The sequence below is a fragment of the Anopheles coustani genome, chromosome 3, assembly GCF_943734705.1.
Source record: "Anopheles coustani chromosome 3, idAnoCousDA_361_x.2, whole genome shotgun sequence".
Classification (NCBI taxonomy): domain Eukaryota; kingdom Metazoa; phylum Arthropoda; class Insecta; order Diptera; family Culicidae; genus Anopheles; species Anopheles coustani.
In genome coordinates, this window is record NC_071288.1 from 67,939,395 (window position 1) to 68,083,573 (window position 144,179).

The 144,179-nt window shown below is 43.0% G+C and overlaps 6 protein-coding genes, 1 long non-coding RNA gene and 1 other non-coding gene across 12 annotated transcripts; 3 read left to right on the top strand and 5 right to left on the bottom strand.

Annotated features, from left to right (window-relative positions):
* The first annotated feature begins 2,510 nt into the window (after window positions 1-2,510).
* LOC131259035 (uncharacterized) lies at window positions 2,511-3,657 on the top strand. Its single transcript, XR_009178114.1, has 3 exons — window positions 2,511-3,054; window positions 3,135-3,486; window positions 3,578-3,657. It is a non-coding gene; the product is annotated as an uncharacterized LOC131259035 (long non-coding RNA).
* Window positions 3,658-5,065: 1,408 nt separating this feature from the next.
* LOC131265778 (tyrosine-protein kinase-like otk) lies at window positions 5,066-62,300 on the top strand. Its single transcript, XM_058268092.1, has 12 exons — window positions 5,066-5,162; window positions 9,195-9,323; window positions 9,424-9,615; window positions 54,169-54,295; window positions 56,446-56,645; window positions 56,716-57,180; window positions 58,325-58,468; window positions 59,039-59,611; window positions 60,274-61,127; window positions 61,197-61,369; window positions 61,452-61,788; window positions 61,860-62,300. The coding sequence occupies exons 1-12, from the start codon at window positions 5,066-5,068 to the stop codon at window positions 61,968-61,970; spliced, it is 3,402 nt and encodes a 1,133-aa protein (XP_058124075.1). The 3' UTR covers window positions 61,971-62,300.
* On the bottom strand, window positions 19,017-19,138 carry LOC131261572 (U5 spliceosomal RNA). The gene has a single exon (XR_009178189.1). It is a non-coding gene; the product is annotated as a U5 spliceosomal RNA (small nuclear RNA).
* Window positions 62,301-65,336: 3,036 nt separating the features above from the next.
* On the bottom strand, window positions 65,337-67,310 carry LOC131259030 (conserved oligomeric Golgi complex subunit 8). Its single transcript, XM_058260444.1, has 3 exons — window positions 67,212-67,310; window positions 66,645-67,120; window positions 65,337-66,581 (listed from the first exon to the last, which is right to left on the bottom strand). Exons 1-3 carry the CDS (start codon window positions 67,264-67,266, stop codon window positions 65,337-65,339), a joined length of 1,776 nt encoding a protein of 591 aa, XP_058116427.1. The 5' UTR covers window positions 67,267-67,310.
* Window positions 67,311-69,321: 2,011 nt separating this feature from the next.
* LOC131259029 (E3 ubiquitin-protein ligase SH3RF3) lies at window positions 69,322-84,385 on the bottom strand. 2 transcript variants are annotated; one of them, XM_058260443.1, is made up of 11 exons: window positions 84,279-84,385; window positions 82,966-83,314; window positions 74,692-74,800; window positions 74,193-74,613; window positions 73,693-74,040; window positions 72,899-73,530; window positions 72,650-72,771; window positions 71,951-72,573; window positions 71,064-71,291; window positions 70,725-70,988; window positions 69,322-70,652 (listed from the first exon to the last, which is right to left on the bottom strand). In XM_058260443.1, the coding sequence occupies exons 2-11, from the start codon at window positions 83,077-83,079 to the stop codon at window positions 70,478-70,480; spliced, it is 3,036 nt and encodes a 1,011-aa protein (XP_058116426.1). In that variant the 5' UTR covers window positions 83,080-83,314; window positions 84,279-84,385; the 3' UTR covers window positions 69,322-70,477. The 2 variants fall into 2 exon arrangements, with proteins under 2 accessions (XP_058116426.1, XP_058116425.1); XM_058260442.1 differs by lacking the exon at window positions 84,279-84,385 and having other exon boundaries at window positions 82,966-83,682.
* A 404-nt stretch (window positions 84,386-84,789) lies between these two features.
* On the top strand, window positions 84,790-86,876 carry LOC131259031 (transcription factor grauzone-like). Its single transcript, XM_058260445.1, has 4 exons — window positions 84,790-84,979; window positions 85,039-85,871; window positions 85,935-86,672; window positions 86,742-86,876. The coding sequence occupies exons 1-4, from the start codon at window positions 84,842-84,844 to the stop codon at window positions 86,770-86,772; spliced, it is 1,740 nt and encodes a 579-aa protein (XP_058116428.1). The 5' UTR covers window positions 84,790-84,841; the 3' UTR covers window positions 86,773-86,876.
* Window positions 86,877-87,588, bottom strand: LOC131259034 (cytochrome b-c1 complex subunit 10). The gene is made up of 2 exons (XM_058260447.1): window positions 87,430-87,588; window positions 86,877-87,254 (listed from the first exon to the last, which is right to left on the bottom strand). Exons 1-2 carry the CDS (start codon window positions 87,474-87,476, stop codon window positions 87,134-87,136), a joined length of 168 nt encoding a protein of 55 aa, XP_058116430.1. The 5' UTR covers window positions 87,477-87,588; the 3' UTR covers window positions 86,877-87,133.
* A 428-nt stretch (window positions 87,589-88,016) lies between these two features.
* On the bottom strand, window positions 88,017-118,740 carry LOC131259028 (probable phospholipid-transporting ATPase IA). Of its 4 annotated transcripts, none has more exons than XM_058260439.1 (17): window positions 118,480-118,740; window positions 113,921-114,819; window positions 105,910-106,030; window positions 105,006-105,548; window positions 104,735-104,870; window positions 104,487-104,628; window positions 104,045-104,154; window positions 103,735-103,956; window positions 101,644-102,417; window positions 101,205-101,564; window positions 100,987-101,123; window positions 100,789-100,908; window positions 100,515-100,707; window positions 100,303-100,421; window positions 100,077-100,211; window positions 99,907-99,966; window positions 88,017-90,451 (listed from the first exon to the last, which is right to left on the bottom strand). In XM_058260439.1, exons 2-17 carry the CDS (start codon window positions 114,018-114,020, stop codon window positions 90,196-90,198), a joined length of 3,528 nt encoding a protein of 1,175 aa, XP_058116422.1. In that variant the 5' UTR covers window positions 114,021-114,819; window positions 118,480-118,740; the 3' UTR covers window positions 88,017-90,195. The 4 variants fall into 4 exon arrangements, with proteins under 4 accessions (XP_058116422.1, XP_058116421.1, XP_058116423.1 ...); XM_058260438.1 differs by having other exon boundaries at window positions 113,921-114,867; window positions 118,446-118,740; XM_058260440.1 differs by lacking the exons at window positions 88,017-90,451; window positions 99,907-99,966 and adding an exon at window positions 97,283-97,429 and having other exon boundaries at window positions 100,079-100,211; window positions 113,921-114,867; window positions 118,459-118,740.
* Between the last annotated feature and the right edge of the window lie 25,439 nt (window positions 118,741-144,179).

Consider the following 144,179-nt stretch of genomic DNA (forward strand, 5'->3'; position numbering starts at 1 on the left):
ATCAGGTCCCTTAAGTGGGTGGGTTTCACCACACTATCAATCATAGATAGCTGGCGGTGTTAACCAAAACTGTGCGAAAATATCTGCCCTACTCCGGAAAGTGGTCTCCTTTTGCTAGTTGGGAAATCTAAGATGTACCTCCTTGTGCAATTGATGGCGACCGTTGTATGAATGGAGCAGAGTTGGATTCGATTGTTCTGGATAGTAATGCCCCAATGCCCCCTCTCGTTTGGTGATTTATATTTAATATCGTAAGATACTTTCGTCCCTCTCAAACCTATGTAGGGGTAAGCGGTGGGACTTATCATCATCATCATCATCATCATTATCATCATCATCATGTAAACAAATCAATGTCGGTCTGGAAATTGTTTATCCTAATCTGAATCCGATTCAGAATTCGGTAAAAATGGTCTGGTCCTGATGAAATGGGTTTGGTTGGGTAGAACAACTCGGATAATGGACATTCTACTGTATTTCTAGGTAAAAAATAGGTTCCAGGAATTTTTCTCTCTTTAGATCGACTAGTCAGGAAATCTCTAGATCGACTATTTATGTGACTAATTCGACTCACATCACCCAGGTGACAAAATTGACGGTTATTTTTGAAAAATGCAGTGAAATTGCCCTAAATCCCACCGATGTTTGAATGTATGGGTGCGGAATTTCGTATCGCCGTGTACATACACGGACTGATGAATTTTTTCTTCTTGAACATTTTTCTAAGCTGGCTGTGCATCAGTTTTGAGCTGTCATTGGTGTTTTCATTTGGTAATGCAACTGTGCATCGTGCGGACTTGTTCAGCGTAAATAAAAGATGATAATCTTTATTAATCACACATGTTTTCACGGAATAACAAGAAAAGAGGTAAGAGAAGCCTTTTTCCGGAAACATATGTTAATATATATTAAGCATCATCATCAACGTCGGTCGAATGTAGGTGTTGAATGAAAAAACGTCAACAAACCAGAGGTTTGTATCAAAACCTGTTGACACGGCGGGAGTGAATAAATCACAACCGTTGAAGGAAGTTTTGTTTAAAATGTTCCATCTCTTGAACTTCATATTCGATATAGGATTTTTTGAGAAGTAGAACTTCGCACAACGAACTTGGTGGCTTCGGGAATTCTCTACAAACTCGCAACAAACAAGGAGAATGTGCTGATGAACGATGTGATCGCCACCGTCAGTTCGCTGCTGCAATAGTGCAACCAGCGGATATTCGACGAAAAGGTGCCAATAGCTTTCGAATTGCTGATCGAAGCGATTCAAAACGAGATCTCCCTGGGTAACATAAAGCTACTGCATAAGCTGCTGCGGAATCGGGTGTTTAACTTCAATATCTGGGTGAAATTCTGGGCACATACAATACATCAGTACGATTATCAAGGACGGTCGGAAGTACTGTCGGCGTTACGTCAGTAGATGTTGGACGTGGTACAGGAGAATTTCGCGATAGGTACGACACTTCCGCCGCAGGATACCAAAATGGTACTGGAGTCACTGTTGACAAACGTGAAGTGTTACATCCGAAAAGAGTTTAACATTGAAAAGGTTCGTAAGATTCAGGGGACATCCTTATTCATTTTCCTATTTTTCTCGTTTTGGATTTCATTCGGGCTCACCCTTACCACCACAACGAAGCACGAGGCTACGGTTGATGACACTTTGGCGCCGAGGAAGCTGATCAAGTTCATTACCGCTAAACACGAAGCGAAATTCGAGCAAAAAAATGCTGTCCTGCGATTCTACGATCCATCACTTGAGTGCCACAACCTTTAATCGGGGTTGTTTTCCTTCACGCTGCCGTTCGAGCTGGAGCCGCACGTTATTTTGGGTTTGCGGGATCTCGACCTTGGGTCCGACACCGAGATGGGATACGCCGGGGCACTCTGTTTGATTTATCACACCAATCTGGCCAAACTGTCAATGAAGCTTGAAAATGCGCGACGGTTGATGACCAACACTTTTACCAAACCGAAAGCTCCGCAGATGATCACGAAACAGATTGGCTGGCAGGAGTCGATTGCTCGATTGTTGAACAAAAAGCGGATGGAAAACCGCGTCCACGGAGGCGCGAGGGAGCAAAAGCAGGGTAATATTTTGATCGACATGGATGAGTTGGTCAAACGTGAAAGTGAATCGTCGGCGATCAATGGTGCTGGAGACGATCTGATGCGTACACGTACACGACGGTGGCGGTAAGCATGGACCGAAATCGTTCATGTCTGAGGAGGCAATGGTGATCAAGGAGCAGGAGGATACGGTGTAAGATGCGGTGGTGAAGAATATCACCTCTTCGATCACTTCCGTCTACTTGGTGACATACAAGACGCGATCGGTTCGCTAACGTTCGCTAAACGGTAAGAAAAATTCGTAGCTCAGCAGCAGCAGCGAGGAGAATGTTTCCTCTCAATAATCGGGTAGGTCGGTTACTTCGGATCGGATGAAAGATGTTACTTTCACAAAGCGTAGTGAAAAGTTGGATAGCAGTGCTGGAAACAGTGTCGAGTCGCCGGGTGTGAAGTACGCTGAAGAAAATGACGCAGATAACCTCTTGTGCCTTGTAACGAGCAGTCTGTGGCTAGGTCAGACTGCATTAGCTTAACCATGCTCGCATCGTAGTTTGCGCTTGCATTCTCGAGATGGGTATTCAGGCTGGACTGATCGATCTTACTTGTCCTGCGGCACCGATAGAACGTAGCCCAATTGCCCTCTGGCATACGATCCAGTGGAAAAAGTGTTCTATGAAGCTACACGACGGAGTAATTTCGCTGCACTGTCATGGTACTCCTGCAGAGCATCAGCAATGACTGGACTGAAATGTCCCACCTGCGTCTCGGTCTGCGAATAACATATTTCCACATCTCTCTCGATTCAGCCGTTTGCACTGTACCAAAAACAACATTGTGGTTCGAAGATAAACAGAGATGCGACTCTAATTTTCTCGGTCAGAAGGCGGATTAAACAGCAAGTGGATCAGCAGTATGAAAGCCAACAACACGTTTACCCAGGGCCATGCAAGATTGTGATGAGGCAGTTTATCGATTATGGTAAGTTTACTGATTTATTTGCGTTATCGCTTCAGCACTCGATAATTTTTATTTGGAAAGTGTTATTTGCAACCGTCTAGCAGGTTTCAACAACAAAGGCCGGAAGGTTTCTGCATTGCTCGTATTGACCGTGGTGGAGCGTTTGCTGCTTGTAGAGGCTATGATTTCGGAAACGAGACAGGACATACAAGCCAAAATAATGCTGGAAAGCCAGGGTAGGCCAATATTTCCAGTGACTGTATCGACGAGGGATGAACTTTATGCAATGATGATGCAGACGCTCTGTTCGCCGCAAGATGCAGCTAACCCTGTGATACAGGACGAGCAGCAAGCTAGGAAGCAGGTTTACTCCATGGTAGCTCGATAAATGCAGTGTTTGCGATTTTGTTGCATTCGAGTTCATCGGGGAAGATTATCCTGTTTGCAAGCAAGGTAAATGTAAACAGGTAATTTTTTGTATATTTATACTTTTCTATATTTACCTTTTCGTCTTTTTCGTTTCATGACTACGAATTGCAACTAGACGGTTTTTGGAACACGCGAAGAAACTATTCCAGAAAAACTGCTGAGATTGTTAAAATAAATCCTCTGTTTGAATTCGAATTTATATTTTGTTTTGATTTGATGGCTTTGAGCTGTCAGTTCCGGAGTTGGGATGGAAGGGTTCAATTTATAATAGTAAGGATCGGATCAGTGCACCCACGGTGGGTTCATTTTTCACGCACACACTTGCAATTTTGGCTTAATAAGTCTGCTATTAATCTTCTATGCAGCCCCTTTCTAAGCCTGGCGAAAATTATCTAAATCGTGTTTTCTGTCACTTGGGCATTGTGAGTCGATTCAAACAGTTTAGGAACAAGTCAGAATCGAATCAAATCGAGTCCCAAACCAATCAAATCTGATTCGAATCCTAATCGAATCAAATCGTTAGAATCCGTCAAATGGGATTCAAATCTTTAGAATCTGTCAGATGGGATTCGAATCTTTGGAATCCGTCAAATGGGATTCGAATCTTTGGAATCCCTCGAATCTTCGAATCTTCAAATCTTCCGAATCCGATTCTGCCAACACTAAACGACAGTCTGTGTTTGTCTGCCGGTTTGGTAGGTCATTATTTGTGAGTAGCGTTGAGACGCGACCGATAAACATATTCTCCGGGTTTTTACGTTTAATCAACCGTTAGTTGCGTCTATTTTGCTTACTAAATCCAAGTATTGATGCAGGAACTAGTTGTTAGCAGAAACAAATCAGTTTCTCAAATCAGAAATCTCATTATTCATCGGAGACCGGTTCGGGGTGCGATTTCGGTGTGCCAAAAGCATCCCAGACAGCTTTCGTGTTGATTGAATAGTTTCAGCAGATAATTTAAACCCAGAATTCAAAGCCAACTGCTTGTGAAGAGCTGTGTGTCAATCAGTGACAAAGAAAAAGGGAAAAATAAAGGTTGTAGCCTCCCGGTGCGTCTTCCAGCTTTTCCAGCGTGCCAAAAAAGGAAAACGGTCCCACGAACAAGCGAAAAGCCACCCCAAAGTTGGGCGCAAGAGTTCGTTCAAACGGGCCGGTCTGGTGTTTGTGCGTATACTCGCGCGTGTGTATGCGATAGTGTGTCTGTGTGTGTGTGTTCGGGTTTTGTGCGCCGTCGTTGTGTTTTGGCGAAAAGTGCATCAAAATGCAGCTGAAGCATCGGCAGCACTTCGCCGACCGGCAACTGCAGAAGCAGCAGTTCACTCGTGTTTGATAAGGAACGCGAATCACAGATTTTGCTCTCACAGTTGGATGCTGTCTGGCATCTTAGGTCGGTGAAGTTGGCGTATACTGCACTAAAAGCGTGCATTGTGCATCGTATCCGGTGCAGCAAATATAGTGTAGCAGTAAGTGGTAAAAATCGAAATCGTGCGGAAAGGCCAAGCGTGTGTTGTGATTTCATTGCGTGTGTCCGTTTATTATCCCTTCTTTCGGAAAAGTTGTGTCTCGGGCGGTAAAAACAAACAAAAGCATTTAATTTAACAAAATGCAATCAAACGATCGAAGGGGTTTTCCAAAGCCTGCTGGATGGCGTTGGATTTCCATGCTGTTGCTCCTGCTGCTGCTATCGGAGTTTGCTTTTGGTAGGCATTGCTATTTTTTAAACTTCGCACAAAATCAAAAAATCATCTAATAACTGTTGTCAATTACAATTTATAAACATTAGGATATTAAAATTGATTGAAGGAATATTTTCATTCTAGCGGAAGAAGCCTGTTGCAAACAGATAATGAACCGAGCGAAACACTGCATTTTGATTAACATCTTCTCGTAGTAACATCGCGAGTCCAACGAGCCCAATCTGAGTGTGGGCCGACGCACGATAGCGACCAAAAACATTTGGAAACAAAAAGCAAAAGGCGAAAAGAAAACAAACGAAAAACCCACCCAATTCAACGCTCCAATGTTATGTTGCCCGCAAAGTGGACTTTTGCTTATCTCGTTCGCGTGATCTTTCTCCAGGGCGGCATCTTTTTGGTGGCGTTCCAAGCCTTTCCACGCCGCGGTCCACCGTCTCTTTGCTTCATTTCTGGTTTTCTTGCGGCGTGCACGTGTTATCGCGCAACAGAACGGAATAGCCCATGGGGGATGGTATTTGTTTTATTTTAGCCCTTTTGGAGGAATGTTTTCAAGTAGCTTTTTTCCTTCTCGGGTTGAACGTCAGACCTTTTGAAGCAGCTAGCATCCGTTTTTGATTGCATGTTTCACTCATTTTATGGTGATTCTCATTTACGATTTTAAAAATTCGCAAACAACAAGTTTTTGCAGGACTATCTGGAATTATATATCGCTCTCATAAAAGACTAGTTAACAATCTGTAACAAGATTTAAATTAAATGATCGAAATGATCGAATACCATCGAATTTTTCACAAACTTTTATCAGATTTTGTAACCCGTGAACCAATTCGTAACACTAATTCATAAGACAACTTTCTTTGGGGAACAGGTTTCTTTTAATATTTATTTATTTATGATCTTTAAACATTACACTCAGCTTTTCCTCAGAGTATAATTTCACTAGGATTACACACTTAAACAACAACATCAAACTATGATGCATTTAATTCAAATTTGTTGTTTTCGCCCCATTTTTTTACAGTATGAGTATAGCTTATGACAACAAAATTCTGGTTTGAAGATGAGTCCCATCCCCCAAAATCCGAAGGAATAACGTAACTCAGCTCGTGCACAAATAACGGTTAACGAAAATTGCCCCGTAAATAAACCCGTCCAAGTGTAGCGGGTTCGTTTATACGTGACACAATTTCCCGACCGTCCATCGGTGGCCAGATTTTCGTCGAACGTGTGCCAAAAAAGGATTTTGGTTTTTGCCGGCGAATGAAATTTCCTCGTAACTCATACAGGCTTTCTCTCCTTCCGTTACCATTGCCGTCGAAGCCGAGTGTCGTAGACGCTGTTAGCGTCGGATGGAGAAGTCCTTTTTCCTGAAAGGTGACCCAAAACGGGCTTTCTGCCGGACTCGTTCGAGTTGGAGACATGGAGCCTGAAAGCAAGCCCGGTTCGGTGTGTCGGCACGTGTGACAAATCGCGCACCTGCACGCATGTATTGGCCGCCGTCCCGAACGTAAACTCTTTACGACCCAAAATCCGACCCCGGAGCCGCCCTCGCGCCGAGGTCGCGACATAAAGCATAAGGACCTCTTTCCGGGCAATGGTGGGAAATAAAAAATGTAGAAATAATAAATGCCTCGATAAATGACAGGATTAAGCTTTCATCGACACGCAATGGGCAGCGGAGGGGAGAAGGCTAGCAGACCTATCGGCGAATCTGGGCGAAAAGCTGCAATCAGTAGGACGAAGCAACTTGGGTAAAGCGGCAAACAAAAACACCTTTCAACGGCTTGCGGAAAGAACAAATTGTCAAAAAAGGCTTTTGAACCGTTGCTTGGCGAATGGTACGGAATGAGACGCGGCTATAAGGCTGCCGGAAGTAACATTTTTCGCGTGATTTGTCTTCACGAATTGCACGTACGGCGAACAATTTTTGAAAACCGTCGGGCTTTGGGTTGTTTCCTAAATTTTACTGGATGTTTTCACTTCACTTTTCACCCCAAACCAACGGCCAGCATGCACTTTTTGGGAGCAATACACTTTTGCGATTTTCCATTACCCTTTTGATTATGAGATGGTTCATTAATTTTGAAGTGGATTGAGCTCTTGCGCATGCGAAAAACAAGAATAGGACTAAACAAAGTCTATGCATAAAGATTGTTGCGAATTATGTCCTTTTGGGAGTAAGAAAAAAATAATAACACTTAGAAGTATTTGCTATAATTTTGTATGACATTTTATGACTAGATGACATGACTAGTTGCCTATAGGGATATCTCTTATGTTAAATGCAAAGTGTGCGGATTGTACCCCACCGTACTTTATAACTTCCTGCCAATCATTTCTACTTTTAACGAGCTCATTCCCAAGCAGCTCCCCTTTTTCCTGGGTTGTGGAATGAATGCCGATTAGAATCCAAACCGCCACTGCGTACTGCATCTGCGTTGGCACCGCCTACGAATCGGTTCATAAAAGAGTCCTAATTAAAAGTTCGCCATTGCAAAACATCGCCTCTCGCTTCGAGAGTAGTAAATTGCAATTAGCCTCCGGCGGTGCGGACAATAATGTATGTATTGGTAAATGTTGCCTCTAATGGCGTTGAAAATCATACCCCGGATTATGCTGGGGCTTAGCTTTGATTATGAAGGTACCAAAGCTAGTATGATATGCTAACGAAGCGTGAATTTTGAGAAGGATTTGTAAGAGTTGCAAATAATGGTGAATAATGTATATTCTACCGACCGTTTGGTTTCATTGCTGTGAGAAATAAAATTATAAGCCGCATCTGATGTATAGTACATTCAAAGTGATTTCTTTTAAGTTCTACTCGGTCGAGAATATAATTTTCATATCCATAATATCGGACCATTTCGAGCAAGTTAGCTTCCTGATCGAATAACTGTGCCCTTGCTTTATATATACATAAATCATGGCCACACCGCGTTCCAACGTTGAGTATACCATATTCACCATTTTATGATATACCTTATTCCCGGCTTTACGACTCCACCAAAAGCCGCTCGACACGATAAGGGCATAATTTTCGCTTCTAAATCGAATCCAGTTGTCGGCACTGATCAGAATTTCTTATCAGCCTTCAATGGTTAGACTAGAGGACGCAGGTTTAGGGCTTTCCATACGTGCCGTGCGTTTTGGGGAGATGCATATTCCGCCTGTTCTACGGTTTGCTGCGGAAGTGGAAAATCGAATTCCATAAAATTCTATGACAAACGGAAGGCTCCGACCTCGCCCCTCGGTTCCCCGGTTGTGTTCGATACTTCGTTTATCGGGAATCTCCCCAAAAATCAGTTCACTATTCACACCTTGCTCGGGAAGCTTCTATAACCGATCCTATTTTTTCCCTATTCTACTCCAGGTCTAGTGAAGTTTTTAAGTCGTTATTTCTGCTCTGCTGAACCCAAGAACCGAGACCATTTTCGTCACATTGGCACTGTACGATAGGCAATCTCGTTCCGTGCCAGGAACACCTGAGCCACCGGAATGGGGGAGGAAGGAATTTCAAAGCGGCAATATCTTGAGCCACCGGCAGGAGAACCTGGAAAGGTTCCAGGTGGTGTATTTGGTGGCTTGCGTTGGAGTTGGGGAACTAGAGGTTTTTGGTGTGGAAAAGTTGATGACAGTAGTTTTCGTCGTCGGAAGCAAGATATCGACACCACCGTAGCGTGTTGATGGAAAATCGCTAAACAGTTTCGACCGATCTTTGGAGGGCTCGAACCTTCCTGCAGGTAGCACTAGGGATACCTTCAGTTTTTCGCAAACGCAGAAAAACAACAAACAGAGAGGAAAGTTCACAAAGGACTAGCACTAGCCTTCTTCTGATGATGCTTGTCGGTGTTAGATTTAATGGTACCCCTGCGCCACTTGCCAATCAAGGCATGCCTATAGTCTGCTCTAGCTTCCCGTCGTCACTCCAGCACCTGATGTCCCTCTAGGGTCGCCTTGCTAAATCACGCAAACTTTGCTGTGCTCGTCTGATTAAACTTTCTGCTTTTCCTTCCCGGCTCTCTTCCTCCCATCTAGACACGGTTCGGTGCGAGTTTCAGTTCACCGTGACACCGCAGAGTCGGCAGGTGTTCGAGGGTGAACCGGTCACCTTCGAGTGTCGTGCCCTTTTCGATGATGAGATCGATTTTTCGTGGACATTAAACGGTAAGTAGAGGTTTCCCCCTGGCAGGTGGAAGAACACTGAGGTGTAGAACATTGGATGCAAATTATTTACTCGAGCTTCCTCTACTGAACTCCCCGGTAGGTAATCCGGTGCCAGTGTACGACCGGCAGGAGGCCACCGAGCCGCAGCCACGCCGCATCTACCAGAGCGGATCGAACCTTCACATCCGGGCGGTTAATGGAACTCTGGACCGGGGCAGCTACGTTTGTCTGGCCAGGGCAAAGGCATCCGGTGCTCGTGTGGCGTCGCCCGCCGCTAGGCTGGACATTATAGGTGAGTGGTGTGCTGAATAACAATTATTTAAATAACAACCAACGTTACGGCTGGGAGGTCCTTTAAAGTCCTTTTCCTTTAATTTCGCCCGGTTTCGTGTGGCACTTTGTTATGGCACACATTCTGGAGGGTCGTGAGTTACTTAGCGTTGGAGTGGGTTTATCTAAAAACTTCGGGATGGTGTAAAAATAAGCAAAAAAGGTCCCCGTGGTGGCGCACGACGCCGTCGCCTAGTAATGGTCACGTGTTGGGCCCAAATTATTACTCTATTAGTGGAATCTCGTGTGGCGGTCTCTTGGAGAAGCCGAAGTCGCCGCAGGACAACAGGAAATGGCAGAGCACGGAATCGAAATTGGATAAAATCGCCGGCTGAAATTTAGCACCGGAACGTACATAACTTCCGCTTGGACCAGTTTTTTTTTTGTTGGTTGGTTGGGACAAAACCTCACCGGAAGAAGGAAGGAAGTAGGTCAGGCGGACGGTAGGGGATGTTTTTCGGATGTGTGGTGAAAAATATTAGATTTAATTAATCCCACCCCGGGGGGTTGCGCTCTGCCGTCAGCAGCCGCCAGGTTTTTGGAGTCTGCACGGCAGGCGTTAATTCAAACGGGAGTGCTTGGAAATGAGCTCCGGGACGTACCCACCTCACACCCATACCGGCGGCATACATACCCTTGTTCCGGCTGGTCGTTATTTTGACCCGGTAATGCGTAAACGTGGTACCATCCATCGCTTGGATGCATGCGTGGGAGGTTTTGTCCTGACATGTGCCCCAGTTTTCCACGACTCGGAAGGGTTGGAGGCTTATACTGTACGTCAGCGTGTGCCGACTGGAGCAGATATGCTTGAATTATCACTCAATTATCTGGGAGAAAAGGGCCATCGAGCGGATGAGGTTTTATTTCTGGGAATAACTTGCGCTGCCGAAAATTCCTCGAATAGAAAGATGCTTCTCAAAGGATGTTTGGGCATTGTATAATTATTTTCTGGTATTGGGATTATACATCTTTGTATAATTGACATTGTCCTAATTTCTATAAACAAGTCCTTCGGAGCTGTTTCTGTGAGAAGAGCAAATAACCTACAAAAGTCTTGGTATTACTGAATCTAAAATGGTTGTGGATATGATTGTTCAAACTCAATTTGATTTTCCAAAATGTTTATATTCGTATGACATTTGTTTAAACACGTCGTTTTACCTGCTGCACTTTTATTGTTGATGAGAAGAGTGTGTATTACAAACGTTTATTGTTCATTTTATTTACAATGGTTATAACAAAGGATCGATTGACGTTGTTGAGAATTTAATTAGAATATCTCCATTGTTGGGATATAGGTAACTAAATTCGTTCTAATTAAGAATTTAATTAAAACCAGCTTTATTGTCCAACTTTATACACAACAATGTTTGCTGCTATAGTTTCGTTTCGGTTCAAAATTGCTATCGTAAACGGTACATTTAAACGTCCGCGGAACTCCAAATTGTTGGCATGCGCAACGTCCTGTGGATGTAATCGGACGCGTCCTGTGGCAGATTGTCCGAATAATCGCCTCTAGCGAATCAAACTGTTTCCTTCCGTCGTTTTGGCGCGACCATAAACGAAGCCAGTCAACTGGTTTAAATGGCCGTAAAATTTCAAGCTCCACTATGCAACCGCGGTCTACGCTTTTTTTTTGTTTTTTGTCTGGAGGGCGGTTGGAAATATTTCGAGAAAAGTGGAAACTTCGCTGAAAATGCCGGAAAATACCGACAACGCTACCGCACCCCGATGGGATCGGTGGGGTGGAAAAAAAATTACATTTTCCTAACAGTGCATCGCGGCGGCCCCGAGTACACTTTCAGCGAAACGCAGCATTTTCTTCGGGAAACGCCGATCCGTGCCGGAGTGGAAAACGTAATCATAAGGGAATACGTAATATTGCTGGTGCGCTGCACGAGATTGCCCGCGAGATGATAACCGGTACGATGGAGGGCCAATTTTTCTGGACCATTTTTCGTGTTAAGATGTGCTGGTGAGGAGAGAAAAAATAAAACGTACCTGAGCGAAGAAAAAGCCAGTATCCAAAACAAAAACCTTCGCATCCCAAGCCTGGCTGGTAATCATTGTGCTCCTCCTTGGCTGAGGGAAGCTTGCTCAGGTTGTTTGGTGGTGGAAAAACTTCCGATTTTCCACTCTACGCACCCGTTTACGCTCCGTGCGGTTGTGTTTGTAACTTTTCCGCAGTATCAACAACGAGTCGTCGGCCGGCGTTGTTTAATCCTGGGAGGGATTGTTTGCCTCCATGTTGGTGGCGGGAAAAACCGGTGCCGAACCAGCTCAAGCCGTCGATGGAAAGCCTCTCCCCAAACGGCCAGGCCAGGGGTCTGCTCCGCTCTTTACCCCACTCTCCCTCAAACCACCACACCCCCTTCCTTCGCCAGCTCCTAAGCAGCGGCAGATGTAATTCCAGAACCGTGTTCCTCGGTGGGTTGCAATCCGTTTTTCCTTCCTGCCAGCTTCTGTTTGCTGGAAGAAGCAAATAACCATAAAATTTTATAGCTCACCAGGGGAAAGAGGAAAGGAGGGAGAGCTAATGAGAGGAAGCACCGACTGCATGAAACGAGGGAGGGAAAAGGCATTTTCCCCGGCCGGCCCGCACACGATGAAACTCCTGCGAAAACCCTTGTTCTTTGTTTAATGCAATCGCATGCGCTTGCAGTAGAGCTCTGCTCCTATGTGTGTGTGTGTGTGTGTGTGTATAAGTGATCCAGTAGTAGTCGTGTAGCAGAACAGCGAAGAGCAACAACCGTTTCAGGACATTCGAGCTCGAGCAGTTGGTCCTTCGGTGCATCGACAGGATTTCTTTCTTTTATTCGCTCGGAGTTTTCCTTCGAACGGGGGGGTTTTGTACTTCATTGGAAAGTTTCTCGGTGGACATGGATTTTCCGGAGGGAAAACCTTTGTCTTCCGCTGGGAAATTCACAAGCAGATCGGAGAGGAATGATAAGTCTAGGGAACCGATACGAATATCTGACGTAACATTTCATCAATTGTTACTAAAAATGATTGATTTAAGATTAAAGAGTGTAAGTTTATATAGTTTTTAAAAAATAAATACAAGAAGCAAAAAATAGCCAGACAAAGGTCCTTAAAACTGTTGGTAATGATCTCCCTTTTTTAACTGACTTAATAAATTATATTCAACGGGCTTTTTAAATTAACTTTAATCAGAAAATAAATCAAATTCATTTATTGAATTTACAATTCAAAATAGAATTAAATAAATGTGAAATTAAATTTTGCCAGTTAGTATAACCAGCAATAAGCAAAGCATACTATTTCCTTTTCAACCCATGCATTAGGGACGAACTGATCCGTTCCTTCGCGAGGATGCATCCTCTTTTTTACACCTTTAGGAATCGGTAGAGCGCATTCAACCTATACTCACCCAACAGGCAAACATATTTATTTCAACATTAGCATTAACGACCACAGTTTGTTAAAGGAGTAAGGCAGGAGTGTGGGGCGGTTTCAAAAACCGGGAAAAACGAAGGGAGGAGTTGCCCCGACGGCACCGTCATCAGCCTTCGTTGTCTGATACCTTTTGGGATGTGGAAAAACTGAACGTTGATGCACGGACGAGCAAAACTCAGTGCAGACACATCGAGGAAAAGAGGAAGCGGAGTTGTAGGGAAATCAAAGAAGTGGCAAACCTGTGCAGCGTGTTCGTATGAGCTGACGTAGCTGCTGTAGCTTATGTTGATGATGTTGTGGAGGAAAAGTCTCATCTCTCCGTACCCCGACGCATGGCGCAACCACAAGAGTGATAGGGGAGATCATAAAAAGCAATACGATCATCTGATTTTAGTGTTTGCGATGCTACTTGTTTTGCAACAGTGCAGTTTTCTTAGTTCCACACTCTGGATGGAATGATAAATATTTCCCATTCGCCGATGTGGGAGAAAATTTCTCGAATCTGACGAGCATGGGTTTTGAAATTTGTTTTTACAGAAAAAGAAGTGATGATAAGAAAACGCTCGTTTTAACGCTCGTTCGACACGTTCCTCACTTTAAACAGTCGTTTTCCACTGCACCACGAATGTTGGCCCCATTTTCCTCGACCCGATCCATTGGACGACGGTCGGTCAGTCGCTTTTTCAACATTCAAGTAAAACTCACCGATTATCCTTCACGTCGGCGCGATGCTTCTGCTTCAGCATCCCGGAAACGTTTAATCCATTTATCAAACAAAGTCATAACTCAAACCGAAACGGGAAAAAGAAGCGGTAAAACGGGAAGAAAACTGCCACAGAAACACCAGTAATTTTGCTGCAGTCCTTCTAAGCGCCATCACCACTCAATGAAAGGGAAAGAACAGCAAGCTTTCTTGGCGTCGCCTCGGTGTAGCTTGTTAAAAATCCATCGGAAAATATGGCACAAACGGGGAAAAGCGGAACTAAACGCTCGTTACGGTGCTGTTATTCGCAGCAGATCCTGGTTGTACCGGCTGTTGAGTCCGTGGGCGGTGGTCAACACCATCATGAATCAAACAAAATTACTGAAAGCCATTGGAAAAAGTTACCAACTTTTGGTGCATGAAGTGCTGATGAAGTGGTAATAAAACACGCGAAGGACGTGAGTGAGTTTTCATGTTTGTTTGGAATACTGATTTGAGGTGTTTTTTTTTATTTCGTTTAAGATAAGAGTTGTTTAGAATAACTGAAGTTAATGTTACTATGTTTTATTAAAGTAATATTCATGGTCAAAAGCCGTTGAATTTATTTAAATAACAATCAATTTTAGTATAGTTAATAACTTTCCCATAACACAAAATCTACACGTCATTCAGAGACGAGTAAAATATATTTGTACTCCAAATCATAATACAAATTGATGCAAAAAAGGTAAATTTTGTATCCACAAACTTTGATGAAAAAATAATGAAATAAGTTGGTTCCCAGCTGACCAAGGAACATGTATTTCAATAAAGACAAACTTTAGCATATTGCTTTGTATAGGTTGAATTGCAACAACCTAATGAAATTAAATTTGCCGTATGGAGCTATGTCTTTATTGCAAGATTTTAGATTACCCTTCTGCAACAACAGTGGTGAGGAATTTCATATTTGTACAGGAGAGTAATTTTCACGTATTACGACAAATTAGGAAGCACAGGCATCATATTCGCCAGTGTCACCCGACCCGAACCCGGCATCTGTTTGATGGCAAAGCAAATAAACATATATGATGAGGAAGAGCAGTACCCCTGCCTTGGATTACCGCAAAGCCCCGGCAGCGACAGATCCGATCTTGTCGACCACAAAAGTTGCTCATAATTTCATTACACTTGTCGGGCGTATCGGGGGAAACAAATCCACTTGCGTAAGCGAAACGGACGCGTTCCCCAAAAATACTCCCAAACCTCGGCTGCGCTCGGTTGTGTCGACAGGGTTCGGATGTGTGGGTACGGGGTTGAAGAAGTTGAAGTCCTGGACTCGGGGGAGGGGATTCTGACGAGGTCGTCCCGTACCGTACGACATCGTTGGTGACGACGATGATGAACAAGTGGGTATACATTTCAAGTGGTCTCTCGAAACCAGGAAAGCATGAGTGAGCTCCCTTGTGCGAACCCTTGTGTATATACTCCCCTGGCAACGGTGGTGGCTTTGCTTTCCATTCAGTACGTCCCGGGAGCTTCCGGGAGTTACGGTTAGTGCAGCACCCGGGCGGCTGAAGAGCTCGCCTTCCGGGTCCAGGATTCGGGGGAAAACAGACGACAAACAAAATGGCAACAAACCTACAACTTCCCTTGCGCCGTCGGTGTTGGAAGTTGAAGTTGCTCGAGGGTAAGAGGTTCGTACGTTCCAGGAGTATGAGTTGGTTTATGCTTCGGTGCATCTAGCTTGGGAGAGAAGGGTGGTTGTCGGATGGGGGATTCGCCGGGGCGGGCGTCAAGAGGAATCAATGAGTCGAGATCCGAATCCGAGGGCACATTCTCGGCGTGGAACAACGCTGTAAGCCCGGCAGAAAACAGCAGTACGCACACCTTCTTGGTTCAGGTCAGGTCTTTCTGGATAAGGGAACCAGCGCTTCGAGCTCACCCTACGCCGACGTTACGCGCCCCAGTATCGCAAAGGGGACGACGCATCCGCAGCAATAAAAACTGAAATCCCGTCGTAAAGTACGTAATTTACGATTACGCCAACTTACGCCGACTCGAGCGTGCGGAGAAATGGGAAGCTTCCCGCGCTTAGTCTGGCCTAAGGTCTGGTGACTATCGCGTCTATCGGTGTATGGCGCGTGAAGCAGGAGGCTTCGATGTCCGATATCCGACCTGGTGGTGTCGGTCCCGGTGGAAGGTGAAACTCGCACTCGTTGTCACCCCTAGTTCCCGAAATCGCTCCAGCTGGAGTTAGTGCCACGCTTTAATCAGCCTTACAGCCGGGGTCCTGTGGCGCCCTCCGGTGTTCGCAGTCGAACGTGTAAAGCGATAATAATGGACAAAATTTATGACACCGAGCGAAAGAATGACGAGCAGTGCGACCCAACAGGGGAACAAAAAACGAAATTAAACGCACCCCGAACCGAACGTTGGCCCAAAACTATTTCCCTTCGGCACTCCCCGGGCGAAAAAGGGCAACTGCCTCGAAAGCGACAACACGCGTCCTGCGACCGGCTGGACGTCCTTTAGCTTTTCCAGCGCCCATTTTTATCACCGGGATTTTGGCATCCCTCTTTCTAGCTGGCGCTTCCGGTTGCGCAAAGGGTGAACTGTTTGCTTTTTTGTCTCCGCCAGCGAAGGTAGGCGGACATGCCAAAGGGGGTGTGAGAGGGTTTTTATTAGTTTTGCGCTTGTGTTTGGTTTGTGTCACCTTCGGCTTCGTATGTGGGAGTTTTCCTGGTCCTGGTGTTTTCCTTTTCTGAAGCCTGAAGGGTTCCCTATTTGTGTTTTGTTCGGTATAACCTCCTTTTTAACCAAGTTTGTGGATTGTAAAATTGTTGAGTATGTTATACTTTTGTCCAACATTGTTTTTATTACATGGTTTAACTTTTTTATATTTGTGGTATTTAAAATTCATGAGCTTATTTTTCATGTTTTAGGTATGACTGTTTATGTAAATGCATGTTTCAATTCTGGGTAATCAACATCAAAAGTCCTTGCATCTAGGGATAACACCGCTTGCTCGCCAAAACAAAGTAAGATCCCCGAATGTGCGGTACAGCTAAGACAACAAACGCTGTTCATCAAAGTTCTCGGAACGCTCGGTGAAGAAAAAACAAAGTCGTAAGCTACCATTCAGCACCGATTAACTCCGATCAAACGATTCCCCAGATAGAGAGAGAGAGAGAGAGAGGGGTTCGACATTATGGTAGCCGATGAAAACCATCGCTGGTGTGAAGGGAAATTACAACTTCACTCCCGAAGGAAATTATAACTTCCCGAGACGCGGAACGCGGGAAGGAAGTGGGTAACCCAGGCCGGTGTATTTATTCACCCCAAAGCAGAGGGACCTTTAATCTTCCCGTATCGCTCCGATGCACACGGTGGAGACGGCGACGACGGTGCGGTCTCTGGTCCTCTGGGAAGAAATAATAAACAAACCAACTTCAAACCCGATTCCTTCGTCGACGATCGGTTGCTCGAACCGGTGAAGTGCATTTCCAGACGCTCGTCGCAACCGGAGGGAAGGAGGAGTGTCGTCGGGGCCTAGTTCATCTACGCAGATGCTCTTACGAGTGCGTGCTTTTCCGAACGCATCGTCTGGAGCGAGAATACTTCTCCTCAAAGGTACCGAACTGCTGACTTCAATCGCTCCAATCCGAAGGAGTGAACGCAACTCGCCCGACGATGCACACTGGAAGACATGGACTTTCGTTTATCGATTTAGTTTTTGTCCAAACCGAACCTTCGGGGTTTTTAATGCACTGTAAATAAACCAGTGATAAACGTGGCCCCGAATGGGGAAGCTAGAAGGTCCGGTTCGGGAAGGCTGTTCAAACATGGCAGCAAGTTCTCCGGCACACGGGACTAACGCATATGGCGCGATGTTTGATGCGTTTGTTTATCCGAGTTCTCGGTCTCGGGTGTAAATATATTCTAAAACAAACGCCTAAACCTAGCTTCAATCTTGCTGAAGTCAAGCGACTGCTGGAAGGTTTGTTACCGGTGAGGTGTTTCGGTTCGTGGAAGTACCAGGAACAGCCAGAGACTAGATGGACGCCGGTGTGGACGTGGTCAAATTTCGTTCCCAAAAGTAAACACGAAGGAAATGGGTGTAAAATAAGGGAATAAATCCTTCTAACCAACGCAGACACGCATACCGTTGGGGGTAAGCAAGGGCAAATAGCAAGATCGGTTTCCCTTGGCCACCCGTAAAAAACCGAACTCCGAGGCTGGAGCTTTTCCGGGAGTCTGGGAAGCACAGGAAGGCTGAAAGAAGGCACCAAAAGAAACCGAGCGAAAGGGCACGAAGTTGCAGCAAAAACATAAGAACAACAACAGCAGTTTCCAAAGATCGGATGACGCGACGTGCACGTCTCACTGTTCCATTCTGGAGCCCACCGTGAGGCCTGAACCCGGGAGCACCTCGATAGTACGATCCGTTGCGAGTCACTTCCATATTGGATTTTCCGTTTGAAGTTCGCCGGCAGCAGGGGGAAGGCACTGGCCCCGAACACTGGTAGGCTGGCAGTAAAAGGCAATAAAACGGTGAGATGAATGCGAAACACACCGACACAACGGTATAAATCGGACGGGCAAGCCGGAGGGTTCTGCCGGCCTACCATAACGGAAGAATTTATCGACACCCGGGCCCAAACTCCGTCCTGGCGCTGACCTTTTTTTCCCCGGGGAGTCGTATGTCGACTCTGCTTTTTATACTTTTTGTTTCGGGCGGGCAAACTGCAATCAACCTGCGGGACGAAAAGCGATATCCTGGTGGCAGCTTTTAATTAATCAACGCATTTATACGCAGTGCAATTGCTTTCTTCTTTTCGTGCCTTTTTCATGCGTTCAAATTGCTGTCAATTAATATTTTACCTTTTTTCATGACTGAAAGTTAATTAACAATTAATTTAATTTTAAACGCAAAGGTATCGAAAAGTTGGAAATTCTGAAGGATCGACTGTTTTACAACTTCAATTAATGACCAACATTGTGTTACCTATTAGAACGGTATCGTGGCTTTCATAAGCAAAACTTAACTTATAGCTCCATACAGCTGGTATTATTTTATAAGTTTAAACGCTACAGTGTTCATACGAGCTAATTTACCTTTAAACATTTTGTATTTGTAGATTAGTACGGCATCGTGAAGTAAAAAGGCTTTTTTAAGCCAAACTTATAGCTCCATGCCCTGATTTTTTACACGAGCTGACGTTTCTTTTAAAATGTTGTATGTGTAGATTAGGTGTTCTGTTTCCCCGAAAGGAATCAGAACTGAACAAAAATTCATTTTAGACTCATTAGAGTATCCCTCTCCACGGAAATCTTTAGTAAAAGGCGAAAGATTTATTCGACAACTGAAGAGAGATCAGAGTAACTTGAAAACGGTCCCGCCGGTAGGTTATATCCCTCCGTACCGAATGTTGCTCTAGCGATGTCTAACGAAACCGTTCGCTGCCTTCCATGCATTCCCTTGCGAACATACGGTTTTGTTATGCTCGAACACACACAAACACATAGATACGCGTGCGCGAAGCGTTCTTGGAATCGCGAAACGTGTTTGACAGCATAAGAGTGAAAGAGAGGGAGAGAAGTGTTTACCCGGTTGGCACCGCGGTAGGAAAGCGATGGAAAGGGTACAGATAACGCCGCACTTGAGCGGAGTTTCAGCTGCGAATCTTTGCGTTCACGCTAGACAGTTGCCCTCTCTGTTTTCCACTCTATTGTCCTCTCACCTTATCGCGATCTCATCAAGCATAGAATGGCGTAGTTTTTCAGTACCGGCGGCGAAGGAAAACGACCGACCGGCGTTTTGGGATTGCTTTCCAAGGGATGCATGCTTTTGACAGTCATCGCTGTGTCGTGATTTGTTTGGACGCTATTTTTCCACGCTACTTCCCGCTACATTCAAAGGCGCACGACATGATTGCCAATTTATGGTTTGGGTGCTGCCCTTCGGTTTTGATAAATTGAAGTATGAAGCTATCAACAGCTTCAGTAGATTAGGAGCTGTCACGGGCGACGGACGGTGAATGACGAGAACCTTTGAGGGATATGTTTACATGGGACCCTTTTCTTAGCTTACCCTCCAGGGCTTATGAAATCTATTATCATTTATTTCTGATAATTGGTTGACATTCGCTCAAGGATTACGGAACGACAGAGGACAAACAAATTCGATACATTTTGCTTGCTTGTTTCATTTTATCACAATGATCTGTACAAATGCTTAAATTTCGCAAGATTATTTTCTGAAAAAATGCATGTTTGCGTTCGGAACGATTAAAAAAGACATTGTGAAAACATGGAATTTAAATCGTTAGCAAAAGTATTATTGTAAATTTTTCTGGTAGTTAGAATGTATAACAGAAATCAGATATATTTCTATTTAAGTTTTTCATGAGTTTCTTTTGATTATGCTTAGTTTAAACTTCTAATTATTTTTATGAGCGATACTTTTGGAAAGTTAACCAAACCCTTGGTCTACAGAACATAGTATGGCGATATTGCCCCTTGGTCTCCCATATTATTTTGCTTCCCTCATAAAATATACTAAATATTGACTTAGTACGTGATTCACAAACACTAAAGTGTGGAACAGCCAGTGGACTAGGTCTTAACGATGCTCCGATAGGATAACAAATGATGCATCATAGCTCTCCGCTGCTGACGCTTCAAACAAGAATCCAGTGGAGAAAATGAGACCATTCGACAGACTTTACTTGTCCATTGCCTGGTTGTTACCTTTTTTTAGTCGAATCGTCCTCCCAAGCTTTTCCAACGCGAGACAAAACGAAGGAATATCGAAATCGCGAACTTTACGGTCATTCTCGTGGAGTTCTCGGGAGATAGCGACGCTAAGAGGAACCGGGTCGCTGCAAGACGTCGGTTGTGCGGATTTCAGATTTTTGTTTTTTTCCTTCCTGTGGACCAGCTGCAAATATTCTTGTGCTTTGCATAAAACGCTGCCTTTCTCCCGAGCGAGGTCAGTTGCGACCGGCTGGTTCAGGGGTTGAAAAATTGCCCGTTTTGGATGTTGCCTTCGGCAGAACGCCACCAGCGTTTCATCGCGGTCCTCTTTTCTGGTCCATGGAGCTGCCGGTCCAGCGCGGGATAAAACGAATAAAACGACCGCGAAATAGTGGTGCTGGCTCCCTGGGAACGCCAGCCACTCGCCAAGAATGTCCGGGCCCGGACGCTGGGAAATGCCGCGGGGAACGGTATTTTCATTTTCCTCGCCGCCCTTACTTTTCTCGGTGTGTGTGTACCCTTCGCCGATCCTGACACTTTTCCGACGACTTTCCGGACCGCTGCCGTCTTCAAAGCGATTTAATTTATATCCTTTCCATTCTGGCTCTTCGGGCGTTCGCTTCCTTCCCGTCGCTTCGTGCGGTGGCGAGTATTTTTGCGGACAGAAGAAGTCTTCCGAGTCGCCGAGCAATAACCGTTAAATGATAAACAATTCTGAAATAGTGTTTTACGTTGTTTCGAAGGCACATGCGACTGAAGCCCCTTTATTTTATTTGCTCCAGCTCTTTCACAATGCCACCGCACTGTTGTTGATAAGTTCTTTTTAGAGAACCTTAAATTCAATTATTTTGTTTTTCAGGGAGATGAAAACTAGTGCGCAAAATACAAAAGTTTGTATCAAATTTAGAAGTTAAGAACATTTATTAAATAAGTTAAAATAATGTCGGAAAAGCACGTATTGTTTAATATTTTTCCACCTTTTTAACTTTCCTAAGTTACTCTCGAAAGTCTTTCTCTACGTTCTCTAGTGCTTCCCAATGTCAGTTGCTAATCGGGCTCGGTTTTGTACATCCGCGTAATGTGATACGTACAAGCAAACACCACTCGCATCGAAGGGGTGTTTCCAACGCCGGCTTTTCTTGTGATAATCGAACCGAATCGACGCACTTTTTCCTCTGCGTTGAGTAGCATGAGAAGGGAACGTTAAAACTAAAATATAAATCCACCGAGCAAGGGCCAACCCCTTTAACATGCTCTTAAACAACCTCTGGCAAACTTGTTTTCCTTTCCGTTCGGAGTTTTCCTTTCACCGACGTCCGTCAACGAGGGGGTGGAAATTTAATGAAACACAAGCGGGGGGTACAGGGGCAAAACCGAATTGATTAACCTCCTTTGGCTCTGTTTTTTGTTTAGGGTGGTTCGTTGGTTGGTTGTGTGTTCCTCCCAATTGCATTTACCGGGCGGACGATCCTTTCCGTACGATTTTCCCCCACCTTCCGTGGATTAAACACGACCAGGATTTGCATTTTGCGTACGATATTCAATATCCTGTACTAAGGTGGGTGGAGAGAAAAACGAAATAGGTGTTTGCAGACAGGATACATCGACTTGCAGACAGGATACATTCGAGCGGACTTATCAGTCAGTTGGGATTTGCCATCTTTTTTCTCTCCTTTTATTTTTTTCAATAGCTCCATATCAGCCTACGGGAAAAGGCACCACCAAACTTCCGTCTCGTTTTTCCTTACGAGACCTGATCCGGTCCCCTCCGTGGATAGGATAACTAGTTTCTCTACTTGCAGGAGCGCGATTTCAACCAGGGTTGCATTATGGTTCCCCTTGGGTTACGCCGGCAAGATTGGACGTATTTATGGCTCGTTTCCTTTTTTTCCCTGTTCGGGAAAAACTTTATCGCTAGCAGGACGAAAATGAAGGGTAAAAAGTGCGCCTGTTTTGTTCCCTCCGTTGTTGTCCCTTCCCTAGAGGAGAAGGATTCGTTTTCGACGCCTTCCACGCGTACTCGCTGTGGTTATGTTGTGTTTTTCCCCCCTCCCGTGCGCAGCACGAGGGGAGAATTAAACGGAGGAAGTTGTGTTAAATGGTCAGTTGTTAGCTTCATGTCATATTATGGAACTAGGCTGTCAAAACTCATTTCAGGGGAAATCTGCATCGACGGTAACGAGACAAACACCGCCGGCCCCTTCCTTTTTGGGGGGATTTCGATTGAGTTTTCCGTCGCGGTGGCTTTTTGATGCTTGCTGCTTGCCGACATAATTACCAATGCTGATTTTTGTGTTTGTGGTTGCAAAATTATTAGCACGCGATGGGTTGTTGAATTATTTAAATCAACAATCGTTTACCGAAAGCAAACACTTTGTAGGGAATTGTTGTGTCCGTTGGCAGAATAATTCCATAATCATGTTTTCCAATGATTCGTTATGATTGTATTTCAACCAAAATGTAAACCCATTTACAATGTAGCAACGTTGTCCCAGTCATAACTGTCAAACGCTGTTTTCGGTAAACAAACAATTCTAGAATCTAAAAATCCAGAACCAGAGCATCTTAAGGGGACGGGAAATGAAGCGTAATCGCTAGCGTAATCGTGTTATTCTGTTGGTCAATCTGCCAAAAGAATTTTGATTTACCTACCCTATAATCGCATACGTAGTCTTGTCAGAACGTAAACAAACGAATCAATTATTTATCAAATTTCTATGATTATTTAGCATAATATTTGTATTTTTTAACAATAAGCAACAAAATGATATGCAACAAAATGAAGTAGCTTCAAGAAATGGTGCCATTTTTACCAAATTGCAAGACATAAACAAAGCAAAGATGACGATGAATATCGATGATACACGAGAAACTTGTTGTTTTCTAAAAGTGTTTTAATGGCGAATTGAAACTCGTGGGCATGTGAATACTTCAAAAGTAAATCGTATTTTTCCTACTTTAATTTTAATATGTCAATGTCAATGTTATTTCCAATGATAAATTTTCCAATAATTCTAGATCATCAACCAACTTACTTTAATCTTTTGATATTTGCTTTATTTTAGAATCACAATTTTTTTCTAACTCAATAACTTTTCAGGGAATGGACTCAGTTCCATGTGATTTATCTCCTTTTTCTTGATCCAACGACCAGAATAAATACGATCGAGATGAAACGAATGACACTCGTCCACGTCGTTCTGATTGACCGTCGTTGCAAATATATCCTCGCCTTCAAGGCAATACTTTCCGCCTCACCAGTTTATTCGAATGTAGAAAGAAAAAAAGTGTCTTTTCTTCTTTCACTACCACTTCGACCGGTTCACCTGTATCTTCCTGTCCTGGCGGCATCGCTTCTGGAGTTCCGAACGGCAGATCGGCAGCGTATCACGATTTGAACTTCATTCCCGGAGCGATATGAAGTTTTACGTATGGGAATCATGTTTAATGTGATGCAAAAGAAAATACGCCCGACAGAACGAAACAGCCGGAGTGTTTCGCACGGTCGCGCGGGGGCGGTTGGGAGGGGGAAGGGAGGTGGAAAACCCCTTTTGCCGGTGCTCTTCCCGAGCATTGGCAGGCTAATAAGTATGCACGGGTCGTTTTTCCATCCGTGCGACGCCGACAAATGAAATACGATCAACAGCTTCGCTTCCAAGCCGCCGAAGACAACCGAGGGTCACGTCTGGGGAAAAGAGGGAGGTAGGAGGAGAGACAGGGTGTGCTTTTTATTACGTGCTTCCAACGGTCAGCAGGACCACTTCTCTTGGTTTCTCGGGAGCCTCCAGTTCCGCGGCATTTGCAAGTCTCCTTCGTTCCATCCGGGATCGTAATGAAAAACCTGGTGGACTGCGAAGTATCCACTGCATGCCTGAACAGCTATCGTTGTGTGTGTGTGTGTGTGAACGCTATAAAAAGGATGCAATGATTTATGAGGAAGGTAAAATGAGGAAGTGGTCACCAGAGGAGAGAAAGGACATGGGCTAGGTGAAAAGGACACTCTACCAACCCCTCGAAGAGGCACAGCTGAAGGGCTTCATCCATCGGCTTGTTGCCTCGGGCTTGTAGGGCTCGATTGGCCTGTCTCGAGAACACTTTTGCGATATCGGACGTCGCAGAATTCGGTGTTCCGGAACAACCGCTTCCGCGTGTGCCTCAAGTGCAACGAGATGCAAATATTTGCCATTCCATTTGCAACGAAAATAGCACCATCGACGAAGCGCAATGACGGTTGTAGAAGGTCTACACCGTTCGAGAGGATCCAGAGTCAGTCGCCGGCGGATAATTATACAACCCATAGCTCCCGAAGCGACCACGGCGTGAGGACACGGTTTGGACATTTTTCCCGCCGCAAACTATCGCAAAACGCTGACAGCTCAATGGCGCTCCCCGCTCTTGGACGGAGGACAAAAGGACTGTGGAGTATAAAAGAACAAGGACCAGGTGGGGATAGCGGGGGGAACGTCTTTCACAAGGCCTGGAAGCAGTGGAAATGCATGCACACAAAGAAATCATATTATCCCGCTATTTATAAATCATGCTCATGTCCTTAGCGTCTCGGCGAAGGTCGAAGGTCCTGTAGCATAACGTGTTGGATTTGGCAGATAACTTATTTTTTTCACTGAACAACGAGTACCGTGCGATCCTGGAGGAGGCTTTGGGGAAATGAACCGATGGAAATGGCGGCTGGGGAAAAAAAGGAAATGTCTCATTTTAGGATACAAAAGCATTCTTGCCTCTCTACGATTGAGTTTGTGGTTTTTCCCGTTTTTCGTTAATTACTCCATTTATTATTTACGACTGGACCATTTTTAACCGTCTCATTTGATATTTATGTACCTCCACCCCCCCACCCCCTCTCAGTCCCTCCACCAAGTGCTCCCTGCAGCCACCACTCGGCATCGAACATCAACTTAAAATAAGTACCGAAAATAAGATTAAATAAATTCAATCAACCACCAGCAAATGAATGAATGGATGAAAAAATGCACATGCGAAGTGCATTCGATGCACATCGTCAATCAACTGCCTGCACTCCAGCTCGCTCAGCGGTTCGCGAATGAGAAAACAGTGATAAAATGGGAAAACGAAAACAGTAAAACATACCGATGGTAATGGAAACATCGCAATTAAACAATAAAGTAAAAAAAGAAACAAAAAGAAGACAAAGTGAGCGAATTAATAAGGACAAATTAAAATGGAACATCGGAACCAAATTTCCGGCAAAAACGAGATGGGCCTGGGGTTGAACAAAAACTGGTCGTAGAGCACATTTGAATTGCAAAAGTATGTCACATAACATAAACTTCTCTCCGCTTCGATAATGGATCTTCATAGTAATTTAATAGAATTTCCCACAACTATACGAATTTGCATGCTTGAAGTAATTACATATGTTATTTTCCAATATAACGATATATCTTAAGGTTGGGTGAAACGTTCTTATCTAAATTGGAAGACTCGTGTGATATTTCTTTATTATCTGGAAAAGGCTGAAATAATACAACTTTCTTTTTCTTTATTTATTGGTATTTTTTTCGGTTGTATTTTTTTGAAGATAGTGTAGTTTTTGATTAATGCAATTTGATCACTTACAATTTTGTGTTTGTTTACCTTTTTCCTCGAGTTTGCTTTACTTTTGCTACATATTTGTTATATCTTTCATTTGATTAGAAAATTGTTTCAATAGAACTTACTTTTTTAAAATTTGCAATCCTCAACCGGTTGCTTTAATTTGTTTAAAGTCAAATACAATTTTTCGGTCTACAAAAGAGTGCTTTTCGGCTTGCTAGAAAAAAAAAGCTTTCGTGCCCCTGAAACGATTCGGATACTTTGAAGCAAAAACGCTCAACTGGGGGAAATTAATTAAATTTTCGGAAATGAAATAATTTTCCCCCCAAAAGAAAGGCCAATTGTACCGCCTGCGAAACAAACCACGAGCGATCCGTACTTACACCAGCGAGAACAAAACACCGAGGCCTGCCAAGTGCTCACTTGGTTGAATCCTTTTCCATTCATTCGAGCGCACACTGAAACGCATCCAAATACGATGGGCCCACCGCAAGTGCAGTTGCATCCACCGCATGTGCAGTTGCACGTTGCTGCGCTTGGTCGCGTCGAAAGGTTATTTCTATGGGTTTTGTATGCACACTTTTATTCGCTGCTTTCTTTCGCCCGGCGGTTCGTGTTCCCGTCCGCCTGGGGGTTGGTGGAGTGCCCATCGCTTTATGCATCGCAGTGTTCTCATCAGCGCACCACGCGCGTTTGTGCCGCTCGTTAGTGGTGGTCGCGGCTTATTGAGGAGTGGGGAAAAAAAGGGCAACTACAATGACACACACACCGAATGTGGCGATTCCAGGCCGGCGAGTTTTTACATGGCGCGCTTCGCGATGGGTTCCACGCCGCAGATGCTGGTTGGTGCACATTCGGGCTCACCCGACCATGTGTGATGTTCTGCCGCGAAGACTGCTCGCCTCCGGGCGGACGAGCGTTAAATTAAATGAAGGTAAAAGCAACGCGAACGTATGCGGAAATTATGCGATCCTCACAATGCTCCGGAAAGGGAGGCGACGAAGGCAGGATATTGAAAGCGGGGAAAGCGGGAGAGGCCAGGGACACTGTAGCGGGAACTTTGTGCATAGTGTTGAAGCCCCCCCGGGGGAGGGCAGCTTTCCATTTGGCGAAGGAAAACTCTTCCGGTTAGAATACGAGCGAGCGAAGATTTGTTGCACCAGACAGTTCTTCGGGCCAAATAAAGCGTAAAGCCTTCCTTCCGCCCGGGAACGAATTGGCGCGACCTAATGAGCTTGCGCTCCTATTGCGCCGCCATGTTTCATTTGCAAATACCATTTTCAATTTCGAACTTAAAATATGCTGCAGTGCATTTGCATAAGCCGAGCCAGGGCAAACTTTTCCAACGGTGATGTTTTATGGTGCATACACTTTTCTTTTTTGCGAAGTGGTGCAGTCGGATTTTGAAGTACAATTGATTTTGCTAGCTTTTTGTAAACTTAAGTTTGATTAAAACGACATTCAGTATCTAAAGTAAAGCAAAAATAAAAAAATGTTTAAAAGCAAGACAGTTAAAAACAGTGAGAAACAAAATGGTTAAAAACGAAAAATGTAAAAGAACTCGGGAGCCGAAATGGTGCAGTTAGATTTTAAAGTACAATTAAGCTATAGCAATTATAATTAAGTTAAGCTTTTTGTAAACTTAAGTTGAAATAAAACTACATTCAGTAGCTTATTAAATCAAAAAATATTCAAAAGTAAGACAATGAAAAACAGTGAGAAACAAGATGGTTAAAAACGTAAAACTCAAAAGAAATCGGAAACCCAGGCAAAAGTGGGCACATTTACTGTCGATGAATCAAATAATTACACAATTTGAATGTAATGTTTGGTAGTGGCGTTCAACGATATCACTGCATTGTGTGTGCAAATTTGATTCGTTATGTGGAAATTTTTACATTCTTCATAGTTGATATGTTTTCTTTTTTTTTTAAATTTTAGATTATAGTAATTTCTTAAATGTTTGTGGTGTTTTCACAGTTCAATAAGATATTTCGAGCTACTAAATATCAAATTTGATTTGGAATCTTTTTTGATGCTGCATGCAGTTCCTAAAGATACATTTGTTAGGAGACGTATCAAGAATGGCCCAGGAAAACATTGACAAAAATAAATGCAAGTTTTCCTTTCTAAAACGCTAAGTCGCGTCGTCCAATGTTTCAAGATTTGTGTGCATCTTGCCACATTCTACAACTCAAAGAAGAAAAGCATTAGTAGCGCCTCGAAAGTAAGCATTTCTCCTTCCTACTTGAACTATCAAACCTGCATTCCCATTGTTCTGCCGCTTTCACCATAGCAAAAACCATACTCGCTCGTTGAAATTTGATCCGATGCAATCCCGCAAATCGGTGCCAATAGCAAAAATGAAATGCATTCACATCTGTGGGGCAGCCGGTTTTTCTTCTTGGCTTGCGGAACAAAAGAGGAACCATCGGCGCATTTTCTATCAGTCCACAGCCGCTCGCTTTTCACCGCATCTCTGCAGCGTTGCTTTGTTTCAGCAGAGGGTTTTGTTTTGCTAGTATTGACGATGCACAATATTGTGGAATTGTTTGCTTCCGTTATCTGCAGTTGCATCGCGCTTCATTGTGTTATCATCCCTGGTTTTATATTTTCTTTCCTTCGGTACGCTTCCGTTGGTGCGTTTGGTATTATTATGGCACGAGCATCCGGCATGCCAGATGCATTTTGTTTTCCATTTTTTTCCTTCGTAGTGCAGCCGCTGGCGGTGAGTGGCGAGCGTGCGGAAATGCTGCAAATTCCCGCGTTATATCGTGCAGTTATTAAGAATTGGCGACCCCAGGAGGAGCTGCCGAAGAAAGGGATGCTCCTAACAATGCGACGAGCAGGGCAAGCAATGCCAAATAAATGAAGAGAGAGATTACGAAGAGTTTGGATTATATTCATTTCCTGCGCCCCCGGGATTGATGCGCAGAGGCAACGCTGAGGCTAATATTTATGCTCCACCGTCTATTGTTCCGCCACAATGGCCACTCAGCTCGTATGAATGGACGAGCAAATAAAGAACTCGTGAAGCATCTTCTAGGGTCATGGATGTGAAACTGGTGGCTGTTGCGAAGGAATTAAAATTAACCGACATGTCTGCACGTACGTGTGCGGGAAGCTCTTTCTCGAATCTCGCTGCTATTTGTTTTGGTTTTTATTTTTATGTTGCACAAAGAACAGGGGGGCACAAAGAAAATTGCTCATCAATCTGAAAGGATTTGGTAGAGCAAAACTAAGGGAAATAGTAACGCGGTTGAATGCCTACACGACTTCGTCAAACACGACTTTGTTGGGAAACATATTTACATTGCATATATGCTCTGCGTAATTTTGCTCAGAGCTTTTCCCATTAAATTTGAGTAGTGTAATGTATCCTTTTCAATACCTTGTTTTCCTTCCTTTATCAATGTCTAGACAGTGGTTTTAAAACATTTCTTTCTCTTTTCTTTCACAGGTAAGCACAATACAAGCAACCATCATTAACAACAGAAGATGTGGAAACAAGAGTCTAAAAATGTAATAACTGCCTTCCCCTTTGCTCAAAAATTAAGTTTTTTCCAATGTAATCCGTGAATCAACTCTATTCTATCCTTTCGAAAGTATTCTTTCGGCCACTTTAGCTAAGCTGAAAAATGTAACGAGGTGATTTAAAATGCCCTCAAGTGGGTATGCCAATTTCACATTTGACTAATCCTATTTACAGCAACCGACATTTTTTGGAAATAGAATTTCATCGTCTGACTTTCTCATACGCCGAAGGCAGCACTGTGAAGATCTAATTTATTCCTCAATAACAGCTATCGATGGCGTTGGTGGAATTTTTATTCGCTAAATTCGACATTTGCGGCAATTTGAAAAGTCAAAGTGTTCCTAACGTTCGCTGCTGAGCGAAACACGAAATAGAGCTTATTGTGCCGTGTGGAGGCTACCATGCCAGCCAACCGGCATCCACTGGCACACGTTGGATGCTTACTGTGGACAAAAAAGAATTAGACACGCTCACAACCACTGCGTCGGAGGGAAGAATGTAAAACCCGACCGGGGCCCGACCAGGCTGGCAGGCGAGCAAGATAATAATTTAAGGTCATTAGTTTCTTTCAGCACCTACATTTAAAAGCATTCTACGATGGTCCGGGACAGGAGCAAAGGATACGGCGGATAAGATATCCGCATGGCGATGATGATGATGGTGCCTTTTATGCTCGGGCCCATTTTTGCAACCAATTCCCCCACTTCCCACGACGCCCACGGTCGGTGGATCGGGGCCGATTGTGGTGGCAGCTTGGCTCGACTCGAGGTTGCACGCGGCCCCGGGTTTGTGGCCAAGGGTAGGAAGCCGTTGGTTGCTGTGTTGTTCCGCTCAGCCTCTCAACTTGGGGGCACTGTTCACGATCCATAGGCTATCGAGGTGTTATCGCGCTATGCAAAATGGGTATACATCACTCTAGGCTTTGCCACTGTGGGTGGCAAGTGGCCGGGCTTTTGTCCAAAATTGATCGTGGCACAAAATTATTGAGTGATGAAATTTAATTTGTTCAGTTCGAAATATTTGTAAACACAAATATGAAAAATATTTATATCAAAGTAATATTAATATTCCTGGTTTAGACGAACAATTGTCGATCATTTGATCAATTGTAATTAGATGCAAGGTACTTACATTAACCTGTAAGCTCTATCTTCGCTAAATAGATCATTCATTTTCTTCTGCATCAGCATCAGGAATTTTCTTCCTGATCAAACTTAACTAGCCATAGGCGGGTTTAACTTATATAAGGGTCGCTCCACAGAAAAGAAGAAAATTTAAATACTTCAATGATATTGGCTTTGAAAAATGAAGCTTTTGTTTTTTTATTCTAAAAGTAGCTTGACGCCTCGTCAATTCTCGGTGAAGAAGGGATTGAGAGTTATGGTTTTAACTTTTTTATTGAGAGCTATGTTTTGATTTAATAGTTACAATAACGGAATGTTTGGAATGGTTGATATTTTATCGATTGCTCCGTGTTGTATAAATCCTGTTGTATAACTTTGGTGGATACACCTTGACATATGTGTACATGGTTGTTTTGTTTGTCAACCATCTCTTCAACGACATCTGCTCTGCTTAAACTTAATGTGTGGAAAGACGGTTCAGTATTGCCCGAGTTTTTAGTATGCGCAAAACTCCATACATAAAAAGAGATAAAAAATGTAATAGATCAGAATTCGGTAGAACTGCGTATCTTTTTTTATGCAAAAAATTATGACCAGTGAATGCTGTGCCAGTTCCCACCGTTCGCGTTGAGCCGCTTTTAGCGGAATCGACGGGAATGGGAGACGCGATAAAGAGCAAATACAGGTATTTTTATTATTATTTGGATCGCGATATCCCTCCTCCCTCAAGCTCCCACGGGACGATCGCGTCCCATCCCATCGTCATTCAGCTTAAGTTCTTCCCCCTTCGTCTCTCTCTCTTTCCCCGAATTCCGGAGCTATTAGCAATCTTCCCCCCGTTGCGTTCACGTTCCCTCGCCGCGAAAAGGGCGAACGATCTCTTAACGATTTGCGAATTATCCGCCCATTTCTTTTTCCCTCGGCGGCTGCTGCGACTGCCTCCATTCCCCCCTCCCCTCCATAGGCCGCGGAATCGCTGTCGATCGTTTCTCACGTTTGGGGCGATGATCAGCGTCTTCGTCGGCCGCAGAACCGGCGGTAGATTTTTGCATCACACCAACCATCAAACCGGACTTGATTATTTTGCCCAACCTTCTTTGCCTGTGTGTGTATGTGCCTTTCCAGAACAGAGGAAAACGCGCGGCGTTGCTTACATTTAGCTGTTGCGTGCCTCGAGCAAGTTCAGGGGTGTTCCGATGTAAGGAACCGAGGCTCGGTGATGGGCTTGTCTTGGAGCTCCGTTGATCTTTTGCCTTTTGCTTGCCATCTATTCATTTTGTGGACCATCAGTGCCTGCACCGGACGGCTCCTTCAACCGCCCGACTCGATTTAATGGAAGGGCATAAAGCCCGAAACGCATAAAACCGAGAATGAGATTCGCGCAACTCACCCTTTTCATGCTTCAACCCTAAGGAAAAGCGGATGCTGCTTCGTTCCTTCTCTTCGACTCTTGTGGTTTGGTGTCTCGATTAATGTGTGTGTGTGTGTGTGTCTCGATTGCATTCACGTTTTGCTGTTTATTGAACCGGCGTTTGACGGTGTCTCAAGCCAATCGCACCGAATGGCGACCGCACCAAAATAATCTTATTAATTTCCATTTCTCCATTTGCCGTTGATCGTTTCATCTGAAACGAAAACGTCTTCGACAAAACTGATATCCAAATTGTAATGTCCACCGAAAAGGCTGGCCCCGCGGTGGAATGTGTTCTTTATTTTTCGTTTCATTAGAACCTGTTTTTGGTTCTGGCGGCGAAGGAAACGAGGTGCGCGGTGCTTTTAAAACAAAATATGTAATACCGGCCGTCGGTATCGGTTTGCCGGGGTTTTTCGCTTCGGCTTTTTGTGTTTCACATTTTTCAAGATGAAACCGATGCATTTTGTTGATTGCTTTGTGATAGGATGGGAGGTTTTGCTCCATCTTCGTGGGGGAGATATAATTTCTGCCCGATGGACAGGTTTTCTTTATTTCTCTTTGCTGTGTCCCGCTTGTGAAACATGTTTCGCCGTTGGTTGCATCGATTTGATAAGCAGTAAACGGCTGTTAATTGATTGCACGAATTAAGCGTTTCGCATTAATTGATCTTTTCGGAAAAGATCTTGTTCATGCTTTGATGCTCGATGAGCGCCCAAGGGTTCTATCGATTACATTTGCCATTTTTCATCTTGATTTTTTTTATTATCATAAATACTGCACTTTGTTTCTAGTACTGATAAGGCTTTTTACTGAATAAATTGGTTTGCAATGTTTTTTAATCGGGGGGTCCGCGACAGCCGAGCGGTAGCGCCGGTTAGAAAATCGACCCATGAGCGCCGGGGCTCACCACCTCGACGGCGTGGGTTCGAATCCCAACCGAGACCGGACCCTCCCCTGTACGAGAGGACTGACTATCCACGTACAACAGGGAAACAAGTCTCGTAAGCCCTTAACGGGCAGGCATGACCAAGAGGTCGTTACGCCAAGAAGAAGAAGAAGAATGTTTTTTAATGTTCATTTCCATTTTTTTTCATTCTTATAAATTTTCATTAGGTTATAGTTTTATTTCAAATTTAGTATTTACTTTTTACGAATGTTAAAATGTTATGCAAAGCAATCATAATTTTTTATATACTCCTCGAGACTTAATTAAATTGGTTCAATTTAATACCTTCAAGTGGTGCCTTAAAACATAAAAAAAGGTAATAAATTCATAACTTTGGACGATGCATGTGTGGCTGAAAATAAAATACAATTATCGCACGACGGTTTATTACCTCTCACCATGTTGAATGTTTGCAAAATTTCATGCTTTTATTTTGTTTCATTTGTTGCATCTCCTTTCTGCTCATTAGAAAGTACGAACGTGTAATGCTCGTGCATAACAATTCGGAGTACTTTTTTCACTTCTACCTCAAAGATCGTTCCCAGCCTACTTTGATTATTCCCTGCTCCCCCTGGGTTTAAGCTCCACCGATTTGAAGAGCGGCATAAAATTTTACGTTCGCCTTTTAACTACCCCCGGTGCGCCTCGAAGGTGGTGCACTCTGGCGGCTTCGGTTTTAGCCAAGACGCGAGAAAACAGCTCGTTAATGCGTTAACGATTCCGCGCTCTTCGATCCGTTTCCTCGGCGTTTTAAGAATTGAGAAGTAAATACGAAAAACGAAAAAAAACGGGAACTAGCCTAGCCTATGCCTACCGGCTGGAGGAAAAAAAAACCAGTGGTCGCGCTAAACGTTCGATGGCACCCAATAAAAGTGTTCCGTGATTGGGTTTATTTTGTTCGCCTCGCCGTACCTCCATCATCCAGCTTGCCGGAAACTACTGGTCTGGATAGCGTCCCGTCGCGACCGGGCCAATGGTTGAGGCTCGTCGTAAAACACCAGGCGATAAACGGTTTAACAGCTATCCAACTCCAGGCCCACTCCACCGTTACTTTTGCCGCGAATTTATCACATCCGGTGCGGTTTTGAGCAGAACTTTAGAAGAAGTACTACGTCTATTCGGGACAGGTTTCTCCAGAGAAGGAACCACCGGTCATTAAAGTTGCACAAAAGGTGTGCATAAAAATCAGGCACAGAATGTAATGAACATTTTCCGTTTTGTTGCTGCGTACTCTGTCATCTTTGCGATCACCTCAATACGTTCGGTATTGAGTTGATTGGAATAGCCATTTGTGATAAACTCTTTACTTTTTATTTAATCTCTATATTAACCACAGGGTTTTGATATACAAATCAGATGGAATATAAGAATTAATAGGAAAATATTAATATCCTTGATTCCATCTTTTGTTTATGCACTTAAAGGGGATTTAAACGATTGCAACATTCACTTGACAGCAACTGTCAAACGCTCATCATTTCACTTATGTGAAACCTAACTTGGCATGTCTAAACGCGAAATAAACAAGCAATTTTAGTTGTGCAACTAAAATTTCACTTAACGTAGCCACTCTAGAAATTTACTTCACAGCAATGAAATTTGTTTGACAGTTGCTCGACTGACAGCTTCAGAAGGAGTCAACAGTATAAAATCATTTAAAATAATCGTTAAACGAAATAAACAAAGTCGTTTTATGCGATTTAAGTTCACTTGCATCATTTACAACGCTAAATAGGTATTATTATTCATTTTAGAGATGAAATTATATAGGTCATTTACAATTCGGAATAGTTTATTTACCGGTTCCTCATTGCCGGTTGACAGTTAGCGTTAATTTGTTGTTAGTCGTGTAAACGAATGATGAGTTCGGAAACATTCAGTTCACTGATATGAAGAGGAATGAAAGTTGCTGTCATCGATTTGCACCTTTACTGAACACTCGTGTGTGCAAGTTTTTAATATTAAAACATGCGTTTCACACAAGATTTGATTGATACTTTCAAAACAAACTATTGCATTAGAGACCCCCCTTCATTGTTGCCATTTGACCATCATTCTCTGAAGTTCTCCAAAGGTTGCCAAGCACTGAGCTAACCGTAAACCTTTGAGAACAGAGATCCAAATTGAGCCACACGGAGACAGAGACCCACCTCAACCGTATGCCTAACCACACAGCGTCATTTTTTGAGGGACGAAACCGAACACCGTCTCCAACTTCGAACGGTAATCATGCCAAAATAGCCCCCAGCCGGTATCGGTGGACGGGTTTCATCCACACCGCCGCCGCCTCCGCTGCACGCTGCTTCTTTGAAGTTAATCCGAACCGATGGGTGCACTCAGTGCACATCAAGTGTAAGCAGCTTGGGTGAGATCGAATTTCTCGGTGTATGGTTGGTTCCCAAAGGGCCATAAAATGGTACGCAAAAAAACGAACTACTGCTTCATTGCAGGATCTTTTGAGAGTTAAACTACCCTCATTTGGTCAAGCTGTACATGTGAAATGTGCTTTAGTTTATCGTTATCTTCTCTTAACCTTCATTAATCCCTTTCAAGACCCCCCGGGAGGGCAAGGTTTTCCGTTAATAATTTTAATGATAAGTGCAATAAACGAATTTCCCTGTTTCGGTGAGCTCGCCCTCGTACCGGCGGTCGAAAACATAAACAAAGAAAAAGTATATCGTCGTTGTTTATGTTTAATTTTCCAATCGTTCGTTCGTGGTCCGTTTTTGAAATGGGCGACACCGATGGAGTCATTCGAGTTGAGAACTACAAACAGAAAATGTTGAACAAAACAAAAAAAAGGGAAAACATGCCCTTCCAGAAACCCCTCCCCCCTCTGTCCTCCTTGCAGAATCATCTCGAGCAGAGCGTTCCTCCGATTACACTCCGAGACGAGAACAGAAGAGCAGGCAAGTTGCTGGTGTGTATAATTCGTGGTGTAAAATGGTGTAGCTCCTAAGGTAAACAATTTCTTCCCCCTTTTTCGGAGTTTGCAGCGACTTTTACAGCGACTCCATCAATATCCCGCCCCAGTTGTCGATGCCGGCTGCCCTCCGACGTCCGTGAAAGGGTCGATCGTCAAAAGTTTCGCTCCGTCCGAATTGCTCGTTTGAAGTCTGACCTTCTGTGTTCTACCCGTTCTCGATGTGACGATGCCACGGAAAGGATCCATGTTTGGCTTCGGCATCGCACAAAAATACACGACCAAATGCGTAATTCAATACGGCCAATGCTGCCAAGAGCGTCATCCGGTCGCAACGGAGCCGGTTTCGGCAAACGGGGTTGGACAATGGACGCTCTGTGGAGCAGTGAACACCGTGACATAAACCCTCGGCGACAGTTATGGTTTGGTTGGGTTCTCCAGCCACAGCTCTCGGGATATCCGGACGGTGCTAATTTGACTTTGCAGTCGGGATCGGGGATCTACTCCATTGTGCCGGGAGTTCAAACGGGAGTAACACAAACACATCGTAATTTTGTTCCTCGCCGAATGCCGATGGAGGCGGCGTCCACCATTGGTTGGTAATCCTGTAGTTCACGCGCTGGCGGACGAAAGATGACACGACAGCAATTTGCTATCAGGGCTTATGGAGACCGGTGCTCGCTTGACTTACTCATTCGGACCAATGTGGAACTCCTCCTCGTTTGGTGTTCGTGGTGTGAGAGAGTGGTAATTCGTTGCCATAGTACACCGTACTCCGCGAAGAGTTCTTCCAGCCTTTGTTGTTTACACTGGCGCGGCACTCCCAAACGAACGCTCCTTGTTGGATGGCGATCCTCCGATGTGCTCCGGCTAGGAACCTTTATTTTTATATACTTTCTTCCGACACCCAAGCAATAACACACCAAGCATGTGCAGCAGCACCGGTAGCAGTCTGGCGTGTTTTCCCTCGAATGTGTGGGTACCGAATCCATTAACGACACTGATGTGCATCCATTCCACTTCCCCGCCCTCGCCCCTGTATCGGGCATGGGAAGTTTTCGGAACGAAAGATAAATCATAAATAATTATGTTTATGAGTCGCCGCTCCGGGTTGTGTATGTGTGTGTGTTTGGTTGGTCGGAGATGATGCATCTAGAGCCGCTGCAGTTCGAAGGGACGGCTTCTACCGACTCTGGTTGTAGTTCGCGTTGCATCCTTTGAACTCCCGACCACGCTGATGGCTTCCTGGCTATTTCCGGGGACCGCTTCATGGGCATTGCCTTGTGCATGTTACGTTTTTTTATGCATAAAACATGTAAATAAAACGACGCTTTTTAACTAGACAATGCAGAAAACTAAATAATATTATTGTATAGAAAACTGTTACTTAAAATAAAAAAAAACAGTATTTTGGTTTACAATATTTTGGTTTACAATATTTTGGTTGAAATTTTCTTCGGTTTTACTTCCCTACGTTCTCCAATGTTTTGTTCTAATTGACTTCAAATACTCAGCATATTTTACATCAAATCAAAGATAGAATACCCCAGTTATGCTTTAATCTAATTTTTTTATATTCATTATTATCATTAAGTGTTTTTTTTTTCATTTTGAAGATTGAAAATTTATTTAATCATTGTAGTTGCCACTTCGTGAATTGCTTTGGTTATTGCTTATAAATATCTTACGATAACTCTGCCATTCTCAAACCGTTGGGGTAAGAGGTGGGACTCATCATCATCATCATTTACTCAACTTCGGAAAAGCATAAATTCCAGACTGAACTTCTGTTTGGTTTATCATGGTAGTACCAATTAACTGTGTGTTGTTAATGTTGTAAGCTTTACAAATTGTACAAAACAAGGAGGAACACCTAAACTTACAGTACAATATACTTCCAATAAATATCGCTTTCGTCTACAGCAGATCATCCTATCTTCTCTCTTACCAACCGAAAACACAGCAATCGCGATTTATTCCAAACTTTACAACCGCCCTTAAACGTCCGCAATGAAGTCGTGTACCGGACGGCGTGAGCATGGAGCATAATATTTATGATTGTTCCCCGCGAGCACAGCCACAAACTGCATTCCGTTCGGGCAGTGCAACTGTGTGACCCTCCCCCCCGTTTCTTGGTTCGTCGCAACAATTTCTTCGTGCATGGAAAATCTACATTTGCTTACCGTTTGTTTGTGCCACATCAGCCTCTGACCTGCGACCCCAAAAAGGACACGAACCGCTAGCTTCACTTAAGCAGTTCCTGGTCGCTTCTGTTACTTTCCATTAACCCGTTTGTGTTGTATTGTGCCGGGCGGAAAAGGGGTCAAATTTATGCATAAACCCCTTCTAAACGACGGCGATGGTGTGGTGGAGATGTTGAACACCAGACGGCAATTGTCGAGCTTTGAAATTGTTTTCCTACAAAAGCGAGCTTCGGGCAAGGAGATCAGCTCTGTGTGTGTGTATGTTTCTGTAGCGGTTCGGTTCGTGTGGACTCCGACATTCGCTGACTAGATGAGACTTTGGGGTTGTAAATTTTCATATGCGCAATGAAGCCAACGAAAAGCCACCGGCCACAAGCTGAAAAGGCCACAAGAACTTATTTTCTTAGCCAGGGGACAAGCTTGTTCCTTCCAGAAGGGAAACTGTTGAGGAGGATTGATTCAAAGTTTTAAATTTAAATATTCAAATACTGTTTGTTATGTTTACAGTGAGTAAAAGTTTTTTGGAATAGTATAGTTTTGTGTATAAACGACAATTCCTTAGATATTTTATCTTCAGGATATGGTGTTGTGGAACGAACTTCCAACTATTATTTTCAATTAACTACTTGTTTCATGTAGTGAATTATTGTTCTCGGAAATTATTTCACCACTTCATTTCCCTTGTGCGAGCTGCTGGGCAACACTATTGAAGTTTCAGGACCCTTGTGCAAGCAAACGAAACTTTTCTCGTTGGTTTATCCTTCCCCATCCTCTAAATTTTTGCGGTTTTGTACCAGGATTATATTTTCCTACCGTTTCATTGCGCTGCTCTCGACTGGTTAAGATTATTTTAAACTGAAAGCATTGAAGTGTGTATGTTCTTTTCATTTTCTTCTTTTTTTTCGATAAATTAAACAGCATTTCAGCGGGAAAGTTAACAAAGACAACATTCTCGACGTACAAACAAACAACATTCGCAACGTACAAATGCTACCCTTTTCAGAAGAAAGTTACTTGCTTCGTTCGTAGGAAAACTTTAGCAGCTCCTTAAAGAAAACGATTTGTACGAGGACCTTTGTACGAATGGAGCAACCGTACACTTTGGAAGGTTTCTGGGCGAGTTTGCTGTTTTTTGTCGTTTTTTTGCTACGCAAACGCAAAGTTTTATTTTCCTATCTCGCAACACTCGTACTCGAACGATTAACCGATCCGATACAGAACCGGCCGGCATCAAGTTTCGATTAGTTTTTCCCTCGGCGTTCCGTTTTCCGCGCCTGCAACTATTTATAGATTCATTTAAAAAGTTGTGTCCACGGTCGGTATTTTCTTTTGCACATCCTCGAACGCCAGTTTCCAAAGTCGTTCGGAAAAAGGATAGCACTGCGAGAAGCTCAACTTATTTCATCAGCTCCGTTTTCCAGCTCAACAAAAGCTACCTACTCCCCGCCGTAAAAGGCTTTTCCACACGCCCGGTCAAAGTGGGAAGTTGCAGAAAATAACGTTCCGAGCCGTGAAGAACAAGAAATAAATAGAAAGCCGAGAAAATCTTCAAACAGAGCGTCTTTGTTTTTGTTATTCTGTTGCTAGAAGTGCAATCGAGGGCAATGGGCAGCGTGATCCTATTTTTCAATTTTCCTTTCCATTAGCGTTTCCGGGTGGTGAAATTATGCAAGCAAGTGAAAAAAAGGAAAGACAACGCTCCAATTTCGGTGTGTTGCAGGATACACGGAGGTTGTTCAACTTAAAATGCCGCACAGTAGGTATATAACGGGCAATTTTAAAATAATCATATTTTAAACACATTGCCCTGTGTTTTATTTCTTATCCCTATAACTTATTACATTCAATTTCAATTTTAAATTCACCGTTTACTAGATGAATAAACTTGGAAGAGAGGGCTTAGAGTAGTAATTTTTAAAGTTACTTAAATTTTGCTGCTTGCGTTTTGTCGTAAATTAAATTCTGTTAATAATATTATTGCTCCATCTTTGTAGAGAATAATTTGACGAAAATAATGTATAAATGATGCCTCCATTACATTACAGGCGTTGCCAGCCAACTTTGTCACGAAAGCGGGTGATTTTGTCTCCAACGCATCTTGTTTTGAAAAAAACTCATGAACTGTTGTCTCTAAAGCATCTGGTATTGAAATATCTCATCGACTGTTGTCTCTATCTCATCTGACTTTGTCTCTAACCCATCTGGGATTGTCTCCTGTCGAAATCCAGGGAATAAATAAAGGGAGTGTGGTTATGCTACATTATAAAACTCTAAGAACAGTAAAACATTATTTTTGTATGTTTTAAAGTTCTTCTTTCGTATTTTTGAATGATTTTTCGTATAATTTTTTGATGTGCATGCACACGTATGTCAACTAAGAAGGCAGCATTGTGGTGTTTAACTCGGTGGCATACACGTACTAGCTTAGATCAACCAATGTTATTTGACATCTAATAAAGTGCGTTTATAGCATAACAATTCACTCGAGTTACGCAATTTAGTTAAAGAAAGTTACTTCTAACACATGATGAAAGTTTTCTTATCATATTGATAACTGTTTATCCCTGTCTTGGCATCCCTTTCGCAGATCATAAAGCGAATTCGCATTTTAAATTTAGCCTGTGTTTGGCGTATCGGCAAACCGGGACTGCCTCAAACGCGACCAATGTGCGACAAAGTGCAGCGCCGCCGATGATGTAAACACATTCGCGACAAACAATTCACCGCAGAAACGTTTCAATTTAATGGCATGCAAATGTGCGCTTCTGCCGCCGTTGCTGACACGTTTCTCCTCCCCTTGCCGCCTTTACCTTCTCCTCCCGCGCCGAAGCTCATTTGACTATTCATCGATATGTCACTTGCACTCTTCGGCGACGGCACATGTGAAGGAAAAGCCGCCCTCGGCCCGGCAAGATGTCGCCTGGGGCGAACGTTTACATTTTGGGTGGGCGGGGGAGGGTTTGCGGAAACACGTAGTCCTGGGGAGTTTCCATGAATCATTTCCAATTTTCTTGTAACGACACCCGCAGTCGAAGGCGGCACGGTTTTCCCAGGTTGGTGTGCATGTGGGTAAGTGCGATGGCTTTTCCTTGTAAGCGTCATCGTCGAAGCGGGTGAAGCGGCAAAAAGGGACCGACAAACGTCTTCTGGCGGCGATTGTTGCGCCCTGGCCATTGCCCTAAAAGCCGGGCCATGTTCCGACGCGCTCAAACGCGTCCTGGAGTTGGGTGTTGGCTGGCGATGACTTTGGCACCGACTCCTGTGCATCAATCTGCAACCGACACCGAGTGGGCGGGAATGGTGGGGGGTCAAGTGGGGGGAGAAAGCGACACGAAACATCCATCCGTTCGGATTTGCATCGTCTGAAGTGGCTTCTTGGCTTCTTGGGCCGGGGCGGATGTCGCGTTTGTCGGTGTTTTGATGACCGCTCGCGCTTGCCGTTGTTGCGACTGCATGTTGATGCACTCCGAACGGGTGGCGTCAAGTGCTCGCGACTGCTGGGAGTCGGTGGTAACCTGCCAGCGTTAGGAAGACGATTTTTCGCGGTGCCCGTAAAGCGATGTGTTTGTTCGTTAGTAAGATTTATTCAATTTTCCTATCGCTGTAAGGGTGAGGGGCTTGCATGAGAGTGTCATGGAAATGCATGTAAACAACGCTTGAAGGGCCATTGGCGACGCAGCTGACAGGTCGGTTTTAGTGGTATTTGCAAATAAATTACGCTTCCAATTTGTTTTAAGGCTTGATTGCAATGCTATTATGCACAAACATGCCTAGTGTGGGCCTAATGTCACTAACAGAAATCTACTTCACTCTTCTTCAGATCGCTCTGACAATACCAGAAATCTACTTCATTCTTTTTCAGTTAGAAGACACTATATTTTTTACTTGCAGTCTTTGTTTTAAAACGTATAATAATGAATTGATTTCTTAGACATTTGTAGTATTAAGCTTTTCCATTTGTCTTTGATGTTCCAAAAAATGTCTTTGTTTTTTATTTTTAGTCGTTGTCTTACAACGCATATGATAGAATTGATTTCTTAGAAATTTTGTAGCATTTTGCTTTTCCTTTTATTACACCTTTGGTGGTTTATTTTGTAATAACAAAAAAAAAACAGTAGATTTTGCTACAAAACATGACTATCAAGAAATTATTTTTGTTCATAGTTGGATAAAACAATACTGTTTTTAATTTTACTTTTTAACATTTTCTCCAGACTATGGCACTCTTGGTTTTTATTGTTCTATAGACATCAACCTAGTTTTGTCTCTAAATCAACCAATTAAACAATAGTACAAACATACAATGAATCCATTTCGTTAACGGTACAATAAGTATTTTAAGTAAGTTAGCACTGTTTTTCCAATATATAATTAGTTCACATATTCTTTTCCTTTTCTACATTTGCTCGTTGGCTCCGGAAAAGGAGGAAATTATTAAACCAATGTTTCGCATTTCGAAAAAATTTAAATGAAACGGAAATTGATTTCTTCTCTTGTTCTACGGTGTTCCGGTTGTTGATCCGCTTGATGCATGTGAAATGAAACCAACCGGGTACGTTGGTGGTCGCTTTTTCATTTTCATTTGGTCAAGTTATACATACGTTTATGTGTGAAGCTGTTGATATTTTTTTATATCTGAAAGTCCTCCACTGCTTCATTTTTGTACACAACGCCGATGGCTGATGGTCATTTGCATTCATGCGTTAGAATCGTTTTTCTTTTCACATTCAACATGTAATTAGTGATACAATTCAACTGCAATCTTTCATGGATGAAACCTGGTTCGATTTTGTTCCAACAGCGACGGGATGGTCCAATTGATAAACACTCCAACTTGGAACCTTTTCCACTCAATGAATTCAACATTCTACCAAAACACTGGCATCCATTTTCCTCCCCAACTAGCATTCGGGTTGGGCTGGAAAAGGTGATGGAAATCCGAGACCATATTGTTTGCCCTTCCGGCCACCTTCTTGCCGGGTCCTTTTTCATCCTCCCGCCATTTCCCTAAATCCCGAAAAGTACCAGTGATTAGCGAAAATGGGTTAATTACGTACCGACAGGCAAGAGCTCACCGACTCCACCATCGGGTTGTGCGATGTTGTTGGTTGTCGAAGGGCGGTTCGGGAATAAATATGAATTTCCTATTGTGTCCGTGTTTCCTCAGGGACGGAGAAAACGATAAAAGGGATGTGTACTCATTTGTGGGGCAAACAAGGGCATCTCATAATTATCGGGATCAACTTGAGATGGTTTTTCCGCTCGTAGGAAAAGGAAAAATTTACTCCCGACATGTTCCGAGTCCTCGCACTAATTGGAAATGGCTGGGGCCACGAAAATATACTATTTTAGGTTATCCTGTTTTATCTCATCAGTGAATCCCTCAGCAGTCGAATGATTTCGAGAACGATGAAGTTTCTTTATCGAAGTGTGATGATGGAATTCGTTGTTCAATGTGATTGTATGCTTCTTTTCTATATTTCTATTTTCACTGCAAAGTGTTTGATTTATGAACAGTTTTTTCGAAGGTGTTTTAACATGTTAGTTTTTATTTATTAAATTTAAATTATATCTACCACTTCAACGATCGGTTTTATATATTGTTTTTATTTCCGTCATGTCACCTTCCATGCCGAAAGGCTATTTATCGTGGCACTTACGCCTGATTTAATATAATCCCTTAAGCCTTCCAAAAGCCGTTCGAGATAAATCACACGCAATCCTTTCGGCATGCAAGCTCACATTTGAGCCGTGCAAGCATTAATTGGTCATTTAGCAGGCCAATTAGCCGGAGGTTTCCCAGCGCCGGAAGCCCAGCTGAGCCTGATGCTGACGAAACTCTCCACCACACACACATTACTGATAACCCAAATAAAAGAAGTACCATTCGGAAATAGTTCTCCACCGTCTTCTGCTGGATTTCCGTGTCGTTTTTTTTGCTTTCCCAAAAACTTTCCCGACGCTTTAAGAGAACGGCTTCCCTCCCCGGTTTCGGTTCCGACCGGGCAAAACGGAACCGACGACGGGTGAAAAGTTACTCTTAATTAACCCTCTCGTGGCTCCGGGCCTCGTCCCACCGGGAAAAAGTGAATGTAGCCCACGGAAGGGCAGGAAAATCCTTCGCTATAGCAAAGGAAGCCAGCCGAGCATTTTCAACATCCAGCATCATACGAAGCTCCTTTGCCGGCCATTACCCAGACGGTCATCAGACGGGATTTGGTTTCCTTGTTGACGGAAGATAATAATGACTTCCATCCCCGCAACGTTTTAGCCCCTTCGTGGTGGGCGTCTTGTCTCTTGAGGCGTGAGACTATTTGCAAGACTCTTCCTTGGACTGAATCCTGTTTTGCTTTTGCTCTCGAGGAGATTTCCCGGGCTCTGGACGGTTCCTGCCACTACAAGCTTATCGTAACGGTTTGGACAGGCTAAGCGGCAACGTAGCAATGCAATGGTGACCCAGTCCGTGTTTATTATCGCTCGTTTTGTCTCGTGTTGAAGACAAGCTGAAGCCGATGGTGTCCCAAAGTTTGACACTCGATGCTAGGAGCAAGGAAAAACAGCTGAGGAATCCCATGCTCTTCACTTTAATTAGTTGGGATTGCTTAATCGGAGACCCTTGACATACCATTAAAAGAACATTAAACTATTTCTAAATTCACCGGACAGCAGAATGTCATTTATAGACTGAAAAATGTTTGCAAACTTATTACAAATAAGAGTTAAATACAGGGATTTTCAGATGATATCATAACAGTAGCAGTATTTATTCCAACTGCAGCACATGATATTCCAATAGCGTCAGTTGATTTTATAAAGCGATCATGTTTATTATAACTTTATCAGATGAAATCAGAATCAAAGCAGTTGATATTATAATCCTCTTCGTACAGCAGCTTGAGCGAAGTACGCAATTAGCGAGTGTAAAAGTATATCGCACGAATGACAGCCCAAGATGAATCTACATAACAGGAGGGTTCATATCGAATGAAGCTCTTCGCTTTCATTGGAACGAAACAACTCTCAAAAAAAAAGTTAAAATAATGACATGCAGTTAACATGAAAATTAATCAGCTTGATTAAAAATTTCGTTTTCAAATGAAATCGAAGCGATTCATACGAGACGAACCCACCTGATCTGTTGAACTACCATGGTGTCTCATTCGTGCGATATATGTTTATACATGCTAGTTACGTACATCGCTCGACCTGCCATACCAACTTTATAGATAGCAGTTGATATTGCTACGATTCTGATTTCATCTGACAGAGTTCCCACACAACACGAAGTCGTATTAAGTTGAATAAATTGAATCTCATATTAGTATATTTCGAATCGGAATCGCAGTATGCATAGACAATTTACGAGCAATGTATATTCTTTGTTGCATATGATGCCGAATAAGAATGTAATACGATTTTCTTTATGCATACGTATAGATATACGAACAATGTACGGCTGATGTATATCGTAAGTCGTATATGATGCCGACTTAGAAAATATACGGCTAAACATATACATTTTGAACAATGTACGGTTAGCGCCTCCACTTTTGTACGTATAGGCATTATTTTAGCATAATTTACGATTCAATCATATTGCATAGATATACGATTATTGGAAGTTGTATTTCGATTTACGTACAAGTGTGTTGTGTGGGTTATAAGAAACATGATTGGGTTATAAAATCAACTGGTACTGTTGGAATCTCATGTGCTGCAGTTATAATAAATACTTCCACTGTTATGATATGATTTAAAAACCCCTGTAAGAAAGAAAAGGCACTTATTTTCATCGCTTTCTGAATTTTTCCTTTCAGCGTTCCTTTCTGCATTAAAATTGCAGTCCTGCGCTGTACAGGAAAACCGTTCTGAAAGCACAGTGCACGCTTTAAGTGAAAAGAATCACAATGAAAACCTTCATTTCAAAGGATTCGTTTGTGCTTGATTAAACATACCTTTCCACACCCGGTCGGTGGAATTTATCGAAACGAGAACATACGAGCTTGGGGAGGGCGTAAAAAAAGTAATAATTCCTCGTCTTCCGGATCCGCTTGAAACGTCTGACGTCTGCCTCCTCTGTCCAGGAAAATGAACAATGCATTCGCAAAATTGCATCCAACCGACGCCGATGCTTCCGATCCGATGCCTCCAGACTAACGACATTTTGCCATCTCCATCGATGTCGCGCGTCAAATTCGTGTCGATCCCGGCGCTTCCGGCCCCGGTGGGGGAAAAAAGGAGAAAGGGGGAGGGCTACTGGTAGAGAGCATAAAGGATCGATTTGCATATGCAAATTCTGCATTCTACCTTTTGTCGGAAACGGAACGGGGAAAAACACGGAACCGCCCGTTTATCCCGTGAACCCAATATTGGCGGTGTCGCTGTCGCGTTCGGATGTTACCGCTTTTCCGACACCTTCGTTTCGATAGCTGTTCATCCTAAGCTTCCAATTGGTTTTTATTTGACATGAAAAATCAACCAGCAGCAGTCGCGCTCTCTGTTACTTTCAATCTTAAGCCTTATGGATAAAATAAATTTCTACAATGGCAAATTTATTTTTACACATATGCAAACGGAGCGTCCAACACTGTAATCAACGTTGGAGCAACATGCCATCGCAAATAACCATGTTTGCGCCCATAAATATGGGCCATCAGCCATCGGGGAGCCGTCACCGGCATCACCTTGCTTGCCCAGCGGCACTGCATTTGCATTTTATGCATTTTATACCAATAATGACGAACCGCTGTGTGTTTTCACTCTTTCTTTTCGCACTTACTTACCGTTTACCCTCTCGCTCATCACGATCCTGTGAGTCCTTCAATAATTTGCACGAACCATTCGGGGTTTTTGCAGTTGTTTTGTTCTTCACGCTGTTTGATCGCTTCTCGTCGTCAAGTGTGCTGCTATGTGTGAACGCGTTACTTATGTTTCACACCTTGTGGAGGAACAAAACAATAACCTCATCCCCATTGTCGTCCTCGAGGATGATCGTGTTGTGTCCTCCAACCGACCGTTCTTGCAACAAACCGGATGATGAAAAGCGTCGTTGACTGGCGAAGTTTTATAAAGTGAGGCTACGCACATATCCTCCCTCATCAAAGACAACATCCTTCCGAAGGGAGGACATAAAAGAGACATATTGCAACAAACAAAGAATGTGAAATATGGGGAGGGATTAAAGTCAGTCCAAAATGGAAAAATGCACTCTCACGTCCACCTTAGGTTTGTGCATATTTATTTTGTGTGGCACGTTGTTGTTGCTTCACCTTCCCGGAAACATCTGTATCCCGGGTCTATATGGGACAGAATTGCGTGGTTCTAAAGCAGACGTGTCAAACATGCGGTGTGAACGTGGTTCCACGAACTGTGAATTTCATACGAGCAAGAGGACTGAACCACCGTCAATTTACACTATTGTGCATTTTGGTAGAGAGTTAAGATAAGTAAAAGGGCATAATTACTACAGCCAACTGGTTGCTGAGCGTATGTAATATCATTTATGATTTATAGCAAATTTATAAGAGGTAATATAATACACTACAAATGTAAAAGAGTAGACCATAATTTTTAAGTTAAAAACACACTGATAAGAGCCTATTTTCATAATTCTAACCAATGTACCGTTTTTGCCCGCAAACCTATTTTGGGCGGGGTCAACTGAGTTCTACATCACTGTTCTAGAGCGATAGTTTCACTTTTCATTATGACACCAACGGGAACTCCAGAACCATACGAAAGCTGACGAGGTGGGAAAAATATGCTAAATTATTTTTATGTCCGTTCTCCCATCACGTTCCTCAACTTTCGAGTGACATACGTGATATACCGAGAATGAGAGGAGACTGATGCGTTCCTTGCAATGTCGCAATTTTTGTTGGCGCATCCTACTTGGGGAGTTCTAAAGTAATTGGATTCTTCGGATGAGTTCATCCAAAGCAACCTACAAAACATCAGGGAATGTAGGCGTAGTAATTAAATGAAAGATCTCATTTTACCCGACTGCCTGAAGAAGTCAACTGTAGAAGATAATAAAGAGTCTCCTAGTAGCAACGCACATTCCGGAAGGACCTTATCGCGAACGTTCGGAAGTGTCAAGCAACGCCGACGTCAGTGTGAGGCACTGGAGTAGTAAACTATTGTTCCGACTCCGACGGGAGAACACCACCAACGTATAAACAGACACAGTGAGGTGTGACGAATTGCGTTGTCATCGCCACATTACTCATTTCTTCATGCTCATCAGCAACTCTTCACTCCATCCAGGCGACATCAAAAGCAATGACCCACCATGCCTTCGTCCTCTATCCCATCCAAGGTTCTACACCGGGGAAGAAGAAACACCATGCCTTTGTGTATCGGTGCGTAGTGGCGAAGTGTTTTATCTTTATGCAGACAAACACCGTACTGATTGCCGCTTTCCCTCCAGAACCGGCTAGATGACATCATCTCGTGCTCCAAAATAGAGAGACAAAGGGGTTGGAGATGATGTAAACGCTCTGGTAAAATTTCTCGCCTTGGGTACGCCCTTCCGTTTAGGGAAGCATAATCCTTGCATAATCCTTTAACTGGAAGTAATTCCTTTGAACGATTACGTGCAACAACACATGCGATAGCGGAAGCAGTGTGTACGGCGTTGGTTGACGCTAGATAAGAGATTGCACGATTGTTCTGTTTGTCGCTAGTAATTTGATGAGTGCATCCTTTGGCTAGGGCAGGAGTTGGATCCATCAAATACAATTTTATTTTGTCTATGCAACCGGTGAATTACTCTTCCTTATGAATTTGATGTTCGTTATTACGTAAAGTGTACTACAAAACTATCAAACATTGTGTGTACCAAAATACAACTTTAACTCCTGATATCTGACAGGAAGCTCGAGTACTCTCCACTTGTTTGCTTCTAATTATATTTTTTTTCTAAAAGGTTTGTTGAGTAGGTCCTTCAAACTGTATTCTGGAGCACTCCGGAGCTCGACAAAAACACTTCAATAGTGTGTTCGTTTGGGTAGCTACCTTCTTTTCGAAGCACCAACCAGGTACAGCAAAATTAACACTTGTAATAAACCCAACTTCATCGACGTGCAGCCAATTCGGTTGCCTACACTTCAACTCCTCCATGATCGGTGATGAATAAAAAGCCATCGAAACTTTCAATCCCAATCCATACGGTGCGGTCTTTCTGATACTATGTACACCGCTTTTAAAACTACTTCGACATGAAAAATTCATCATCGAAAAAAGGCGCAGCAGCTGCTTATCCCGATTCCTAACAAGAAGCAAAAGGACGTTGTTTGTCACCCCGTCGACGAGGGGCGCTCGTTGTCGTCGGAAGCCCTCGAACAAGCTTACACAAGTTGCACGACCATAGGTCGCCAGAGCGCACCAGAGTGTCTGCAAAGTTTGTCGCTCCTACTTCCCGGGTTCCTGCTTTCTTTTTTCTGCTCTCCATAGGTCACAATGTCTAGCAAGTTTTCTCCACTTTCAAGCTAAATGTCCACAACCGGGATGTGTCGAGTGGAAGACAAGTAGGTGGAAGGCCATCGTTCTGTAGGTGGAAGACAATCCCCTTTGCGAGGGGTAAACTTTTGTGCACCATAATTAGTACTGCATTATGTTGGGCGAGAGGGCGACGTTACGCACGTGAAAACCCGGTATTTGCATATCTGCGCTCTTGAAGAAGAATCTGGTGAAGTGGTTTACAGCAAACGCGGAACTTTACAGCGTTACGGAATATATCTGGAGCACAGGCGGAATGTAACTCTATATAGTAGACGTTCGCTAGATCTTTCAACATGGATAAGATGGCCAGATCTTCGCTAGCGAGTTACGAGAGAAACCCGTCAGTGCAATTAGTAATTTCCTAAAACACGCCCGAAAATTATGCGTCCCAAGATGGGAAACTTTCCTTAAGGCTTCCACAAGGCGAAAACTGTACCTTGACATCGTACACTTTTCAAGTTCTTCTTTCGACTTTGGCAGAAAAGATGGATGCGTTTCCAGCGATTCGGTTTTCTTTTCGTTGTTTCATACTCCAACACGGGTCAATTCCTTTGCGCTCCAGCACATGAGAGGCACAAAGATATGAATATCCGAAGGCAAATGTGGGTATGTGCTTCGTATGGCATAATGCGCCTCGCTGGATTTACTTTCCCAAAGTACGGCAGAACGGCAAAGGCAAAGCTAGACAATCTTGCGGTGGAGATCTGATAGGCGGAGAAAAGCAAGGTACCGACATATCAGCAAGTGCCGTGCGACCCTTCGTATGAGTCCACGGCGTACCAAGTTTGGATTGCGGCTTTCCCCAAGGGTGAGAAGCGGTCTGGTCCGAGAGGAGTCGACCGGAGATTTATGGGTTCTTTATTGTCTGCGGAGAACGTATGCAGAATCGGGGCGACAGTTCGCTCAGGGTCCTCGGCACTCCCGATACAGCCGGCCGGGCCCAGAGGCCAGGACGCTCCGGGGAGACGGCGTGTGTGTTTGTGTATCTGCTTGGCAAATCGCGACGACAGTGGCCCGCGCTGAAGATTGATATCGAAGGATTACCCGTAGCGGCGGTTGAATAACCTTTCGCTACCTCCCAGAATCAGCTCGGAACGGCAGAGGGCAGGGACGAAAAAACGCGGGGTGGCGCATAGCTGCAGAAGTGGTCCGTCCGATGGCATCTGGACTTTAATTTATGACACTCGACGTGATTCCATCCCGTGCTTTGGACCGACTCGGACAATGTGTGTCGTCGTCGTGTTTGATTGGTCCGCTCGAGCATCAAAGGATTGGGGTTGCATCAACCGAGTGCATATTAATAACATCGTTTTAGGAGGAATAACCCGGTGAGCTTCGGTTTGCTTCGGCTATCAAATAGTTCTCCAATTTTCCACCGCAAGAATCGTGGCCATAACGTTGATCGATGCCAGTTCTTGTACAATAAGCTCTTTGATTCATTACACGGGTTTAAGCAGTGATCCGCAAATTTTGTCCAACTTCAGAGGGCATGAATCAGGAAGAAACACACAGAAAGACATACCCTGGCCTAGTTTGAAGAAGGAGAAAGGATAAATCAGTGGACTACAGTTAAATAAATGCGGAAAAATTCATCAATTTAAAGTCTTTGACGTGTCTTCAAGTATTTTAGATTCGAGGCCAAGATATAGCTACAAGAAGCTTTTTTTAAATTTGGCAAAATGTGTCTTCATAGCATTCTATTTCAGATCCAAGAACAAAGCTTTATAGGCCACATCGCAGCTTATCAATTCGAATTCCTGTAAAGAATAATTTATTGAAGTGTATCAATCTTCTCTTATTGGTAATTCTTGAAGGAACTCCTCTAATACCATATCTCCAGTACTCAGTTCAAATTAGCTTCGCCCAACAACTGCTTGTGTAACCACCTAACCATTAGCAACTAATGTTGGTTCCGCATCATTAAACCCCTATCGTAGGGCCAATCCTTCTTCCAGAGCGTCCGTAATGTCCGGAAGTTCTGAAGTCACGTTCTACCAAGCGCTCTTCCTTTCCCACCCCGAACAACGGAGAGGGTAATTAAACGAATGCCATTCAATCACACAAATCTTTCGTTGTTCGTTTCGCTGAAATCAACTTTATTTATTCAATTACGGTGCCATGCCGATTGGACTACCTCCTACTCCCGAACCTTACTAAAGGCCGTTCGGATTTTTCTGGCAATCGACGGCGCTTGACTGAGAGGTTGGAGGGCGTGTTGTAATGAACCTGAAATAGTCTCGAAACTCTGAACTGACCTCGTTCGAACTTTCGCGCAACTTTGCAACCCGCCGGTTACGGACGCTCCCCGCGCGAGAAAGTGGCAAACTTTTCCTAACCACTCCAATAAAACCTCATAAATTGGGAATTGGGTTGGGCGCGGTTTCTTACAGAAGTGGTTCCCACGGGGGGCGCGTGCCCAGAAGTGGCCAGGGTTTTCTTTGTGCGATTTTTCTCCATGGGCATTCTGGGGAATTTAATTTCATTTCATTCTGTTACAACTTTGCGCCATATTTCTTCCGGTAGGAATCCCAATCGATGGAGTTTAGGGCCGGGGTGATTATTGGTAGGATGCATTCGTCGTCATGTGAAATTGTACTCTCGATGCGGGAGCACATGGGACAACCTGATAAAGAACTTGTAGGCAATTATCGATTATGGTATCTAAGGAATTTAATTGAAAGATTGTGGATAAATTTATGTCACAGAAGAATTCGTTTGGACATTTAATGTAGGATCTATGTGACTATGCCTTTTTTCTTGGACTTTAGAAGATAATTCTAACCTCAATGACCCTCTTAAGCTTCACCAGCCAAGGTTCAGTAATTGTATCTTACACCTTCCTATCCTTCAACAAAAATAATCGTTTAAAGTCCCAACTCCAATACATGTCTATCCCCAAGTAATCCACTGTGAGACGTTCGTATTAGCTGTTTCAGCTTCTATTACTCAACATGTCTTGACTTTCGGAACAAAGACCAAAAACGCCTGGATGATTTAACACAACTGCAGTCCTAAAACGAGCCATCGGTGTAAAGAAGCACCAGTCTGGACGAAATATACCTCGATATATACACTCGTAAACCGGCGATCGGTCTTCACGACCCAATTACTTCCACGTTCTTTCGCACTGCTTTCCTTGCTTGCACTCCAGAGTGCTCCCAAAGCGGCAGGATGATACCGGAGCTGCCCAACGCCATCCGACGTCTGGCGGCATCTCCTCATCCCTTCGCTATTTCCGGCGGCGGAAAAGCGAGCGAAACTCTCGTAACATTTTATGACCTGGAAAAAGTTTTGCCGGATTGAAAGTCGGGATTGGAGTTCTGTCCTGTCCGGTGGTTGTCTTTGTCGGTTCCCTCCCCCCTAAAGCCCGGGGTCTCGGCAAAGTTCGGGATTTTCCAAAGTCCCGGCACACAAAGCGCATAAACTTGCGGATGCTGGCGGATACTCCCCACTCCTTCCCGTTTCGTTTTTTGTGGATTATGGATCGGATATTGCCGGAGATAAACACCATCCCGATGGCGGCAGGGAGCGGAGGACCGGGGGTTTAGAGGTCCATTAGGGAGGGATTGTTTCCCCACCTCCCTGCCCATCTTCCGGGTGATTATCGCCTCCCTCCCGGAAAGAGTAGAGCTCGGAAGGCCGCGGAAGATCGGCCGGGTCACCATTTGGCGCATTATCGATGAAGGTTGAAGACAAAAGGAATCTAAACAAATACACACACATAAACGACCGAACCTAAACCGTATCATTTCAATTCCGATCACTCCTCGCCCAGGAAGCTCAAGTCCAATTATCCTCAAACTGTGTCGAGAGTCCTGGAGCGCGCAGTTAAGTTTTTCTTTTTCCTTATTTATTGATTTAGTTCGGTTTCGTTTGTGGTTTTGTTTCTTCTTTTTTTCATCCCACGAAATTCCACATCACCGTAAGGATGTATCTTTTGCGGAGGACACATTCTTTTGGACCATTTTTCAAGCTTTTCCGGCCGTGCGGGGAATGTCTTGTTGCTAGATTCGATTAACTTATGCTTAATCGAGCACGTTCGGTGCTTAACTTTGGTACGTTCGTTAGCCGCAGCAGTGTTTCAGCTTTGTTTGAGGGAAACTCATATTTTAGACGCAAGAAAAACTATGGTAAAGTATAAAAAATACTATGGTTGTTATTTATAAATGTGAAAATGTATAACTCTACACTAGACTCTGGAAATGAAACATAACACACACGGAAAAGGTCGAAAGTATTAAACTTCGAAAGTACAGAAACAAATAAATAATTTCCGTCATTAAAATTTCGCGAATTCCGTATCACACTAATAACTACCAATTATTTTTCCCTTGCGAGGCGGTATATTTTCTCCCACCAACCATCGCTTCTCCTGCCAACGATTCCCACCTTCTTTAACAATTTCTTTACCATTCCTTTCTCCTTTCTTTTGCCACAGCAATCTCGCCGCCGGTAGTTCAGCTGCTCAAGCACGACTCGGAGCGCGGAAGCATTTCACTCAAATGTCACTCGGCGCTGGAAAATGTCGCCGGCGATGGTGAGGAGATGCACGTGGAGTGGTACAGGTAAGGTTTTCGGTGAAGAATCCTGCCCGGAACGACGAACTCTCTTGAATGTTGTGGCCCGTCGTGAGGTTATGTGGAAGGAATCGCGGTTTTTTTCTTTCTTGTTTTTCTCTACCCATTTTTCTTTTCCTTTGGAAGTCTCTGCCCGGAACAGGAATGGCTTAGGGATGTTTTTGCATGTTTTCTTTTTGCTATTTTTATTTTTGTTCGTTTCTACCGATGCCGCGGAATGGAATTGCATTATTTTGTGTGTTAAATTTGCACTCGAACTCTCAAAGCTTCCAGGTCTGGTTCATTTATTTTTCCCACCCTCGCCCTGAAGAACCGGTATTATTTCGAAATGGAGGATAAAAAATGTGGCTGAAAAGGGATGCCGAAATGCGAAAGAGAAAAAAAAGTCAATGCCAGACGGAAACTCCCTGCTTTCCCATTTTCCGTGGACCGTGGCCACAAGCGGACGCTCGACAACATTGTCGGCAATCGATCGAAACGAGTGCATTGATTACATGTGTTCGGTGTGTAATCGGTAGGAAAAATAATAATCTGTCGAATCGCGCCGGGCAGATGCTTTAAAAAATGGTAATATACGTTGATCACGTGAAGGGTTTCCATAGCAGTTCCTACTTACTTGTGCTTCAGTTTGAAGTGATGAAACACGAAATGTTCGATGGGGTATTATTGTTCCTCCGATATGATAATGATGATGATCCAAACCGCACGGGAATGTCGAAAGGTTGGTCCGCAAATTGAGTAATTAATTATACAAATTACCACCCCCGTGTGGGGTTGCATAACGCCACCGGTGGTTATTAATAGTATTGCATTTTTAATCCCTTTTTGTTATGAACTGTTGGTCAAATAGCTTTCGTATGAAATAATTGATAATGTAGGACCGTAGAGGACGCATGGAACCATTGCACAAAGTTAAATATAGTGTTTAACAAAGCACAATGGCCACTTTGGAGTAAATACCAAGATAAAAATATTTTTCTGTTGTTTCATATTGCGAACTGTATTACTATTTTGTGTGAAATTTGTAAAAGAGTAATTCCAGCCAATCCTGCAAGGAGGCACTATATGCTATGGTGACTACATGTCACTGAACCTATTGTTAATTCTACTACAGTATTCTATTGTTGTATCCCCAAGGGGGGCAAGGCAAGTTGTTTCATATTTGTGCTATAATTTGATACCAAAAGCCATATTTTCCTTTGAAGACAAATAAAATACCTAAAATAAAATAAAGTCTTTGGCATAAAAATAGGATCAAAATTGCAAGAGTTATAAAAATGGTTGATTTGTTTCAAATTTTTGCTCTGTTTTTTTCGCAACATTGGACTTTGATCTCATGAATCTCAGAACTGGCTGGATGCAGAGGTTCAATGTTTTGGCTAGTTCTTAGTTTGATCTTGAAGTTGAAAGCAAAAATGGTTGGCAAACGTTATACGTAAGTTGGATTTCTGACTTCCATCCCGGCAAATGGCCATTGTGCAATGGTGAGCCATAATAATAAAAACAAGTGATAGTCAAATGTTTCCCAGGGTTAAATAAAAATTAACAGACGTCAAATTAAAAATGTATTACCTTTCCTACCACAAGTTCAAATAGTACATCTTACTCCAATGCAGAAAGAATGCCATAGAAGGAAATCCGGCAGCAAGGTTTTCACCACCTTTTCGGTCATTCGTTTTCGAAGCTCATTGTGTTTCCTTTGTCTCCTTCCGTTTAAAACCAAGGAAGCAATACGACGTCGAAACACAGGACATTGACATGTGGCGGTGGTGGTTTGCACGACACTGCACTTTGTCTTCTCGTGCGGGACGTGCAACCCCATATCACCGTAATACCGTATGCGCATGTGGATTTTTATCCCGGGAAAATGCATTGCCCTTCGCTGGCGGAACTTTTCCGTCGTCCGTATTTCGAACAAAAGCGCGAGGAAAAGTGTCTCAGTCAGGCACCAAAAAAAGAAAATAAGGATCACGCAGACAGAATTTTGAATTTTGGGGACGTGGACGACGTACGGCGGGAAGAAAGGAAAACTGTTCGGTTATTTTTTGTGTTTTCTTAGATAAGCTTACCCGGCTTTAATGCAACCGTCGTTATCTCTCTCTTTTTCTCTCTTTGGCTTCCCATTTTTTCCCATTCAGGAACGAGATGAAACTGACAAAATCACCACACATCGATCTGCAGCGCCGCAAGCTGCACATAAAAAGTGCATCATCCAAGGATAATGGCGTGTACAGCTGCGTTCTGTCGATCCTGTCCGGGACAGGCAGCACCCGTCGGCTGACGCTGCGGAGTGTGAAAAACTATCGTCTGAAGCTGAAACCGGGCACGGCTTATCATGGTAGGTGGCACGAAACCCCCCTCTCCCCCGCAAAGGCATCATTTAATTCGATCCGTTTTCCACCCAGCAGGCGAGGGAAAAATCGATTGCTCCAAGAACCGCAATCTGTTGCTATGCCGCGGCAAGCGAGGCGACCGGCAGCTTAGCCTTCAGCCCAAGCCGGAACCGACCAACCCGGACGACGAATCGGCCTCGTTCCAGAGCGATGAACCGCCGCTACCGGCACCCGCCCAACTGCAGCTGGCCACCGGGGCCACTCCCGCCGCTGGAAACGCTTCAGCCGCCCCGTTCCGCATCGTTCTGCACCCCGCGGCCACGACGGTCAACGAAAGCCTTTCGGTCGCGCTGAACTGCGGTTTTCGTCCGAGCGGCAGCGACGCGACCGGGGAAGGTCGGGGAGGCTTTGTGTTGCGCTGGCGGAAGGATGGGAAAGTCATACGGAAGTGGGATAACACGGGCGGGGATGCGATGGAGGACGACACGCTGGACGGAACCACCGAAAGCAGCAGCTCCTCGTCCATGTTCCGGGATGATGGTAAGTGTTTGCGTTGGACGAAAAGTTACCGGGAAGTCTTAAAATAAATTAATGAACAAATGTAAAGAAAGGCATTTTTTAATGTTTTTTAAACCCGGAATTTTCAAACCTCAATCTTTCATCAATTATCCTAGGACCAATAATATTTTTTGGTTTTCTTCTATTGTTAAACTGTTGAAATGAACATAAAAAAGACGTAATATTGGTAATACTTCATAAAGTAAAGTGTATCAAGGAGATATTGTCAATAATTTGGAAAACAATTCTATGTTAACTCTAACATCCGGAACTTTTCAACTAGATTTCCTTGTGCCGTACAGCAGTAAAAATAATCCTCACCCTTGTTAGTTTCTAGAACAACCCGCTGTAATGCTAACGTCATTAATTTCTAGCAATTCTGATTGTTATTATATTCAAATGTGTTTTCCTATTCTTATCACACCTTTCTCCATTTTTGATCACCCTTTTTCGCGTATTCAACATCACATCACATTTTCATTCGAACTTGTTGCTTCGAAAAATCGAGATAGTATAATATGCGGGAGTTAGTTTTAAAGCTAGTTTGTATTTGTTCTAATATTTGTTTCCACTTTAGTTTAAATTAAACTCTTATTTAAATGTGATTTTTCTCTTAAGTTACTTTCATGACTCTTATTTCTATACGATGAAAGTAATTACGAGGATTCCTCGTGTACATTAATACTTAAATTATTAGGATGAGAATGATAATGATGATAAAAATCAACAATAGTAAAAATAGTGGAGTGGTGTTATCCAAAAGCTGTGTTACGGACTTGAAAATACAGTCATTTTTCTTAGCGACACTACTAACAGTGTTCCATTAATGTAATTCATTCTAGTAAAGATAAATCTAGCTAAATAGCAGACAGGAAAAGATATCAAAAATAAACAGACCAATCTCAGGCAACTCAAAAGTTCAGAACTCCGGCTGAAGCCAAAGCCAAACCATTAATAAGCATAAGCTCATCCGATTCGCCATTCTGCTCGGCGCAAAAGCGGATAGCGGCGAGTGAGAAAGTTTCCGCGTGACCAACACCGTGGTGGCCATTCTTCATCTCTTCCTCCCCCTCCCATTCCGTTTCATTCATGGCTTCATGGTTCTCTCTTCCTCTCTCCTCTGCAGCCCGCATCTACATCGACCGGACGAACGGATCGCTCGTGATCGGCCAGACAGTGGCCGGCGACGAAGGAAGCTACGACTGCCAGATAACGAACAATGCGAGCGACTTTCTGCTTACCTCGATGCCGGCGGAATTGCAAATCATCTGTAAGTGTGGAGCTGGTGGCGGACGACGGGTCGTTCGTTCGGATGGGTGGCAAAGATAATCCCGACGGATGTTTCGTTCCGCGGGTTCTTTTTTTTCCTGTGTGTTGCTTTTTTATGTTTGCTTCTGTGAATCCATTTCGCAACATCAAAGCCTTTTGCGAACCCGTCGGTCTCCAGTGGTGGGTGTCCACTGGTTTGGAGATAAAATTGTGAATTAATGTATGAATAATTTTTTTGAATCAAACCCTGATAAGTATAAGAACCCGCGTGAGATCGAAGACGGTAGAGAGGGATTTAGTAGAATAATAATGGATCTTTCAAGAAGAAATCTTTTTCGTGAAGAACTTTTTGAAATCATCCTAGAGCTTTAGATTGAACTGGTTCAAATGGGCAAACAATGCACATGGTACCGTTTTACCTAAAGTTGTTTACTCAGTGCTGATTCACATATCTCGGTTTTCTCTTGAGATATCAGATATCACGTCAGTTGTTTGAAGCCGCTTTTCTTTTTGTAATTTCCCAAACTATGATACCTCTCTAATACCCTGCGCTCTTCTTCCTCCTTTGCAGCCAACCTTCGCTTTACACCCAAGCCGCCAACCACCAAGAACCTGGAGCTCGGTTCGGTCGCGAAGATTCACTGCAAGGTGCAGGGCAGACCGACCCCGACGGTTCACTGGACGTCCGGGTTGGACCGGGGCGAGCTGCCGGAATCGATCGAAGACGTCAACGGGACGCTAGTGTTCCGCAACGTGTCCGCCGAGCACCGGGGTAACTACTCGTGCGTGGCCACCAACAGCCAGGGCGAGATCCGGGCGACGGTGTCGGTGAATGTGGTCATCGCACCGAAGTTCGAAGTCGCTCCGGAGGGTTCGGCACAGGTGGCCGAGCTCGGTACGGTGCAGTTCCACTGCGTTGCGACTGGTGACCCCCGGCCGACCATCCAGTGGGACAAGGACCTGCAGTACCTGCACGCGCCGGCTGCGCAGACGAACGCCACTGCCGAGGAGGAACGCTACCGGATACTGGAGAACGGCACACTCGTGCTGACCGAGGTACACCTGGAGGACGAGGGACGGTACGGGTGCACCATTGGCAACAGTGCCGGATTGAAGCGGGAAGAGGTTCACCTCATCGTGCGCCGTAAGTTTTTGTCCCTCATTTCGTAGCTCGCGAAGTGTTTCTAAGAAACTTCAATAAACCTCCCGAATTGTTTCGTAATGAAGATTGAGAATCCAAGAACTCCAGAAATAGCAAGAATCCATTTGTATTACCCAATTCCAAGATACTTTTAAATTTAATTTATGTTTTCTCATAAGTTACGATTCTATGAGTTTAAAGTATTCAAACAACTTCTGCTATTTCTGATATGATTTTGACGAGTGTAATTCTACCGCAAATAATTGAAATGATTCGTGGTTGAAAGGCACATCTAGGAAAGGCTAGTTTATATTTTAAATATTATTATCAGCATTTGCACTTCAGATAACATTAGTTGAATTCTTATGAAAATATTGAAAATTAAAAAAAAAAGATTGTAAAGTTATAATTACTCAACTCAGACTGGTCCGGTAGTTCTAGTGTTAAAAAGATAAATCTATAAGTTACTAGGTTGTATTTGATCAAAATATGACATGTAAAAACGTCTTAATCATCAAAATCAATTACTTCTGGCGTAATTGGATTGGTTTTATTATTTATCGATTATGAATTGTTTAACTCCAAAGCAACATCATTTTAACTCCAAATGGTTGAAAACGTTGTCTCATTGCAATGTGTTTAATTGTTCGCTTGTTCATTTGCAGCGGCTGACGGAATCGCAATGCCAGAAGAATCACCCGAGGACGGTTTCCTGATCACTCGTGCCGTCCTGATCACCATGTCGGTGGCGTTCGCGTACATCATCCTCGTTGTGGGGCTCATGATCTGGTGCCGGCATCGTCGAGCGGCTCGCAAGGCCCGCCTGAACCTCGGCTCATCGAAGGAGAACGGTGGAGGTGACGTCGATTTGAAGAATTGTGAGATTGAACCGTGCCTGCCGGACAAATCATCTGCCGGTGCGGGTGAAAATGGAACCGCGGGCTCTTCGTCCGGTCGTGGCAAAAAGCTGAAGAACGGCTCGGCCGGCGGAGGCAAGGAGCAGCAGCACGGTGGCGATAAAAGCGACGACACGGTCAACTCGAACAAGTCGAAAAAGTCCTCCGGATCGGGTGGATCGTTGTTGGAGCAGCTGACCGTACCGCGGGCGTCCGTGGTCGATCTGCTGCAGATCGGAAAGTGTGACTTTGGTGATGTACTGATTGGAAAGATCCGCGAGAACGATTGCCGGTTGCCGCCACCGAAGGAAAGCGCCACACAGGAGCCCGTAACGGGGGATGAGGTTGGTCCGGGGGGTAGCGCCGAGGTTAGTACCGAGAACGAGCGGAAAAGTGTCGGACGGAAGCCATCGAATGAGGAGCTTAACGCAATCCGACCCGAGAACGATTACAAGCCAGTGATGGTGAAGGCCTTGACGAAGGTAAAGGACGAACACTGTTGCTCGGAGTTCCGCCGCCAGTTGGAACTCTTCCGCACCGTATCGCATCGTAATGTGGTGCAGCTGTTTGGACTCTGCAGGGACAAGGATCCTCACTACCTTCTGCTAGAGTACACCGATTGGGTAAGGTCGAACTAACCATCAATAAAAAGGGACGCGGGTTTAATAAGGTTTTCCTTTATCATTCCACAGGGCGATCTGAAGCAGTTCCTCCTGGCAACGTCACCAAACACCCCGCCGAACGGAACCGTAGACAAGAAGGACGCCTCCAAACCGCCGCCACTAAACATACCACAGATTCTCGCCCTCGCCCACCAGATTGGACGCGGAATGGACGCGATCTACAAGGCTCGCATTATTCACAAGTAAGTGAACAATTAGCTTTCAGGTTGAAGGACATCCAAGACGAGAATACCCCTTTAATACGTAAATATTCACTTTCTCAAGGGACCTGGCGACACGGAACTGCATCATCAGTAGTGACTTTTCGGCAAAGATCTCACTACCAGCGTTGGCACGGGACAAGTACAGCAAGGAGTACTGCAAGCACCGGAACCAGCTACTACCGGTACGCTGGATGGCACCGGAGTGCTTCCAGGAGGACGACCATTCGATCAAGAGCGACATCTTCTCGTTCGCTGTCCTCGTCTGGGAACTGTTTACCAACGCGATCGAGCTGCCCCAGAAGGATCTTACCGATGAGGAGGTGATTTCCGGTGCCCTGACCGGCAAACTTGAGTGGAAGGTGGCCGAAAGTACGCCGGAAGCGTTGCACAAGATTTTGGTACGTAGAGACGTGGTTTGAAGAGCAGTAGTGAAATATAAACTAACCTAACAACTTTCTTTCCACTGCAGACATCCTGCTGGTCGGCGAACGCGAAAGAGCGTCCCTCATTTAGCCAGCTGGTCGTCGCCATCGGGAACTGCCTACAGAGCGAGTACCCCAAGGAACCGTCGTCGGATTGAAGCGACCCCCGGTCGTTCTCAAATCAAGCAATCAAGCACTCACCGTGCACCGGCGGTGGCCACATCTAACTGAATCGTAATCTTATACAACGAGGTATTATTCTGGTGCATCTCTTTTTTTGTATTATAACTTATTGCTGCTGAAAAGGCAGGAAAACGACGCAGCTAGCGAACGAACACAGTTTATCATTGATAATATTATATTACGGTCATTTATTGCATTTAACTCCGCGTAAGCGAAGGGCCAAGTCTACCAATGAAGCATTTACACCCAACGGAGAAACGCGATCTCGCGCCCCAAGTGAAAAACAGTGAATCCAAAGCCCTCTTTAAACGATACCAACTTTCACTAACTACTGTCAAACGCTTTTAAATCTCGAACTCAAATTAACGCAGCAACGAATGATATATTTCTCGTTGCCATGGTAATTTGAGTTCACAAGTATTAAGCAAGCCGTAGACGTTACATATTAATCTGCACAGATGTTTGACGTCTACAGCCTTTCCTTAGCTATTTCCAACATCTCTCGAGATATTCGGGATATCTGGAGGGATGTTTGACAGACGATGGGTACGAGAGAACAAAGGAAATCTGTAGACGTCAAAGATCTGCACAGATTAATATGTGACGTCTACAGCCAGCTTTAGATCCAAGAAGTGTTTGACAGTGAGCGTATAGTAAAAATTGCTACCGTTTAAGACGGGCCAAAGATGGAAGAGATTATTTAGAAATTATGTGAACGAAACACAGGACTTTGCATTGGAAAATGCGTAAAAGTAATAATGTGTCGTTTGGAAAGGATTCTTTTTTCCAGGAAGGAAAATTATATTAAATATATCAATGTCAGCCAGCGAGTACTTCTTACGCAAGACTTACTATCGAACCCCGTCTGCTTTCGACGCCGACCCCTTTATACATAAATCGTATATTATCGCGGAATGGCAGCAGCAAACAGTAAGAAATAAAAGGGACAAAAACGCAACAGGAGGATGGTTCGATTATAAATGAATCGCACGTATTGGATAAGTTAGGTAGCATCTATATACACTTATTAACCGCAAATATTTATACACACAACTTTTGCTCCCATTCGAGGAAGATGCTAGTAGGGAAAAGGAGAAGGAAAAAGAGGATACCCGTGGTGGCATCAGGAACGTGAGGTAGTGGAGGGTTTACTAAACTAGAATACAATTCTTACTGAATCTACACGCGATTATCCATTTTGAAAAAACATCGATACTGCCAGTTCTTAACACTGCCCACATGTGGAACCGAACGAAAGCACAGTATATGCCGGCCATCATCAATATCGTCGATAAATTAACCAACCGTTCATCAAAATCATGAAACACACACACACTACCATCTTACCACATCTTTATCTAATCAAGCATACATAATATTGTTCGCTTTTTGAACGTGAATGAAGTCTTTAAACATCACCCTCTAATAGATGCGAGCCCACTAGTAAGTTCGCTGGGATAACGCTGGGAAAGTGCGTCCATCCACCAGCCAGGGAAAGATGGTATCTTCTTGTATCCATGGGATTCATCTTCAAAGGAACTAGTACGATATAGACATACTCTCATTGAAAAAGCCATAATGACAAAAACACAGAACTCAACCGCTTGTTGGTGTTGAAACTCGTCCAAGCACAACGCGTTCGAGATACATTTTGCTTCTACCCTCCGCTTATCAGCATCGGCAGTTCGGCGTTGGAGTGCTTGCCTATTCGAGCGATAATCGTGCTATTATAGCTAACTTATATTAGAACTATTACCCGTTAAAGAGAAGTCAAGAAAACAAGGACACCGTAAAAGGGTGGATGCAAACAAACAGGCGGTTCCCGTGGAACGTGTGTAATGGGACAACAATTCATCGAACCAGCATTGCATTTAATAAGAGTTTCCCGTTTGGTAAATACTTGTATTCCTCCCGGGAGACCCTTTTTCGTCAAACCCAACGAATGATTATTATATGAAATAGAGGAAAACAACTTCAAAGCATTTCTTTCGGTATTTAAAACAAATTGACTCACTTTTGCCATTTCTCGTTTGTACATAAGTAGAAGGAAGCTATACGCACTTCATGAAACAAAAATTTCCTCGTTTCTGCTCTATCCTCTTGCCCTCTAGAAAGTATTCTAAAGTGAAATTAATTGCATTTAATTAGAGTTTAGTGGCGTAATATAAATTACTTAAAATCTTGAAAAAGATGGCATCAAAGCTAAGTGATTAAGTCGGATCAATAATTTTCCACTTATGTTTATACAAATGGTTTGCGTAGAAAGATAGAAAAAGAGTTTCACGTTGCACTTCCCACTCCTCAAAACCTCAACAGAGCTTCCCCCGAAATCAACGAACAAAAAATTTCCCCAAGAATTTAGAGCAAGTAAGCGAGTGTAAAGCCCATTTTGAACGATAGAAACCTTTGCTTAATTTTCTCAGACACTTGTAAATTACCATGGCAACATGTGAAATACTTCATAAGTATCTGACAATTAGGTTTATGGGAAAACTGCTATCGTTTAAAAACGGCGAAACGAAGACGAACCGTTTGCAATGGATTGTTTCGGAAGGAAATTTTATTGCAAAAATACAAGAAAATCTAGTCATATATAATTTTGCTGCCCACTGATATTCATAGATCGAACAACAATAACGATAAATGATTGATAAATGAAAAAGGCCATAGGTTCGGACTTCCGAAACGAACAATGAGTGTTCAGAAAAGGATTAATTTTTGCAGTTCTTTTTCACCTTCGAAACAAATTGTTACGTTGGGAAGGGGGGCAAAGAATGCACGACAGTTTTCAAATGAGATTAGTTTAAGTATCGAGCGCGCGTTAGGTTTCATGTTTGACCCGGAAAGCATTTAGCCGCACCACGATCGGTTTTGCGTTCGTTTCAGGAACGATCGGTTACGTAGTAGTAAGCTTGTAAGAGATTTAATTTAACCTATACGGAATAGCAGCCCGCCCGCCCCTCCCCCCGTAGGGTATAATATTAAACATAATTTATGAAATTGAGGCGGAAAAAAGAACAACTAATTACACAGTGAAAACCATGCGATCAACTTCCACCCAAGTAATAGAGAAATGGCGGTCCCATCGACCGTGCGGCGTGTGTTAAGGTGAGAAAAAATAGCTCTAAGCATTCAAAAATCGCAAAACGTGATGTGGTAAAGAAATCAATAAAATTTAATACTATGGAAAAGTGGCGTTCTTCAAAAGGGGTGGGAAAACATCCGAACAAAGTTTTACAAGACAAACCGAATCTGGGGAACCTTATTCGTGTGGGAAAAGGAAAATCAATGAAGACTTGATTGAACAAATTGTACGTTTCCCGGAGGGGGTCTCTTTTGCTTTATTGATCAGTAACACTAACGTCCACGTTGGCTTCTTCCCGACTCACCGACTCCTCGACAGCAGGATTCACGTTCATATCGGCCACCTGCTTGATCACCGTGTCGATCCGATCCGGGAGCAGGTAGGCGATCGGTTCGAGAATTTTCACTTGCCTCAAATACGTGATGCCGTGTTTCTGCAGCGTGAGCACATTGATGCCCAGATGGCTGGCCAGGGTCGCCGGGGGGAAAATGACGTGTATGCACCGCTGCAGATACGGGATGAGGTCGTAGGCAAAGCACGAACACAACCTGATGAAGCACTCGCGCTCGGTCGGTGCGAAGGCCTGCTGCTCCTGCCGGTAGAACCCGAGAATGCCACGGCAAACCTGCTCCAGCGACCCCTCCACCAGCTCCGTTACGCGCGTGGCCAGTGCGATGGGCGAGCAGAGGCGCAATTCGTTGAACACACTCAACAGTTCGTTGCAGTAGAGTGCGAGCGGTTCGAAGTCGAGCAGCATGTCCGGCGGTTGTACCGATCCGGCAGTATCTTCGGACGACGCACCAGCCCGGAGATCCTCCCGCTGCCGCTTGATCATGCTGGGCACTTTGTTGATCAGCGTGTAGCGTTCGATTTCACGCTCGAACTGTGCCGTCACGCGAACCATGGCCGCCCGGAACCCATCACCGATGACGCGCACGAACACGGGTGCCACCAGGGCTCGAAAGTCGACACCGACGCGACTAAACGATAGGCCAAAGTACATGCACTGGCCGAGGATCGTGTCGTACGAGGTTATATCGTTCGAGGCAAGATCGCGCTCGAGCGTACGCACAAAGTCCATGATCTGGTCGTGCAGCCAGCTGTGGAAAATTTTACCATCATCACCGGCCAACCGTTCATGGTCGGCCGTGACTTGTCCCCCGGCGCCGTGCAGCTGGAACGATGCGTCTTCGGCATCGTCGATGGGAAAGATTGCCCGATACTGGGTGATGATGTTGAACAGATGCACCCTTGTCGCCTCGATCGTTTTCGTGAGATGCAGATGTGCGTCTTCATCCGGAATGGACGCAAGCAGATCCTTCAGCCAGCTGGTGCGCGCTTGTAGGAATTTAAGCTTCAGCTCGGAGGTGGAGAAGGCTTGCATTCGACGCAGATAGCCGACCACCTGGAGGCACTTTGGGAGCTGCAGATCGGTGCGGAGCTGCGCTAGCAACTGCATTAACATCGTATGCCAGGCGGATTCTACCGCTTCATTAATACTCTATTGAAAGACAGTGGAGTTAATCAGATGTGTTCCGGGATTATCAACGTCAAACTTGCTTACCTCAATCACCGGAATGTTACCATGCTTCGTTGCCAACCGCTGCACGTACGCCGACAGCTCCAGCGCTTCCTCGTACTTTCCCTCCCGGATGCAGCTGTCCATCAGCTGGGGCAGCTCGAGAATCTCCAGCAGTTCCGCGTTTCGCATCAGCGTCAACGAGTTGAGCCGCCGGGCCGCGTTGATGTCGGCCGAGCTTTGCTGGAACGACTGGCAGGCGGCAATGAATTTGGGCCACTTCTCACCGAGACAATCGAGCTTCTGCTCCGTCGCAACAAACTCGCGATAGATTTCGCGAGAACTTTCCGCCGTCCGGATGAACGTGTGGTAGTTCGAGATGGCAAGGTCCTGCGTCTGCTCCACATTCTGCCGGTGCTCGTCCTGCAGGCGAACCTTTTCCTTCTTCAGCTCTTCCGCCTTGTACGTGCCGAGCTTGTGCAGGTAATCGGCCACGTCGGTTGTGTCTTGGGCCGCAAGTTCTAGTAGCAAGAGAAAAGTGATTTAATATCAACGAATTAAGCGAATCACTGAAAGCCATCCGGTTACGCTCGGCAACATCCCTTAACTTACCTTCATAATCGTCCGGAAAGATGAATTTTAAAACCTTTTCACTCTCGTAATCCATTTTCGTAAACAGATGATCAACAAAAACATTCCACCAAAGCACCAGGTTACTGTAACATGCTTCAGAATCTTACACGCGATCTAGACTATAGCGCGACGTCCCGTCACGAAACGCGACGTCGCCTGATAGGCGGCTGAACTCTATACAAAAAAAACTGCCGCACAAATCGCGCTAGACGATGCCAGGTGTAAAAACAGCGAAAAACACGACGCCGCGCTGGCTTTTGTCACGCTGTTTGTACGCTAGGCATCGTCTAGCGCGATTTGTGCGGTAGTTTTTTGTATGGAGTTCAGCCGCCTGTCAGGCGACGTCGCGTTTCGTGACGGGACGTCGCGCTATAGTCTAGATCTCGTGCTAGGAGAATACTTCGATTAAAGTAACCTTGGTTAATCCGTATGTTACCAAGGAAATGACATGTCAGGTAGCTTCAATCGTAATGAATAACCATAATTTGGAAAAATTAATTAATTTCAAATCAAACATCTTCGCTAAGAAACTCTCACATAAATTAACGAAAACAAGCACCACTAAATATGCAACAATCCAAGAAAATGTGAAAACTTTAGGAGATCCTTTGTATTAACTTGCAAGGAGTTTAGATTTGGTTGTAGAGCAATAAAACTTATAATTTTTAGAACCTTATTCATTAATTTTTCTTCATTTCAGTTGATTTCAAGTAACCTCAACGCTCAGGAGACATAAATTGTGGAGTCTACAGATTTTGTTTTTAAATCAATCAAAATTTCTCAACAGTGGAAAACTGCATAACCCCAGAAGCTCATATTTCTTATTTGTTTCAGATTTATTTCTTCTTCTAAGTACAATTAACCACCGGTCCATCAAGAGAAAAGACATTCACACAAATACACAGATAATCGATACTGCTATCAAATGTCCCAGCTGCGATATTCGGCGCAAACGAGCTCCTGCTAGGGCTAATTCACTAAATTGGCCCACGTTTTTTCCCCCGAGCACTCTCCAGTGTACACTATCATCGAACGTAAAAGCGTGTAAATAAATACTGTGTTCCGACACTCCTGTGTCTCTTTATCTCTCTCTATCTCTTCCTTCCGACGGACAAGGACACACAAGCACATACACACAGATACATACACACAGTGAGTACAGTGAGACACTTTTGGTGCAATTGTACTAAACTGAAGTTGCTACTTCCTCAACGTCGCTATACCGGAAAATATGGGCGCAACGAGGATTAAGGGTTGTTATGGATGGATTTTGGATTGGCCAATTCGTCGATCGTCGTCTGCTCGGTCGACCGGTAGGTATATCAAATTTTGGTGTTACACGATAGTACTTTTAACCTGTATAAACAGGAGGCGGGGAGAGGGTGACATGCACCATCACCGCTCCTTAATTCTTTTCGTTTTTTGTTCTTGATCTCTCCTTCTCGTATTCAAAATAAGCAATTATGCTAAATACCGATTGGCTTATTCAAATTTTCTATCTTTTTGCTTTTTTGTATTATTTTTTTTATCTAGACTAGTCCACCCTGTGTTTCGTAGCTCGTATCGGACGCACCTGAACACGGCCAATCTTGTTTTTGCAGTGCTTCCAAATATCTTCGACCATCACCACGGTCTTTCCGGATTCCTTCCACCGAAAGTGTAGTCTAACACGTGCATGGTTTTGTATATATGCCTTTCTTTTTACGAGTATTCCTTACAACTACACCATCCCTATTCGAAAGACCGCTCCTCCATGATTAGTTATTTCTAATACCGATTTTAGTACAGCATTGTATTTCCCTAATATCATTGCGCGTTAGATCTTGCTTTACATATAACTTTCAACAGTTAGCAAATATGCATGCTACGTGGTTTGTTTTAAATATTTCCTTTGATGAAATTTTGTTCACCTAACTTTCACCTTGCATGCTCAATGCGAAACATTGCAGTTATTAACATAACACGGCCATATTCATAGTATTTGCATCCCTTTTTCGTCTTTCCTACATACACACACACATACATCTTGTCACATATGCGAGAACACTGTTTTGAGAGTTTTTGTACAATTTGAATATGCTAAAATTCCATCACACTTTCACAGTTAACGAACAAGTAGTAGCACTAGAAGAAGGTAATTAGCAGTGGCTAGGTAGTTGGAGCAGGTGTTTTTTTTTCTCTTGTGGATAATTGTGTGGTTCTAACATCGCTTGCTTTGTTTACGCTCTCTATATAGGTTTGTGCTTATTGCAAGGAGTAATCTATTTTATAGATTAAAATCCTATTTCCGATTTAAAACAATACTATAATTAAAACAAACTTTGAGATAAAAGGGCAACAGCGGGCATTGCGCGCTGGGAAGTGTTTTTTTCCGCTGCATTCAAACGTGCCACTGCTATAGGAAGTTACTATTTCTACAGATATGGCGAATGTGCTTTATTAAATGCAAATCGGCACCAACAACGTTCCTAATTCATTCGAAAAGAATACAAAGCACGAAGCAAAATAAGAATTGGAAATGAAAACGAACCCTTACAAAGTAAATATCATTATAAAACATTGCAGATACGAAGGAATTAAGAAATAATATATATAGGCACCATCAAGTAAAGAGCAGACTTTGTGTAGGTTTTCCAATGGGAAGAGTATCCATATGTTGAGTTGAGGGGCTAAAACAAAATCGTTTGCGTTTTATGCTTGTAGACCCAGTTCGACGTAGCGATTAAGATAAGCTCATATCGTTTTTTTTGTGTATTGCTATCGACTGTAACGAAAGCCACGCAGGAAAACAAAAGTTTCGCGGCAGAGAGATTCGTGAAGCGACGTTGGCACAGCCCACGGCGTGTTCACAAAACACGATGTTTAAGTTACTTCGCATGTGATCACTATTACGAAGTTTGAAATGAAGAAAATAGGAAACATAAAACTATCATCTTTCCATTCAATTGCTAACTCAGGATCAAGACATAGCTGATTTACCGAACCAATAGAAGTAAACTGGGACCGAAACACTACGTTTTCTGAGGTTATAGACCTAGACCTGCTGCAGGTCCTAACCGAGTTTTTTTTAAGAAATCCCATCAGGTCACTGGAACCATTCACATCAACATTCCAAGGTACAAATGGTATCAACTGTTGTGCACAGCAGCACGTTGTTCCTTCCTTTTTGCGGGGGCGCGATTGAATGCCAGAAAACCGGCGGTACCGCCCATCATCAGCGGGGTGCGGCGTTACTGGAAACGATGTCATGTGTCCACCGGTTCGACAAAGGACGCCGGGAAGAGTCCAGTTTTGCCGGAGCGTGCGTGCGTCCCTTTGTACCAACCGTTGTCGCGTTTCTTGTGCACCATGACGATGTCACCCACCCGCAGCTCAAGCTCGTACTCGCTGTTGGGCGGGTAAGGGACAATGCATTTAAACCTGTGGAGGGAACACAAGGTGAAACGATAAGAGACCGAATCCCAATCCCGATTCCTTGCTCCCGACGCTTACCTTTCTCGAACCGATTGCGAATGAGACGACTTGGAAGAAGATGATTTCGAGGGGGTGCCATTACTGGCCGACTGTGCATTGGGGTGCTGAGACGGGCCGAGCTGGGAGATGATGGCGGACGCGTCGAGGCTCTGCGACTTTCGGTGGTAGATCTGCGTCTGCTGTTTGGCAGCCATGTGCGACGAGGAAGTCGATGCGGGCGCCTCGTGGGCAATGTGTTTCGGCATCGCCGTGACGACGCTATGGTCCGCTCCGTACTTGAAACTAAAATTAATGAAGCGAAAAAGAGGGAATTAAAACTATACTGTTTCTGGTCGTTAAACAAACACCCGCTCTCACCCTTGCATCGATGGTCGTTCCTTGTGGGGTTTGATGCGCTGCGAACCGTACATCAAGGGAGCGTTTTCTCCGCGTCCCATACCACTAGGGAAGGCTGGATTCTGTTGGTGGTGTTGTGCCGATTGCTGCTGCTGCTGCTGCTGATGTGGACCATGTCCAACACCACCACCGTTCATCATCAAATCCATCGGTAAATTCTGCAACAGCTGACTGGGACACGAACCGGAACTGAAGGGGGACAAGAAAATGGGGAGCAGAGATTTAAAACAAAGCCTCATCAAGAGCGAAAATGAATGTACAGTATACTCCGCATGCGGATATTCGACGTTCTACTGTACGAGGAGTTTGACGAATTTTTGGAGTAAAGTTAAGAACTTTGTTTCTTATGTGTGTTATGTGTACTATTAATTTTATCAGGGTTTTGCTAAATTTCTGCAAAAAAACGGTAACACCAATCGGGGGTCTTTAAACGTGAGTACAAATTTGTCAGTTTTATACGTTTTCTGCATTTATAAAAAGCAAAACAAAGCTGTCTTCAACATGATAATTCGCTGATAAAGATCAAAACTACCCTATCAGAGTTTGTGAACTTGGCTGAACAAGGCCCCAGTAATGTTTACCTATTCTTTGTCGAAGTTTACTCTATACATTAAAATACCCTGTGAACTGAACGTTTCGACACTTTTACTGACTAAAGAACAAATGTTCTTTTGTTTCGACATCGTTATGTTTTCTACTTTTTGGTTATTTTTTCTAATAGTTCACACAATAATCTTTCCAGTGCTGTCATATTTATCTTAATATTGTTACGCAAATGTGAGAAATAATTTTCTAAAATGTAGTCCAAAATTCATCACGCACCCTGATATATTTTCCTTCAAACTTACCGAACATGCACCGGATTAACGATCTGCTGGAAGTTGGGCTTAGCTACCGGTCCTGCCCCGCTAGCTGGACTGCCACTGGGAGACGATTTTCCACCACCACCATTTCCCGCCGTCTCCTCGAACAACGAACCATCGCTTGTGTAGGCCGGATTGGCCGTGCCACCGGAGCAACCGGTTGGTGATTTCGAGCGTTTCATGTTCGTCAACCGCTTCATCAGACTGACCGCAGACGAGTCCTTTTTCACCTTTCCCGTCGCGGCCGCCGATGAAGGTGGCGTCGTGGTCGCCGCATCCGATCCCGTCGTGGTGTGTTGCGGCGTATCATTGCTCGGGGAACCACCACCACCGACGTCGAGCGAACTTTGCCGGCCAAAGATGGACTCGATGTACTTCATACCCTGTTGTTGCTGTTGTTGCTGCTGCTGCTGGTTAGTGTTTCGTGGCGGAAGCTCGGGCAGTTGCAGCGGCAGCTGAAGCGGGGAAGACGAACCTCCGTTCGGGGAATTGTTCATGGCACCAGCGGAACCGCCGCCACCACCGTTCGCTGCCGAGGATCCGGAGTGCGGACTGGAAACGTTGTTAAGCTTCCCGGAAGAATTTGCATTCGCATTACGGCCACCGGACTGGAAAAAAGGGGACGCATGTAAACGAATGGTACCTTGAGGTTTATTGGTATGAAAAAGGCTGTCATTTGCTTACCGCAGCACCTTCACGGCCCTTGTAGATTTGCACATAGTTTCCAGGGAATACACCGGATTTCTTCTGCCAATTGGTGCCCTTAAACCAGCCGTCCTGACAACGTTCCGTGACATAATAGATTGCTAGAAAAAAGAGAAAGACAAAACACCCTTTGTTCAGTCGATACGTTTTCCATAAACTTTCATAAAATCCACAACAAATATGATCATAGAAATTATGACTATACCATAGTATAGTTAACTAACTCACATCCTTTCTTCAGCTCCAGCTCGTCCGGTTTCTGCGGTTTGTACGGGTATAGGGCGACGTAGGTGGTCGGTAGCTGCGGATGGGCCTGGTACATTTGACTAGCTTTCGTCAGGTTACACTTCTGATAGGAGGCCGCGGCGGCGTTGCCCGACGATGAACCCGGACTATCTGCCATCGCCATCGGAACCGGATGACGCGCCGTCTCCGTGTCACTGTTTAACATTTCCGTCGAATGCCGATGCGCCACCGGTTGGTTCGGTTGCAACGCGCCGCTCCCGGCAACGCTGGTCGACGCTGATCCAGCCGAACCCGCGCCACTGTTCGGCATACCGAAGGTGGCCGTCGTTAGTGAATGTCGTTTCTCCCGATTGGCTGGATCGGAACGATGGTGCTGCTGCTTCGATTGTGGCTTGCTGGCGGTAGGGGCCACGGTCGTCGCGCCGGAAGGTTGCGACTGCAGGAAGTGAGCTGTCGGACTGCTCGGAGCCGTGCTGGAATTCGAGCTCGTCGTGCTGGTCGACGAGTTGGGGCTCGTAGTGACGCTCGAGCTCGTATCGCTGCTGCTGGTGGCACTAGCATGTAGGTCGAATGGAGTCGGCGGAACGGTCCTATTGGAATTGTTTCCCATCAGGCTAGAAATGAGATGACAAATGGTTTATATGAGCAAAATGTTTGTTGATGGAGCTCATTTATTTAAATTTTATCATGTTTCTTCTATTGATTTTTGTTCGTAACATATTCTAATAAATTGTCTTCAATGAAAAAAAAACCCTCTTCTCCACACCGACACCTACTGTTTCAGTGAGCTGTCCATCAGATGCTTGGCGAGACCGTTCATCTCGACGAACGAAATCGGAAAGATGCCGATCTTCTCCGCTATCCGGCCCTCGGCCCAATTCTGGTCGACGCGCCGCAGAACGTGGATGAGGGCACCCTTTTTGAACGTCAGGCAGCCCTCCTCCTCGGACGGGCCCATCCGGAAGTCGTACAGTGCCTTGCACTGCGGGAACGGCAGCGGTACGATCACCTTGATGTGGTTCAGTGGCACCGCACCCTCCTTCCCGTTCACCTCGCCCACGCACCAGTTGTGGTCGATTTTCTTCTTCAGCAGAATAATGTCACCCTTGCGGAAGCTAATATCACTGCAGAATGGAGAAATAGAAAGAAAGTCAACCAACGGCCGTTGTGGTGGCATTTGTTTTCTTTTTCTCGTGAACAAAGGCAATGGCCAGATGGCTTTGCATATGCATTACATGATACATTCCAGTGCTCGCGGGCGGCTTCCTTGGCATACCTGGTTTCGCTGGATGAAAAATCGTAGAACGCCTTCGCGTGTGGGATTTTGGACAAGTCTAGGGCCGCGTTGGATGCTGCCGTGGTCGTCGTCGTCGTCGCGGAACTGATTGTGACGGCATTCGAGGCAATAATTCGCGACAACGGCTGATGGTGGTGCTGATGCTGCTGCTGCTGATGTGGTCCCTGTTCGCTGCCACCAGTTCCACCGTGGGCCATCGATTTGCCCATTTTAGCCCCACCCGATGATGGATGTTGCTGATGATGGAGGTGCTGCTGGTGCTGGTGGTGGTGGTGATAGCCACCGCCCGCGTTCGGAGCGGCGCCCTGTGATTGATTACGATTGCACGTGGGTTTGCCATTATTGCCGGGGGAGGGTTGGTGGTTGGTATTTTGACTATTCAATTCCGCCGTCTTCATGCCTAGAAAACAGTGCGCGAAACAGGGTCGAGTGTGTGTTAATTGATCGTGTTCGGCCATCGGTCAGCGTCCGGTCTTACCTTCTAGAATACGCATCAGCAGCACGTTTGGAGGTAGCTCGTCTATTCGCACCTCCACCAGGACGCGACATTCCGGGCAGCGTAGTTCCTGATGGCTCGCAACGATTTCCTGTGTTTGAGAAAATGTAAAAGAGAAAGCATGAGAACAAGGAGAAAAACGAATGTCGCCAATTAGTTCGCGCTATCGTTCCGGTATATATTGGAGGGTCGTAAAAAAATAAAGTCACCCGATAGCACCCGTGTTATCTTTTGGGTTCAGGAGTGCGCGCCAAGTTACGGCGAAACAAGATAATCGACACTTGATGCCCTGGAGGATGTTGCTGTCAGCATTTTCAACAAGTTGTTGCGCGCGGAATACTATCTAAGGGAGCCGCTTTTTCCAGTTCTACAATGTCGGAAAAATAGAGCTTTATCTTTCAAGCAATGACAGTGACTTACGAATATTACATCACAAACCCCTCCCTAGTTCCCAACCGTCACATCCGGAAATAGGACTACCCGAACCCGATGATGAACAACATGAAAGATCTAGTTCTGCATTTTCTCGGAAGTTCATCGCAATCCCCTCTCGTGATGTAAATGTGAAACCTCAAAAACTCCTAGAATCCTTACAGTTTCCAGCGACGAAGCGGGATCGGGAAAGAACCATACACCCAAGCGAACGGAACAACGGAGATGTAGAAACCTAAAAATAAAGCCCAGGGTCATCCATCACATCGGCAATGCAGCCCGCTTTTCCTTCGTCCTTATGACCTTTTCCCTCCCCTTTTACGAAGGAGTTTATTACATCAGTGATGGTGTCGTCGTCGGGTGGGATTTTTTTTTGCTTCCTCAAGTGTCTCAAATAACATCAACTAGAATGCACATACTTTTCCTTGCCATCCTTTGTAGGCCTTTTATCTTTTGCCTCTTCTGGAGGCTCGTGGGCGCTTCGCCGAATCCGGGATCACAGAAATAAAGCCAATGGGCAGCGTCGTCTCCGTTCCCCGGCTGACCGATACCGGTTTTGGGCCAGTTGTTTTAGCTGCATCCCGCGGGGCCACAGCCGAATGCTGGCATGCGAAAATACAACATTTTCACGCTATCGGACTTTCTTCTCGTCTATTGACTCTGGCATGCTGGGCGCGTTCCTGGCCAGCAAAATAAGCACAACCCCAACACGGTGCTCCGACAAATGCCATATGTTGCTGCAAACCGTAGAGAGAGTACGTTGAAGTTGCCGAGATGTGGAAAACGTGTTTTGCATCTGGGCATAGTTCCAGCATTCCACGCTTGCCTTTTCCTGTGGGAGGCGAGCGGGAAAGAAGGGTTCTTTCCACAACGGGCACTTTCTTCCGTTTTTCTCTCATTGGTTTTGCTCGGCAGAAGTAAAAAGTCGCAATCAACAACCATATACACACTGATGCCATGTAATTATTATAGTTGTTACCTAAAACCCAAAGATGGAGGGTCGTAATGTGCTCGGACACAAGTTGTTGTAGACTCATTAGCAATTCTTCCGTTGAGTTCTTTTTTTTTGCTTCACTATTCCTGAAGCAGTAGCGAAATTATTCGGTAAAATTATTCAAGTGCACAAAAACCGGCTCCAGCGTCTGTACGACCACACATTAGACAAAAGAAGAAAATAATGCAGGTAACCATCCAGCATAACAGGATGGTGGTCATTTTTTGTTGTCACACATTTGAATATGAACAAAAACATTAACGCATACATACCACCTTGCGACTGAGAAGATATTTATCTAAATTACGTTCCTTTAGAGCAGGGGTCGGCAAATACGACCCGCGGGCGAAATCCGGCCCATAATAAAATTTTAGTTTTTATACAAAAAATCCATCACAATTTTTAGCGGATTTGCTCACGATGTCAGGGTTTTTCTTCCCCAACATGAAGATTAAAATTGTTGAACGAATTATTCAATACCAAATGACTTTCTAGTATAATTTTTATTAAACTTTTTCGGTAAAATCCCAAATGAAGCCCCCCCAGCCGAAATCGCTGTTGTGGCTACACCATTTGTGAGCGGATGCACCTTAAAGGTATGCAATTGGTGAAACAAATGCCGTTGTGTGAACCGTTTGAATTGAATTCTCGTTAAATTAAAGATGATGATTATACTGGAAAGGATGTACAACATAAACTCCCTCATGCATTACTTACATGAGTGTATCAAAATTCGGCTACGCCATCAACGTAGGGGTGCGGTATGAGGGGAGCCCACGGGCCCCCCTTATTTCACAAATTTATAACAAACTCCCTTTTTCGGTAGACCTAGCGCAGTCCGCTCGCTGCGCTCGCTGCGGGCGCGCCGCCGTTTCAAACTCATTTCTTCAGTCCAACTCATTGGTTTATGATCTCCATCTTGCTCAGTTTAACCGATTAGTTCAAGTCATTACAGCTTCTAACGGTAATTCAACGGTTCAAATATTCAAACCGAATTGATGTGCCACCTATTGCATACTTTCAGGCGCACACGTGGAAAAAATGACGACGATGCGGCGACTAGGGGGCCTCATTTGGGATTATACCACTTTTTCTATCGTACTGGTATAATAGATCGTTTTAAAATGTTCTAGCGTCATGAGCCTCCTCCAAAATCCGATAGCAATAACTCGTTTACTTTGCATCCGAAATAGCTACATTCAAGGAATACAATTTTCATATCCATCACAAAATAAAATAAGGCTCGCAGTATTGAAAACCTATCGAAGCTGACTTATTATAGTTTCCCAGAGAGTACGCCAGTAAAACTAAGATATTTAAAAATAATTTAAAACAGGATTTATTTGAAGTAGAATTGGTAAAAGAGTAAATGAGGCCCCGGGCTAGATTCTCCTCTTCCTACTGGTTCACATTTAGCGCCTGAAGCTATGCAAAGCGCCACACATGCATTCGTTTCGAATTTTTGAACGCTAACGGTTCGCTTTAAAGACCATAACGGTTTAAACTAATCACGCAGTGGGGGTTGAATGCGGGTTAATATACTTTTTCATGTTAAGTTACTAGTAAGTAAACTATACCACACATGATGGACAGCATGAAACAATGAGTTTAGCCGAAGAAATGATTTGGAAACGGCGGCGCGCCCGCAGCGAGCGAAGCGAGCGGACTGCGCTAGGTCTACCGAAAAAGAGAGTTTGTTATAGTTTTGAGAAATAAGGGGGGCCCGTGGGCCCCCCTCATACCGCACCCTTAGGTTGATTGCGTAGCCGAAATTAACGGTACACACTACGGTTCAAATACTCGTAGGTTGAGTTTAACGAATTAATGTATCGCCAATTGCATACATTCAGTTTAAACGTCCACAAGAGGTGTAGCCACGATCGAAAACATGGCGGCCGGGGCCTCATTTACTCTTTTACCGTAGAATTTTTTAAAATTGTTAACAGTAAAATAAACTAACATTTATGTGATGATCAAAATTCAACGTAAAAAAAGCATGAATATGTTTAAGAAAGAATTACGAAAAAAATTCGAATACTTTAGCTTATGCCACTTTTCATGTAATTTTTGTAAATACTATTTTTAAAGTTGATACTCTATTCAACAGGGTTTTGTATTACTTTGAAAACATTAAAGCATTGTTTAAGGTATCCGGCCAGCGCTTTCGGTTCCTCTGTAATTATCCGGCTCTTTTTGGAAAACGTGTGCCGATCCCTGCTTTAGAAGATTCCAGTTGTATTTATACAAATAACGTTCCCAGCCCATCTTGGTTTATAAATAAATTAAAGATGTAAAAAACAACATTCAAATTGTTTGGTACGAGTTGTTCTTACTAATAAAAAATATAAGCACAATTGTATGTTAAATAGGGTACAAAGTAATTAGCGAGCAGCCATACAGAAAACCAACCCGACAGACGATTGAGATAGCACCATTTTTTAATTACTTATTACCAACTGTTAACTGTTCGTTTGGAACATGGCCTGGCCAGGGGTAACTTATACAATTGAGATAAATTTGTCGACCAAGAAAAAAACAAACACATGCTGAATTAAACTTGTCCCCCAGACCTTGCGCCAAAGTTTTGTGAGCCTGGAAATCGTTTCCCGGCCAGATCTGAGGAGTTGGTTTTCTGAGACAAAAAAAATGGTCCTTCGTCGCTGACTCAGAGACCAGCAGCCCGTGGGGTGGTGGTTGTGGTTGTCAGCTGCCATTTGCCATACTTTCTGCGTGGTGCACCACCATCGTGTGGGGTAAGAAGGCGGACGGATGAAGGGGTTGAAAAACGGGGCGCCTTTATTCGTTTCTCGATTCATCTCTCCCGCGCTTGCAAGCAAAAATGCAACGCGATCGTTTGCTCGTTCGCTCGCGGTTTTAAAGGAGAGAACTTGTCTCCTCGGCGAAGACAATTTTGCTGCATAAGAAAGGTGGCCACGGACGGCTCTGGATAGGGAGGCAGTGGGTACAGAAAGGAGGAGGGGGGGTTAGACCAGATCAGGTCGTTCGGTTGTGCGTTGCATAAGCCACAAGGTTGAAGCGGGCGACGCTCCAGCGAAGAAGTTGACGTACAATAAGAGGTTTGGACCGATGTGGTGCGCAATATGATTTAGAATACACACCAGAGAACCCTTCCAGGAAGCGTTTAACAGATTAGGTATTTAATTAAAATAAAGATTAAAAGGAAAAACATGGACGACAAAAAGACCTGTTTTAACATTTTCTTTCAAAAACTGATGCAACCGGGAGCCGGGATATTTTACCATACTGGATCGGACCCTGGAAGACGGCCGAAAAAAAGGCATCTTCCAGTGAATCATAACCCGAAGGAGGGAGGAGGAGGTTTGCGCATCTAAAAACGCTGCTCAGCTTCGCTCAACAACTTCACCGCATGGGGTCTCGGCGTTGGAAGTCTGCACTTCCCCGAACCGATCAAGCGAAGCGATGGTCGAAAAATCTCCATTTCAACAGCTCCGATGCACGTGTTTTTGCCGAAAACCGGTTCGATGACGTTGAGAGAAGAAGCTATCCGGGGTTCGCAAATCCGTTTCACACAAAAAAATAACTGGTTGCGTTCACAAAGCAAGAACAAGTTTAACGAGCGAGCGCGATTACTCCGAGCGATCTTTTCCGAAGGTTTTGGTAAGATAAAAGATTTGCAAAGCGTACGTCGGCGAACGGCGGTTAGTAACAGGAGCAACAGGTAGTGTTTGATGAATAAATTGGAAGCAACATAATTATGTTTAATAGTGAATAAAACGCAAAACGTGTATAGTTGCAAAATTTATCCGTCTCCAGTCATGAATTATAAATCATCAACATAACAAAAGACCAAAAGAACACATCCATGGGCATACTTGCCCGTAAAACAAGCAAATGGCAGCATTTTATTCCGTTCGCGAATGACCTTTTGAAGGCTCATTCGATCATTTTTTGTTTTTTTGAAACTTCATCAGAAACGCCCAACGACGATGCATCGAATTTCCACCTCAATTTTCCATTGGAACACAAACATTTTCCCCCACCGTCCGCGGCTTAAACAAACAACTGTTGGTTCAGCAATTAGTATCCGAAAAACGGTACGTGTGTCCGTGCAACTGAACTGTGTGCAATTATAGGTATCGACACTTTACGCACATCGGTGGCAGCTGCCCGGGGGCCAATACTACGCTGTTGGTCCAGCATTCCCGCGTCCCGTCGTTGGGGCGAGTTTTCTTGTTCGATCCAAGAGCAAGCAAGGCGGAGCAGCGCGCACATACTACTTCTCCCAGGGACAGGGCCGAATGTTCGTTCTAAAAGATAAACAAGATCGTTGAAAGTAATTTTCTCAACTGCATGTTAAATGTGTTGCTAACGTTTGCACTTTCCATCAGCGGTCGAACGAATTCCCGGGTCGAGTGTATGCCGTTTGCCCTTCACAGGGGTTTCGCGTTGGAGAACCGTTTCTAATGGTTCTAAATAATTTACACACAAAATGTATTCCAATTAGCATTACTAGAAGATCGGTAAAGTTTTGGAGGATGATATTTGGTTAGGAAAAAAGAAGTACGACCGACAAACAAATTCCTTTCGTATGCACATAAATACTCCGAAAGCGGCAACAAACGGAGGCTAAAAAGACGAAGGCCAGCTAAAAAACAGCGAAGAAACCGGATCAAGAGCGGATTTAGGTAGAGTAAGGAAGATTACACTTCTGGCTCATGTGAGTGTCACCAAACGTGCACTTTTTTTACTTAACTAAATTTGGCTGAAAAGGGAAGATAACGGCGAATTGATAACAACAATATGCATCTTGACTGAAGGTAATATTCGATACAAACGAAATGTTTAAACACAAATATTAAAGCTTAACAAATAGGGAATGATAAAAATGGTTGGACGTATTTTTAATTAAACAATCGAAACTATATTGACACAACAATACATATAAAGTAACGAGATATGACTCAACAAGACGAATGAAGCAAACATGAGCAAAAAACGAAATGTTTTAATCATTAATAAAATACGAGATGCAGAGAAAGCTATATACCAAAATATGGATTGATTGTTTCTTGAAATGTGACTACATTAAGCAATAATTTCTGTTTGTTACAAACTAGTTTTTTGTTGGTGGTAGAATTCAAGATTTTATCCCTATAACAACCCCATTATTTGCATGGTATTTTTTACTCAATACTTTCTGTAAATCGCACTTTGTTCTCGTTTTTTTTCAAATCTCATATTCATAATAAAAAAACATAAAAATTTCAACAATTTCAATCATCGAACTTGCTACAGATAACAATCAATGGAGGGCTGTTTGGATCGCGGGGAGAAAATCCTTTGCGCACTTCCCGTCCCGGGGCAGTGTACAATTTAACCGACATCACCCCGGGCCCCATCGATGTGCGTCGAATGAACCCCCCCACAATAAACACCGGCAATCCGAGTGCGCAATTATCGATAAAAGCTGAGCGCGAGGAAAGCATTAGAGAAAGGATGAAGAATCGAACGAACGACCGAAAGAACGAACGATGATTAAATCTTCTTTCCTTCGCCTGGTAAAAAGCTGGGAGTCATTCGGCGATCTGAAAAACTGGCCGCGTTTCCGGAAACTATTTTAAGGTATCGTTTCGAACTCGAGGGGTCTGGGGGTGTTAGAACAAAGTTAGTGGAGCTTGTGTACAAAAAAGGGGTGGAAGTATCAAGAGTTCGCGACCGCGACTGAGAAAAATGATCGAATGAAAGAGGAAGGCAAAGTGTAATGTAACGTTGGCGATGTTGTTGTCGGATGAGGTAAGCTGCTTTCGAAGCGCGGCAAAGCGGCCAACATACATATTATTAAAATGAAATGCCCATTCACAAAAACGCACGAAATGAGACGGCAGAATCATGATCGCCGGGAACACCTGAGCGGCATTGGTACACACAAAGTACGGGACGCAAGAAAGGGCCAAGAAAGGGACCCCATGATCCCGCGCCATGTCGGTACACCGCCGCCGGTGAGAACGTCTTACGTGTGTAAACGCGTACCGATGCGATGCGAAAGAAGCGCGAAAGAAAATCCCGCATAGTTTACCATTCTCTGGCTGAAGAACGCCAGAACACAAACATTGCTCGCCGAAGACGGGGAGAGAGACAGCGAACGACGGAAAGGGAAGGAACCACACAGGTTGTGATGGTAATGTGCCATCCGTGGCTTAACCGACCACTTCTTCCGAGGCGTCCATCTTCTTTTCCCAGCCAGAGTGGAGTGTGGAGTCTTTTCCCAGCCTCCAACTGTGGGCGGGCGGGCCGCGAACGAACGGCGCGGTGTGTACACTCCCGGAAGCATGGGATGAGCAACACGGGAACCTGGCGACCTTTAGCCGAGCGGGTTGGCGGTGGGAGGGGCGCCGCAGTGCGAGTATAGGTATCACAACGGAGATATACATCAAAATTCCAGCATCGCAAATGAGCTGCTGCAAAATCAACTGTGCCTTGCGGTGGTTGTATTTTGGAATGCCTTTGCGCGCTCGCTTGCTGTCTGCCCTCATATCCCCCTTGCCCGCTCGCTATCGCATTCCTACGCAATGTGCACAGCCTGCTTGGGCGGGACATTTTCGACAGATTTTATCATTCTCCCATCCGCGCCCCTTTCGCGCCGACACGTTGATCCTTAAAGAAATTGGAAAGGATTATGAAACGGGATTTTGTCAACGAGCCACACACCGCAAATACGTACACGGAGATCGGGGCCCTTTTTTGATCGGGAAACGATTACAAAAATGATCCGACCAAATCCAACTCAAACGCCAACAGAGTATCCTTTTTAGCGGGTTTCGCGGTGATGGCGCAGTTCACTTACTTACCTCCAAACATTTTCGGCAGAAAGTATGCTGGCAGGGCAGCACTTTCGACGAGGAATCCAGCCGTTCCAGGCACACGGAGCATTCCAGCAGATCGTTCAACAACCGTTCGTCCATCTTTGCCCACTCGTCGTCGTCGTCTTCGTCGTCTTCGTGCTTCACCGCGAGAGTGCCTTCCTCTTGAAGGCGCCTTTCGCCTGCTCTTGGTCAGTGCTGTGTTTGCGGTGGTCTGGGCCTGCTTTTCCTGCTTCTACTCCCTCGTACGCGCACACATTTATTCGCGTGAGAAACGCTTCATCACCTGCCTACCGGAGCCCTTTTTCGACGGACCTCGCGCGATACGTAACACGCACTTTAAAATAAAAGAAGAAAAACCCACCGCTACAGACACTTGAAATTCTTGCCCGTTTTGTTGGAATGCCTATTTCCAGGACTTTATCATCGACTCCTTTTTGACAAAAACTTTGCCCACGCACACACGAGCACACTCACGTACAAAAAATACACAGCAGCCTTCGATCGAAACACTACGGATAGTTGAGAACACTTGTTTTATTATTGCGTAAACGGGATGCCGCCGCTTTCTTCGCTTTATGCTTCTTCCCAGCTACGGGCCATCCACTTATTGATAATTATCTCCACAATTACTTATCGATTGCATTGCCGTTCGTGGAGAACTGCGACCGATGGAGAAGATTTTTCACCGTCCAGTTGGATTACATTGGTCGGTTTTTTGTAGAAGGTAAATTAAATTCTTCACCTTGAGCTTTCCTTCTCGCGGGGGAAATGTTTACTCACAACCATTTCCCAAACCGATCAATCATGTCAACCGTGCGCGACGGGGAGAGGAAACGAAAAAAAAACATGTGGGGAAAGGGGGAGTTTTCTTTAGCATATTTTTCCACGCGAAGTGTATCCTCCCGCGCTACGGTATTGTTGTTTTTTCCTTCTTCTTAGTTATCTGCCCTCTTTTAAATGGTACGGACGCGAGATTTAACTGCACTTTTTACAGCACACGATTTAAACACTCACACAACGCTCGCGGTGCAGATTCGTACCGTAAACGCCTACCTAAACCACGATAGGGACACATTTTTGCCTTTTCCAGCGTCTGCCGTCGATTCATACACCCAAGAATGCGCAGCTTGAATAACGGGCTGCTGCGGGTGGATGACGGACGGATCGAAGCGGATGCAAGCTCCAGGACATCGCGCTGGAGAGGAAATGTTTGCACAAAACAGGACGCACCGAAACACAAACTTCCATCGACGGTAGTCACAAGTTTTTATCCTATCACAATGCACACTTTTCAGTACCTTTCGTAGTGAGATGCCAAGATCAGTTACAATGGCAGCGATTCAATGGAATTCGCCGTGGCAGTGAGCAAACAGGTCTGAACCTGTTTTAACGCCAACCAGAGCATTCTGACTGCCCAAGACGCCTTTGACAGATTCATCCCTTGGTTCGCTTTGGTACCAAGATCTGTAGAAGGCAAAGGTCTGACATTGTTTCTGTCACGCCATTGCTTTGAAAGATAGGTCATAAACCGTTAGCAAACATTTGTACTTACAGTTTTTGTACTCTACATAAAGCATGACCTGAGTAATTCCGCAGCTGAAAAGAAATCTGGCACTCATAAAATGTTGTTGATAGGTAGAACAAATCGAAAAAGGATAAAAAATCTAAACATTCTTTCAAACATATCCCCACGAGGGGTTTGTGTTCTGTCACACGGAAAGCGGCAACCTGGCTCTTCAGCAGATCTTGGCATGTCAGCCCAAAACAGGCATATTGATAAACAAACATTTTATTAGCCGTAGACGGCAGAAGCAATTGTTTGAAAAATTAATTTTGTGTACCCCAGTGCTTGGCCATTCCGATGGAAATTACTCCAGCCAACGATAACCGCCAGTGCCGGTTGTGTTTAAACTATATCGAACGTTTATTGTATATTTTTGACCAAGCCGCTCGGGATAAAAATGTTGCAAGCCTTTTGCAAACACATTTGCATATACAGGTAATTTCCAAAAGTTAACTCTTTCAAATCAGTGTTGAATTTTATACTTTTACTCGTAGGTGGATGAAGAGAAACCGCTACCGAAACACATTTGCCTGAACTGCTTGGAGACCGTGGAGGCGTTCGACAAGTTCTACACCGATGTTGCACAAAATCAAACGTTTCTCGCACAGAACGAAAAAACGACGGTTAGTGTACTGGTGTGGAACGAAGAGCATCTGGAGCAGGATGAAAGCGTGGAACATCATGACAAAGAAGAAGAAGTTATCGAAGAACCTGTCGATCCGAAAGACAGCTTTATGCTGCATTGTGTCTCGGAGGAGGGTCCTTGCTTGGTTCCCGAAATGTCTCGCTCCCGATCGAACCCTCCGTCGTATGATGAGGTGCAGCAAACAAAACGTGCCAAATTGATTGATACAGGAACAACCACTCACGTTGTCGGTTCAAACGTTGCGGCAGATCGTCACTACATCGAACCAGGAGTAGAGGAACCGTGTCCTAGCAATGGTTTGAAGGTGATCGTTGGCACATTTGCTAACAGCGATGATGTTGCAAACGGGTCGGAATTGGAAACCGATGTTCAATGCATCCAAGAACGAACCGTTCAAAGTGCGGGTATCGTTGTCAAGGTATGCAACATCAAGTACCCAAGAATGATACGGGATGGCAAACTGGTGGTGAAAGGTGAGGTGCTCGACAAATGTATTGGAAAGTTTTACGGGCTGGAATGCGAATTGTGCAACGAGAAGAGCAGTACCATGGAGGAACTTTTCACACACTACCGAAACGTGCACAATGATGAAGGCTACGTTATGTGCTGTGGACGAAAGATAGCCAAACGTGTGCTTATGGCGATGCACATGGCGCGACATTTGGAACCCGAAGCCTTTGAGTACGTCCTTGCACTAGTGGTACTAACAAGACCTAATGACCATTTTTATCTAAATCGTTCCAGGTGTCCACATTGCAAAAAAATGATGACCTCTCCACGCATCCTACGGTTTCACATTAGAAATCACCTGCCAGAGGAGCAGCGGCCATTGAAGTGTGACCTTTGTCCGCGACGGTTTAGTTACGTCAGTGGGCTGCTAACACATGCATCCACACACCAGACCGAGAATAAATCAAACCAAGCTTTTCACATCTGCGACGAATGTGGCCGAGCCTACCGAACCCGGGGCAGATTAACCGAGCACATCCTAACGTCCCACGCAGGTGACGGAAGCACAAATTGCGCCCGGTGTGATATTTGCGGGAAGAAGTTTTCGTCGAAAAGTACCCTCAGCTACCACATGACAACGCACGAACCGAATGTGCACCAAGAACAATGCGAGCATTGTGGAAAATGGCTGAAGAACAAAATCTGTCTGCGGAAACACATGCTACAGCACTCGGGCTTCCTCTACCACTGCGACAAGTGTGACTATTCGACCACAAACTCGCAGCGTATGCAGAGCCACCTTCGGGTGCAGCACACGGACGCTAAACCGTACGAGTGCCCGGAATGTGGCAAAGCGTTTAAACTGCGATACAACCTGCGCAATCACATGGCCCAGCATACGGGCGAGCGCAAGTTTACCTGTGAGTTCTGCTCACGTCAGTTCGCGTCGAGTAGCAACTACTACAGCCACCGGAAGCGTATGCACTCGGAGGAAATGGAGCTGAAAAGGAAACAGAAAGAACTGATGGATAGGTATGGTTGGGACTATTTTACCTTCCTTACTCATATTGTTGATCATGTGTTTGTTATTTCTACCTGCAGTGAAATCCGTATCAAACTGAAGAAAGTATAACACATAGCAGCATTTACGGCTTTCGTCATCATCGATCTTCTGGAAAGACCACCGAGGGCATTTGCAGTAATCTCGTGAATAAATTTGAAACATTGAAATGGTAACTGCACAAGTATGTTTTGGTTTCGTTAAGTTGAACTCTTATTGAACTGCGAATTTGGTGAACAGATCGAACAACCACGGTCACTAATGCTCGCACACATTTTGCTAGTATTTCGGCGGATCGGTTGTGTCCGCATGATGGCCGCTTCTTCTTCGCGATTTGTTCTGCGCGCGGGTTTGGTGGTAATTGTGGCTAAATCGATTTAAAGCTAACCTCTCGCACCATTGCAAGCTGATCGGGGGAGACCTCTGTGCAGATTTATTCCTTCTTGTCAAACTTGCCACCGTAGAAGGGGATGTAGGAAACGATGACCTTCCAGTCCGTCAGGTAGCATCCGAGCAGGGCGGCGGCCGCTCCATAAGCTCCAGCGGATGTCGCCCTAGAATGCGAATGAAATCATGATGTTTAAAAGGATGCCCAATTCATATCCTTTCCGGTAACTGTTTCATCCCGACGGAATCGTGGTTGCAGAAAACTTTGCTTACATAATAAGACAAACACAATTTGATTACATCGAGCATTTCTAAGCTCCATTTTCTCCACACATTACGTACCATTGAGCTGCTTGCTCGGCCTGTTTGCGTCCCATTGGAATCCTCATTTTCGACTAGGCGGGGGTTGGTTTCGGTAATTTACTGGGCACAAATCCGCACAGGAGCGTCTGCTGCAATCGAGAAAATCCAAAACGTTGGAGCGCTGAACTGACAAAAATCCTTGACGACTTCGCTTTGACAATCATGCTGAAACGTCAAGCTACGACCTGTTTATATGAGTAGTTTAGTTCTCCATATAGAAGTGCTGGCCTAAGTGGTATATCATTTCTTCTCCCGTGTAATTGTTAGCTTAGAAAAACGGAAGGAAACAGAGTAATCGTTGTTTGAAAATGCTTATGTAGCGGAAAGAAGAGCAAGAATAAAAAAAACTACAACATCGTGTATGTGGTACAATCGAGAACGTGACTTGAACAGGAAAACCTATTTCTCTCAAGTTGTTGCAACGTGCCAGAGCAATAAAAATAAATACTTTTTTAAACCTAAAAAAAACACATGTAGGGCTTTTGGAAACTTGAACAGAACTGAAAAAAAAACAAATTTCTCAACTTATTTAAAAAAAAGCAAACACATTTCGATTTTGTAGAGAGAATTTATGATTGTTTTCCTGTAATTCAACATTGATGTTTTTTTGTTTTAGTGGAAATTGTTCCTGTTGTGCTAAACATAAACATGATCACCTATTTTCTTTGGTCTTAGGAAGTTTTTTGTGTTAGCTTCTTATCGCCCACCATTTATTCGAACCTATTGGCCGTTGAAGTTAATTGATGTGACACTGTTAGTGCATTTCTGTGCCGGTTATTGTTTCACGGTTATCTACAGGATACAGGAGAGAGATTTGAAACAGCATGATGGTTTTTTCGTAGCCCGCTATTAAGGGACTCGTTGTACTGGGTTGACTGACCTTAGTTTGGAAAGTGTGTTTCTGTAATATGTTTTCCTTCTATGTGGACCGCTTAGATCAATACTAAAATACGGACATCGGTTATTTACTGTTTGAACTAATTAACTGCTGTTAAGTGTTGTAACATTTTTGAACTGTGGTTTTTTTTTACCAATTTAACCTGGATTTCATAACGGGTTTGAGATAGCGTTCTATTTCATCGAGCAAACGGTGCATTTCCTAACGGCTGTGGGCACGAGATGCTGTTTAAGAAGGTGTAGGGTGTGTATTAGTTTTCCGTTTCACTGGACAAGTGGTATAGTCTACTTTCGGTTACGTTTCACTCTACACAATAATCCATTAACGAAATCACGGTTATCACGTTGTTAACTGTTTGCTGAATAGAAGGATTCCATTAACTTTTGTTTTATTTGGTAAGAATATTTATACACCCCTCCCACTCTTTGCCCGTGTACTACCGCCACCTTCACACTAGGATCGGTTTTTGTAAGCTCGAAAGTGATGGTTTCAGCAAAACTGTTGATTAATCCACCAGAGCTCCACAATGTTACCGTTCGTTTTGCGGCACGTGGCTTTTCCTCCCGGTTGTGTTAGTTGGTTATAAAGAGAGATAAAAACTAATTACAGTAATACTTTCGTTTGTTAGTCCTCCACCTACTGTTCATACGCCGTCTGAGCTCGTTCGTTCACAACACACGAAAAAAGGACACCGAAATGGCTCAAGTACATCAGATCTTGTTATTCCTAGCTTCGTAAACTAATTTCCCTACCAAATGCCAAATTCTTGCTCCTATCCGATTTGCCACATCGCTTTTTTAATAATCATAGTTTTAAACTACGCATAACTGAAAATTGTGTGCAAAACATGACTGTTATTGAAACCGGATAACCTAATAATAAATTATCATTGCGAACTAAATTGCATGGAATCGAAACGAAGGCGACTGATATGTAGACATTTTCAAGGTGGGTGTTTTAACTAATTTATTTAGAAAAAAGGGAACTGCTTGAGAGATGAGGGTACTTTAATGACTGAAATAACCGAAAAATATGCATTTCTGTTTATAGGAATTGCATTGTGCAAAGGAAGGATTACTATAAATTGCAGTTGAGTATCGAAAAATAAAAAATAGAAAAAATGGGTACTATTTGGTGAAACATAAAAAAATTTTCAATTCCTTTCTTATTTATCTAACAACCCATCCAAAAATACACCGTAAAAGTACGTAAGAAAACCGAACCCCGTTAATGCAAAACATCGATTGATAGTAGCGTGGCAACAAATGGACAGCTCAATATACTAACGCCAGTGGCTCTGCCTAAGTCGTCCAAAAATATATAGTAAACGTACCCTGCGCGACTTATAGCTAACAAATAGGTTTCGTTTTACTTCAATCTGTTTCTTTTTCCTTTTCCTGCTATAGTTTGCAGTTTCAAAATGGTTTCCACTGTACCTTTTATCCACCGAACTTTCAGTGGAACTCATTTTCGGGTGTCGTGCATGATGTACTGTAAATTTATCTTCACTTTTAGTACACCGTTGCCAATTCCTTCGTTGAAAATCTCCACTATGCTTTGTTTGGGAATACTCTGTAGAATTGTTTTTTTTGTTTTATGAATTTGTGTTGTAAATAATTTGCATTCCACATTATCTTCCTCTTCCGTCACGTTAAGAGCATGCAGACCCCTACCGCCATAGTTGTGAATGTATTTTTTTTAAACATTTTTTTGTTGCCTTTTTTTCGATACGATAATTTTTACGTTCACGTTCGAACACTAGAAAACACAGTTCCGCATTCGGGGGCCTTTGGGCACCTTCGAGTAATAATTTGGCCAATTTGGGAAAGTATGTCCGCAGTCCTGCTCTAGACCGACACCGCGGCCGGTAGCAGCGCCGGCTCCCGCTGTCTCGCCCAGGGCCGCTGGCGGTGGGACGGGCGAACCGGCAGCAGTGACCGGAAGTAGCGCTTCCTCAGCACGCGGTATAGTAGCTGCCGTAGCAGTACGCGCACCCGGGGCACACTCAGTTTCCGTCCGGCTTTGGCAGGTTCGTGTCGTACGCGCGGATGACGTCGGTTTGCGTGACTGTGCCACCTTCCTCCTGCGAGAAGGCGTATCCATCTGCAGTTCATCCAGCGTCCGAGGGTTGCGTCCGTACGGTGGGTGTGTGTGTGTGTGTGAGAAAAAGTCACGAAAATCAATTATTATGTGTGATGCGGTTGGAGGAAAAATATTTCCAGCTTCGGTCAGTTTCGGTCAGTAGTATGCAGATTTTCTTTTTCTCATGACGAGAAAATTAAACTTGCTTGTTTTGGCGAGTCTTTATCAACAAAACTTACGTTTCTGCATTAATTTTACATTTTTATAACATTAGATATTTGTCACTTATATATAATCTAATCACATCAAATGTAAGCGAATTTGCCAGCAATTTTTGTGAGATTAATTTACATTGTCAAACAAAAAAAGAAATCTGCATTGAACTGTTTCATGTATGAGTGCGGTATGTATCCGGTGGCGTTTGTGAGTACAATGCTGTGAGCGTTCGATAGAATAAAACCATTAGAAAACACTGAACAAAAATGGAAAAGCACAATGAGCAAAGCAAAAATCCAAGCACCAAAACATAAACAAGAAATAAAAATCGAATAAAAAGAAACCCGGCATATTTGATGTATATTTTATTGTTTCTTGTGAAAAGAGCACGAAAGCGATTAAAGTGAATGTGAATCACTTTGCTTCGATTTACTAGAACAATAGAAAAAAATAAAACGCACAGGAAAGCGAGCATGTTTGCTTTCGATTCAAGGTGGCATTTTATGGATAAATTATTGATGTGTGTTGTCCTGTACGGCTTCTCAGATAAATACAGTCCACGCACTGCACATGCTAAGAGGGGAGGAATGGTTAATTGGGTGCCCCACTCCATGGGTTGTATTTCCATCGTGAAAAGCGTGGTGAGCGCACCCACGTGCGTCGGCATTTACTATTCAAATATGCCACCGTGTAGAACACAAACATTCGTATCCGCCCTCAGACACACTCTGGGGAAGTTCTGGGGTGGGTGTAATACAAGTATTGTTAATCATTAGGTGACTAAGAATCAATGGCGAATGCGCAGTGGTCCCTTTCGGCCACTGATTCTCCGCAGAGGAGGCCCCGTACGATCGTGCTTTAAATTATTAAGTGATGTTTCCTCACGGCGTCGGGTCACGAACCAACCACCGACGGATTGGTCTGCCCCGCGTGTCCTTCGGAGTGATGTTCGAGGAGAGAAAAAGTCAACCGAATAAAAGCACACATCAAACTCATGAAAGTGCATACATGGGAGTAACACAATAAAAATGCCGACAGAAATACTCGATAGCATCGACATGAGACTTCTGGCAGGCGAGGCAGTTTCAGTAGCAAACCGTGTGTCTTCGGTGCCACTACGTTGTTCCAGGTACTTCCTGAATCGGACTTCGGTCAATATACCAAGGTGAGTAGCTCCACAGAATGGAAGGTAATTGCTTTATAATCCAACGGGGCATCGGTCTCAACCATTATTAATCAATCCACTGTGTTCAAAGCGGTTGTACTAAAATTTAGTACACGCATGGAGGCGCCTGGTTATTTGTATAGTCTGTCGGTTTTTATGATATTTTACTTGCTCAGTTTATAAAGCAAACCAAAGAATCGGAACACCAAGGGAAATTTTGTGTTATTTAACAAAGAAAATTCGAAAAAATATTTTAACATTGAAAATTCATTGCGGTATTGATTGCCAAGCATTATGCAAATTTAATTTTTAGACAATGTTGCTATTATTCAACTTTGGCAAGCAATGAGCTGGAGTAGGTGCTTTGCGAGATGTATTAATTTGTTAGCACGCATTCACTGTCAATGACGATTAAACGGAACTATTTATCATCAGTTAGAGCAAAACCGTTCGGCAAGGTTTAACGTTTTTTCAAACAGTATTGAAATCAAATTATTTTCAAAAAAAAAAGTTTAGTACATTTGTGTTGGTGTGTGTGTATGTGTGTCTGTGCAAATACTCACGCTTTAGCTCTAGTTCTTTATTTTCTGTCGTGTGCGATCTTCCGGTGAAGACCCGCCGTACGTTTCGTAGAAGCCGTGCAGTTTCGGTTAATCTGTAATAATTCGTTTGGCGAAATAAAGTACACCACAAAAGGCACATAGAGTGAAAAAGGATAAGGAAAAAACGAACGAAATCAAAAACCAAATGAAATTAAAAACGGCGAGCGAAGGAGATGAACTCGAACAGATTCGGCGCGCGTGCATTTCGATGGAACAGAGGGCGGACGGTGGAGATTAGGTGGAATGATAACCAGAACGAACAGTTTAAAGAGAGTTAAAAAACTATCATTCGTCCTCATATGGGTGATGGATGATTAAGTAAAAAAATGCATATTTATTTAAACCTAAAACACACGCTATTGGTGTAAAAAGTGTTGCACTCAGTTTGAAAACGAACTTATAAAAATAAACCTTACAGAGCAATATGTTAAAAGTTATGGGCAAACACAAGGTAGAGCGAATGTTCCCCATTGTTGGGAAATGTTAAGTTAAACTAGAAATCAAGATGCAACAAAAACCGAAATGGAACAATCCTAGTGTAGCAAATAACAGCGACACAGAGAAACGGATTTGCCAAGTGTCTCTCTTCGCTGGAAGTCCATGTAACAACTTTAAATCGCACAATCAACATACTCACACAATTTAAAATAAACACTCAACACAAGTAATGTAGGATACATTTAGGGTAACAAAAAACGCTCTAAAAACACCAAAAACACTGCAGGCTTTCATAAGGAATGAACGGTTTTTATAAATAAAAACTATCGAAATCTAAAACGACTTAGTTCAGGTTACAATGTTCCAACATTGTTAAATGGACGGAAACAAAGTAATTCCACAAATACAGTAGAAGTATGCTAAAGCACACGGGTACGCTGTACTTATATACGCTGTGTGTTTCACAGTTGTCTTGACTGCAACTTAAACAGGAAACCCATAAGCATAAAAATGCAAAGGAAACAAAAAAGTAGATAAATGCAATGCAAGCAAGCGGAAGCGCAAGATTTAAAAAATAATAATAAAGAGAATCGTAACTGTCTTCTTAATAGAAGAAGCTTTGGTACATTTCCGCTAACGGACAGCTCAGGAGGAGTGTGTGTTCAATATGTGCTTTTTCTCCGTGAGTTTAACATACGCTACTTTTATCGATACTACTGTTGTACGGATAAGATAACAAAATACTATTTTAAATACTAATTTCGTTTTTGCAAAAAATCAAGTGCATTTGGTTTAGCTAAAAATGTAATGTGAGATCTTGAATGTGACCGCTAACTTTCTACGTTTCAGCGAGAAGGCGTTTGCCTTTTCGCTTTAAGTGCATGTTCTGCAGCTTTGCGCAAAATGTCCATTACAATAGGTAAGCTTTATTCTGTTGTGCATGGAAATATACTGTCGTTGCATCGCTATCGCGTTGAGCTACTTACACCGGATAATCGTTCCCAAGGCATGCATAGTTCTGAAGAAAAGTTGGAAAATTTGAAATGTTTATAGGGTGTGTGCTTTATGTTTCGAGTAATGCGAAAGATACGCTTTTGGTCTATCGTGCGTGGCTCGCGATCGGGTTCGCGATCGGAAACAGTTATATTGCTGTTGGTGGCAGAGATAGATGTGAGTGTTGAAAGGAGGTGTGTGCTGGACCCGTTTTGCACTTTGAGTTATGATATGTGATATTTTCTGGGCTGGGAATAATGTGTGTGAAGGAAAGATACATCGAGTAGCTGAGGTTTCTAATAGTAGAAAAATTAAACTTAAATAAATTAATCGCAAACAAATCTCAAACTCTACTCCCAACGATTCTACTCGAGATTTGGTAAGAAAGATGTGATTAATTTTTATAAATTTTATCCTTCGGAATTTATGCTGCCTCTAACTGCTTCTGCACATACAAGGACAGGTGATAAGAGGGTAAAGTTTAAAAAAATTAAAGGAAAAACGAAAGAGTGGGAAAAAAATTGGAAAAACAACTCGTGCAACAGCATAAAGAAAAGTAGAAACTGTTACGAAAAATATGTTTTTCAATTAAAAAAACATATTTGTACAATAAAATAACAACCGAACTGGTAACAATACAATCACAAACAGCAACTAGCCAATATGAAAAGAAAGACGCTAAAAGAAAACCACTAACAAAAACACACTTGCTATTTGCAACAACGAGTGAAATGATTTCGGATACAACTCGATGAGAAAATCAATGATAAATTCAAACATAAGTGGATGAAGGCATAACTTAGTATACAAGCTTATCAAATAACACACCAAGTTGCTCTTAATGATGTCGCTGGAATCATGTGGAGTATAATTTAGTTGAGGATCAAACTACATGCTCTTGCTCTATCATTCTTGTTTACTTTGGTTACGATGTTTTGTGGTTTCATACATATATATTTTTTTGTGTGTTGCATACATATGTGATAGGATGGAGTGAAGAAAATAAAAATCTCAAAAAAGGGTTGTGTTACACTCTGTATTAGTTTCATTTGTAGGATATTCCAATCGCATCTAACAGGTTTATAAAGTAGTGCTCTATGCTGTTGGATACTGCTTACAACAAAACCGTGGAACTACGCTGGAGATTCGTTCACGAAGGAAGACAACCTACGCAACCTACAGGATGGCAGAGATGGTGAAAATAAAATGTACGAAAGCTCTACGAGGAAAACTCCTTACGTAAAATAATTAGCCGGCAACCGTCTGCAGTAATTAATTTTGTGAACGTTCTCTGCTATTCCTTTCCATAAATGGCCTACCAACTTAATCCTAGTCCACAACACATTTCTTCATTGTTTTGCGATTGTTCTTTAATTTTGGGCCATTTTTCAAAATAAATGCATAAGTACGGTGTTATTGCAGGTGCACACAATGTTTCAGAATAGTTTTATTTTTGTAATAAAAACAACAAGTTCATGGAAATTCAAAACTATTCTTGTTAACATTGAACAATGTTGCAAACGTGTGTTTTGTTAAAACAGAACGTCATTTATTAAAAGTCGCGTACTAGAAACTCATTCATCATATTATATATCTATATTTGCTCAATCAATTACTAAACTAAATACCTCATACGAACTACTTCTCCGTACCGCAAACCCGTTTATGACCATTTACTAAATCCATTTGGTATATTGATGCGTACTAATAGTGTTCCAATAAATTGCTTTTCGGTCAAACAATATTTGAAGTACTTTTGCTGTGTGCTTTCGATTCAACTGCTTTGGAAGATTTATTAGATTTCTATCGCTTGTTGGTCTGGGGTACATTTCCGGTTTTAACGGAAAAAGGATAAAATAAAATTAAGGGTACTTGGATGTGTGTGTGTGCCCCAGGTAAGAGATAGAAGATGATTCCTGTCGAAGCAGACCGAGAACAACCTTGAATTATGAACACAACGTGTGTACCAACGCCAAGGACCATAGTACGTATCTAACAATCGAAAACTGCCCCATCACACGACGTCCTACGCCAGCTCCTCGTACCGTTCGTTTCTGCTTGCTTGCGGCACCATACTGTAGACTTCTGCTTCGCTATTGGAAGGAAGGAAGTAAGGTCAGAGGTTCAGAGAGGCGGGTGAAAAAAAAACGTGCCGTTCGCCCGTAACGAAGGCGTCAAACGTGCAAGCCTTGCATTAAGCGCTCCATCGAGGCTGCAGAGGAACGCCAGTGTATGACGCGCGGACGTCCGCATAAGGTGGTACAAAAGGATCCAACCAACCCTACCGAAACCATGAAGGACAGAGCGCGAACAGGAAGCGCAGCAGAACATAGGAGGTCACACGTGTAATATCAAGGCAACACTCATTCGGAAACCACATCGATCGAGGGTTAGCCACATAGGACCCAGAAATAACCAGACCCAAGCCTCGGGGGTGCTGACATTACCGGTTACGAACGAGGACTGTAGATAAAGGATTATTTTTCAAACTCACAAAAACAATGACTTTGGCGCACATTTCAGCTGAGCATATTTATAACAAATGTAATATAAAACAGAATTCTTTTGGGAGCTTCATATTCTTCCCACATCGGCCCGCATTAGCTAGCCACGTGAAAAACATGTAGCTTCAGGTGAAAACGAAGGCGAAAAGCGTAAGCCACGGCGTCGCGAACGGCAAAGTTTACACGATGGTCACTAGCGACAGACGGGCGAGGTGAGATACAATTAAGAATAGTTTAGCATGACCCAACACGCACGCACACCGTAGTTTGTTTAGGGCACAGTGACAACACACAGAGATACAACAAGCAAAAGAGGTAGCTTTGAAACGGTTTAATGTGCTTTTTCGTTAGACCGGGTTTGTTCATTATCCATCCCTGCATCCGCTTGGTTTTTTTCAATATGCTGTATTATGGAATTCGCTTCGTAAACTTTTTACACGGTTTAATATGTTCTTCCCTATCTACACTTGTTGATAACTCCTTACAGCTAAGTCTTTGCAGTCCTACTTAGTACTAATAGTATGGTATATATTGCACGTTTATTTCAAAGTTTATCTTCAATGCCGAACATTAGTTTTATTTGATCATTTTTTTTCATTTCGCTTTATGAAACCATTCAATCGTGCATATAAATTAAATTAACATAATTTACAGCAGTGATTGGAGTAAATTATTTTCCATGCCATCAGACTAGCCTTTTAGTACGGGCCACTAGCGTATATGGTGTTTGTATAAATTGTTATGTTTTACACAATGTTTTTGTATAAATAAGTAAACATGATTTAAAATTATTTAACGAACACTATGTGCCATCGTTGCCAAGCCTTACACAGAGCACCAAAGGCTCGAACTTTACGAAATGCCGTTCAACTGTTATGCACTTCTTCTGAGATCAGGTCGCTGGTTGGGAATTAGTAAATAAAAAAAGGCTTTGAAGAATAAATAAAAGAAATACTCTGTCGGGACTCTACTTTTTACTGGCACCGTTGCAATCGTGTGGAATGGAGGAAGAGAAAAAGAGACGTAATATAAATCTAGGAACAGTTTTACTGCTCGCGGACGGAATTGTATCATGAACTAACTAAACTCCGAACGTCTGCCGGAAATATATATAAAAAAACATGTGCTATGCACTTTCGAACTAAGCGTTCAGCTTACCTTACGCTAATACCACCCAAAAGTTAGTTCGTAGCATTAAATAACATTTTACATACTACTTTGTGATCGAGCGAATTTTGTTTCTAATCCGATTGCCTCATGATTGTTGGTTATTATACAGTATCACAATGTCGTTGCCTTTTTATTTTCTTTTTTTCTGGTGAGTTTATTTGGATCCCCTTTTTTAACCCCTAACTATCCCTATCAACGCCGTCAAAATGCAACTCTACATGTGCAACTCGGTTATGCTAATACTGTTCTGATGCCAAGCTGCAAGTGGCGCCACAGAGTTTCGCCTACGCCAGGAGAGAATCTTCGTTAAGCTTCTACTGCTTCTACCGCTTCTACGCATAGTGAGTGTGGGGTGGCAGAAGGGAGGAGCAGGAATTGTGAATATAAAATAAAGTTTTGGAATATTAGATCTGTGTTAACAAATATTTTAATTTCTTTGAGCATTGTTAGTAAAGGAGATATATATAAAAAAAAAAATAGAAATCTCAAAGGCAGTAAGATAAAGTGTTAGAGATAAAGAGTATAGCAAAATCAATTGAAAAATTATTTTAGATATACGTCCATAATATGCGACATTGTAAAGCCATATTTAAAAAGAAGTTGAAATTGTTGATGTACTAGAAAGCACCATAGCGAATATACAACTAAAATTCCTTTAAAAACACTGCCTATGACTGCAAGTTACATTTTTCTCCGCGTTATTGGGTTATATTATGATTTTGAGAAACTAGCTGCTGCAACACGTTTATTGGGCAGCAATGCATGATTTTTTAGTTTAGTGGGATTGTTAATGTTGTTGGCCGGGTTTTAATAAATACTTAAATATAAAGTTGAATATAATACTGTTTTTGTTAATAGTATAACCATTAAAGGAACTAGACTACTTTACAAGGTGGCTAATTGAATACTAATTCTCATATCATACACGGTTTTGATACGTTTCATAATCAAACATCAAACTGTTAAAAGAAGTGCAAATAAAACTATCACCGATCTCAACAAAGTGCGAGTGAAAACGGATAACCTTATTTGAATTTAGTCTAGAACTCAGTTCTAAATCTAACAGTTTGAACAAAGTATTATTTGAAAAATATCTACAGGTTTCTATTGAATGTGTTTCGCAACATATTTCCATTTATTGCTATTTATAGCATTAAGAATGCTGTTTTTTATGCTATTGCTACTACTATTAGTGCTATTTCTAATATGCTTTCTAAGTTGTAAAGAATTAAAATTTTTAGTTCAGTGTTTTACTTGTTCTAGTGCTGGCGTGATATGCTGGAGGTAAACCAAACCCATTTTATTTAAATTCTTTTTGCTACGATTGTCCAATTGCTAATCCAGTAGTTTATCATTATGAGTTTTTGAACGAAATACCGCAAAATATCATTCTTGGTATAAAAACCTAAAACAATGAAATTAAAATCATTGCCATCGTTCAAAGTATCCATCCATCTAGGCAACAGCTATATCTAGCCAAAGCTAGACAATGTCCAGCCTATAACTGTTTTCAGATCTCTTTCTGCTCTCAGTATTTGAAAAACTAATAATTTCATTCACTCAAATTTATATGTAACGTCGTGTAAGCAAGAAGGAATAGCACAACTAAAAGTAAGTTATCACAAAATACAAAGTATGTCTGCTTTAAGGTTAGCAAACAAAACCAAACATTTAGTACTACAGGTTGTTAGCGAAATAAGTAGACGAATATAACATTTTAATATTTAAATTTAGAGTCGTCATGAACATTACAGCCACATTACACACATTATGCACAAACAGAAAACTAGAACAAAACACCGAAGAAGTAAAATAAAGCAGTTAATTAAGAATGAACTTAAGAATAAATACAATGAAGCGCATGTATGTTAGCACGTTTGGAAATGCAAGAAATGGGAAAACAAGGATTGGGTAGTTTGATAGAAATTTGAAATCAACGAACTTATTCCATGGAACTGTTCAAGTTTAATACAATACATGTATATAATAGTTCAAACTAATATGAACATTGATTCTTAAACCAATGCAAGAAGGAAATGTAATTGAAATATTCTTTTGGTTGTTTGAGTTCATCTGTTATGGATAAAACAAATTTTTACTTCAACTAGCTTTGAGGATTTTTAATTGTATAAAACGTTTGGAAACTACGCATAAGAAAAACTATATTTCGTTCGACGGTTAGGTGAAAAACAGTTTTGGGTGAAGCTTCGGTATGAACGAATATGGTTAGTTGAACAGGAAAACGATGCTATCGTATGTGGTGTAAATATTAGCGCTTCTTTTTTAACAGCAAAGAATTTGAGGGGGACGATGAATGGACAGGGAAGCACGACAGCGAACGGGTGGGCAAAATGAAACTTGATCAACTTGGTTCGTAAAGATACTTACGAAGATCTCGATTCCTTCATCGGAGGTGCAAGCGTTTTATCCTTCCTGTAGGTTCGCCACCTGCGCAAGAAAACGTGAACATATTATAGCCGGAAAATAATGAGAAATTTGTATTTCAATTCTGTAACTATTGAAAAAGATATGGTTTGCGTTAAAAAATGTCTACTTACACTTTCCAAATAATGTCAAATAACAAAGCTGTTATTGGGATAAGCAGCAGACCCAACCAAAACACCGGAGTCGAGAACACCATATCATCCATACCTGTAAACACGGCACCCACTGGTAAAGTTGGCCAAATGTTACTAGAAAGGGGAGGGGAAAGCAGTGAAATAATTAATTTAACATCTCTTTATACAAGTGGAATTGATTTGAAATTAAGAACGTGAATTTTACCTATAAATAAACATAAATAAGAACCACAATAGTATCGATCCCCAGATGGAGCAATGCGTTAACCATGTCCAGGAGTTGGTGAGTAGACCCGCTTTCAAACACACCGTTACAACTACAAACTGCAATTAAAAAGGAGGAGAAAACAAACTCGGTCAGCCACATTCCAAAAACAGTTTCTACAGCACAGAACCGTAGCAACAGCATCTACTTACTGTATAAACAATGTTTCCTAACACTAAATATCCTCCGTCGCGACCATTGCTCCAAATCACGTCCTTCTCGTAGGACTTCTTCGACAGCCAAAACAGAACCGCCGAATGGTACAGTGCGTTTGCGATGCAGCGCCAGAATACTCGCACGTTAAACAGTTTGGCATTTTGTGATGGAGCGTAGAGCCTCGGTTCTCTGGGGTGGACGGTGGAAGAAGAAGCCATTTTTCGATTATTTCAAACGCCCCGGTAACGGCAGCCTATGGCGGTTACTTACTTAAGCATCTGTTCTGCTGTGGTCACCTTGTCGAACAGGCCCATCGCGAACGGTGGTAGTGCAGTGAAAAACACATTATATAAACCGATTGTCCATCGTTCGAATAATATTTGGCCGGACCTGCGTATGTAGGTGGTACAATGGAATCAGGTGAAACGTTCTGAAAAGGTTTAACCTCCCACCACGGTGGACACTTACCATCCGGAATAAATCGCAAACCAAAGCTCTATCACGTATAGGCAGATGTTTTTGTAGAAACTGTACAGGATTAGTTTGCACATACGGCTGTAGTTCCACGCACCGTGCACCAGTAGCAGCTTTCGAAGGTAACTGAACTGTAGAGCCACGAAAAAAACAACGAATAAAAATTAGCACGAACGGAACTAGTTCATCACAGATGAGCCGCATTCTCGTACCTGAGCTATCGAATAGTCTGACGCGCAGGCCGCCTGAAGTCCTTCCACGCCGGATATTCCCACGCCGACGTTCGCTTTCTGAATCATGGCGACATCGTTCGCTCCATCGCCGATGGCCAGCGTGACCGATTTGGTGTTGGTCGTTACCAGCTCCACGACTTCGGCCTTCTGGATCGGGGACACCCGGCAACAGATCACCACCTTACAGGACACGCAAAGATCGAGGAAGTCTCGGCGCAGATCACAGCTGAGGGCGTACTTTAGTGTTTTTCCATCCACAATCAGGGCGGCGTCTTTGCGGCCCAAGTTATCATAGCGCCCATTTTGGCTGGTGTGCTCTGATATACAATTCCGTGTGTTCTGTGTGATCCATGAAAGTATAGCAAAAAAGAAGAGGTTAGAAATTTAATGTTTGACAGCTGATGTCACTTTTACTTACATCTAAGCAATCCTGATTTAGTAGAATCAAATCCATCGAGTGGGATAACAGCTGGCACGAGTAGCCGATGTTGATGGCCGTCTCCTGCTTATCGCCCGTCAGCACCCACACGTTAATCTTGGCCTCGAGTAGCGATGCGATCGTTTCCGGCACGCCATCCTGCAGCTTGTCTTCGATGGCCGTCGCACCCAGCAGTCGCAGGTTCGTCTCGATCAGGTTGGCGGCGTCCTCCACCTTCTGCTCGCGGTACTGCAACGACGTGGACGCCTTATGGTACGTGTGCTTCCAGTCCTCGTACACATCGTCGGGAATGTCCGACACGGCGCAACACAGCGTTCGCAGACCTTCCGTGGCAAACTCCTCCAGGTGCGCCAGGGTGGCCTCACGGTATGCCACACCATCCGGCGCCAGCCGCTCGTAAATCACCGTGTCCGCACCCTTGCAGTAGAGCTTGATTTCGCTCTTGGAGTTGCGCGCGATTACCGACATGCGTTTGCGCGTCGACGTGAACTCCAGCACGTTAAGTATCTCGAACCGCTCCGACACCCCAAGCGCCTCTATTTCGACGTACGTCGGCGTCCGGGTGTAGAATACGTAGCCGAACTTCTTCGCCCCGTACACCAGCGCCCGCTCGTCCGGGCTGGCTGCGTGGTACTGGATGTCGCTCATGTTATCGTTGCCGGGCTGCTTCTCCGGTATCACCGTGTGGCAGATTGCCATCAGCGTGAGAAATTCGCGCAACGTCGGCGCCGTACGGTGATTGTTGATAATGTTCTGAAATGTAAAAAAGTCAAATTAATCTCAGCTTCTAACTGAATTTTCTTTGTAGAAGATAATAGTTGAGGTGTTTGTGTGAAAAATAGATGTTTCATCGAATTATCATTATTATTATTTATGTGTATGTGAAACCGTAACCCAAAACGATTTTTTTTTTATAAAACCAACCCCTTACATTATCAGTGAAATATTTTAAACATTCAACGATAGGCGAGAACCATGAACTCTTTAGAATCTTATATACTTCGCTGTTAAAAAGGTCACCCTCCCAAACGACTACATGTAGCGTATTGTTATGTGCGAAAGAGCTTCCACGCTTTCTCCCCACTCGTGATAAACTGCGGGAATGTTTAATTTAACACCCCCGGTCGATAGAATCAAGCAGCACGAGAAGTGAAAATAATAAAAAAAGGAGAGAGATAACTACTTCCTCGAAGGAAAACAAAACAACACGTCGATTGTTTGTGGTTCTACTAATGGAATTACGGGGAACGAACATTTCCGGTAATATATTAGCAGGGTGAAGTACATTGATTTTGCCAGTAAAATGGATGCTCGGCAGTCTATTACTAATGAATCCCTGACCTGATTTCAACCCAAACGAAGGGTAGGGGGTATGCATTAGCAATAAAAAAGAAAACAACGGAAAATAATTTCAATCAATTATCAGCAGGGAAATATTTAAAACCAAAAAAAGTCTATATTTCTAAATATGCAAGCAGTACGACGATGAAAATGTTCGTCTGTAAGCGTCTGCTGGAAATGTTGTATCCGTAGGTAAATATACTGGATTTAAGGGCAGATTGAACTTTGATGACCAACGGCAACAGTAATCCAAGGCTATACGCCGGGAGTAATCTTTTGCAAATAGCCTATCGATCGACGGAAACATTTTAATATGCAAAACATAATTTTCTCGATTTTACTTTTTTCCTTATCGTGTACATTTATACATTCGACCTTTAAACAAGCAACATTGCTGTTCCAACCCATGGACTGTCGAAGGGATCAGCTTTCCGTTTGCAATAATATTTTACCAACTCATTGCTGCCGGAATGAAGCGGAAGCTTTACTCGTCCTCCTCCGGATTCGACGTGCATTCACGTTTGCCAGGGGAGGAACACTAATGCGGAGGGTTGTTGCTCCACACACAAACACACATTCAGTGGTAACGGCGGTTTCGTTGGGATATGCACATCAAATATTCATTAGGAATTCTCCTTCGCTCATCGTTACCACCTACCCACTTCCCCCCGCTCTGTCGTGGGCGGGGGAAAACCCATTTCCGCACACGGCGGTGGTTCCGAAACGTACCTGAACCAGCCGGGACTGTGCCGGCGTTTCCTCGGCCGAGTATATCGCGCCGGCGACGCTGCACTTCTTGAACTCCATCACGTTCCGCGTTAGCGTCCCGGTTTTGTCGGAGAAAACGTATTTCACCATGCCGAGCTCCTCGTTCAGGTTGGACGTGCGCGCCATCGCCGGCGTATCCGACTCCTCGTGGTACATATCGATGTCCATGTTGATGAAGATTGCCTACGTGACCGCGGGGGCGAACGAAACAAAATACTGGTGTATGTATAAACCGGGACACGAGACGGCGGCGGATCTGGGGGTGTCTTACCTGTAGAAAGCGGACCAACTCCAGCGTAACTTGCAGCGATATTGGAATCAAGTTGTTGTACAAAATAATAAATGTAAGCAGATTGTAGGCAAAGTTTTTGTTCAAAAGATCTGCGAAAGAGAAAGAGAGCACAGGTTCACGTTCGTCACTCAGTTCGGTCCAGTCGCTAGCGCAGGATGGCTGGTAGGTAACAAATTGTTTAATGTGACAAAATACTCTTCCTTCCAAATGCCAAGCCTCCCACACCAAATGGCATTGATATTCCAAAGGAGGGCACTGACAGGAAGTCCTGAGTGTGTGAGTGAGCCCGAGTCCTTGAAGGATTCAAGTAGGAGGCACGGGGCGATTGTAGGTCAGTTCGGGCGCTTTCATCAGTTTGTGTTGCTACCGTCCAGCCATCCGGCAAGCGGGAGGTTACTATGCAAAAGTCAATACTACTCACTGCCAATGCCTAAGTACCAGTCCTTATCGAAATGTTTGTTCGTCCAAATTTGGTTGAAAATGCAACTCACGATACACAGAAAGATCAGAATGAAAAATAAAATTAGAATTTGCGTGTTTGTCAGTCTGTCAACGGTTGAGCGCTGCAAATAGAAGGGGGCGAGAAAGAGCAAACAAGACGAGAATTATTATAGGTCAACGGTGTTCCCCCTTTTTTGTTCGAGCAGGAGTCAGCCAGCTGCTGCCTACCTTTAACGGCGCTGAGGTAGAGTTTCGCATAAGTTTCGTATCGTGACCGGTGTAGATAACGATGCCGAATATCCAGGCGGTGTTACGTAGCATGGCGCCGCGCAGTAACAGCTGGTCCGGTCCAAGCGCTACCGATCTGGAAGTAAAAATTGTGACACAAGGGTGACAAAAGTGAAAAACAGAGTGTGCAACTGGTGTCATCCAGTCGTCGCTGTCCATGTCGACCTCGGAAGGTCTAGACACGGGACATGGGGGTGGGGTATACACTTACGGTTTGTCGTGCTCCTTCAGCACGCCATTGAACTCGTACAGATGCCGATTCGGTGGTTCACTTTCCAGCGTGCCGCTGAACTGGATGAAGTCTTTCGTTTCCAGGATCTTCGAAGTGTTCGGCACGCCCTGGCGGATCTTCAGGTTCGTCTCGCCGTCTAGGTTGGCTGTCTCGATGAACGACATGCCCTGCGGTTCGCTCGACGACAGCAGCACCAGGTCGGCCGGGAAGAAGGTGTTGTTCTGCACCTTGACGATGTCGCCGACCGCCAGCTCCTGCCACTTGATCGAGCGCCACTGGCCATTCTGGAGCACCTCGATCTCGCGATGGTTGATCTCGTCGTCCGCCCGGTGCCGCTTGATGTCCTCGACGATCTCCTTGATGGCGCTCACCGTCAGGATGAACATCAGCGGCACGAGCGTCGTGTACCGTCCGGTCGGCGAGACATCCGGTATCTGCTGCAGCAGTGCGATAAACAGGAAGAAACAGTTCGAGTACCGCCGGAACTGCTCGAACAGAAACGATGGGAAAAAACTAAGCACACTATTGGGGAAGAAGGAAAAGAATAGGAAAAAACATATCATAAAAGAATAATATGTAACAAAAATGCTACTTTTTGCTAAGAAGTATTTTCTTGTATACAATAACCAAACGACATTCCAACGCGAGTGGGTCGATACGTGACTCAGTGACATCAAAAATAGAATCCCATAACGATCCTGCTCGAATGCGTTATGCATAACTTATGTGATACGGTTATTATTATGGTGGCCACTTTCACCGGGCTTCCTCGAGAAGCGGACCACTTCCCCCCTCTTATGTGTGTGTTCACACCTAAATACTGTGTTTAAAAACCATCCTCCCGCTGGCCAACGGAACAAGCCGGCTCTCGCACGGAACTTACCTATATTTAGCGGTAGAGATATGATTGTTACAATACTTTTGAACTTGCGGTTCGTTCAACCGTATCACGCGCTTATCGGAGTCATCCAACGTTATGCCCGAGGTTGTAGCATCATCATCATCTGTGCAAATATGGAAAAAAGAAAAAAACGTTAGAGATTTTCATTCAATATGGACATTTAATCTAATGTGAAAGAAAAGGAGTAAAACAAATTAAGTATCTTCTATACTAGTAGATTTTTGATGAGTCGCACCTCTTACCCCAATATAGGTTTGAGAACGGCGATATATTAAATATTATAAATTAAATATGATAAATTACATCGAATAACACTCTGGATATTTCTTAACTAAAATTTTAAAAAGCCCCAGAATGGTGAGTTCAATGTGCAGTTTGACGTTCCTGTATCCCTAATTTCCATTCCTAAGCCTGATACTTAACGTCGTCATAAGGGTAATTTACATACATCAACCTCATCGTTTGTCAAAAAAATCAAAGAAAAACGCCATCACCATTTCACCATTTCTTACGACTCTTCGCCAACATAACTTGCAGAATGAACTATATTTCATCGAAATTGTCCACTGAATTTTAAATCAGACTCGTCATCCACGGCCCGTTGCATGTTGTGGCAAAAGATTTACCTAATCGATCGGCTAAGGCTCAATACGCTGTTCGAGTTTTGTTGCCCCATTTGAGGTGGTTTTTATAGTCGTTTCCCTACGGCGTGGATCGTTTTGCGGAATCACTCTTTGAGGATAAGAAAAAAAACGTAACGCTAGCTTCTCCATTAGGCCAGAACCAATAATGTTGATGACATGCAAGAAATCAAGCGCCAGTTGAGCTTCTATCAATCATGATTCAACGGTGCTCTAGATGCATTTTATATGATAAGAAAAAGGAAATTGAGGTAAAAAATATTGAATTGACAGCACCTTATTAAAACGAGCGTTACTAAAGCAGACAGTAGCAAAATGAACAAATTTATATGGATTCAAAAGATATATCCTCAATTTTGGTAACCAACCCTGCAGATAAACATAATATAAAGTGAAACAAAACTACAATAACTATGTGACATATATTTCTTAAACCTTCACAGATCAAAAACAAAACTAAAGTAGGAACACTTTACGCCATAATCATTGGAAAAATGTAATCCATTTTTTTCCAAAATATAACACAAAATTACGCAGATGATTCCAGATAAATGAATCTATTCCTGAAACATTTTTTTTCGAAATACGCTTTGTTTTGCGTGTATGCAAAGGCAAATAGAAGCCATCGGTGGATCAACGAGAGGTTAGCTAAAGAAAACAATAATATTAACCATATGTATTCCTATCATGCAAGAAATGACCGAGCATAGAATCAAGGTAAATGAGCCGTAAGATAACTATATAGATCTAAAGATTTAAAGATAACGGCAAAGGTCGTACAATCTACCGAGGTGTCACCGATACCGACTGGTCAGTATAATGCAGTGCAAGCCAACCGAAAACGGGTGACTGTTCAATTTCACCTTTGCTATTCGGCCCCTAAAAGGACGGGCAGCACTTGAGAGCGTAAGATATATAGTGTCTTATCCCATCTGCATCGGACAATTCTCGCTTGTTTTTGCTCACCAGCGAATAGGAGTAATCATCCCAGCAGATACTAGGAATCGATCGAGGGCTCCGACTCCGCCTGGCGACGGCTAGTCAAGACGCCATCGTGGCCACTTATTGCTGGCGCAAATACCTGACACATGAACTCAACCGGAGCGACCGTCTGCCGTGTGGAAGTCGCTAGTTGGAGCAGTATTTCTCCGGTTGCATCTCATCCCACAACCGAGGTGACCCAATTCCCGACCATCTGCGCGGTAAAGAAAGGGTCGAAGCAAGGGGTTGGCAATATGTTTCTCTGCCCTTGGACCGGACCACCCTTTGGAGCAGTATCTGAATAGCAAGCAATAAACGCCCGGCACCCACACAGTGTCCGGCGAGTCCATACGGCGCGCCGGCGAGCACCGAGATGATGCAGCGATTGCTGAAGTTTTATGCTTTCTGACTCGCTGCCAAAAACACAGAGCACACAAGCGACTGAAGAAGGGTTTGCAGTTTTGCGATTGTTGCCACAACGCTTCCAGCTAGGATCATTCTTTGTCCTCAGAAATCACCCAGCAAAAAATACATATTCGTGAGCAATGATATTATACCTATCTGCAGCCAAAGGTAGTTCTTCATTGGAACAAAATCTTTAGAAAACCCGTGGAAACAATATTCCAAAATGAGTCATCGAATCAATAAGCAGTTTTCCATAACTTGCAGTGTGAAATAGTTTTTAAGTTGTTATGATATTGAACAATGCTAAAAGGCATCAAATTATATAATTATCGGAGATAAAAAGAAAGCGGTAGATGAAAGTGTATTAGTGGCAAGAGACTCAACAAAATTATTTTTAAAATTCGAAATTAAAATTCTCAAAATAAAAAATGCACAAAAAAAACGTAGTTTTCTTCCTATTTGTTTGTTCTTATAACGGCAGTATGGTTCCTATAGTTGTGGTATCGTGTTCCTATAGTGGTGGTAACACTTGGAAATGACTGAATATATTTTGACTGTGACTCATTTTTGAAGCATATTTCTAACAGAGCGGCAAAATTACCCATGGACCAATGCATTGACTTGGTCATAGACCATAGACTTCTCATAAACCAATACATTTTCACTGACTGCCTTTAGGAAATCATGGCATATCCGACAAATTCTTAAGAAATCCAGCACATTAGTACAACCTGTTTGAAAATTAATAATTTTGGAGTTTTAATTTATTACGGAATGGGAATGTTTAACTTTTGAACACTCCGCAGAAGATGAAAGAACATTTTATAGAAGATCAAATATCTCCATTGTATTTATTTCATCGTAGAGCTGGAATTTTGTTCCACTATTGGTACTAGCATCAACAACTTAAAGACATATTCATAATTCTACGATGACGGCGATTCAGTCAATCGTCATTTAAATATTGTTCGTGTTGAATTTGAAGGCAACAAGGACAATACATTAATTAATTTGAAATTGGAATAATTAATACGGCGTAAACAACTAAAACAACCAGATATCGTTGCTTTAAATCAGTGCAGTATCAGTACGGAAAGGAATATTGCAAAGCAGAAAACTAGCAAGAAGCTAAAATTGTAACTAATGCATTAACCCGTTGGATAATTTTGTGTAAGAATAAATCAGAACAAAATAATATCTAAGCGCGCAGTATGTACACACAAATAGTTTACTAAATTGATAAGCAAACTTGTTTAGGTCCCCATTACTGTAAAAGAATAAATAAGCAATGTAACATATTTATTGAAATAACAAAACGAATCTATCATTTCGTTAAAAACGTCATGATCTTTTCCAAGGAAAAGAAACGACTGTTTAATAAGAAACAGTAATCATATAGAGCCATATCATTCCATACTTGTTTAATTTGAACAAATAAGAGCATGACACAAGTTCTTATTTATTTTTCTTGCACACGAACGCTGTCGCAAGATGGTATGTGGCCTTTTCCCGGCGTAAACAATACTATCTTGTTTTCACCAAACGGCTGAGTGTATCACCCTCGTACGTAGTAAGTACAGAACGATGCCTGTAATTTGTTAGGTTCCGAGGTCCCCCATTACCAGAACGAGCACAGCAAGCAAACGACCGATAACCATCGTAGTACAATGATAAATTGTTTATTCGCGGACCCATTTGTTTCAGGGAAAGGGACCGTAACAGCATATTGTTTCGACCCACTGGGTGATATGAATCTTCCAATATGACGACATAACATGTCTTCTTTCCTTGTCCGCTAACCCGGCTCCTTCTACTTTATATGGCAGGATCAGCAGCGGATCCTATCGTTTGGTTTTAAAATGTAATAGATCGGCGCTAATTGCTATTTACTACGGTCCTAAGACCCCAAGGTCGGTTTGGAAAAAGGATACCATCTCATGGCCGGAAGTCGCAAGAGTCGAAAAACCATGAATCATCCCGGTGGTGGTCCTAATGAACACTTTTGCAACGTTTATATTACGGTTTATGAATAAATGTGAAACGTCATTAGCATACTCCAAGGGCTGGTAGTCGGGAAGCGTCTGGACTGGACGCAATAGATCGCCATTAGTGTGGTTCCACATACCGGGTAGAGTCCTTGTAAGGTCCACCATGGAACGGTCTCTCCCTTAACGCAGTCTTATTAATAAACTCCCTGTACCTAAACGATGGTCGTGAGGTAGAAATTCACGGTCACATCGAACGGCCGTGACCGTGCACAGAGCAGTAGGACTCCTCCACAAGCGGAAACTCCGTTTCTTTCGCAGCTAGTTTATGTTCCACAGGAAGCAGGAGCAGGAACAGTTAGACAAGACTAAGGGGCAGCGCTACGCTGAATTTGCATAACGACCACCCGTTGGCCTTACTCGAGCTGGTGCCAACGGACGACCAGGATCGTATTGCGGGAAGAAATAAACCAAAAAGGATATCGCCATAACTCCCCATTCCTTCCGGAGTACCGTTTGAATCTTGTTGCTACTAGTAGCGGGCGGGAAGAATTTTACGACCTCAAGATATTGACTTATATCGGCCAGACAAGCAATCGAACGGACGGGAGAGTTCCCCGGATACAAAAAGGCATTAATAATGCATTCTTAGGTTCTTCGAAAGGTTTCGATATAGGGTTTTTAAAAGAAGAGATAGCTTTAATAGTGAGCAATGTTTGCTACATTAGTGATGCACCGAGTCCTTCATAACTGTTTATAGCCTCACTCCCGGCAGTATCGATTTTATATACCATCGGCCAGACAATCTGGGACACGTCACAACACAACAGCAAATGAGTTTTTAATTCCAACGTCTCTAAACGTTATTGGAGTGTAACATAATACTAACAGAAAAGGACGGAACAAGCAAACGACAGCAGAATATACAACACGATCTTACGATTAACCAAGCGGAGCCTCAGTGCACGGTACATGGAGTTGAAGGCCATATCCGGTGTGAGGAGGAAATCCGCTCCCTGGTGTGGTGAGGGGTCGCACAGAAACGGTTGCCTTGCTTTTCGTTACGGTAGTCTAGTGGTTTTTCCAGCAGCTAGCCTAACTTCCGCTGCTGCTACTCCTTCCGGGCGACCGCAGAACCGCCACGGGCGCTTCGATGACGCAGTTCCGTAGTCGGGGCTGCCTCCTGTGGCTGTGCGTCGACGATATCCTGCCGCAGTTGCAGCGCTTGAGATGTTTCCATGAATGTTGTTGTTATGGAAGTTGCTGGAGTTTGCCTGGGTGTTCAGGCAATTACTGTGGCCAGCGACGATACGGTGTTCCGGTTAGACGGTGTTAGTAGAGAAGCTGATAAAGCTTTTCGAGTGTTAGTAGCTACTTCGTTCTGCTACAGCATGCATCGGGTTGTGGGTTAGATGGTTGTTCATCTCATCGTACATTTTCTTCTACGTACACTGGTTTCTCTCCGCAGGATACATCCGGGCTCGCCTCACAAGCAGTCAACCTAGCAAATGCACTGTTCCATAACGAAAAGGCACACTGGAACCAGCCGAAAAAATGATGATTTGAATGTGAGGAGTTTCCCAACCACCTGCGTTTTGTCACGACTGGTGGTTAAAATGCAATATTATGGCGCACCGGACGGACGACCACGCCTCACGGTTTCGCGTTGCACAATAACTCCGAACTTTTCCTCCGATCGAATCGATATAATCTCCACACGAGACCCTTTATGGCCTCGTTACGGCTTGGCGATTATTAGCTTGATTGATTTTTTTCCCTTTTGGTTCTTCCTAATGCACACACAATTTCCACGGGAACGTAACACACTTTTCACATTGCCATAATGATGGCACGAACTGCAAAAAAAAGTAGGGGGAAACTTTCTATCGGTCACTAGGATACACGCAGAGATTCTTGCATCAATTGAATGATATTCGTAGAATAAACATTTAACGAGCTACGCAACGCTTGCTGCGGAGATGGCGTTATTGGTAGCAATTAGCACCATCAACATCGCAATATGTTTGAATGAGTTTAGCACATTTGCTGCACGCCAAAGTCTTCCATTTTCCGAACTCACTGCAAAAATACTACGAAGCACTTATTTTCAATCTTCGAACTTGCAATTCGTTATCACTCAACCACCGAAATGACGAGAAAAATGTTTCCAGCTGCCGAATTTGGGACGAACCGAAACTCACAAATGGCGAGAAAATTACGCCTAGCGCGACGGAGGGTAGCTTTTCCAAAGTGCCACCGCCTTTGCTGCTGGTTCGCAGAGAAATGTCAAACTGGCAGCAGCGGAACCAGGACCACAACACCAGAACGACGTCGGCACGGGCGAAAAGGATATTTTCTGCGTTTTTCCCGGGGAATCGGGAGCACCTAGTACACACACATACACACAAGCACACTTTCAGAGGCTTCCCATGGAATCAAAACAAAAATACGCTACGAAATACAGTGAAGGGAGAAATATCCCTTCTGCGTCTGGGATTGCACCAATTCCAATGCAGGTTGCAACCAGAAGGTAGGAAAGGAAGTTTCTTACACAAACAGGGATTTGTTTTCGCTACTCTGCCAAGAAGTGTGTGTGTAATCTTTTACGATTACCCATCGCTGCGGGAACTGTTTTGGTTGTGCTGCTTCATCCTTGTGCATCGACGTATCCTCACTCAGGCAGAGTTTGACAGCCAGCACACGCACACTGGCAATTTAAAAAGCGCATGCGTGCACTATGGTCACTTCACCGACGTTTTTGTTGACATTTTCATTTATGTGGATTTTCCTAAATCTGTCAAAATTACATATCGACGGTTTGTTTTGAGTCCATATCCAGTTGTACTTCGGCATTTTATTATCTCCCTTTAAGTTCAATGATAACCGAATTCGGCAGCTAAGGCAAAACAACGAGTATGGCAAATTTGCTTTTCCGGCATAAAATGGACCACGACACTATCCCCTACCTGAAACCAAACGAATAAGTTACAGTAATCAAGGGTTTACCATTGAACGTAGAAGATCCAAGATTTCAAAAGGAATATATTGGATTCAATGGATATCTTTCTAAAACATTCAATTTTTTGGACAAGCACTTTTCAATCAACTTGGGTCCTTTTGAAAATACACCACAGACATTTATTATTTGCTCACGGATAAAAACGCATTAATGTTGTAATGCTGTTAACTGAACAATGCTTACAAAGCGCACCGAAGGTTGTAAATCTTAAACTATTTAGCTCATCAATTATTTAATGTGTACAGGAGAGGGAGAAAAAACAACCGAAATAATTGACTCTATTTTCAACAAAAGCAATTTCGTCTTGGGGTTCTCGAGGGCCATCTGTTCCGTTGCAAGGCAAAGCAAGAATGAGCAGAGGAGCAATGTTTAGCGTTGTTTACATTACCGAACTGGCTTAAAACCTCACACCAAATCCCAGCTTATCCATTACCGCCTCTGTTCATGGATTAAAGGTTCACACTCCATACATTCTACATTACAATATTTTACAGTTTCGTTCGTCGTAAACGAATGAAACGTGCCAATGGACTAAAACTTTTACAGAACCACTGAAACTGGTCCTAAATAAATGATTTCTTCACATTGTATTGCGTGAAGAAGAGTTGTTTACAATTACCATGACCTTTCTTTAAAATTGGAGAATGCAATACTTCCTATAAATAGGATGTTGGGATGAGTAAAACTTGTTAAAATTGCAGTAGCCGCTTAATTTGGAGTTGTGGATTGTTTAAATTAAAGTTGTTCAAAATTGTACCTTAAGATGTTACTTTCCAGTATCATAAAATTTGTTAAACTAATGTTGAGATGCAGGAAAAATGAAACTCCTCCAGTCAAACGGCGAAACAAGTTTCATAAATGTAACAAATTTACATTACCCATCCCCAATAAAAAAACCCGGACAAAAACAACTGCAAATGTTTAGAATGGTAGAGAACACAGAAGGTAAAATGGTGGCTTACGTCTGGCCGGTGGCTTTCGTTGGCAGCAAAAGTCTGTCAAGTTTGGACTCCGCCGTACCCGTATGATGCTGTCCGTGATGAAGCGGCCAACCTGTTGCATATCTTAAGCCGTGTTCCGTGCAAACCGGAGACACAACGACGACGAGCCGGACGATGATGTTGGTGCTGGTATTCGATCAGAGGTTGTTACCACCGCGACAGGTGTCGCTTTGTGAAGTTGGTCGCGTGGCGCGTTCGCTACAACAGCCGGCTTTACAGCGAGGCTCCGTGGACCGGTTTCTTTGGCGAACCGGTACTTCCGAACGCTAGCGGCAAATCAGTCCGTGCGGGTTAAGGCCATCGACGGTGGACCGAGACGTAAGGATGAGCCGTTTATCACCTGTTCGGATGTTGGAGGTGGCGCTACGAGCTTTCCGATGTACTAAGAGTGCATTATTGATCGCTTTTTCAGCGCGTATGTAGCTTCTGTTGAGTATTCCGAGCAGGCCGTAGCTAAGTCGCCTACCAACAGCGATGAGCCCAAGTATGGTGTGCGTTAGGTAACGTTCGTAGAAGCAGCTGGCTCAGCAGCGGACCGCTTAAGGTCACAGATGCCAACATACGTAATGTTCGTTTACGGTCGAACCTTCGACGAGCGCACATTAAATGCATTAACCGCTGGAGGTTTGACGTTTGATACACCTTTGTTGTTCCGTTGTTGCTTCCGACCAAACACATGCGAAACAACGGTTGGGGATGTGAACTTTTTACCAACACACTTTCTACACAAGCACATAGATACAGCACCCTTTTTACACTTTTACCATTCATCGATCTTGGTCAACAACTGTCGTACAGAAAACTTCCACCGCTCGAACGCGTTTCATTTCACACAACACTCACTTACACTGATGACGAAGCTTTCGGGGCCAGATGATGATGATGATGGATGCCGGCGAACACAGACACTTTAATGGAAGATTTGTTATTTTTTTTTAACCAACCCTATGCTCACTGTAGCATATATGCAGGAGGGAGAAGCTTTTACGATAACGGAAATAACCGGTGCGTTGCGTAACTGCACGGTTACAGCTTTTTTTTCGCTTTTTGCGATGTCAGTTATCTAATGGAAATTTTAGCAGTTTTGTCAAACATGCTATCCGCTCGAGGGGAACTTTTCGTTTGGCGCGTCTGTTTGTTTAGCTCCATCCATCACACAGCTCCACGCACTCGGTACTTTCTAAATTTACTTTCGCACCACCGTCGATATCTGCTGAATTCAACCACGCGGCTCACGGCCTACTGACGCGAGAAGCGTATTGTTTATTCCTCTTCGGTACACCACCACCACGTACACCTACTGTTCCACCTCAGCGAGTTGTGATGTTACCTGCCGCGCACTCAAGGGTTAAACGCTTGGGTTTAACTCTTTGGATTTGAAATGTTGCTGACTCGGCGCGAATACTAACGGTGGAAATGGCTATTGCCACGAAGTGCTGTTACCCCGTCGACGTCTACCGATGCAATGACGAGCGAATAGAGCTAGGAACCCCAGCTGGGAAAATATTTATGTTCACACAAATTAACCCTCGCTCTTATCGCCGGCAACAGCAACGCACCCGTGTGAGGGGTACGTTATCAACATTGCACACAGAGGTGCTTCTAGTGGTTGGCTAGTTGAGCAAATCAAAATGTTTGACCCATTAGGCCAACATTTTGGACGGGATTGTCGCCACTCAGCAGTTAAACGAGGATGCTAGAACCAGCTGTAGGGTCAAATGGTGCCATTTCAATTCTAGTTATTACCTTCATTCCTATCATTTCACTCAACACAAGGTTCGCGCCATGGACTAAGAGAAGAATTTGGCTTATGTTTGATAAGATAAGCTATACATTCATTAGCCCGACACTCCAAATGTTACCATACTTTTCACAAGGTATGTCGTCGTAACAAACGTATTTGTTTATCTATTGACTACAAAACAACGATAAGCTAAAAGTGCAATGTCTTGCCCAACCTTATTTCCGGTGGAAAATATCCCACAAAATCGCAAACTCCCACAAATGGCAGAGATAGTCGGTATCAATGGTATCTTAAAAGCAACGGTTTGCGATAAAGCGTTGACTTCCTGTTATAAACGTGTTGCGTGAACAGCACGTCCAACTAGATTTGTTATCAAGGAACATAAATTTAAAAGTTATGTATCAAATTGATAGCATAAATTAAAAATCAAACTAACACAACAGCGGTATTTCAAGCCATTTCATATAAAATTGTGAACATACTAAGATACCTTTTCTTGAATATGCAACAAGACGAAAATGTCTTTAATCTTTACTCTCTTATCGTGATAACCCAGAAACCATGTTGGAGCTCTGTTGCAGTCATTAAAATTCACATGCTTTATACGTGCCTGACAAAGAATGATTCAGCACAGACAATTCCGGAATCTGCGCAAGAGATGACTTTAGTCGTAATCTTTGGTCGTTTCATGAAACAAGTTAGAATCGTTGCATTTGAGATTATTTTGAAAAATATATTAATGAAAACAATCTTGCGATGTCAACTGGATTGATTTCAACGTAATGAGATGACTAAGTGATTTTTTTTAATCAAGACTTGCAAAATTAAAAAATATTAGAACAATTGGATTATTTTTCAAATTTAATTGAAAAAAAAAAGATCGTGAATAATGCGGTAAGAAGCTGACTCAAAAGATTGTAATGTAAATTTAAATAAATAAATATGTATTATTATACAAAACCATATTCAATTATTCTATTCCTTTTCCATACTTTCACGGCCTTATTTTTATTACACATAAGACGGAAACACGCTTAACACATTTTTAGCGAACTCATTGAGTCAATTGTGTTCTAAAATAAGCAGAGAATCAACAATAATTTTGCACACCCTTGTTCTGTTGTATAGCAGCTATATATCTTGCCCTTGGAAACATCAAGCAGACCAGTTCATGTTTTGAAATCCGAACTAATAGCGTGGGAATGGGAAGGCCGATCTTAAGTCTCCACGAAATGTTACTCCCACCAGATGTGTTTATTATTTTAAGCGAGACGATACATCCAGCCTGGGTCAACCACCAAAATGGATTTTTTTCCGCAAGCCAGTTCGTGTATTCGGGGACACATTCACGGGTGAACAGGAAGGTTGTCGATTCACAATACAGTTCGCTTTAAATAAACATTATGCATATATTTTTTTCAAATGTATATAAGACTGCATCAATAAAGCTTTCAATAAACAATAGTCATACCCAACGTACAACGCTAAAATGCAGTCAACTTCCGGGAAGTAGGGACTGATGAGAATCAAATAACAACAGAGACGATTACGAGATGGCGTCAACATGCTGACGATCGTTTAAATACGCCCTTCAAGCGGTTGGCAATGAGTAATCTGTCCGTGGCTTTCATCCAAAGCTTTGAGATATACTGGGATTTACATTCAGCAAGTGCGGCAAGATGAATCATCAGATTGCACAATTTTATGTTTATATTTTAAGGATGTTTTACAGATATTCCTGCACCTAATTGACGACTTTACATGTTTTTCTTTAACATAAAAATATGTAATATCTGCATTCAGCATCGAAGCAGTGTCGCTTTACATCACTTTATTATTGCAGATAAATGCGATTGTTTCGTACACCACTGTGAAGCAGAGTATTAACACATTGACGTAAGCTTTTCATGGCCATTTTTGTCCCGCTCCACGGCACATTGAGCATCCAGCAAACACCCGTGACGACCTGTTGTTACTCCTCCTCTAACGCCAATCGGCAAACAATCAATGTCGATCGATAGTTATCAAAGATTCATACGCAGCTGTGCATCCCGGGCCTTCTGGTTCGCCAATTGATACAACGAAAGCCGACCCGTTTTACGTTTGCACACCGTTAATAATAGGTGAAGATCGGATTCCAGGATGCCTAGATCCAAAAACAGAACGTATAATGTGTGATACATGTGGGGGAAAAAAACATACAAAGTATTCCTGCTAATAATAAACTTCTTGATCTTGCACGCCGCAAGAGATCTGATCAGTTGCTTGAGCGGCAAAATAGGCAACTCGGCGATCGAAAGCAACATAACACATACAACGCCGCAAGAGGCGCATAACATTTCACTAACACACAATTTTTATGGGGATGGACATCTTCCTTGATCGGTTGAATGAAATATTTCAAAATGATTTGAATGTTGCCTAATTATTGTTCGTTAATGTAAAATTTACAGCTCAAGCAAGAAACTGGATGGATGGAGACGTAACTTTCAACATATTAAATTTGGATTTTTTTTCGATAATGAGAATCAACTCTTATCAATTTTTTCAAATTTTCTTATATACCTAATTTGTACAAGAAATTTGATTGTCATCACCCTTGATAATGGTGCAAATCAATTTGCAGCTTTCCATTCAGAGAATTATTTGGTATTCGGTAACCTCTTCTGACGCATCTAGATCCTTAAGGACTCATGTAGCTCACATAATGATTCAGAGCGTAAGGTACACTTTAAGACTAACCCATCACTATTACGTTTTATGCACACACCAATACCACAGCTTCCAATTGAATTTAACATAACGGAGGATCACAACACGGTCGAATGCCGATAGTCCCCAGAGACGTGGACAATCGATTCACTTTTTCCCGGTGCATCACGAACAGCGCACGCTTGCATTTAACGCACAAAACGGTACATTTAAAACGACAACAGTTTGAACAACGCCACGTTCGTAAAACAATAACACGTTGCGCTGAATCGTGAGCAGCGAAGCTGACGCGGGTTGGACACGACAAGCGGACGGCCCTATGCGACTCATGAACGCTCGGAATACTCTGACATGATCGTTCCGCCGGAGCTTCACATGACCGAAGCGCAGCGTCTCCGGGGGCACCCTATCCGCATTCGGTTTGTGTGAGTGATTGCGTAAGTGTGTCCGTTGGAAATTGAAGCGCAAGCGTGGAACGGAGTCGAACAGTCAAGGTTGATGCGGAAGATCAGAACGTTTAACATAGTTTTACAAAACAACCGAACGGCACAGATGGCAATTTTAATTTCACTTTCCGTTTAAATATTTAAATACATTATAATCTTTCCTCCGTCTTATGCTTTGCGTACGTGGATAATCAGTTTTCTCGAAAAAGGGAAGGATAGATGCGGCCTCTATCGCAATTCATACGAATAAAGACGATCCTCTTTATATAAAATATTTGACAATCATCAAAGAGGATCACAGAGAAAGTAAAAGTATTTCAGAATCACTCCATAAACTTAGAATAATGGTTAAATCGAATCAAAATCTCTGCAATTAATAAAACCTAACTCAATGCCTATCAGAAGGCATGCATGAAATATTTCCCGATGAAATATATCACAGCATGCTAAAACAAACCTACAACGTGACTATTGGCCTGTGCATTTTAATTAGAAATGATTGTAATTCCTAGTAAGAAATGATTATTCCTGGTAAACTTTCTAGTTACACGAAGTAATGCTACGCCTGTTCCTCTCAAAGGTCATCCAGTATTTAACTTAGTTAACGTTAACTGAGCAAAGATAGAACAAAATATCATAATATTTTGTCATGAAGCTGTGAGCATAAAGCGAAGTGAATTAGAATAATTTTTTACAAACGTTTGTTACGAGCTCATCGACGACAAGTTGCAAACGAGACGAGATGGCGAACAATATTTGTTTGTCATTAGGTATCCATTCAAGGTTGAAGCCGGCATGGTGGTGACGCTGTACGAGTCATACAGTAGGTGTAATTAGTCTCACGTTACACGTAACGGCGGATGCTGTGGAAGCTAAAACTATCTTTTTATGGGTGGCGATGGTTTAGCACGTCTCGGTTGACACGTGGGGGAACCAGTACTCCCAGACAGAAAACAATAAAATATCAACATGATACCGCTTGCTAGAATTGCTCTTTGTTTTGATATTCTGACAGTGGCTAGCAAAAGTATTTTACTTCACTTTACTAGTTTCAGCAGCAGAAAATTGTTTTTTATATTTTTATGATCCAGTTTAAGTTCATGTCTTCATTAACGTTTGAATGGTTTTGGTTGTAAAAAAACCGATTACTAAAAAACATTTTGTTACACCATGCAAAGTGTCTATTGATCAATAAATATGAACGTAAACCATCAGAACGACGTTGGATTCGCTTCTTCCGGTTCGATGTACGCACCCGGAACAGAATCTCAATACATGGTTTTCCCGCGACTACTGCATAACAGAAGAGTCAGAGATCAAATAGATGCCGGAGAGGAGCAATACGCGTACACCGTTCGTTTCTCCCCGCGATGATGATGTAGATTTATGTGGGAAGCCCACGTTTGAATGGTGAACTTAACTCAATTTATGCGTGATTTGCATATGCACGTCGCGGTGACACTGGAAACGGCTGAGAATATTGCAGCGCCCCGAATTCATGGAAACCGTGTCGTAGAAGGGTATGTCATGGGGTTTTTGGGAGGAGCAAAACACCCCAAACGGTGTTTTCACAGCTGTAAATATGAACAATACGAATATTGATGTTTACTGTTCTCTAGTGGTATTGTAATAGTTTTTACATAATATTTAAATCAGCATAGCGATATTCAATATGTTCGATGACGCATTTCCATTGGTTACAAGAATTTAATAGCTTATCTTCATTTATCAAGATGGTAATCTATCTTAACCCCAAGAGGAAAACTTGAAAGTTTATTTAGAATAATTTTAAAGTAAAGCAAACATTTGTTTTTACATAATGTGTATGAAAACTATACAATTCATAATTTCAAATCAAATACGTCTTATTATTACTTTTCTAAATATGCTAAATGAAAAAGCTATTTTGCAGAAATATTTCAGCAATTCAATTTAACAGTAATATTTGTTCGTGAATCAATCAATGATTATGATGATGAAATTAGCAAAACTTCTTCCAACATTTTTAATTTGTTTCCTACAATTTCTATGACGAAAAGTAAGTGTTCGACAAATGTTTCTTAAGAGAATTGATGAAATCACGTAAAACAATGCTAGGAGAATATTGTTTACTCGCTGAATCATTAACTACGTTTCACGAAGATCCGTATACTGGTTCATTTCTGTGTTTTAGATCAGTTGAATCGACATACCCACACGCACAAGCTGGTTAGTACAACGAGGTCAGTGTGTGCGGGGTTCGTATCGAGTGCTTCGCTCGAAGGTGGCAAATAAAATACACCTGACAAAATTCCGCCTCCAGCAGTAGCACCCTACATCTCTTGCAGACCAAACAGTGAAAAAAGTGCGATCCGGTAGGTTAAACCGTCGGTTGATAACACTTCTTATTTCGCTCGAAAAGCAGAACTCTGGAAACCGTGAGCACAAAGATGCGTTTCATTACTACCCAACTACTATTGGCGCTGGTGCTGGTGTCAATGCTGGCGTGGAACGTGCAGGCCCATCCACACCAGGACAGCCCGGATCAGACCACTAGGGCACCACCGTGTCCCTGCCCGAGGATCTACCAGCCGGTGTGCGGAAGTGACCTGAAAAGCTATGGCAACGATTGCGTCCTGAACTGTCGTATCAATTCCAGCTACGGGCAGCGGGTCAATTTGACGTTGCTTCGCGAGGGCGAGTGCCAGGAAGGCGATATTATCGAAGAGGAGAAATAAATAGTGTGACACAGAAAAGTAAAGATAAAGCTGACCAGATTACGAACATAAACGGATATATCACAACGAAGATCATATTCTTACTTGCAAACAAGATTTTTAGTTCACCATCAAAAAGGTTTGTTAACGTATTTCAAGGAGATTTGGGAGGAGATGAATACGATCGTCTGAAATGTGCGTTTCTAGCAAAGAAAAGTTAAAACAGCTGCGTAAACACGAGAGGAGAAAATGATGTCACCGAAATAAGCACACGCGTATGAAACTCATACTTCTTGTAGAAACGGCATTGGAGAGGAATACGATAAAAATACAAATTATTTTGAGTAATGAAATGTCCTATGAAACAATAAAATCTATTATCTATCAAAGCGGTGAAATTAGAGAAACATTGTATTGTTTATTTTTGATATGTTGTTTGTCGCAAATGCGAATATTGTCAGTTCTTTAATAAGCTAGTCACGAAGCGGTAATGAAAAGAAGAAAGATGTAAATCCAACACTTTTTTTAAGATAGATCTTCGATACCAATACTTTATCCTAAATTCCAAAACAATCAGTTAGTAACACATGCGAGTTATGTAATTTTTGTATGTCCATTAGCGTGTCAAAGGCTCTACATTAAATTTAACTGTCGAAACAATCGCGAAGCAGAAAATAGCTTTGCATCGACCTCTATTTTTACCGATCTTGCTTAAACCATTTCACCATTCTACATCCATTCCTCTTACACATGATTTTTAAACAGCAAATTTACATTTGACAATACGGCACGCACCGTAAAAATAAAAAAAAACTGAATTTACATTTGGTGTGGAAAACAAATTTAAATTAAATTGTTGAAATATGCAAAATATAAAAGCTCTATAACTAGCTGTTGTTAAATAATGATTGACTTAGTGCGTTATTACCTACAATTAGGTCTTTTGCCTCACAATTTGACGTAACGCATTAAAACCAGATCTTCAAATTCTCGGTTTTAGCAACAATTTTATAGTTTGCGTGTTGATTTGATATTTTTTGGTAACAAATGCGAGTTTGACAATTTGGGGAATTTTTCTTCAATAATATCAAACTTGTTTCGTTTTAAAATCGACTTGTTTTCAATAGTTTGAGATATTGTTCTGTTTAAAGACATGTGAAATAATATTTTAAAATTGTGTTCCGCTTTTTGGTATGACGAACACCAGCAAACTGATATCGAAAGTCGTCGGTACCGTGGTGCTATAAAATTCAATTATGGTTATATTTGTTTCGGGACATGCAGTAATTTTAATCAAAATCTTATAAAAAAAAACCCAATACTGCTCCAAACCGGCCCTGTGAGGGTTTTTCCTGTGCGATTCTGTTACAAATGGTTGCTTCCGCGCCGCACGTTGTCACCGTTTGGCAGGGAAATAAATTGGCCGTCCTTACTACCCCGCCCCCTCCCTCGTGCCAACCGTTAGAGGTACATCAATTTCCTGTCGGTTCATCCGGTGGCGGGGGGGGGGGGGGGGGGGGGAATGAAATTGATCGAGAGGTGCATCGTTCCGGAAATTGGAACATGTCCGCCCTTATGGGTAGCAGAGGAGTTTTGCCATTCTGATGGACAAGATTAAAGAGCGTCCTGGAATTGGAGTGCTGCCGAGGGGGTGGCGGATGGTGGGAGATAGGAGAGAAAAAAAACTAACACAAACAAGGTCATCTCACCCCCAATCGGAAGGTGATGATTTAGTGTGAATGTCATCATTTGCCATTTTCGCCGTCGGCCGTACGTGTTTTTCCGTGAAGCGTGCTGTTCGCGTGCACACCGGAAAGGTTCCATCCACCCCGGCGTTGACCGAAGCAGTGTGTAGTAAATGTCAAACCCGGAATTCCTTCGTACTCGTAAGCAATTGTGCTTTTTTCCCTTCGCCCGTGTGTGTGTATGTCGTCCAGCTGGTTAAGTTGTTCTTGCGGATGTTTTCCCTGTCGGGAGGAGTGGTTTTTGTATATTTTTCCCGTTTCGTTTAAGGAGCAACATTATCGCACCTAGCACACCGCGTCGTGGTATGGCATGACATTTGAGCATAAATTAAATTATGTTCCACCCTCCGGGTAGGCGTGAAGAGAAGGTCCTTTCGGGACGAGATTGCTCCGAGCACACCACCGTGCTGCGGATTCTCCACACAACCCCCCACAACACATACTTAAAAACACACAAGCAAAGAGGGTTTGTGCATGTCCTGCCGGTGCGTGGACGTGTGGTTTTTTAATTTGCAACCAGGTAAAACCCGGTAAACTTTCCATTCGGAGAAAAAAGCATGCAGAGAAACTCGATCGTTTTTCTAATAAAGAGACAACCCGGCTTTTGACGGTGCGGTTGCGTGCACCGGTTTAATTTACCACCCGGTTGTTTTATTGCCGATGCAACGTACTAAAAGTTTAATTTGGAAAGAGCTTTTTACGAGCGTTCCTCTTTGCATCACGTTGGCGACCTTTGGAGAATGTTTTTGATCATAGCGATTTGGAGAGTTGGGTTGGGTTTGTGGTCAGGATATTAATAAATAGCCCATTGCACACCCTGGAGCTTTCTAGGTTTATACCTCATCTGCTTACTCCCAGGCATTGGCAAATAAGGATACTTGTTTAAAATACTTGTTTCAAAAACTCTACAATATAGTTTTCGAAACCAGGTTGAGAAGTAGATTGCAGCGGAAAAACTTTTCTGATCCACTTGACAACCAAACCTGTTCCATGTTTCCTAACCCTCAGGGCTATGTTCCGTAACTTTTAACGAGAACTAGATTTTCCTTCACAAAATTATAGTTTAACTCTTGAAGGTAAGCCGTATTGAAGACAAGCTGCAAAACACTAAACCTTTGAATGAGCAACTATCTATTTCTATTTAAATAAAAATAGATACAACAATAAAGTGAAACGTGAAGTATTCTCCTAATTGACAAATTAAATAGAATAATAAAATTGGAAAAAAAGTCATAAACAAATACAGCATTGTGCCTTTAAGAGTTAAGCCATATCGAGCCACATGTGGTACTCTGTTAGTGTCGACCTGTGACTAGCTTCGAGGCTAGCGGATGTAGCTCCACTTCAAGTGTCGATGTCAAACATGTTGTCCCTTGTTTTTTTTGTGTTCGAATGAAATTTGGACTTCAATTGCTGTCACGTGAAGCGATTTATTTGGCGACCGAAATTGGATGTACTTTTTGCGAACACCCAACTTACGTGTACCTTTTTAACACAACTTGTTTGGAGTGGAAAACAATGGCTTTTTAGCATTTACATAGAATGTTTTTATACTAGGTTTGTATATTTATCTCAGTGCAATAATGGTAGAGTGTTGTTGATGGTTGTATTCTACAAGACGTAAGCAAACATTTTATTGTTGTGTGTTATGAAATTATCAATTTAGAACACACGGGTTTATTTTAGCATCGTTTTGTAGAACTTTTCTGGCTTATATAACATTCAAACAACACAGCTTTGTTTGAAATAACTCTCCAAATTAACATAACCAAAGATACAGCAATAAAAAGAAGACATCAATGCAAATCGTTTTTTGATTTATGCTTCCGGAGGGTGTTCAAATGAAACGAAAGTATAACTACCATCGATACAGATGAGTGGATAACATTATTCCACTTTTCCGCTGGCAGCCCGCAGCCGTTCGTCGGTTTCGTGCATTTCGGACACCGGCGATGGATACTTTAGCACGCGCACGGAATGGAATTTAATAAATATCGATTAAAGGCCGACCGAATTCGAAATGCCGCTCGATGTTTGAGATTTGCTGCAATGCTCACCGCACACACACACACACACCCGCCCTCAAACACACAGGGGGAGGGGGTTCTTTAGTGCAGATGCAGTTGAAACATATTGGACGTGTTTTCATCGAGCTCGTGTTTTTCGCCGTCGCACGAGCGGAAGCGGAGACGGTGCGACGGGACGGTCGGCGCGTTCAAGCATTTCCGTTTTTCCCGAGTTCCAGAATTTACTCTGCGTCACTCGGGGAAAACTTGCGCTTTGCACCAGACATTGGGAGCAGGGGGTTTGGCCCTTTTCTGCCCTGCATTTTTTTTCTCCTGTCGAACGCGAGGTAGATGATGCATCATTTTCGTGTTTGTTTGCGGTTGCATTAAACGAAGCTGTTCCGACGATAATCCAGTGCCGCACTTTCATTGTCCGCCTGGTCCTGGCCTTGTTGGTCCGACACGGGCATTCCGGTTTCAGCATAAGTTCCGTTGCCACTCTCGGTCAAAGGTGAGTAATTTGCTAGAGTCCGGAAAATTCGGAATTGTTTGCTCAACGTTTGTTTAATTTTCCAATTCACGGTTAGCATGGCTTTAAACATAGTACTTTTTGCCTTATTAAAACATTTTTACATTCCATTCTCAACGACGACTCCCTTTCTGCCTTATTGAAACATTTATATCTTCCTTTCTCATGTATGATAATTTTTTATTTTGTTACGACTCCTTTTCTGCCTTATTAACACATTTTTACATTCCTTTCTCAAGTATGATATTTTAATTTTTTTACGATTCCCTTTTGCGTTGTTTCGTCTAGTTTAATGCACCCCTTGTTTGGTTTTGGATTCTTTCAATCTTTATGCCTTAGGAAAGTCCTTTCCAACCACTCATTTACCGCCTTATCAGCGTGACTCAAAACCATCGGCCCTGGAATGCCTTATCTCCGTTGGGTCGTAAGATGGTCAATGTTTCACCACCTGGGGTACATCAGGATAATAAATACTTTAGGACGAGGTTAGAAGATGTAAGTACTACATTGTATTATGTTACTTTAGTTTCAATAAGAAAAATAATGAAGCACGAAACAATCCATGTTTACACATGTCTAAGTTACTATTTGAAAAAGTAAAACAAAAATACAAAAAAAAATACCATACCAAACGATGTCCAAAAACATGGTCACGGTCAATGTAAACATGTTTTATTTCACTAATTATCAGGTGCTTTTGCTGATAAAACAGCAATAAAATGTTTGTTATCAGTGAAAACAAATTTAATCGAATCGAACATTTAAATTTTATTTATTCTGCACAGATTCCAGGATATTTTAGAAATGCTTTTGACGATTTATTTTCGATGTTAAAATAGTCCTAAATGATAATTTTTTTTTATCAAGTGCCACGACAGGTAGGGGTGGATGGGGTAATACGCACCCCCTAAGGAAAACTATAAAATTTTCTAACAACTTGGCTCTTGATTGTTGATTTTATCACTGAATAAGATTCACAAAGGATCAAACTAGTTACCAGTTCAGGAATGTTTGCTTTTTTTGCTAAGAAAAACATATTTTTTTCAGTTTTGAAAAAGTTCAATTTTTGATCGATCTGTATCTGATTGAGGCAAAACGCACCTTTGCTAGGGGCAATACGCACCACAACAAAGGGGCAATACGCACCACAACAAAGAGGCAGCATAGACTGTCAAATAAAGATAGTTTGTTTACAAACTGGTGCATTTTACCCCGACATACTGGGTGCATATTGCCCCCATTCATAGTTGAACACATTTTCAACTAAAATATGAGTAAATCTGCATACTTTCCGAAATTTTCATGAACAGTCTCAAGCACTGATTCTTAATTCACTAAATTTCGTATTCCTCGTGGGTAAATATCGGTTTTTGCACTTAATATTCCTTAGCGGAATGGTACGTCACATTATTACAAAAACTGTCTGAGCTGAGAATGATTTTATTTTGCGTTCTGTTGATGTAGAGCTTTCAAACTCACCGGGTGCCCGTAATTTAGTTTGATCTTACAGGGTGACTACTTTTTACGCGTCCAAAACTCGTTTTTCAAGGGAAATGGGAAAGGGTGCGTATTGCCTCAGGGGTGCGTATTACCCCAGCCACCCCTACCTCTCTCTCTGAAGAGAGTTTGACCGAAAAACGGTAATATTATAGATCGGTGGTCGGCCGTTCGTAATACCGGAGGGTGCCACAGACTCGAGATTCGATCCCACACCTTCGGAGTGGTGTTTCCTCCCGCTACCGCTGCGCCATTAACACCTTCAAGAAATGATAATATAAATGACCTAAAAATGAACAGAGATAGTCGACCTTCGAAGCTCGAATCAAGTAAAAAATTTGGAGCTTTTATTTTTTAACTTTTTTTTAACTGCAATGTTAATGTATTATAAGAAACGTCTTAAACAATAACCCCGATGACAAACATTTTCTATTAGATAGCAGTTGCATAAATAATAATTCCAACACTATAAGTTGCTTAAAAGAAATTTGCAACATGAAAACTCAACGCAAAGAAAGATAGTGAAGCGTTTTCTCAAGCTCCGCTGCTTCCGGTGGACTCCACTCACCTGCGTACTCCTTGCACTTCCGGCGCAGAAAGGACGACTTGAGGCAGCGGGGCCGGTCGCGAACCGGCGGTCCGTTCAGCTCGATGTGCGTCGAGGAGCTGCGCTTGCGTGAGCTGGCCGACGCATGGGACTTCACCGACGCCGACGCGGACCGGTCGCTGCAGCGCCAGTTGTGCTGGGACAGCTCCGACGAGCGGCGGGAGCGCGACTTGGCGCTGGCACTGTTGGCGAGCGAGGCACTGACACTGGCACTGGTCCCCGGCTGGTGCGTGCCGCCGTTCGGGGCGCCCATCGGCAGCAGTCCGGCGGCGGCCGCGATCGCTCCGGCGCCGGCGGCATTCGCGCTGGTGACACTTCCGTTGCTGGCACTGTTGGGCAGAAAGACTTGGGAGCCGCGCCGACGGCTGGTGGTGGTGCCTGCTGGCGGGGCTTCCGGACCACTCACACCACCGAAGATCGTGTAGATAGAACCGTCCACTCCCGGGCCGGAAGAGGTGACGCTCGGAAGCGGCGAGGTGATCGGCGTGATGTCGCCCGGGTCGAGCAAACTGCTGAACCGCAGCTGCTGCCCCGACCCGGAGCCGCTCCGGATGGAGGTGGGCCGCGGGATGGGACCCGGCGGCAGCTCCACCACCGGAATCGTCGGCGTCGGAACGCCATCCGTCAGCGGCGTCGTCGGCGTTTCCGGCTGGGCGAAGATGCGTGCCGGTGGAGGCGTGTTCGGCAGGATCGCTATCGGCGACAGGCTGTTCGCACTCTTTCGCATCGTTCAACAACTCTCTCTCTCTCTCCCTCTCTCACACACACGTACACCCACTTGGCAGTGAATTATAGGCACCTTTTCCTCGCCCCCGACTCTTGTGTTCGGCTTGTTGGAACCGTCGGGTTGATTATTCACGCATAACGGCGACCACGAAGAACCGGAAGTGGTGCACTGTTCGGACCTGGGCAATGTCGGTCAGCTCGCTGCATTGAAGACGGTTTTTCCGAACGAAACATTGCTCCATCTGCCCGATGCCCAACCTTCTGTAGCGATATTCATGTGGTCGATTTCGGTAAAGTGAATTGTTGTACTTTAACTCTCAAAATTAACTTCCATCTTACACTCATTCTGCTTCTATTTGCGTTATATTGAATTAATGGCACATGTTCACTGAACTACAACTTTACTCGGAATATGTCGACGCATCTATTACACGGAGTAATCACTTTAAGTAATTTAAAGTTTAGGTTAAATAAAAATAGTATTGTAAACACGTATCATGTTTGAAAAACACGAAATTATTTTTTCAATAAAACAAACAAAATAGTAAAAAGGAGTCAAATACATTAAACATCTATCTCAAATTATTAAATGTTAAAATATGTAAATTTAAGATACAAAGCAATATAAGGGTAGCAAAAATAAAGAAACTAAACATTACCTACGTATTTACGTATAACTCAAAACACAATAGATATTTGATGTTGTACTTCTTAGCAAGCATAAAAACAGAGATGTTAAGTGCGCAAAAGTACTGTATGGTGCCCATTTTGAAATGAATCACCTAAAATGAGCAAACATTTCTTAGTAATTTCGACTCCTATAATAATATCATTATAGAAGTGTATCTATTACATATTTTAGCTTTTATTTATGTATGGAGTTTTATGTGCTCTTGAAACTCGACCAATACTGAACCGTCGATTCTGAAACTTTCCACACATTAAGTTTATGCACTTCAGATGTTGTTGAAGATTTGTTTGATCACTATTTTTTTATAAAATCATTTAAATTTTACAATTGAAGCGCAGTTTTACTAACGCAAACAAAACAAGCATATCCACATAAGTCATGGTGTATCCAACAAAGTTATACAACAATGTTTTTAACAACACGGGTAAGTCGATGAAATATTAACCATTTTAAATAAGCCGATATTGTAACTAATAAATTAAAACAACACCCTCAAGTAAAGACTTAAAGCCATAATTCTTTTCTCAAACCGTTCTTCACCGACCATCGCCGGGGTGTCAAACTAGTTAATAATAATTGTGTTGTGTTTGAAGCAAATCTAACAACAATAAGAGAAAAATAACAAATTTGAGATAAATATTTCTCATGGTAAACAGAACAGGAAACACAAAATGGTGTTAAACATCATGAAAAACTAGGCAAAGTGTCGTTCGACATAGAAAAAAAAACTTAAACATTAGCTGTGATCGATAATTACGCCAAACGAATGTGCGGGTCCGGGTTTTTAACGAGCATAACATATTACCTTGAAAACGATTTTCTCGGCAAAACACGAGAGCGACAAAAAAAGCCACTTGCCCCAACGAATGCCCTCGTTTTGCGGACGCACGACTCGCGCTAGCGGTAATCGTCCCGCTTCTGGCGCACGCTTCAGTCCTCGAGAGGATATGCAATAAAATAATCACGGTCTCAGCGTAGCACACTTTTCCTCCTTGCAAACTGCCTCCGTCGTTTTGAAGCGACCCTTTTTGCTTGACCCTTGTGTTTGCTTCGGAGGAATTTTTAAGGAAAAACTTTTGCCACTTAATGATTGCAAAGGCGTGGAGCGAGCGCAAAAGGAGGCAAGCACAAAACCTTGAGAGAAAAACAGTAAAGTGTTGCAAACAATCATTAAATACTACACCATTTCGGGATAAATGTGACACCGAAGCAGTACATTAACAGTCGTTTTAAAAGAAGTTATCTCTCTGTATGTTTCTCTGCCGTAGTCTGGTAAGAATTAGCTTGAGTAAATTGAATTAGAATCTCCACTAAGAGAAATGATTTATAGAAGTCATTTGAGTAAATAAATTAAAGCGACTCTGTTCCAGTTGCGAATTTACACTCAATACCGTAAAAACTGATACACTTTCGTCTTGTTTATATACTTTTATCCTACAATCAATAAATTTTCTCGCGAACTCCTCGAAGTTTGATCTTATCATTTTTATCTAATAAATCTTGTTTAATAGCAAGAATAGCAAAATAAAATAATTTTACTTCCCCCTTTAAATAGTCGTTTAAACACGTACCTCGTGTCAGAACGAATAGTTATTTACAAAGAAAGGTTTGCATACCTTTTTCAAATGTATGGCAATATCTAACAAGATATATCAAAAACGCATTGCTTGATATCAGTTAGATGAAAGTTTATCAAAGCATTGTTTTAGTCCTTAGCTTGATATATTCCAAAATCTTGTTCTATTGAGGCTTTGAAATACATACTTGTTTCCTATACACAATAAAACATTTTTCTGCCGTATTCGTTTAACTCTGATTATATACCGGCTCATCCTTTCATTAATTCTTATACGATACAGCAAGTTTTTGCATTAATTTATATAGGCCCCATTATTGTGAGACTGAACTAAGATAAGTTACCCATTATTATAATACTGACCCCATTAAGTATAAATCTTACTTGAACTGACTATGTCATCATTCAATCTAACTTTAAAACATTCGGTTAAATCAAGCGTAAATTCAACAAACATTAAAATGGACTCCATGCGTTTCCCGATTGAGGTTTTTGCTATGTATTATGTTTGAGTTGCTGCAAACATAGTACCCCCCCGATTTCCACCAATCCGCGCTCAACGATCCGATTGACGCTCGTATTTGTCCTTATAAATGTAAAACAGGTCAATAAGCATAACCGCCACAGCGCCATTACACCGCTTTCAAACTTTAGGATCACACCGTTCGGGTTCATTACCGACTTGCTTACTGCACCGTTTCCTCGTCCCGGGTTGGGGAATTTTCCGGCCCGGTGTGGCCGGCTAAAAACAAAAGAGAGTTCCCGCGTTGGTTTCCTGCGGAGGGACAAAATGCCGGATGAACGGAACAGCGCGTCCTCGGGCAGCTCTCGATCAATATCGGTACGTTCGGGCGATAAGATTCGATGAGCACGGGCTCGCGTTTTTCCACCACCAAAGGGGGGAAAAGTGGGGGATGGAGGGGGGGTGAATGAAAAGCAAAAACAAAAAATAAAGGAAGAACTAATAAAGGAACCACGGAACCCGCTCGTTTGGAGGATAATAAATTGGCCGACCGGTTATGCTCGGTATGCTAAGCTTGGGTAACAATTTATGTACACAGTCAGGGCTTGGAGAAACCCCCCTCCTGGTAGGATAATTTATCGCGGTACGAGCCGAGGAAGTAGGCCTTGCCCGTTGGCAGAGATTGGGCCGTTCTTATCCGTTCAATATCTGATCGGAGGGGAAAAGCCTCGGGGGAAAAAGGTTGTGGCTCGCTTTGGTTTGAGTTCGATTATAAAAAAAACTATAGCTGTTTTGATTAACTGGATGATGTATATTTAATTTATGCACCAACAGTTTGGCAGAAGAACAAAAACATGAAGCTTGCCGGTTGAAGAGGAAAATGAACGATCCGAATAAATCGTTCGGAGTGTCAATCATGGCGGCTAGAGACATTGACACACATCGAATGCCCATCGCTCACGGAACGAAAGATGCATCTTCGCGGGGGGAATTTATAAATATTTTCCACTTCACATATTTTGCCACCCTCCCCCCCGCACCGCCAGCCAGAGGAATTTACTAGCGCTTGGCCAGCACGTGCCAAATGGGTTACAACAATTGGCGCAATTTAGCGATTTTCCCGACGATAGTGCGAGGCCGACCAGGTTTGTTTAGTTGTTTATGCGCATTCTTGTTTTTTTTTCTCTTCACATCATCATCTTCGCCAACAACACATGTTTTATCCGATGTTTTCTTTCCCCCGTTTTGGTTTCACTGACGAACCTTGAAATGCGTCAAAAAGCGCACAAGAAAGCGCGCGAGATCGATGCACGGTTGATGGTGGAAAATTGACCCGTTTTTCCGCGTGTTACTCACGCCACTCGGCGGTATGAGTTTGCGGTTTTAGAGCCCCGCTACACGACCCGAAAACTCAAAAACTTCTCGGCGAGAAGAGGGGAACAACCGAGAAGTTTACGTCAAAAACTTTTCAGCTCCGTGAGCTGAAAACTGCACCCGAGAAGTTTTTGGCAGCTAACCGAAAACTCAAATGCGTCAGAAGAAGAAGACGAAAAAGAAATTAATGTAAACATAACAAATCTCAAAAACAAAATAAACGAACATATGGTGATAAATTTACGTGTTTCTTTTGTAGTTACGGTTAGTTAATATTTTGTTATTTTATAGCTAGAATATCAATTATAAATTCACTATAGATCAGGGGTTCGCAAAGTCCGGCCCACCAACTGATTCCAAAATCTAAAAGTTTCAAAAAGTTTAATGATAAAGATTAAAATATTTTATTCTACCACTTTTTATGTAACTTGAGAACATCAAAATCTTCCTTCTTCATGCGAAGAAAGTTAATTATAGTTTCATTTGCTTGCTCTGCTACAGTATTGTCCAGCAAACGGTTGCCATCTTCTTGCCTCCGCACAATACGCCTGTTGCGTTGTTGCAAGTTTTGGGTACTCAACTCGATGACCCGCGATAGGGTAGTTAGCCACACTTCAACAGATTATCCATCTTTTACTTTTTGTGTGAATTGAAATAAGATCTTGTTTGCTTTGAAGGAAGATTTTTGAGTTAACTGAAAAATCAAAAACAAAAACCTCGTTGCGCCGCAAAGTTTTGAGTTTGCGGCTCGTGTAGCGTGGCTCACAGAATTGGTACCACAAAACGCGGCTACACGAACCGAGAAGATTTTGACGTAAACTTATACGGTTTTTGAGTTCTCGGTTGGAGTTTTCGGTTCGTGTAGCGGCCCGGTTACGACCGACCGGATCCGTCGATGATGCGTCGCATCGGCCGTTTCGGTGGGCACCAAAATAGTTTCCTCCGAGCGGAGTGTGCTCACATGTCACGGGTGCAGATGTGAAAAGAGAGCACTTTAACCTGCCGGTTCGGGGAGGGGGGGGGAAGCGGGGGGCAAGGGGGATGGAGATTTCTATCGGTTCGGTTTGGTGCAGCGCACTAGCAAACCGGGTCGAATAATAACTCGAGTCAAATGCAGCTCAAAGTCAAGACGCGCTTGCCATGATGCAGTGCAGAATGTGTTTGTTCCGAGCGGGCGTTGTTGGCACGTTGGTGTGAAACGGTTGGTGTCATCTTTTAAAATGTTGCCACGACCAGTAATAGTCTACTGGGTTTAGGAACTTTCTAAAAGTTATATTTAACATCCCGACAGAAGGGGAAGTCCCTAAATCAAAATTAAAATCAAAACACAAGTAAACTAAACCAAAATAAAGCTGTGTTCGACTACTGATCAATTAGAACACATTTCAATCTGCTGGATGTTATCAGCATCGTAAAATGACTTTACAAATGACGTAAAATGACTAAACAATACTTCAAACACCTTATTGAAAAGTTCAACAAACTATTAATTAAAAGATTTAACAAGACAAAACTAATCAGAGAATGGAATGCAGCAAACAAGATAAAACTAATCTGATAATAGAATTGCAGCAAACAAGGGTATCATAAATCAGATAGGAAAACTATAAAGATTACTTACTACATAGAGCATCTGCATTACAAATCTAAAGTTATTGTCAACTGTTATGTATTTTAGAACAATACAAGTAGCGAAAAATGAGATAATTAGAGGAAGTAATTTATTTTTACCCTAAACGGTACCAACAAAAGAAGAAAATAAAAAGTTTCCCTTAAACTCCCGCAAAAGTTTCAAAATTCATGGAACGGATGTTTCAAAAAAAGCTTTATAACTACTTTTACTTAGTGAAAATGATAAATACTATATGTCTCTTTGTTTTTAGATGTTCTGTTTTTAACCACTTCAGTCATTATTGGATATACAGAGTCAAATTTAAAGCGTATGACTTTCAATCTTACCCTTTATAAACAAAGTTTCTGATATTAATTGTTAAGATCTTCATACAAGAAGTTTAACTTCTAAAAAACATCGCTTGAAGGGAACATGTGACACCTTTTTGGATTATTTGACAAACAATTTGTAAGGTTAAAGCATAGAGAAGAAACCTAATATAAAATAATAAAGGTAATCAACTAATATAAAATATTCAAGGTAAACAACTAATAAAAGAAAATAAAAGTAAAATTTGAAAAAATCAAGCTCACGAAAAAAAAGAAAACAAATGTTGAAAACTTTTTCATCTCCTCTTTTAATCTGGTCGATTTTTAAATTAAACGTTTCTTCGTGGTTTACTTCGAACATACCGTTTTTTGGATTAACACTAAGCACTGACCGAAAATGCACAAACAAGAAACACTCAAACACTGGGCACTCTTATTGAACGTCACACCACAAAGTGTGCACAAACATTTTTGTTTATATTTTATTCACATCCCCCTTCGCACTTCCCCTTCCCTCCGACGCTGCGGGACATGGTTTGGCTGCGTGGCACGATCCGGCTGTAAATTCCCGGCCGCGTGCACATCACCATCATCATCATGATGGCAAGGATATCGACACGGAGAGCGGCGGACCCCCGGGGCACTAGGTGTTAACTAATCGGTAGACTTTGGGCACTTTCGGTGGTTGGGACCGCTCTCCCGACGTGCGGTTGTGTATTTTCTTTCCGTTGCGAGTTGTGTTTTGGTCCCTTCTTCGGTTCTCGGTTTCCGTTGTTCCCTTTTCTGTTGTGCGGTTTTTAGGCTGGACGGGACGAAAAGTACGCTGGCACACGCTAGCAGCAATTGCCGCAATGCCACGCACGTTAAGGTCCCGCGGTTTTTCTTTCCACTTCGAACGGTCCCCGTTTTCCTGCGCGCGGGACGGAAATTCTGGGTGGAAAATTCGCCTCCACGATCCGAGAAGTTCACAATACCACGTGCGGGTTCGCGGGTTTTCCCTTCACGCTTGTTCCGACGAGATCTCGCGTCAGATTTCCCGGCTGGATTCTGCGTCTTCCGTCGCTCGCGCGGTTCTCCACCGGCCGTTTTGTTTTTCGGGAGAGATTTTCGATTGTCACGGGCCGAGCTTCCTGCGGCAACTGATCCAACTGAAGCTCCGGTCCGACCGAACCGACGAGTCCGGGGTTGGCGTTCGGCTCGATTTCGAATCGACGTTTCCGACGCAAACGACGACGACGACGACGACGACGATGTCGGCTAATATATGCGAACGCTCGTGGCACTGGTTTAGGTTAGGATTTTCCTTTTCTCTCTCTCTCTCTCTCTCTCTCTCACTCTCTCTCGCACACATTTTTGCTGCCTCTTTCGTTCCCAGCGTTTTGGGGTTTTTTGATTTGATCCTTGCGCTTCTACGACCGGCCGTCCTTGCGTCGCGCTGCGGGTGCCCTAAACGTCCCCAGATTCTAAGCCACCCTCTCCCCTCCCCCCCCCCCCTCCCACACTCTCTTCCGGGGGTTTGACACAGAAATCGGAATGCTGCCGAATCAAACTGCTGACCCAATGTTTGGGCTTGTGCTTGCTCGTTCGAAAACCCCGAGCCTTGTGGAGGAGGCTACGATTCACCCTCCACCCCAACGACCCACTTTCACACCCCCCACGCACACACACACACACAAACGGATTTGCCTCCCCTTGGTACGCTCGCAATCGGGCCAAAACACCAACACACCTACAACACACGACTCGTAACGCGTTCCATCCACGTGGTTTTTGGAGTAAAAGCCCCGAAGGACAGCATCGGGTCAACCTTCAGAGACGGTTGCGATTCGGATGCGGGGAGGGGGCTCGTTGCTCGGAAAAAGAAAAAAACAAATCCAAAGCAAAACAAAGAAGCGAAAGAAAAAAATAACAAGAACAGGGAAGTGCTCGAAGGAATTAGTTTTGTTTATACTGTCGCTCTTGATGGGCCGATTTTCCGTTCAGTTTTGGGGTTCAATCGGGCGCGTTCTACTTTTGGGTCGTGCGTGTGTTGGTGTGGGTTTATGTTTGTGATTTTCAAGCAGCTTGAGGGTGTTTGATTTTGATTTTCGAATTGGACACACAAGAAAATATATTTGTTGAAAATTTGTTTTGCAAGTAAAATGGACTTTGAAAAAGTTTAAAAGCGACAGGAAGTTTATTTAGTAAAATCAAATATTATTTGAAGCCCTTATAATATTAGGGGCATGCAAATTGATAGTAAGGCCATTTAGAAAATGTAAGAAAAATAAGAATGGAAATAAAACTATTTTATCATCACAGCTCGAAATTATTAAGAAACAAAATACAACATTTAAAACACAATTCAACACCCATATAAAAAATTTTATGTTCCATACAATTTCACGAGTTAAATATAAAATGTACCAACTATTATAAAATACGAAAATTGTTAAAAAATAAGTTAAATTTGCATGTTGGTCTGAGCTTTTCTTCACATCCTTTTTCATTCCTTGTGTGGTGGCTTTCCTTGTGACAGTGTGGAATTATCTCACCCCTACCCTCATACACGATCTCATGAAATGTGGCCACAAGATGGAAGTCATTTGTGTTCGCTTACAGTCAATCCACAGTAAACATTCCCTTTCCTCCTCGTCCGAGCTTCCGAAACCACGGGGAACCAGGCGCCTCCATTGAAGCCTCAAACCTGAATGAAGTTGATTATCATAACGTCGTTACGTGGCGAACGGGCGGGAAGGGGTGGGAAACAAGAAAGCGCGACTCTATGCTAATTGGAAGGCTCCTTTTAGCGCCAGCGAGTGTGTAAAGAGATGTGTGCGGTTCGTGTTCCGAGCGCCCGGAAGCTTGCGACCTTTGGAAAAGCTTTCGATGGAACGTGAAGAGTAAGAGGGGGGTGTTGGAGTATCTCTCACCAAACTTCATCCTCCACCGTTGGTCAGTTGAACGAAGAGAAGGATTGCGGTTACCCTTTCGAACGGTGGGAAGGAAAAGAAAAGCATCCTCGGAGTACAAAACGAGAAGGAAAAGAAACCCGCCATCCTCTCGGGGCTTCTCGGGGAAGGATAAAATGTGTGTCCCTTTCGCAGCTGCCACCCCCGAAAAGTGTTTGTGTGCATCTGTGTGTGTGTGTGTGTGTGTGTGTTGTCGCCAAGCGGGCGGGATCATTTTATGACCTCAGGCTTTACGACTCGCCGTCCTCATCGTCGTCCTCGTCGTCGTCGTCGATTGCACTTTCCAGTCGTATCGTCCTGGGAAGGACGCAGCACCCTCCTAACGCCCAAACCAAGCCAGATGATTGCCGGAAATGATGAATAATAGACAATTTTATTTTGCCCCGGCATCGTATCGCCTCGGGCAGCCACAAACTGAGCCATGAGGTACCGGGCGCCTCCACGGGGAAGCTTTCGCAGTCGGGCCAAAGAAACGAGCTACGCTTCGGCGAGAAAGCAAACGTGAAAGCCTTCCGTCGGTAAACACGGCGCACGCGGTTGTATCGTTTAGCTTTCAACCGGCGTCGGTGGTGTATGGCAAGTAAATATTTATACCATTAGAAGGTGATGAAAATTGAATTGGTAGACCTAATTAAAATATAAATGAATAAGGACGCGTCAGACGGTCGGAGTGTCGAAATCAAGCCTTTCCTTAAGTTTCGTTTGGAAGTCCCGTATGAAACAAGGAAGGTTATTGGAGGATTAGTGTTTCGTTCTCGATGCCGTAGGTATCGATTGATGTTATGAAGATTATTGTAAACTTTTTAATCCTTGCATTCAAAGTAGTAAAAATCATTGGAAAGTTATGAAAACAAAGTCCAGGTGTTGTAATTGGTTTTAGAAAAACGTTAAGCTTTGATCGCTTAGTGGATCGCGCCACAAATGTAGTATGTTCATTCACCGATTTACAAGCTTGCCTTAACAATTCTTCTGCATTTATCTCCCCCCCCCCCCCCCCCCCCCCCCCCCCCCCCCCTACCTTGAGTAGGCGCAATCCTTAATCGGCGTAATCGGCGTAATCTTTTATTTATCCATTATTGTTTTTTAAATGACATAAACTACAATTTCATGGAGTGTACCATACGAACAAAAATAAGAACTAATATCATATGTTTGAACTTTTTCTCGAAAAGACTTTTCAAATCACCAAGTTCACCTGTATAAAAATAAAATACGTACTAATGATACAAAATAGCCACATAAGTTCAAACTTATATAAATCTGTGACAGGAAAACAACAAAAACTGGCAAAATATATTTCATAAACCTGAAAACTAATACATTATTCTGAATTTGCAGATCATTCTGTAAACACGAATCAGATTATTTTGTAGTCACTTTGGACTATGAGTGGAACGTTAAATTCTGTTTTGCATATATAGATAAGAGATTGGTCAGAACAGAACAGAAACATTTGCATCTCAATAACAAAATGATCATATTAACTGTCATCTAATTTGAGGTAAATTTAGTTGATCAAAAAATGTGATTTGTAAATTGTTTGTAAAGTAGTTTGTAAAACGAAGTGGAAGTTAAACAAAGAATATTAAATACAAAATCAGCCTTCAGGCACTAAACCGGAGCTGATGCCAATAAAAGAAACTTGTAGTCATACTTAATTAAAACAACTATCAGACTGTGTATAACTAACCATTTTACTAGACCAAACAGAATCAGAGTGCGAGGAGTGAAAGGATCCAAATGAGATCGGTTCAGTTTTTTTTAGTCAACAAACAACCTTCATGGCGATGGTGATAATGGTGTTTGCTAAACTGCACCGCGTCGTAAGCATGTTTGGATGCAGTGGAAAACATCGATAAGCACGAGATAAATGAGCAAAGTTTCCATTGCTTAGAGTGCGTCTCGAGAGGTTAGCTATAATAAAACTAGAAATAAAAATGATGTATGCACAGACAAAGAACTCTAGTCATTACCAGAACTGTTTGCGAGTTTTGTTTTTCAATTTGACCACTAAATTCTGCTGCATTTTTAATCGACATCCTTGGACAAGAGCAATACGCTTCTTCCAACTCCAACATTTAGCGTGATTGAAGTGTTCGTTCTTCGTTTAACCTTATTAATTTCAGCGAAATTCTACCAGCGGCATTCGATTAGCGAAATGAAAGCTGTCTTCATCAGCGGATTGTTATCGACGCCGAGGGAAAACGCGCCGGTGGAAAATGCCATCTGCCCAATGAATGCATACCAGCTCCAGTTGCCTGTCAGCGGCCATAAAAAGAGCAATATGTCAACGCGATAATGATCGTAGGCCGCGCGTTCGCCGAGGAATGGTCGCGATTTCGTTCTCCGTTCTTTTATTTCCCATCGCCCTAGAGCTTATCAATTCGGAAAATGCGATAAAGATGGGTTTATTCTAGCGCCTCAGGGCTACTGCGGGGTGGAGTTCGTTGACACGATCGTGATTAGCGAGCGGATTTACGACACAAATATGGAACCCAGTGCAAGCAACCAAACGAAACGATGGGATCATTTTCGTCACCATGGGATTGTTGGCTAACGTCAAATGAATCTATTTCCAGGAAACAAAACCAATTTTATACTGTGTTAAAAATCTCCATACACATTGGAAATCATCATGTGTCGAGATACTTGCTGTTTAATAATAATAAAATAGATATTAGATTCATTAGTCATTCATATAGCCACTTGAGAATAATTTGTATACAAAACATGATATTTAACATAAAGAATCAGCAAAAAACTGTAAATATTTGAAAAAATTTAGGGAATTTTTTAATGTTCAGAGAGCATTTAGTTTAGCGAGCAAGAGATTAGCTTTGTTTAAGGTTAAAATATTTTAATAATGAGTAAATGATGATGATGATGATGAGTCCCACCTCTTACCCCAACACAGGTTTGAGAATGGCGGAGTTATCAAAAGATATTTGTTTCAGATATTAAATAGATAGTATAAATAGATAGTAAATAGATTAATAGAATAGAGAATATGTTTCTAAATTTGTTTGTTGAAGATTTCGAAAAGAATAAAATTGTCTTCTGTTAACACGCTGACTGCCAGAAGAAATCTAAAAAGTTTTTGACCCATAAATAAATGTAAATGCAACATAACAATGGCAGTAATATTTAATATTAATTCTTTGGGAAGCTAAGTTTTTGCTTAACCTTAAAAAATCGTTGGTTTGATAAATGTTATAAAATAATTTTAATAAAAAAGATTGTACTAAAAAAGTGTGCTAAAAACGCTTGGCAGTCAACGTGTTAGCACACATTACCAAGAACAAGAAGGTTATACCTAACAATTTCTTTCTGAGTTGAACAAATCTCCATTCGAAAACGCTCAGATGTTTTACATCTTTAATTTCGACGAAACTAAGAAAATCACTGAAATTACGAGAATTGAGTTTTCTTCAATTTGTTTAATCATATAAGAAATAAAATTGTACTTTTTTGAAAAAAAAAATAAGCTACTTAAAAACCGAAAAAATCATTCCAAGGTGTGTCCATTGATTTAATCTTTTGCTCTACATTGTATCATTTTATAATTATAGAAGCCTGTTACGAAAACAAAGGCAGTAGCCCAACTGATGACACTCGGGGTGGTTTTTCCAGACCCGAGATCGTCCTCGGCTACGGCCAATCTCCCCGGGTCAACCATTTCCATTAGCACTCGCCGCCGCGAGCACGGGTGACAGAGTTAATCAAATCACGAAGCGTGCAGAAATAATCAAACACGTTGTCAGCGTAATCGATAGCATTGTATTTTAGTGGTCCCGCGCGCCGGCCCCCGGGGTTTCCCGGGCGCCTGCGGATGCATAATTACTTGCCGCACGGTGGGCCAACGCCGGCCTTCTTTCCGGCCCATTTCCCACAGGATCAAAGCTGTCAGCCGTTTGGACAGCCCGGGCCTCATCATACTACATCGTGGCGACAGATTGGAGCTTTTTCGGCATACGGTGAAGGTGGTGGAAAATGGGGGAGGGGGGGGGGGGGGGGGTGACGGGAAAAAGAACCGCCAGCCGTTAATGGTCGGTCGGCTCGGTGAGTTAATGGCCCGATGACGATGGGCATTGATAATGACACACCTATTCCGTGGACTCCGTTTGGGTTGGGCAGACCGGGCCACACCTTGGCACTCTGGAGGCAGCTGATGGTGTGAAGGATAGATTTTACTTTCCATTTGGCTTTTTTTTTTGCTCTCCGTTCGATTTTGGACGTTCCTAATGGATTCGCCTTCACAATTTGCTCCGTGTTGACGTTCGTACGACAACGTTGTAATGTCTTGTAAGGCTCGAGGCCAACGATGACGATGTTGGTGGTCATGAGGCGAGTGACCGTTTAAGCCCACGGCGAAAGCATAACGCTAACAAGCTCCAGCTAAAGGTGAGGTCCACACACGTATCGGGCCATTCAACGTGATGGTTATGGGGGGAGATGGTAAGATTTTATGGAGCTCCTGCAGCGCATCCACAATCGTTTGTGCACAGGTGACGGCGAGTGCCGATGAATTCGTAGTTTGCAATTCCGCGTTATTTTTATGACACCCAGCTCATAATGTACGCCACACGCAATCACAGGTCAACCGGTGACGGATACCAGGATCCCTCCCCCAGCGTAATTCTACGAAGGCGTGGAGGGTTTGTGGATTGAAACATTGTATGACCGTGACACCACCAAGTTGGGCTACTTTGTATGCGTTCGCGGCTATTTTGATAATTCCATGCATACAACCCTTAATGAGATTGGGTTCGTTTCCAAGTAAGCAACTGCGATAAGCCGCCATGTGGTTGAGATGGGTGAGGGTAAAATATCATTCTGAACACAAAGTAATATATTTTTGCATTTTTAAAGATTATTCCTCCAACAAAGTGTAGCATACATGTTTTGACCAACTGCATTAACAACATTTGAAACAAGAGTTACGTTTATTTTTATTCCACAATTTTTCTTAAACTTTTTCCAAACTCGATGCAGATGCAATTCTTTTTCAAGCCCTTTATTGATTCAACCTACATATGATGAGCGTGAGCAATCCGTTTTGTTCGTGAAACATATCTATGCCACGTGATCGTTTCGTTGTCAGATTCTTACGCAGCGTAAAGACTACCGGCGCAAACTGACAGTCTGATTTTAAACTTTTTGACTCAAGAAACGCATGCACTATTTGAGACACTATTTCCAAAAGAGAGAATCGATTTTGTGTCTGCGTGCTTACATGAAATCGTAATCGCTTCAATTTAGGCCTGGCACTCGCAAGAACACTTAGGCAGCGTGCAGATATAACGTTTTCGGCATATTTGATTCGGTCGGAATTTACTCACGCAATATTTTGCGGAATATTTGATCATGCGGAAACCTCCATAATCATTCCATAAGAATCTTACGAGTAACAAATTTACTTATGATATATTTATTTGATATTTAATTCAATAAACTAAGTATGAAAAAAACACTATATTGGTCATTAAATATCTTTGGGTTATGAGAACAGTAATACAAATAATTCTGATTTAAAGTTGCTTTACTGATTCCTCATACCCAGAAAGAGCATGGTTATGCTGTTTATTCATTACAATTTGCAATATGACTCAATCTGCATGTACAATGGAAATGCGATAAACTCACATGCTAAAACTTAAGATAAAAACGTAGGAAGAAAAAAAACGCCTCACATACATTTGATTTCCTATATGTGTTGCAAAGATAAGAACAAATAAGCTAACCTGTTTTTTCATGACAAAATGTTTCCATAAACGGGTCAGAATGTCACAGTATTATCAATTTAATTAGTGAAAATTATTTTTTGATATTACGGACGTTGTTGATAGTCACAATTAATGTATGTCATTTATTGAACAATAACAAAGCATCATATAATTATAAAACTTAACTCTACATTACGAGATCATTTCACGAAATTATGTTTTAGTCATATTTTGATTAATCTTGTAATAGCAGCATTACAGGTTTTCATTCTTAATCAAACAAAATGAATTATGTTTGTAGGAACTTTTGAATATTGTGTCTATAATCCGTGCTTACCGTGTCATCTTTAACCGTGGATAATTCGGAGTCAATTGTATTTGGTTTTAAAAATTATTCCACACATTGTGAGTTGATTTTGTGTAGTTTTATAAGCGAACAGTAAATTTAAAACACATTTTTCGCATTTCTTCGACACATCGCTAGCGTCATTGCGCGAGCTTACCTGTTTTAAAAATTAAAAAATTGTTTGTATCTAAATCGTCTAGTTCTCAGTCCCCCCTTTTCACGAGCAAGTGAGCGCCTAAAGGTAGGCAATCAGCCGAGCTTCACTGAAATCAGCTGTTTTTTGTTGTGAGTACCTCCCTTCTGCCATACACTTGCTCCCTCCTTGCCCAACATCAATCAACCATCATCGGACGCATGCGCTCGCGGGAGATGACCCCGAGGCGGGCGAAAAATAGAAATAACGAAGCCCCGTTCGAGCGGACACCGGTTTGGGACGCAGTGTAGATT

Bases quoted from the DNA above. Each gene is read 5' to 3' on its own strand.
- LOC131265778 (XM_058268092.1), top strand. From the start codon at position 5,066: ATGCAATCAAACGATCGAAGGGGTTTTCCAAAGCCTGCTGGATGGCGT. The intron at 5,163-9,194 runs GTAGGCATTGCT...CCTCCCATCTAG, and splicing joins GCTATCGGAGTTTGCTTTTG to ACACGGTTCGGTGCGAGTTT. The intron at 59,612-60,273 runs GTAAGTTTTTGT...GTTCATTTGCAG, and splicing joins GGTTCACCTCATCGTGCGCC to CGGCTGACGGAATCGCAATG.
- LOC131259030 (XM_058260444.1), bottom strand. From the start codon at position 67,266: ATGGATTACGAGAGTGAAAAGGTTTTAAAATTCATCTTTCCGGACGAT. The intron at 67,121-67,211 runs GTAAGTTAAGGG...TCTTGCTACTAG, and splicing joins CTTTCCGGACGATTATGAAG to AACTTGCGGCCCAAGACACA. The intron at 66,582-66,644 runs GTAAGCAAGTTT...GTCTTTCAATAG, and splicing joins GTAACATTCCGGTGATTGAG to AGTATTAATGAAGCGGTAGA.
- LOC131259029 (XM_058260443.1), bottom strand. From the start codon at position 83,079: ATGGACGAACGGTTGTTGAACGATCTGCTGGAATGCTCCGTGTGCCTG. The intron at 73,531-73,692 runs GTAGGTGTCGGT...TCTCATTTCTAG, and splicing joins ATGGACAGCTCACTGAAACA to CCTGATGGGAAACAATTCCA. The intron at 72,574-72,649 runs GTAAGCAAATGA...CCTTTTTTCCAG, and splicing joins AGGGCCGTGAAGGTGCTGCG to TCCGGTGGCCGTAATGCGAA.
- LOC131259031 (XM_058260445.1), top strand. From the start codon at position 84,842: ATGGAAATTACTCCAGCCAACGATAACCGCCAGTGCCGGTTGTGTTTA. The intron at 84,980-85,038 runs GTAATTTCCAAA...TTTTACTCGTAG, and splicing joins AAACACATTTGCATATACAG to GTGGATGAAGAGAAACCGCT. The intron at 86,673-86,741 runs GTATGGTTGGGA...TTCTACCTGCAG, and splicing joins CAGAAAGAACTGATGGATAG to TGAAATCCGTATCAAACTGA.
- LOC131259034 (XM_058260447.1), bottom strand. From the start codon at position 87,476: ATGAGGATTCCAATGGGACGCAAACAGGCCGAGCAAGCAGCTCAATG. The intron at 87,255-87,429 runs GTACGTAATGTG...TTCGCATTCTAG, and splicing joins GCCGAGCAAGCAGCTCAATG to GGCGACATCCGCTGGAGCTT.
- LOC131259028 (XM_058260439.1), bottom strand. From the start codon at position 114,020: ATGCAACAGGTTGGCCGCTTCATCACGGACAGCATCATACGGGTACGG. The intron at 105,549-105,909 runs GTAAGTTCCGTG...CTTCCCCAATAG, and splicing joins ATCTCTACCGCTAAATATAG to TGTGCTTAGTTTTTTCCCAT. The intron at 99,967-100,076 runs GTAAGTAGACAT...TTTCTTGCGCAG, and splicing joins TTTGACATTATTTGGAAAGT to GTGGCGAACCTACAGGAAGG.